The 140,908-nt window shown below is 34.5% G+C and overlaps 14 protein-coding genes, 2 long non-coding RNA genes and 1 other non-coding gene across 31 annotated transcripts; 12 read left to right on the forward strand and 5 right to left on the reverse strand.

The window, feature by feature from the left end:
- Positions 1–12,738: 12,738 nt before the first annotated feature.
- On the forward strand, positions 12,739–12,846 carry LOC112739060 (small nucleolar RNA R71). The gene has a single exon (XR_003170000.1). It is a non-coding gene; the product is annotated as a small nucleolar RNA R71 (small nucleolar RNA).
- A 14,096-nt stretch (positions 12,847–26,942) lies between these two features.
- On the reverse strand, positions 26,943–29,252 carry LOC112736040 (universal stress protein PHOS34). Of its 3 annotated transcripts, none has more exons than XM_025785402.3 (4): positions 28,996–29,252; positions 28,480–28,547; positions 27,674–27,795; positions 26,943–27,182 (listed from the first exon to the last, which is right to left on the reverse strand). In XM_025785402.3, the coding sequence occupies exons 1-4, from the start codon at positions 29,189–29,191 to the stop codon at positions 27,095–27,097; spliced, it is 474 nt and encodes a 157-aa protein (XP_025641187.1). In that variant the 5' UTR covers positions 29,192–29,252; the 3' UTR covers positions 26,943–27,094. The 3 variants fall into 3 exon arrangements, with proteins under 3 accessions (XP_025641187.1, XP_025641185.1, XP_025641186.1); XM_025785400.2 differs by having other exon boundaries at positions 28,480–28,583; positions 28,996–29,249; XM_025785401.2 differs by having other exon boundaries at positions 28,480–28,580; positions 28,996–29,248.
- A 3,034-nt stretch (positions 29,253–32,286) lies between these two features.
- On the forward strand, positions 32,287–36,983 carry LOC112733363 (MADS-box protein JOINTLESS). 2 transcript variants are annotated; one of them, XM_025782298.3, is made up of 9 exons: positions 32,287–32,631; positions 33,091–33,284; positions 34,309–34,384; positions 35,280–35,350; positions 35,490–35,589; positions 35,692–35,733; positions 35,944–35,982; positions 36,079–36,188; positions 36,788–36,983. In XM_025782298.3, exons 2-9 carry the CDS (start codon positions 33,103–33,105, stop codon positions 36,795–36,797), a joined length of 630 nt encoding a protein of 209 aa, XP_025638083.1. In that variant the 5' UTR covers positions 32,287–32,631; positions 33,091–33,102; the 3' UTR covers positions 36,798–36,983. The 2 variants fall into 2 exon arrangements, with proteins under 2 accessions (XP_025638083.1, XP_072068599.1); XM_072212498.1 differs by having other exon boundaries at positions 32,334–32,631; positions 33,087–33,284.
- A 7,808-nt stretch (positions 36,984–44,791) lies between these two features.
- On the forward strand, positions 44,792–47,833 carry LOC112735401 (uncharacterized). The gene is made up of 4 exons (XM_025784941.1): positions 44,792–45,022; positions 45,338–45,859; positions 46,025–46,610; positions 46,731–47,833. The coding sequence occupies exons 1-4, from the start codon at positions 44,792–44,794 to the stop codon at positions 47,831–47,833; spliced, it is 2,442 nt and encodes an 813-aa protein (XP_025640726.1).
- Positions 47,834–52,463: 4,630 nt separating this feature from the next.
- Positions 52,464–56,804, forward strand: LOC112733364 (guanosine nucleotide diphosphate dissociation inhibitor At5g09550). Its single transcript, XM_025782299.3, has 13 exons — positions 52,464–52,756; positions 53,026–53,088; positions 53,198–53,281; positions 53,504–53,611; positions 53,712–53,884; positions 54,126–54,237; positions 54,368–54,448; positions 54,540–54,602; positions 54,869–54,970; positions 55,131–55,255; positions 55,446–55,656; positions 56,023–56,097; positions 56,480–56,804. The coding sequence occupies exons 1-13, from the start codon at positions 52,670–52,672 to the stop codon at positions 56,531–56,533; spliced, it is 1,338 nt and encodes a 445-aa protein (XP_025638084.1). The 5' UTR covers positions 52,464–52,669; the 3' UTR covers positions 56,534–56,804.
- On the reverse strand, positions 55,237–59,260 carry LOC112733365 (ycf20-like protein). Of its 2 annotated transcripts, none has more exons than XR_003168217.3 (3): positions 57,949–58,121; positions 57,190–57,690; positions 55,237–55,573 (listed from the first exon to the last, which is right to left on the reverse strand). XR_003168217.3 is itself a non-coding variant. In XM_025782300.3 (3 exons), the coding sequence occupies exons 2-3, from the start codon at positions 58,119–58,121 to the stop codon at positions 57,246–57,248; spliced, it is 618 nt and encodes a 205-aa protein (XP_025638085.1). In that variant the 5' UTR covers positions 58,122–58,182; positions 58,606–59,260; the 3' UTR covers positions 56,879–57,245. The 2 variants fall into 2 exon arrangements, 1 of the variants encoding a protein (XP_025638085.1); XM_025782300.3 differs by lacking the exon at positions 55,237–55,573 and adding an exon at positions 58,606–59,260 and having other exon boundaries at positions 56,879–57,690; positions 57,949–58,182.
- Positions 58,399–60,088, forward strand: LOC112733368 (uncharacterized). Its single transcript, XM_025782305.3, has 4 exons — positions 58,399–59,262; positions 59,333–59,504; positions 59,594–59,710; positions 59,781–60,088. The coding sequence occupies exons 1-4, from the start codon at positions 59,150–59,152 to the stop codon at positions 59,907–59,909; spliced, it is 531 nt and encodes a 176-aa protein (XP_025638090.1). The 5' UTR covers positions 58,399–59,149; the 3' UTR covers positions 59,910–60,088.
- A 57-nt stretch (positions 60,089–60,145) lies between these two features.
- LOC112733367 (uncharacterized) lies at positions 60,146–63,036 on the reverse strand. 3 transcript variants are annotated; one of them, XM_025782303.3, is made up of 6 exons: positions 62,560–63,036; positions 62,367–62,462; positions 62,190–62,230; positions 61,534–61,631; positions 61,016–61,096; positions 60,146–60,467 (listed from the first exon to the last, which is right to left on the reverse strand). In XM_025782303.3, exons 1-6 carry the CDS (start codon positions 62,746–62,748, stop codon positions 60,439–60,441), a joined length of 534 nt encoding a protein of 177 aa, XP_025638088.1. In that variant the 5' UTR covers positions 62,749–63,036; the 3' UTR covers positions 60,146–60,438. The 3 variants fall into 3 exon arrangements, with proteins under 3 accessions (XP_025638088.1, XP_025638087.1, XP_025638086.1); XM_025782302.3 differs by having other exon boundaries at positions 61,514–61,631; XM_025782301.3 differs by having other exon boundaries at positions 61,483–61,631.
- An 8,662-nt stretch (positions 63,037–71,698) lies between these two features.
- Positions 71,699–83,287, forward strand: LOC112735402 (uncharacterized). 4 transcript variants are annotated; one of them, XR_011869960.1, is made up of 6 exons: positions 71,699–72,103; positions 73,154–73,181; positions 73,405–73,513; positions 74,332–74,571; positions 76,853–76,906; positions 83,076–83,287. It is a non-coding gene; the product is annotated as an uncharacterized lncRNA (long non-coding RNA). The 4 variants fall into 4 exon arrangements; XR_011869962.1 differs by lacking the exon at positions 76,853–76,906 and having other exon boundaries at positions 83,076–83,286; XR_011869961.1 differs by lacking the exon at positions 83,076–83,287 and having other exon boundaries at positions 76,853–76,995.
- Positions 77,998–82,674, forward strand: LOC140178008 (uncharacterized). Its single transcript, XR_011869963.1, has 3 exons — positions 77,998–79,129; positions 79,231–79,413; positions 79,513–82,674. It is a non-coding gene; the product is annotated as an uncharacterized lncRNA (long non-coding RNA).
- A 21,831-nt stretch (positions 83,288–105,118) lies between the features above and the next one.
- On the forward strand, positions 105,119–107,610 carry LOC112733375 (beta-ureidopropionase). The gene is made up of 6 exons (XM_025782310.3): positions 105,119–105,398; positions 105,573–105,680; positions 106,027–106,215; positions 106,300–106,527; positions 106,611–106,835; positions 107,099–107,610. The coding sequence occupies exons 1-6, from the start codon at positions 105,270–105,272 to the stop codon at positions 107,462–107,464; spliced, it is 1,245 nt and encodes a 414-aa protein (XP_025638095.1). The 5' UTR covers positions 105,119–105,269; the 3' UTR covers positions 107,465–107,610.
- A 1,118-nt stretch (positions 107,611–108,728) lies between these two features.
- Positions 108,729–116,202, forward strand: LOC112733376 (protein EXECUTER 1, chloroplastic). 3 transcript variants are annotated; one of them, XM_072212499.1, is made up of 13 exons: positions 108,729–109,636; positions 110,347–110,463; positions 110,574–110,639; positions 111,099–111,205; positions 112,162–112,243; positions 112,703–113,518; positions 113,651–113,774; positions 113,885–114,054; positions 114,580–114,654; positions 114,825–114,917; positions 115,045–115,354; positions 115,562–115,708; positions 115,823–116,202. In XM_072212499.1, the coding sequence occupies exons 1-11, from the start codon at positions 109,232–109,234 to the stop codon at positions 115,135–115,137; spliced, it is 2,148 nt and encodes a 715-aa protein (XP_072068600.1). In that variant the 5' UTR covers positions 108,729–109,231; the 3' UTR covers positions 115,138–115,354; positions 115,562–115,708; positions 115,823–116,202. The 3 variants fall into 3 exon arrangements, with proteins under 3 accessions (XP_072068600.1, XP_025638096.1, XP_025638098.1); XM_025782311.3 differs by having other exon boundaries at positions 115,045–115,185; XM_025782313.3 differs by having other exon boundaries at positions 115,045–115,162.
- Positions 116,203–116,404: 202 nt separating this feature from the next.
- On the reverse strand, positions 116,405–118,299 carry LOC112733377 (nicotinamidase 1). 2 transcript variants are annotated; one of them, XM_025782317.3, is made up of 6 exons: positions 118,087–118,299; positions 117,753–117,924; positions 117,496–117,679; positions 117,259–117,392; positions 116,959–117,144; positions 116,405–116,713 (listed from the first exon to the last, which is right to left on the reverse strand). In XM_025782317.3, exons 2-6 carry the CDS (start codon positions 117,891–117,893, stop codon positions 116,621–116,623), a joined length of 738 nt encoding a protein of 245 aa, XP_025638102.1. In that variant the 5' UTR covers positions 117,894–117,924; positions 118,087–118,299; the 3' UTR covers positions 116,405–116,620. The 2 variants fall into 2 exon arrangements, with proteins under 2 accessions (XP_025638102.1, XP_025638101.1); XM_025782316.3 differs by lacking the exon at positions 118,087–118,299 and having other exon boundaries at positions 117,753–118,063.
- Positions 118,300–120,375: 2,076 nt separating this feature from the next.
- LOC140177729 (costars family protein-like) lies at positions 120,376–131,278 on the reverse strand. Its single transcript, XM_072210880.1, has 3 exons — positions 131,109–131,278; positions 130,220–130,382; positions 120,376–120,488 (listed from the first exon to the last, which is right to left on the reverse strand). Exons 1-3 carry the CDS (start codon positions 131,187–131,189, stop codon positions 120,376–120,378), a joined length of 357 nt encoding a protein of 118 aa, XP_072066981.1. The 5' UTR covers positions 131,190–131,278.
- On the forward strand, positions 122,544–124,864 carry LOC112733379 (fructose-1,6-bisphosphatase, chloroplastic). The gene is made up of 3 exons (XM_025782319.3): positions 122,544–123,062; positions 123,674–124,070; positions 124,276–124,864. The coding sequence occupies exons 1-3, from the start codon at positions 122,661–122,663 to the stop codon at positions 124,674–124,676; spliced, it is 1,200 nt and encodes a 399-aa protein (XP_025638104.1). The 5' UTR covers positions 122,544–122,660; the 3' UTR covers positions 124,677–124,864.
- On the forward strand, positions 124,976–129,741 carry LOC112733378 (KH domain-containing protein HEN4). The gene is made up of 7 exons (XM_025782318.3): positions 124,976–126,073; positions 126,343–126,795; positions 126,918–127,190; positions 127,871–128,158; positions 128,235–128,317; positions 128,968–129,079; positions 129,339–129,741. Exons 1-7 carry the CDS (start codon positions 125,459–125,461, stop codon positions 129,477–129,479), a joined length of 1,965 nt encoding a protein of 654 aa, XP_025638103.1. The 5' UTR covers positions 124,976–125,458; the 3' UTR covers positions 129,480–129,741.
- Positions 131,279–131,746: 468 nt separating the features above from the next.
- Positions 131,747–139,098, forward strand: LOC112733381 (dynamin-related protein 3A). Of its 3 annotated transcripts, XM_025782321.3 has the most exons (20): positions 131,747–132,294; positions 133,004–133,286; positions 133,371–133,399; positions 133,493–133,594; positions 133,808–133,876; positions 133,959–134,018; positions 134,181–134,294; positions 134,441–134,489; positions 134,593–134,702; positions 135,109–135,201; positions 135,379–135,471; positions 135,549–135,686; positions 136,399–136,512; positions 136,629–136,730; positions 136,860–136,902; positions 136,985–137,139; positions 137,250–137,396; positions 137,863–137,915; positions 138,021–138,120; positions 138,430–139,098. In XM_025782321.3, exons 1-20 carry the CDS (start codon positions 131,911–131,913, stop codon positions 138,652–138,654), a joined length of 2,463 nt encoding a protein of 820 aa, XP_025638106.1. In that variant the 5' UTR covers positions 131,747–131,910; the 3' UTR covers positions 138,655–139,098. The 3 variants fall into 3 exon arrangements, with proteins under 3 accessions (XP_025638106.1, XP_029147544.1, XP_029147543.1); XM_029291711.2 differs by lacking the exon at positions 137,250–137,396; XM_029291710.2 differs by lacking the exon at positions 136,860–136,902 and having other exon boundaries at positions 136,629–136,683.
- Positions 139,099–140,908: the final 1,810 nt, after the last annotated feature.

Genomic DNA, 140,908 nt, shown 5'->3' on the forward strand with positions numbered 1-140,908 from the left:
ACTTGAGGGAGTTCTTCATCCCATGCTCTCTTTGCTTCATGGAGTCTTTTTTTTATCCCTACCAATATAACCTTATTAGTAGCCTCAGCTTGTTCGTTTGCTTGGGGATGCTCAACCGAAGTGAACTGATGTTTTATCTTCATGCTAGCCACCAAGCTTCTGAATGTAGAATCAGTAAATTGTGTTCCATTATCAGTAGTTATAGAGTGAGGGACTCTAAACCAGGTGATGATATTTTTCTATAAAAACCTCCGACTTCTTTGTGCTGTTATGGTAGCCAGTGGCTCCGCTTCTATCCGCTTAGTAAAGTAGTCCACTCCTACAATAAGGAACTTTATATGTCCAGGTGCTTGAGGAAAAGGTCCGAGCAGATCCAATCCCCATTTTGCAAAGGGCCATGGAGAAGTTATACTAATGAGTTCTTCTGGGGGAGCGACGTAGAAGTTTGCGTGCATCTAGCAAGGTTGTCACTTTTTTACGAAGTCGGTGGCATCTTTTTGCAGGGTCGGCCAAAAGAACCCAACTCGTCTCACCTTTCTTCCGTTTAATTGCTGAACTTCTTTTAAACAGGTTAGGATCTTCATTTCTAGGATTACTCTACACTTATCGGGGTTGGCTTCAATTCCCCTTTGTGTTACCATAAATCCTAGAAATTTTCCTACTTCCACTGCAAAGGCACAATTAGTGGGATTTAATCTCACCCCGTGCCTTCTTATGGTATTGAAGACTTGTGAGAGGTCGGTCAGGAGGCTAGCCTCATCCTTGGTCTTTACCAGCATGTCATCTATGTATATTTGCATTAAGTTTTCAAGGTGATGTGCAAACACCTTATTCATCAACCTTTGATAGGTGGCTCCTGCATTTTTTAATCCAAACGGCATGACCACGTAGGAGTAGTTTGCTCTGGGCGTGATGAAGGATGTTTTTTCCTGATCTGACTTATACATCGGGTTTTGGTTGTATCTTGAGTAGGCATCCATGAATGACAAATATTGATATCCCGAGATGGAGTCTACTAGGGCATTAATATTAGGTAGAGGATATGGGTCTTTTGGACATGCTTTGTTGAGGTCGGTATAATCGACGCACATCCTCCACTTGCCATTCTGTTTTTTGACCAGCACTATATTTGCCAGGTGATAAACCCCATTTTTAGGGTTTATCTTGTGCTTAATTGAATGGATTTTATCCACTAAACCCACACTTATTCATATAATTCGTATGTTTTACATTTTCCTTCTTAATTTTGTGCTATGATTGAAAACATGCTTCTTTATCCTTAAATTTGCTAACTTTAATCCTCTCTTATTACCATTCGATGCCGTGATATGTTTGTTAAGTGTTTTCAGGGTTTATAGGGCAGGAATGGCTTAGAGGATGGAAAGGAAGCATGCAAAAGTGGAAGGAATACAAGAAATTGAAGGAATTGCTAAGCTGTCAAGCCTGACCTCTTCAAACTAAATCGATCATAACTTGAGCTACAGAGATCCGAATGAGGCGGTTCCAGTTGCGTTGGAAAGCTAACATCCGGAGATTCAAAATGATATGCAATTTTTCATAGTTGCCATGCAGTTAGGTGACGCGCACGTGTAAATCACGCGTACACGTGACCTTGCGAAAGTTTAGCGACACGTACGCGTGACAGAGCCACGTGCTGCACGTATTAGAAAATGCTGGAGGCAATTTCTGGGCTGTTTTTGGCCCAATTTCAAGCCTGAAAACACTGATTAGAGACTTCAAAGTGAATGAATCAAGGATACAACATTCATTCACACAATTTTAGGTTTTAGATATAGTTTTCTAGAGAGAGAGGCTCTCTCCTCTCTCTAGGTTTTAGGATTCTTTTTAGTTCTTTTCAATTTCAGATTTCTATCTTAGTTTAATCTAGTTTCTCTTCTACTTTTATTTGCTCTAGCATTCTAGTTTATTTATTTCCCTTGTTGATTGCTTTATGTTGCCAATTTAGTTTATGAATTCTCATGTTAGATTTGATTTCCCTTTTAATGCAATTTGAGGTATTTCATGTTTATTGCTTCTTCCTTTATTTGTTATCATTGATGCTTGCAATTGTTGATTTTAAATTTTACATTCTCTATTATTTTTCTATGCTTTTATTTTGCGCCCACCAAGTGTTTGATGAAATGCTTGGTTGGATTTTAAATTAGCTTTTTTGTTCTTAGCTAAGATTGAGCAATTAGAGACTCTTGAATTGTCAAAGTCTCTTGTTGGTTAGTGATTAAAACTAGCTAGTTGGCTTGAGCTTCACTAACTCTAGTCTTTGATAAGGACTTGTGAACTCAAGTTGATTTTCTCACTTGACTTACCTTCAATTGTTAGAGGTTAACTAAGTGATAGCAAAAGGCAATTACCATCACAAGTGACTATGATAATGGGGATAGGAATTTCAATTATCAATCCTTGCTAAGACTTTTCTTAATTGTTAGTTTATTTTAGTGTCATTTAAATTCCTTGTTCAACATTTAAAAACCCAAAAGATACTTTTCCATAACCAATAATAACTACACTTCTCTGCAATTCCTTGAGAGACGACCCGAGGTTTAAATACTTCGGTTGATTTTTATTGGGTTTGTTTAAGTGACAAACAAATTAAATATGATTGAGGTTTAATTGTCGGTTTAGATCTATACTTGCAACGCGACTACTTTTGTGAAATTCTTTACCGACGATTCTACCACCATCAATTTCGACGCCGTTGCCGGGGAATTACAAACGTGTGCCTTATTATTAGTTATTGTATATATTTGCCTTTTGCTTATTTGTTAGTTTTTGTTAGTCTTAGGATTTTATTGCATATTTTCTATTAGCTTTTGTTTTTACTAGCTACTATGAATTCTCACTCATTTGGCTATGAGTTTGGTTCAAATTATGTTGTAGGGAATAGAAGCTATAATGAGAACATGCATCAAGGTTGGGACAATCAGAGATGGGAGGAGCCACAAGGATTTGATCAACCCTCTTGGCAACAACCTCCTCCAACTTACTATGAGCAAGAGTTATTCCAAGGTGCATACTAAGACAATGGATATGGTGGACCCCCTTGTAGTTACCAACAAGCCCCATCATATGCCTATGAACCCCCTCCTCAACATAGCTTTGAACCACCATACTCACAAGCCCCTTTCCACCATTCACCTCCATATGACCCTAACCCTTATCCACCACACCAACCACCATACGAACCATATGAACCATACCCAGAACCACCACCTCAATATACCCCATCTCCATACCCTTATCAAGAAGAACCACCTCCATATTATGAACCTTTTCTCCCAACGAATGAACCATCCTATTGGTGCACAAAATTGTGATCCCTGGTAATGGCTCCAAAAACCTGGTGCTCTAATCTTAATTCATAATTTGTCACAACTTCGATATAACTAACCAGCAAGTGCACTGGGTCGTCCAAGTAATAAAACCTTACGTGAATAAGGGTCGATCCCACGGAGATTGTTGGTATGAAGCAAGCTATGGTCATCTTGTAAATCTCAGTCAGGCGGATATCAAATGGTTATGGAGTTTTCGAATAATAATAATAAATAAACAGAAAATAAAGATAGAAATACTTATGTAATTCATTGGTGAGAATTTCAGATAAGCGTATAGAGATACTTTCGTTCCTCTGAACCTCTGCTTTCCTGTTGTCTTCATCCAATCATTCCTACTCCTTTCCATGGCAAGCTTTATATAGGGCATCACCGTTGTCAATGGCTACATCCCATCCTCTTCGTGAAAAAGGTCCAAATGCTCTGTCACGGCACGGCTAATCATCTGGAGGTTCTCGATCATACTGGAATAGGGTTCACCCTCCTTTTGCGTCTGTCACTACGCCCAGCACTTGCGAGTTTGAAGCTTGTCACAGCCATCCCTTCCCAGATCCTACTCGGAATACCACAGACAAGGTTTAGACTTTCCGGATCTCAGGAATGGCCATCCATGGGTTCTAACTTATACCACGAAGATTCTAATATCTCGGACTCGGTCCTCTGTATTAGATATCTAAGAGATACTCATTCTAGCTTGTTTGCATGTAGAACGGAAGTGTTTGTCAGGCACGCGTTCATAAGTGAGAATGATGATGAGCGTCACATAATCATCACATTCATCATGTTCTTGGGTGCGAATGGATATCTTAGAAGCGGAATAAGTTGAATTGAAAAGAAAAATAGTAGTACTTTGCATTAAATCATGAGGAACAGCAGAGCTCCACACCTTAATCTATAGAGTGCAGAAACTCTACCGTTGAAAATACATAAGTAATGAAGGTCCAGGCATGACCGAATGGCCAGCCCCCAAACGTGATCAATAGATGAAACTAAAGATCATCCGATCATGTAAATACAATAGTAAAAAGTTCTATTTATACTAAACTAGCTACTAGGGTTTACAGAAGTAAGTAATTGATGCATAAATCCACTTCCGGGGCCCACTTGGTGTGTGCTTGGGCGGAGCTTGAAGTTTACACGTGCGGAGGCTTCTTTTGGAGTTGAACGCCAAGTTGTAACGTGTTTTTGGCGTTCAACTCTGGTTCGTGACGTGTTTCTAGCGTTTAACTCCAGACTGCAACGTAGAACTGGCGTTCAACGCCCTTTTGCGTCGTCTAAACTTGTGCAAAGTATGGACTATTATATATTGCTGAAAAGCCCTGGATATCTACTTTCCAACACCGTTGAGAGCGCACCATTTGGAGTTCTGTAGCTCCAGAAAATCCACTTTGAGTGCAGGGAGGTCAGAATCCAACAGCATTAGCAGTCCTTCTTCAACCTCTGAATATGATTTTTGCTCAAGTCCCTCAATTTCAGCCAGAAAATACCTGAAATCACAGAAAAACACACAAACTCATAGTAAAGTCCAGAAATGTGAATTTAACATAAAAACTAATAAAAACATCCCTAAAAGTAACTAAATCCTACTAAAAACATACTAAAAACATTGCCAAAAAGCATATAAATTATCCGCTCATCACCTATCCACCCCAAGCTCCCATAGATGATACCTTTAGTGCTATTCGCTAAGGACAAAGAGAGCTTCAAACCACACTTACCTCTACTCTCACTGGTCTCACCTCTACTCTCCAAGCTCTTATATCTCGTGTGGATCCATCCTTTACCCCCAATACTCAACCCTCAAGCTCTAGTGAACTTTCTTTTCACCCATGTCTATCAATCCAAGAGCAAAATGATCCCAATTATGCTATTGACATGGAACAAGAGAGAAGGGATCATCTTAGGGACTTAATGGATCGGGTTCACAAATCCATACTTCAAAAGAAGCAAGAGGAGGCGCAAAAGGTGGAGGTAGTAAAAATCCTTGAAGAAAGCTATCAAAAGGTGGAAGACATCAAGGAGGAGTTTGATTTCGTACTAGAGAAAGTGGAAAAAGCTGAAATTATCGAAGAAGAAGAAGTGGTCGAAGACTTAGGAGATGCAGAACCTCCATGGGAAACTCAAGTCATAGAGCCTCCTTCCAGGACATTTGAATTTGATGTTCAGGAGGGTATACAACCTCCAAGGTATATCATAGTTGAAGACTTGGAGGAGGTTGATCATGAGATAGATTCAATCAATGATGAATTCTTATCTACAATTGAATCCTCTCCTACTAGACTTGACATGGAGATTAAAGAAGAAGGGGCACAACCTCCCATGCCCTTGGTAAGCAATGAAGAAGAGATCGAATTGGAAGAAAAACTACCAAGAGGAAGAGGTTGAAATTGAAGAAGCTCACAAAGAGGTGAAAATATTCAAAGAGGAGCACAAGGGAGTGGAGCCTGCAAGATCATTAGAAACACCTCTCCCAAGGCCATTACCATCCAATACAACATTCAAGTGGGTAAAATTCTTATCCTTAACCTTTGCTTTCCTAGTTGAGTATGGTTTACTTGAGACTGATGTTCAACTTAGAGCTCTTTGTGACTTTAAGAGTAAGAGGGAGATGGTTAGTGGTAAGAGTTGTAATACAAGGTTCAATATGGTTGCATGCTCCAAGTTGAAGTGCCAGGATTGGTGTAGAGCTCGATTAAATGGGTCTAGAAAGTTGTTTGGATGCCTTAGTGAGAATTCAGATTGCTTGCCACCCGGTTGGAACAATGATGATTGGTGTGTGAAATCGTGATCATTCCTTCCTTGGTAACAGCGCTAAAAACTCAATACACACGTTCATGTTCTTAATTCTGTTTCACAACTTCGTACAACTAACCAGCAAGTGCACTGGGTCGTCCAAGTAATAAACCTTACGTGAGTAAGGGTCGATCCCATGGAGATTGTCGGTTTGAAGTAAGCTATGGTCACCTTGTAAATCTCAGTCAGGCGGATTCAACTAATTTTATGAATTGATAAGTAAAAGATAAATAAAATATAAAATAAAATATAAACTAGGATAGAGATACTTATGTAATTCATTGGTGAGAATTTCAGATAAGCGTATAGAGATGCCTTTCGTTCCTCTAAACCTCTACTTTCATGTTGTCTTCATCCAATCATTCCTACTCCTTTCCATGGCAAGCTGTATATTAGGCATCACCGTTGTCAATGGCCACCTGTCCTCTCAGTGAAAATGGTCCAATGCGCTGTCACTGCATGGCTAATCACCTGTCGATTCTCGATCATACTGGAATAGGATTTACTATCCTTTTGCGTCTGTCACTACGCCTAGCACTCGCGAGTTTGAAGCTCGTCACAGTCATTCAATCCATGAATCCTACTCGGAATACCACAGACAAGGTTTAGAATTTCCGAATTCTCAAGAAAGGCCGTCCATGGGTTCTAACTTATACCACGACGACAATAATAACTCGGACTCAGTCCCCTGTATTAGATATCCAAGAGATATCCATTCAATCTAAGGTAGAATGGAAGTGGTTGTCAGGCACGCGTTCATAAGTTAAGAATGATGATGACTGTCACGATCATTACATCCATCATATTGAAGTGCGAATGAATATCTTAGAAGCGGAATAAGTTGAATTGAATAGAAAAACAGTAGTACTTTGCATTAATCTTTGAGGAACAGCAGAGCTCCACACCTTAATATATGGTGTGTAGAAACTCTACCGTTTGAAAATACATAAGTGATAATGGTCCAGGCATGGCCGAATGGCTAGCCCCCAAAACGTGATCAAAAGATCAAAAGATAATCCAAAGATGTAAATACAATAGTAAAAAGTCCTATTTATACTAAACTAGTTACTAGGGTTTACAGAAATGAGTAAATGATGCAGAAATCCACTTATGGGGCCCACTTGGTGTGTGCTTGGGCTGAGCATTGAGATTTACACATGTAGAGGTCTTTCTTGGAGTTGAACGCCAGTTTGTAACCTGTTTCTGGCGTTTAACTCCACTTTGCAACCTGTTTCTGGCGTTTGACTCCAGAATGCAGCATGGAACTGGCGTTCAACGCCAGTTTACGTCATCTATCCTTAATCAAAGTATGGACTATTATATATTGCTGGAAATCCCTGGATGTCTACTTTCCAACGCAATTGAGAGCGTGCCATTTGGAGTTCTGTAGCTCCAGAAAATCTACTTTTAGTGTAGGGAGGTCAGAATCCAACAGCATCTGTAGTCCTTCTTCAACCTCTGAATCTGATTTTTGCTCAAGTCCCTCAATTTCAGCCAGAAATTACCTGAAATCATAGAAAAACACACAAACTCATAGTAAAGTCCAGAAATGTCAATTTTAATTAAAAACTAATAAAAATATACTAAAAACTAACTAAATCTTACTATGTAAAAACAATGCCAAAAAGCGTATAAATTATCCGCTCATCACAACACCAAACTTAAATTGTTGCTTGTCCCCAAGCAACTGAAAATCAAATAGGATAAAAAGAAGAGAATATACTATAAATTCCAAAATATCAATGAAACTTAGCTCCAATCAGATGAGCGGGATTTGTAGCTTTTTGCCTCTTGAATAGTTTTGACATCTCACTTTGTCCATTGAAGTTCAGAATGATTAGCATCTATAGGAACTTAGAATTCAGATAGTGTTATTGATTCTCCTAGTTCAGTATGTTGATTCTTGAACACAGCTACTTTATGAGTCTTGGCTGTGGCCCTAAGCACTTTGTTTTCCAGTATTACCACCGGATACATAAATGCCACAGACACATAACTAGGTGAACCTTTTCAGATTGTGACTCAGCTTTGCTAAAGTCCCCAATTAGAGGTGTCCAGGGTTCTTAAGCACACTCTTTTTTTGCTTTGGACCTTGACTTTAACCGCTCAGTCTCAAGTTTTCACTTGACACCTTCACGCCACAAGCACATGGTTAGAGACAGCTTGGTTTAGCCGCTTAGGCCAGGATTTTATTCCTTTAGGCCCTTCTATCCATTGATGCTCAAAGCCTTGGATCCTTTTTATTACCCTTGCCTTTTAGTTTTAAGGGCTATTAGCTTTTTACTCTTGCCTTTTGGTTTAAAGAGCTTTTGACTTTTTCTGCTTGCTTTTTCTTTTTCTTTTTCTTTTTTTTTTTTGCATTTTTTTCTTTTTTTTTCTACAAGCTTTTGTATTCACTGCTTTTTCTTGCTTCAAGAATCATTTTTATGATTTTTCAGATTATCAAATAACATTTCTCCTTTTTCCTTATTCTTCAAGAGCCAACATATTTAACATTCATAAACATCAACTTCAAAAGACATATACACTGTTCAAGCATACATTCAGAAAACAAAAAGTATTGCCACCACATCAAAATAATTAAACTAGTTTCAAGGATGAATTTGAAACCATGTACTTCTTGTTCTTTTGTTTTTAGAACAGTTTTCATTCAAGAGAGGTGATGGATTCATATTCATAACTTTAAGGCATAGACACTTAGACACTAATGATCATGTAATAAGACACAAATATAAATAAACATAAAGCTCAGAAATCGAAAAACAGGAAAATAAATAAACAAGAAAATTAAGGAATGAGTCCACCTTAGTGAGGGTGGTGTCTTCCTCTTCTTGAAGAACCAATGGTGCTCTTGAGCTCCTCTATGTCTCTTCCTTGTCTTTCTTGCTCCTCCCTCATAGCTCTTTGATCTTCTCTAATTTCATGGAGGATAATGGAGTGCTCTTAGTGCTTCACCCTTAGTTGTCCCATATTGGAACTTAATTCTCCTAGGAAAGTGTTGATTTGTTCCCAATAATTCTATGGAAGAAAGTGCATCCCCTGAGGCATCTCAGGGATTTCATGGTGAGGAATTTCCTCATGCTCATGTTGAGGTCCATGCTCTCTTGTTTGCTCCATCCTTTTCTTAGTGATGGGCGTATCCTCTTCAATGAGGATGTCTCCCTCTATGTCAATTCCAGCCAAATTGCAGAGGTGGCAAATGAGGTGAGGAAAGGCTAACCTTGCCAAATTATAGGACTTGCCAGCCACCTTGTAGAGTTATTGAGGTATGATCTCATGAACTTCCACTTCCTCCCCAATCATGATACTATGGATCATGATGGCCTGGTCTACAGTAACTTCAGGCCGGTTGCTAGTAGGAATGATTGAGCGTTGAATGAACTCCAACCATCCTCTAGCTACTGGTTTGAGGTCAAGCCTTCTTAGTTGAACCGGTTTGCCCTTTGAGTCAATTTTCCATTGAGCTCCTTTCACACATATGTCCATGAGGACTTGGTCCAACCTTTGATCAAAGTTGACTCTTCTAGTGTAGGGGCGTGCATTTTCTTCCATCATTGGTAAGTTGTACGCCAACCTTACATTTTCTGGACTAAAATCTAAGTAATTCCCCCGAACCATGGTGAGCCAATTCTTTGGATTCGGGTTCACACTTTGATCATGGTTCCTAGTGATCCATGCATTTGCATAGAACTCTTGAACCATTAAGATCACGACTTGTTGAATGGGGTTGGTGAGAACTTCCCAACCTCTTCTTTGAATCTCAAGTCGGATCTCCGGATACTCATTCTTTTTGAGTTTGAAAGGAACCTCAGGGATCACTTTCTTCTTGGCCACAACTTCATAGAAGTGGTCTTGATGGACCTTAGAGATGAATCTCTCCATCTCCCATGACTCAGAGGTGGAAGCAATTGCCTTTCCTTTCCTCTTTCTAGAGGTTTCTCTGGCCTTATGTGCCATGAATGGTTATGGAAAAACAAAAAGCTATGCTTTTACCACACCAAACTTAAAATGGTTGCTCGTCCCCGAGCAAAAGAAGAAAGAAAGAAGTAGAGGAAGAAGAAAAATGGAGGAGAGAGAGAGATGGTTTCGGCCAAGGGGAAGAAGAGAGGGTTTTGTTGTGGGAAAATGAAGAGGGAATGAGGGGTTTATATAGGAGTAGGGAGGGGTTTAAGGTTCGGCCATTTAGGGTTAGATTTGGGAGGAAAATTATTTTGAATTTAAAGGTAGGTGGAGTTTTTGGGGAAAAGAGGATGGATGTGATTGGTGAAGAGGTGATGGGAAAGAGTGATCGAGTTGATTGGTGAGGGGTAGTTGGGGAAGAGAGTTATGGAAAGGTGTGAAGAGGAGAGAAGAAGTAGGTGGGAATCCTGTGGAGTCCACAGATCCTGAGGTGTTTGAGGATTTTTCATCCCTGCACCTTTTAGACGTGTATAACGCCCTATATATGCAATCCTGGCATTTAACGCCAGACTGCAGCATGTTTCTGGCGTTAAACGCCACTTCCTTGCTTGTTTTGGGCGTTCAACGCCAGTCTATAGCATGTTTCTGGCGTTTAACGCCAGCTTTCCTCTGGGTGCAATCCTGGCATTTAAACGCCAGACTGCTGCTTATTTCTGGCGTTTAACGCCAGTTTCATGCTCTGTTCTGGCATTAAACGCCAGCCAGATGCTCCTTACTGGCGTTTAAACGCCAGTAAGCCCTTCCTGCAGGGTGTGCTATTTTCAATGCTATTTTTCATTCTGTTTTCGATTTTTCAGTAGTTTTTGTGACTCCACATGATCATCAACCTAATAAAACATGAAATAACAAAGAGAAAATAAAATAAAAATGATTAAATAACATTGGATTGCCTCCCAACAAGCGCTTCTTTAATGTCAATAGCTTGACAGTGAGCTCTCATGGAGCCTCACAGATAATCAGAGCAAGGTTGGAACCTCCCAACACCAAAATTAGGGTTTGGTTATGGGGGTTCAACACCAAACTTAGAGTTTGGTTGTGGCCTCCCAACACCAAACTTAGAGTTCGACTGTTGGGGCTTTGGTTGACTCTGCAGTGAGAGAAGCTTTTCATGCTTCCTCTCCATGGTTACAGAAGGAGATCCTTGAGTTTTGAACACAAGGTAGTCCTCATTCAGTTGAAGGACCAACTCTCCTCTGTCCACATCAATCGCAGCTCTTACTGTGGCTAGGAAGGGTCTTCCAAGGATGATGGATTCATCCTCATCCTTCCCAGTGTCTAGGATTATGAAATCAACAGGGATGTAAAGGCCTTCAACCTTTACTAACACGACCTCTACTTGTCCATAAGCCTGTTTTCTTGAGTTGTCTGCCATCTCTAATGAGATTCTGGCATCTTGCACCTCAAAGATTCCCAGTTTCTCCATTACAGAGAGTGGCATGAGGTTTATCCCTGATCCAAGGTCACATAGAGCCTTCTCAAAGGTCATGGTGCCTATGGTACAAGGTATTAAGAACTTTTCAGGATCCTATTTCTTCTGAGGCAATGTCAGTTGATCCAGATCACTGAGTTCATTGATGAGCAAGGGAGGTTCATCTTCCCAAGTCTCATTACCAAATAATTTGGCATTCAGCTGCATGATTGCACCAAGGTACTTGGCAACTTGCTCTTCAGTAACATCCTCATTCTCTTCAGAGGAAGAATACTCATCAGAGCTCATGAATGGCATAAGGAGGTTCAATGGAATCTCTATGGTCTCTAGATGAGCCTCAGATTCCTTTGGTTCCTTAGAGGGAAACTCTTTGTTGATCACTGGACGTCCCAGGAGGTCTTCCTCACTGGGATTCACGTCCTCTCCCTCCCTTGTAGGTTCGGCCATGATGGTTAAATCAATGGCCTTGCACTCTCTTTTTGGATTCTCTTCTGTATTGCTTGGGAGAGTACTAGGAGGGGTTTCAGTGACTCTTTTACTCAGCTGGCTCACTTGTGCTTCCAAATTTCTAATGGAGGACCTTGTTTCATTCATGAAACTTAGAGTGGCCTTAGATAGATTAGAGACTATGTTTGCCAAGCTAGATGGGGTTTGCTCAGAACTCTCTGTCTTTTGCTGAGTGGATGATGGAAAAGGCTTACTATTGCTAAACCTGTTTCTTCCACCATTATTAAAGCCTTGTTGAGGCTTTTGTTGATCCTTCCATGAGAGATTTGGGTGATTTCTCCATGAGGGATTATAGGTGTTTCCATAGGGTTCACCCATGTAATTCATCTCTGCTATTGCAGGGTTCTTAGGATCATAAGCTTCTTCTTTAGAAGATGCCTCTTGAGTACTGTTGGATGCAGCTTGCATTCCATTCAGACTCTGAGAAATCATATTGACTTGCTAAGTCAATATTTTGTTCTGAGCCAATATGGCATTCAGAGTATCAATTTCAAGAACTCTCTTCTTCTGAGGTGTCTCATTACTTACAGGATTCCTCTCAGAAGTGTACATGAACTGGTTATTAACAACCATGTCAATGAGTTCTTGAGCTTCTGCAGGCGTTTTCTTTAGGTGAATGGATCCACCTACAGAATGGTCCAATGACATCTTTGATAGTTCAGATAGACCATCATAGAATATATCCAGAATGGTCCATTCTGAAAGCATGTCAGAAGGACACTTTTTGGTCAGTTGCTTATATCTCTCCCAAGCTTCATAGAGGGATTCACCTTCTTTCTGTCTGAAGGTTTGAACATCCACTCTAAGCTTACTAAGCTTTTGAGGAGGAAAGAACTTGGCTAAGAAAGTCGTGACCAGCTTATCCCAAGAGTTCAGGCTGTCTTTAGGTTGAGAGTCCAACCATACTCTAGCTCTGTCTCTTATAGCAAACGGGAAAAGCATAAGCCTGTAGACCTCGGGATCAACCCCATTGGTCATAACAGTATCACAGATCTGTAAGAACTCAGTTAAAAATTGAAAAGGATCTTCAGATGGAAGTCCATGAAACTTGCAGTTCTATTGCATCAGAGAAACTAATTGAGGTTTAAGCTCAAAATTGTTTGCTCCAATGGCAGGGATTGAGATGCTTCTTCCATGTAAATTGGAATTAGGTGCAGTGAAGTCACCAAGCATCCTCCTTGCATTGTTATTATTTTCAGCCATGTTGTCTTCTTTTTCAAAAATTTCTGTCAGATTTTTTCCAGAGAGTTATGCTTTGGCTTCCCTTAGCTTCCTCTTCAGAGTCCTTTCAAGTTCAGGATCAGCTTCAACAAGAATGTTCTTATCCTTGTTCCTGCTCATATGAAAAAGAAAAAAAAGTAGAAAAGAAAATATAGAATCCTCTATGTCACAGTATAGAGATTTCTTTATGTGAGTAGAAGAAAGTAAGAATAGAAGAAGGAAAAAGATGAGAATCCAAACACAAGGGTAAGGATAGAAGTGTTAATGGATGAATAAATAAATAGAAGGAGATTAGAGATGAGAGAAGAATTCGAAAATTTAATCAAAATAAAATAAAAATATTTTAAATTTAAATTTAAAATTCGAAAATTAACTTTGAAATTAAATTAAAATTAAAACAATTAGTTAATTAAAACGAAATTTTGAAAAAGAGGGAAGGAATTTTCGAAAATTAAAGGTAGAGAGTTAGTTGGGTAGTTTTGAAAAAAGATATGATTGATTAAAAGAGATTTGAAATTTGTTTTTGAAAAAAATATGATTGAAATTGAAAAAGATATGATAGAAACAAAAAGATAAGATTGATTGAAAAAGATTTGAGAATTATTTTTGAAAAAGATAAGAAATTAGAAAAGATTTTGAAATTGATTTTGAAAAAGATATGATTGAAATTGAAAAGATATGATAAGGAATTGAAAAGATTTAATTTTGAACACTAAAGTTGATTATTTGACTAACAAGAAACAAAAAGATATGATTTTAAAATTTAAAGATTGAACCTTTCTTGATAGGCAAGTAACAACTTAATATTTTTGAATCAATCATATTAAATGTTGGTATTAATTTCGAAAATATGAAATGAAAATAAGAAAAAGATTTTTGAAAATCAATTTGAAATTTTCGAAAATTATGGAAGAAAAATGAAAAGGATTTGATTTTTGAAAAAGATTTTGAAAAAGATAAGATTTTTAAATTGAAAATTTGAGTTGACTCATAAGAAACAATTGAATTTTAAAAATTTTTGAAAGAGTCAATCCAAATTTTTGAAATTTTTAGAGAGAAAAAGGGAAAGATATTTTTTATTTTTGAATTTTTAATGATGTGAAAGAAAAACATAAAAATTATGAATCAAAACAACTAATGCATGCAAGAACACTATGAATGTCAAGATGAACACCAAGAACACTTTGAATGTCAAGATGAACACCAAGAACTTATTTTTGAAAAATTTTCAAGAAAAGAAAACATGCAAGACACCAAACTTAAAATATTTTTTCTTTAGACATTAATAATTCAAGAATGCATATGAAAAACAAGGAAAGACACAAAATAAGAAAATATGAAGATCAAACAAGAAGACTGGCCAAGAACGACTTGAAGATCATGAAGAATGCAATGCATGAAATTTTCAAAAATAATTTTTTTAGAAAATTAAAAAGATGCAATTGACACCAGACTTAAAACTTGACTCTAGACTCAAACAAGAAACATAAAATATTTTTGGTTTTATTAAATTTATTAAACTTTTTTTTTTATTTTTTTTCGAAATTTAATTAGGAAAAACGAAAAAGATGAAAATTTTTTTTGTATTTTTTTCGAAAATAAGAAATAAAAAGCTTAAAATTAAAATAAAATTACCTAATATGAGCAACAAGATAAACCGTCAGTTGTCCAAACTCGAACAATCCCCGGCAACGGCGCCAAAAACTTGGTGTGCGAAATCGTGATCATTTCTTCCTTGGTAACGGCGCTAAAAACTCAATACGCACGTTCATGTTCTTAATTCTGTTTCACAACTTCGTACAACTAACCAGCAAGTGCACTGGGTCGTCCAAGTAAAAAACCTTACGTGAGTAAGGGTCGATCCCACGGAGATTGTCGGCTTGAAGCAAGCTATGGTCACCTTGTAAATCTCAGTCAGGCGGATTCAACTGATTTTATGAATTGATAAGTAAAAGATAAATAGAATATAAAATAAAATATAAACTAGGATAGAGATACTTATGTAATTCATTGGTGAGAATTTCAGATAAGCGTATAGAGATGCCTTTCGTTCCTCTGAACCTCTACTTTCATGTTGTCTTCATCCAATCATTCCTACTCCTTTCCATGGCAAGCTGTATGTTAGGCATCACCGTTGTCAATGGCCACCTGTCCTCTCAGTGAAAATTGTCCAATGCGCTGTCACTGCATGGCTAATCATCTGTCGGTTCTTGATCATACTGGAATAGGATTTACTATCCTTTTGCGTCTGTCACTACGCCCAGCACTCGCGAGTCTGAAGCTCGTCACAGTCATTCAATCCCTGAATCCTACTCGGAATACCACAGACAAGGTTTAGAATTTTTGAATTCTCAAGAATGGCCGTCCATGGGTTCTAACTTATACCATGACGACACTAATAACTCGGACTCGGTCCCCTGTATTAAATATCCAAGAGATATCCATTCAATCTAAGGTAGAACAGAAGTGGTTGTCAGGCAAGCGTTCATAAGTTGAGAATGATGATGACTGTCACGATCATTACATCCATCATATTGAAGTGCGAATGAATATCTTAGAAGCGGAATAAGTTGAATTGAATAGAAAGACAGTAGTACTTTGCATTAATCTTTAAGGAACAGCAGAGCTCCACACCTTAATATATGGTGTGTAGAAACTCTACCGTTTGAAAATACATAAGTGATAATGGTCCAAGCATGGCTGAATGGCCAGCCCCTAAAACGTGATCAAAAGATCAAAAGATAATCCAAAGATTTAAATACAATAGTAAAAAGTCCTATTTATACTAAACTAGTTACTAGGGTTTACAGAAATGAGTAAATGATGCAGAAATCTACTTCTGGGGCCCACTTGGTGTGTGCTTGGGCTGAGCATTGAGATTTACACATGTAGAGGTCTTTCTTGGAGTTGAACGCCAGTTTGTAACTTGTTTCTGGCGTTTAACTCCACTTTGCAACCTGTTTCTGGCGTTTGACTCCAGAATGCAGCATGGAACTGGCGTTCAACGCCAGTTTACGTCATCTATCCTTAATCAAAGTATGGACTATTATATATTGCTGGAAATCCCTGGATGTCTACTTTCCAACGCAATTGAGAGCGCGCCATTTGGAGTTCTGTAGCTCCAGAAAATCCACTTTTAGTGCAGGGAGGTCAGAATCCAACAGCATCTGCAGTCCTTCTTCAACCTCTGAATCTGATTTTTGCTCAAGTCCCTCAATTTCAGCCAGAAATTACCTGAAATCACAGAAAAACACACAAACTCATAGTAAAGTCCAGAAATGTGAATTTTAATTAAAAACTAATAAAAATATACTAAAAACTAACTAAATTATACTATGTAAAAACAATGCCAAAAAGCGTAAATTATCCGCTCATCAATGATCAACACGAAGACGGTGCAAAATCAAGGTTTGGGACCCCAGAATTCATTCCACCAATCAACACTCTTGGGGTCTTGTCACTTGCTTTAACTTGCTTGAAGGCTTTATGCGACTAGTGTGGGATCCCGGAGGATATTGGAATTACAAACATTGGTGGGGATTCAAGGAAGAGTTCAAGCATAAGCCACCATGATAAGGAGCTCACCAAATGTCCAACTTAAGGACTTTAACTAAAAGTGCTAGGTAGGTGACAACCCACAATGGTATGATCTTCCTTTTTATTAGTTTTATTTTATTTCTATCAGTGTCAATTTCCAATTATGCATGTTTACCCTTATTTTGCTTTATATTTCATGATTTAAAAAAAATCACACGACGCGTAAGCGTCGATGACACGCACGCGTCATATGCAGGTTCGCTCTCAATTGAAATTAATAGTTATGCGGGAACTGTGCAAGAGGGGTGCCTGGAGCACAAGCCACCCCACGCGTACGTGTGACCCACACGTACACGTCCCCTGCAAATTTTTCAATCCACGCGTAAGCATCAGCGACGCATACGCGTGGACATCCAAATCGGCGTAAAAGGTGAAATTGAACAGAGAGTTGTGCGGCCGTGGTGCTGGACTCGCGCGAGTAGTCACGCGTACGTGTGACCGACACTCACGTGTCAGGATGCATTTTTCGTCATCCACGCGTACGCGTGGACGACGCTTACACGTCGCATGGCCATTTCAGTTGTCATGTGTACGTGTGATGTATGCGCACGCGTCGCGCCCTGTTTTTCATTTTTTACTTCTTTCTTCTCTCCTTTCTCCTTCTTTCTTCTTCCTTTCTCAGTTTCTTCTCCTCCCTTCTCATCCTTATTCCCTTTCATTCTATTTTACTTAATTTATTTGCATACTTTCATTCACTGTATTTTAATCTTGTGTATACTTTTATTTTCTTTTCTCAGTTTATTATTTTTCCATTGGTGTTAAATTTTCTTATTCAACTGTTGCATCTTTTCTTGAATTATTTTGGTGCTTCGTGACTTGTTTTAAATTGTTGGGTATTATTAATTATACGTCAATGCTAATTTTTATGACACTTGTATTTCATTTGCATTGACATGCACTTATACTATCTTGCATTACCCACACTCTCTCCCCCATTGTTGCAATTTTTGCACTATTGATATGTCATTTGCTTCTACTGTTTTCTCACTTGCATGTTGTAGCTACCTTGTAGTTGAGACCCTCATTATTTGGCATTAACCCACCCATATTTTATTTATTTTTTATCGTTGTTTCTGGGTTACTTTTCTTCCCTTTTCTCTTCTTTCAGGATGGCCATCAAGAAGGGAAACGGAAGACTGTTACATGGGGCAACAAACAAGTCCCTCTGCACAGCCTTTGGAGAAAAGCATCAGTTGGAGCAACCCGTCCACTTGCACATCTTAGCATGCACCGAGGACGGTGCAATCTTTAAGTGTGGGGAGGTCGATACCGATCTCCGTGGGTTAGTTACTCTCATGTCTCAACACCAATGTTTAATTTTCTTTGTTAAATTAGTTGTTGCGTTTGCATGTTTGTTTGATTTTGTGCATATTCTACCACTGCTTGGTTGAAGTGATGAATTCTTTTCTAAGAAATTATTTTATAACATTTCACTAATTTGAATTAAAATTTTTATTGAACTTGTTTGAAGAAATATTATATTAGAACATGGTTTAGAGCTCGAACACACAAAACCAGTAAGATTTTGAGCCTATTTTATTGGTTACATTTTATCAACCAATGTTTTATTTTGGTGTGTGTTGTTCTCTCTAAAATTGTGATCTTTGTCTTGCTTAATTCTATATTTCTATTATTTGATGTATGCATGCACTTATATGATTGAGGCCTTGTTTCACTGAGCTTACATACCCATATGGCCTTAACCTTTTCATTATCCTTTGTAAACCAATGTTGAGCCTTTTAACCCCATCTATTCTTTACTTTAGCTAATCACTAACTCTAAGCAGAAAACAATAATGTCCCTAGTTTGAATCCTTGGTTAGCTTAGACTAGTGAGAGTGCTCATGATTTAAGTGTGGAAAAATTGGGTTTGGAAACATTTGGTTTGAGAATTGGGTGTTGTATATTCTTGTGAAAATGTGCAAAACAATAGTTGAGCACATATTATTGCATTCAATAATTTAATCATATGCATTGAGAAAAACAAAAGAAAAGAAAAGAAAAATAAAAAAAGAAAAAAAAAGAGAGCAAATAATAAAAAGGGGACAAAATGTCCCAAAGTAAATGGTGTTAGCAGTGCATATGAGTTGTACTCAAATTGGGATGCATGGATATATGGCAAAACATAGTTAATGGATAGTTAAGTTTTATATTCTGATTACATGGATTGGCTTAAGTTAGGTGGAAAAGTTTAAGTTAATTAAGGATTCGGATTTTAGTCCACTGAGTGTATATACTTCCGGTGAGGGTTCGATGCTCGATTCTTTGTTCCCGGCTTTCATAAGCTATCTTCTTTTGTAAGTTTACTTGTACTTTATTTTATGATTTGAATTAGTGAGATCCAGTTCATATTTCTTCTTGAAAGATTTGCTTACTTTTAACCAAGTACGTAAGAGCATTTTGCATTTAGTTGCATTCACATAGATAGGTTGCATTGCATAAGTTTTACCATTCCTCTTCACTCCTTTATAGCTTCTCTTGAGCTTAGCATGAGGACATGCTAATGTTTAAGTGTGGGGAGATTGATAAACCTCATTTTTAGGGTTTATCTTGTGTTTAATTGAGTAGATTTTATCCACTAAACTCACACTTATTCATATAATTCGCATGTTTTACATTTTCCTTCTTAATTTTGTGCTATGATTGAAAACCTGCTTCTTTGGCCTTAAATTTGCTAACTTTAATCCTCTCTTATTACCATTCGATGTCGTGATATGTTTGTTAAGTGTTTCCAGGGTTTATAGGGTAGGAATGACTTAGAGGATGGAAAGGAAGCATACAAAAGTGGAAGAAATACAAGAAATTGAAGGAATTGCTTAGCTGTCAAGCCTGATCTCTTCGTATTAAATCGATCATAACTTGAGCTATAGAGGTCCGAATGAGGTGGTTCTAGTTGCGTTGGAAATCTAACATCCGGGGCTTCAAAATGATATGCAATTTGCCATAGTTATCATGTAGTTAGGCAATGCGCACGCGTGAATCACGCGTACGCATGACCTTGCGAAAGTTCAGCGAGCGACGCGTACGCGTGATAGAGCCAGTGCTGCACATATTAGAAAATGCTGGAGGCAATTTCTGGGCTATTTTTGGCCCAGTTTCAAGCCCGAAAACACTGATTAGAGACTTCAGAGTGAAGAAATCAAGGATACAACATTCATTCACACAATTTTAGGTTTTAGATGTAGTTTTCTAAAGAGAGAGAGGCTCTCTCCTCTCTCTAGGTTTTAGGATTCGTTTTAGTTCTTTTCAATTTCAGATTTCTATCTTAGTTAAATCTAGTTTCTCTTCTACTTTTATTTGCTCTAGCATTCTAGTTTATTTATTTCTCTTGTTGATTGCTTTATGTTGCCAATTTAGTTTATGAATTCTCATGTTATATTTGATTTCCCTTTTAATGCAATTTGAGGTATTTCATCTTTATTGCTTCTTCCTTTATTTGTTATCATTGATGCTTGCAATTGTTGGTTTTAAATTTTACATTCTCTATTATTTTTCTATGCTTTTATTTTACGCCCACCAAGTGTTTGATGAAATTCTTGGTTGGATTTTAAATTAGCTTTTATGTTCTTAGCTAAGATTGAGCAATTAGAGACTCTTGAATTGTCAAAGTCTCTTGTTGGTTAGTGATTAAAACTTGCTAGTTGGCTTGAGCTTCACTAACTCTAGTCTTTGATAAGGACTTGTGAACTCAAGTTGATTTTCTCATGTGACTTACCTTCAATTGTTAGAGGTTAACTAAGTGATAGCAAAAGGCAATTACCATCACAAGTGACTATGATAATGGGGATAGGAATTCCAATTATCAATCCTTGCTAAGACTTTTCTTAATTGTTAGTTTATTTCAGTGTCATTTAAATTCCTTTTTCAACATTTAAAAACCCAAAAGATACTTTTCCATAACCAATAATAACTACATTTCCCTGTAATTCCTTGAGAGACGACCCGAGGTTTAAATACTTCAGTTGATTTTTATTGGGTTTGCTTAAGTGACAAATAAATTAAATTTGATTGAGGTTTAATTGTCAGTTTAGATCTATACTTGCAACGCGACTACTTTTGTGAAATTCTTTACCGACGATTCTACCACCATCACCAGCCATGCTGGGTACTTAACTTCTCTGATGAACCCAGCTTCTAGTAAGGCTTGCACTTGATCTTCAACCACTTGAGCTCGTTCTGGGCCGAGCTTTTGTCCCCTTTGCTGGACAGGTCGGGATCCTGAGCAGATAGCCAGCCTGTGTGACATGAGTTCGGGGTCTATCCCAGACATGTCGGAGGCTTTCCAGGCAAATAGGTCAGAATTTTCTCGTAGGATCTTTACGAGCTCTTGCTTTATTTCTGTTCTTATATTGGCTCATATGCTGGTGTTCTTTTTGACCTCTTGTCCAATCTGGACTTCTTCTGTTTTTCTTCCAGGCTGTGGTCGTAACTCTTCTTTCGCTCGGACTCCTCCGAGCTCCACTGTATTGACTTCTTTGCCCTTTTCTCTTAGGTTCAGGCTTTCATTGTAGCACTTCCTTGCCAACTTCTGATCTCCCTTTATGGTGGCGATCCCCTCTGGTGTTGGAAACTTCATATAGAGGTGAGGGGTTGAAACAACCGCTCCCAACCGATTTAATGTTGTCCGACCTATCCGGGCATTGTAAGCGGAGGCTACATCGACAATAATGAAGTCGATACTCAAGGTTTTAGACTTCTACCCCCTTCCAAAAGTTGTGTGCAGAGAGATGAAGCCTAGTAGTTTTTGATGAAATGCTTGGTTGAATTTTAAATTAGTTTTTTATGTTCTTAGCTAAGATTGAGTAATTAGAGACTCTTGAATTGTCAAAGTCTCTTGTTGGTTGGTGATTGAAACTTGCTAGTTGGCTTGAGCTTCACTAACTCTAGTCTTTGATAAGGACTTGTGAACTCAAGTTGATTTTCTCACTTGACTTACCTTCAATTGTTAGAGGTTAACTAAGTGATAGCAAAAGGCAATTACCATCACAAGTGACTATGATAATGGGGATAGGAATTCCAATTATCAATCCTTGCTAAGACTTTTCTTAATTGTTAGTTTATTTCAGTGTCATTTAAATTCCTTGTTCAACATTTAAAAACCCAAAAGATACTTTTCCATAACCAATAATAACTACACTTCCCTACAATTCCTTGAGAGACGACCTGAGGTTTAAATATTTCGGTTGATTTTTATTGGGTTTGCTTAAATGACAAACAAATTAAATTTGATTGAGGTTTAATTGTCGGTTTAGATCTATACTTGCAACGCGACTAATTTTGTGAAATTCTTTATCGACGATTCTACCACCATCACCAGCCATGCTAGGTACCTAACTTCTCTGATGAACCCGGCTTCTAGTAAGGCTTGCACTTGATCTTCAACCACTTGAGCTCATTCTGGGCCTAGCTTTCGTCCCCTTTGCTGGACATATCGGGATCCCGGGTAGACAGCCAGCCTGTGTGACATGAGTTCGGGGTCTACCCCAGGCATGTCGGAGGCTTTCTAAGCAAATAGGTCAGAATTTTCTCGTAGGAGCTTTACGAGCTCTTGCTTTATTTCTGCTCTTATATTGGCTCATATGCTAGTGTTCTTTCCGACCTCTTGTCCAATCTGGACTTCTTCTGTATTTCTTCTAGGTTGTGGTCGTAACTCTTCTTTCGCTCGGACTCCTCCGAGCTCTACTGTATTGACTTCTTTGCCCTTTCCTCTTAGATTCAGGCTTTCATTGTAACACTTCCTTGCCAACTTCTGATCTCCCTTTATGGTTTCGATCCCCTCTGGTGTTGGAAACTTCATACAGATGTGAGGGGTTAAAACAACCGCTCCCATCCGATTTAATGTTGTCCGACTTATCAGGGCATTGTAAGCAGAGGCTACATCGACAATAATGAAGTCGATACTCAAGGTTTTAGACTTCGACCCCCTTATGAAAGTTGTGTGCAGGGAGATGAAGCCTAGTGGTGTGATAGGAGCGTCTCCCAGCTCGAAGAGCGTATCCGGGTAGGCTTTTAGCTCCTTTTTATCCAGTCCCAGCTTATTAAATGCCGACTTGAATAATATGTCGGCTGAGCTCGCTTGGTCTACCAAAGTTCTGTGTAGATGGGCATTAGCGAGGATCATGGTGATTACCACCGGATCATCATGCCCGAGTATGACTCCCTGCCCATCCTCTTTGGTGAAAGAGATAGTTGAGAGGTCGGGTCTGTCACTACCGACTTGATAGAATTCTTTGAGATGACTTTTTCGAGATGATTTGGTCAGCCCCCCTCCAGCAAATCCTCCAGATATCATATGAATATATCGCTCTGGAGTCTGCGGAGGCAGCCTCTCTGTTCATGTCCTTCGTCGTCTCTCTTTCTTTTTCCATGAGCGTCTGACCTTTCCATGAGATATTTGTCCAACCGACTTTCTCTGGCCAATTTTTTTTATCACATTTTAAGGTCGTAGCAATCATTTGTGGAGTGCCCATAAAGCTTATGGTACTCAGAATACTCATTACGACTTCCCTCCTTTTTATTTTTTATTGGGCGTGGGGGAGGAAGCTTCTCGGTGTGGAAAATTTTCCTGTACACATCCACGAGGAAAACTCTCAACGGGGTGTAGTAATGATACCTTCTAGGTTTTTCAGATCCGACTTTTTCCTTTCTCTTGGACTCCCTTTTCCTTTCTTTTGATTGTTGAGGGTTCTCAAGTCGCCAATTTGATTCTCGTAACCTGGCGTTTTTCTCCATGTTGATGTACTTCTCAACCCTCTCTTGTACATCGCTCAAGAAAGTCGGATGCCTTTTTGAGATGGACTGGGAGAATGGTCCGTCTCGAAGGCCGTTGACAAGTCCCATTATTACTGTCTTAGTGGGCAGGTTCTGGATCTTTAAACATGCTTTATTGAACATTTCCATGTAATCTCTGTAAGACCCAAAATTTTTAGAAAAATCTTATTATGAACTAATTTCAATTTATTTATTCATTAAAGACTTTATTTTCAGAAATTATTTTATTAAAGTAATTAAACCAAGTTTTAATAATTAAAATAGAATTTTTACTTAATTTTATAATTATTGAATAATTTTCTATATTTAAACTATAAAACTTAGTAGTTATAAAAGAATAAGAATTTTATATGACTTAGTTTAAATAATTGAGATTTTGAAATTTAATACTTCAACTTTTATAGACAAAGAGCATTAATTATATTATCTAGAATTTTAAATTAGAATACTTTATTAAAACCCAGTTAGCAAATTGATAGTTAAATAATATTCTTAAGTAATTTTAAGGGATTAAATTGGATTTCAAATTGATACGATATACTCTAATTTTATTAAAATTATCAAACTCTAGTTTAATCCAAAATTTCCAAAACAAACCCTAACTAAAAAAAAATCCTAATTTTTCTATCTTAATAAGATGACGGATACCAAAATTGTTTTTTTCTATATATTTATATAAATTTTAACTAAACAAATATCTAATATAAATACAATATGCTATGTGTATTACACAAAAAGACTGTTAACCTTTAAACTATTAAAGAGAAAGTAAAGATTAATAAACTATTAAACCATAATTCACTATGCATGCTTCTTTTGAATATCAATTCTCTTCTTTGACCTCATCATTATCTTTTCTTTTCCTTGTTTCTTTTTACCCGCCGCCACTAACCCTTCTTTCCTAAAACCCAATAACTAGCAGCTTCAAAAAAATTAAAGAAAGAAAGAAAAAAAAAAGAAAGGAAAGAAAAAAACGGAACAAGAGAGTGAAGGTTGCGAGAGAAGAGGGAGACCCGTGAGAGAGGAAGAGCGCCAAAGGAGGAGGAGCTGCCCTCATCGCCACCGTCGTGTCACCTGCGCCGTCGGCACCGTCCGTCGCGCCACCACTACGCTGCGTCGCCATCGAGAACAGAAACGCGAAGGAGAGGAGGCGGTGGGTCACTGTCCTCGAAGCTTCCGTCGTCTCTGTGCAAAGCTGCCGCCATCATCATTATCGCGGGCTGCTGCTGCTGCACGTGTGATCGCCGCCGCCTCTGGGTCCGTCACCGTCGAGCAGAGCCGCTGTGGAGAACCGTCACGGTCGCCGAAGCTCTTGTCGCCGTCAGAAGCTGCTCTGCCGCCGTTTGGGTCACCAGAAACGTGGCCGTGATCACCGAAACCAACATCGGAGGTATCGCTATTCAGTACAGTTGTTCTTCCTTGTCTGGGTAAGCGTCTCGTTCCAGAACCTTTGAAATTGGTATTTTCTGTTTTAAGTTGTTAAGTATATGAGGTTTTGGTGTCATAGGATCGAGTTCTGGGTCTTGCATGCTAAGTTCTATGACTGTGGCATAGGACATCAAGCTGCTGCGTTGTCACCGGAGCTGCCATTGCTCTGTTCTCTTGCTTATTTGTAAGTACAGTAAGCTGTCCCTCGTCCCGAACCTCTATAGTTGCTATTCTGTTATATGTTTCTAAGGTCCTTGCAACGTTAATGCTTTAGGATTGAGTTTTGATTCTTGTGTGTCGAGATTAGAGTTGCTGTGGTTGTCGGGAAGGCTTTGTAGCGGGTAGCGTCAGAGGCGTCGGCCAAGTACATCTGACTTTTGAAATTACTGAGGTGATTCTTTGGGTCAGTCGTCCCAACATACAATTCCATGTCAGGACTTTTAAAGTTTCTGGGAACTTTATCCCTCATGATATCCTCAGTGAATGGGTCTTCTTCCCCCAATAGGGTGTCTTCTTGATCTACGCTAGAATCCATATTTTGGAGATTGGACTCCAGCCTCGAGAGCCTTTCTTCAAGCTCTTTTTGTTGCTAGATTGCTCTCCTTAGGCTTCTCTCCACTTCACGCTGTCGCTCCAGCTCTTATTCTAGTTTCTCAAGTCGACCTTGGTGGCCATATAGTAGCCCCATGAGTTCAGTGGAATGAGGTTGCCCCTCCTTTCCAGGCTGATGAACCTCAGAGGAAACTTTCTTTGATCCCTGGGTATTCGAGGGGCATTCACCACGCGATCCCTCCGCTCCTGCTAGATGTATTATTGCTTGGTCGTTATTGACCGCATCCTGATGCTCTTGGTTGAACTTAGATGTAGTGTGTCCGTCTTCATGTTGGTCATCTGCCATTGTGCATTGATCTCCGAGTCTCCGGCAACAGCACCAATGTTCCGGAGGTTATCTGAAACCGGACTGATTGGGCTCGAATGTGTGGCCCAAACGTTAGAAAGAGGGGGCCCTAGACTGGTTCGCGCCCGTGAGCTGCCTTCCGAATTGTTTGTATGCTTGAATAGGAGGGGGTGGTACCTGCAAGACACTCCGATGCCTAAGTCAGTAAGGGGTTAAGCAAGTTTAGAATATTGGAACTTTTAGATACCAGAGAGGTGTCAGTGTATTTATAGGTGACGTGCCAGTAACTACCGTTGGAGTAGTTCCACTTCTGATGGTAGATAACCGTCCATTTATCTTAGGGTTGTTGAAATTTCTCTTCTAGAAGTGGGAGAGAGATTTACGGAGGTAGTTATTCATTTAGATAAGTGACGTCAAGCCCAACCTCTTGAAGGAGGTCGGATAAGCAGTGAATGCCAACCTGCTAGATTAGACCTTTTAGTTTAATTTGAGTCTGACTAATTATTTAGGGTAGAATATGAACAACAATATATAATAATTATTAATTTAATTAAAATATAAAAAATATTTATTTATTAATTTTTATAGATCTACAAATATACATATACTTATTAAAAATTTGTAATCTAACTTTATTAATATACGAATTAAATTAGATTCTATTTGATAATCTTATGAATTAGATTAATATTCGTAATTTTTGGATTAGATTCGAATAAAGAAAGCAAAAAGACGAGAAACAACAATCAAAGTAACGTTTCACTTGCTTGGTTAACAATGTTATGATTTTATATATGAATACTGCTAGGCAAGGCTAGCCTATTTGATTAACATCTTAACATTACAATATTTGGTGTACGTGGAAGCAACTCCTCCTTATCATCTTCTTTGGACTCAAAATATTTACCAATGCAACGAATTTCTTTTTGGCCATCACATAATTTATTCATATATCATCGTATATGTAAAAGCGCAGTATGACAAAAATAAGTTATACTTAAAAGTATATAGGACGTAGTTATATTATCAAATTCAAATATAAAAGTACACATGCATTTATATATAAATGGACATTTTTAGGGTCTAATAGGAATTATTATTAATTAACTATGATAGAAAAGCTAGCAGAGCAGGGGAGCGTGCTTATTTTTTAGACTTGGGCTTCTTCACGATCATCACCGAACAGTGAGCATGATGAGTGCAGTGGTCACTCACACTTCCTAGAACAACTCTGCAACAATAAATATAACTTGTTCAAAAATGTATAATAATTAACATTCTCGTATTATTAATTATTAACAATGAACATAAATTTATTAAAAACAGATTGGTTAAAATTGTCAATGAATTATAGCTCAAATGACATATTCTTTCTATTCTAAAATTTTTTTGTTCAAATCTTACTCCTAATTAAAAAAAAAACCAACAAATTGGTTAAAACTAAACTACACTGAAAATAATTATCACAAATCTTTATTTGTCTCTTTAATATTTTGTTTCATTAAATACGTTAAGTTTATTTAAAAATATATTAGATCATTTTCTATGTTAAAATAAATAAGGAAAAAAAATATCTGGTTTAATCAATGATATCTACAAAATAGTAAGATACATCTTTTTTTTTTCTATATCTACAAAAAAAAAATTGTTCATAAAAGAACTTTTAGATGTAAAAAATATTCTCTGGTTTAATCAATGATATCCGTATATATATATATATACCTTTTGATAGCTCCATAACCACGACTACCTAAAACCAACAGGGATGCACGGTGCCTATCAACAGCATCACACAACACATTCCTAGCATCACCCTCAACAATTTCCACCAAAGCTCCGTGAACCTAAAATTTAACATAACCAGCCAGATTTATAAATCAATTAGGTCCTTGTCGTAAACAAATTTAAAGTTTATGTTTACTACTAAAACAAAAAACAGTTTCTTCATCACAAATTACTTATGGTGACTATACAACTTTAATTTTGAAACTAAAATTAACATCACATTTTTTCTACTATTTGACAAAATTTTTTATTTTTTTTAAATTGAAAAGTATTATCAAATAGTAAAAAAGGATAATATAAATTTTAAGCTCGATAATACTTAAAAAGTATAACTAAAATTAATATAATAATATTTTTCTATTTGGTAACACTTTTTAATTTGATCACATTTTTTATTTTTATTTTTTATAAATTGAAAAGTATAATCAAATAGTAAAAATATGATGTTAATTTTAGTTACATTTTTAGGTGTTTTCAAAATTATTTTATAGTTATTATTGTGGTCACCATAATTATAACTACCATAATAACATTTAAATGTGTGTGAAAGAGAGAGCCAAAGAGAGTCACATTAATTAGAGCATAGACATTTTTTTTTTAACTTGGATAGGATCACCACAAAATTATATATGTACTATACAAGACCTTTTTTAATAACATATTTGTTTTCATTCTACTTAAAATTAATTGATAAAAAATATGGTTAATGTTCTAAGGAAAAAGAAATAGAAGATGTACAATACCGATTTACTAGTGCAAATTTGCTTAGCTTTTTCTGTAACTTGATCAGCGACCAATTTGAGCTCCAAATCTACGGCAGGGAAAATTTCAGGCCCTATGGCCACTGCTATATATATATAACATGAAGAATATAAATATTTATATATATGTATAGTAATAGTATACCAATGTTAAAGTGTATGTTATGTATATATATATATATATATATATAAGATGAATAATTTGAATTGAGAAATATTAGAGGCAATGAGGTCAGACATCATAATTTATTATTTGAATAATCTTATATATTTAAGTCTTTTTGTTAATTAAATTTAAAATCAAACTTATTAAGAATTATTTTAAATATTATTATTTAATTTAATTGAACTTAATTTATAAAAAAAACTTAAATATATAACATTATTTTTATTATTTAATTTTTACTAATTTATTAACCAACAATTCTATTTTTTTATTAACAGAATAAAAACAATAATAAATTCTAATAATAATTTAATATTTTTGATATGAATTACCAGGAGTAGGTCCTGCGACGGTACCAATAGGAACGGAAGGAAAGGGTTTTGCATAGACAATAACAAGATCGAAAGGAGCATCTGAGCCAAATGGGGTGAAGAAATGGTCAAGAGCCCACTCCAGTGCATACTGGCTATTCTCTGTTTGATCCATGGCTAACACCATCACCCTCTTCTCTGAAGAACTACTCGACATTTTTCCACATATCAAACTTACCTAAACCAACACAACCTTAATTAATACTTGCCTAGTTACCTACCTATTTATATACGGTAGGGGTTCGCCAACCATTATTTTCACTCATTATATTATAAGAAAGTTTTTAAGTATATTAGTATATTTATATTTTAATAATTTTTAATTGTTGATCTTAATTTTATATATATTATATATATTTTTTATAATTAAAATTAACAATTAAAAATTACTAAAATACTATATCAGTATACTTAATAATTTTTATATATATATATTTTACAATTACATGTACACGTACGGCTACACCTATATTTAATTTATTTATGGAAACCAAAGATAAAGTGTATGCGTGTTATTATAAAGTACATATTAGTTGATTTTTATTTGAGTACAAATTAATAATTTAAAATATAATAATAATAACATAAAAAATCATATTTATCAAACTAATAATAAAAATAATATCCTCACCTTTTTTCTACTTCTCTCTAATAACACTCTCTTAACATTACTACAATTTCACCTATTAATCACCTCTTGGCTGGTTAGTGATCATTCTCTAGCACCATCGTTATCGGCTACCATAAATTCTAAGTTAAATACTGAATTATAACTTTAAATTTTAAAATTAAATTTTAAATTTTTTAAAAAGACGTAAAATTTTAACAATACAAAAAAAAGTATTTTAGCTATTTGAAAGTTTGTTTTATTATGTATTTTTTAAAAAAATAAAAAACAACCAGAATTTATTTTATTTAGTATTTATTAATTATTATAATAATTTAATGATTTTTTATTAATTTTTTTTATCAAATATTTTCGTTTTCAACATGAGTCTTACAAAAACAGAAAATCAACAATAAATAATTAAATATATACGGTAATTACTAATTAATATCTTATTATTGACATGATCCCATACATATCCTTTCTTTTTTAGTGTAAAAAATAACCTTATCTGTGGTGTAAAGTGTAAACTGTAAATGACTATTTGATGCAACGATGAGGTAGCGTAACAGAAAGGCTGCTATATATGAGTGAGTGTGAGAAGGCAGAGAAGCTTTCAAGGATTATTTACTTATTTATTTATTACGTTCAATATCTATATCACGTTATTATCTTCTTAAGTTGCTTAATTAAAAAAAAAAAAAAAAGCTTTTCGTATTCACGAGAGGAAATATTCAATTGAAAAATTTATCCCAAATATATATAAATTTATACTAAAATTAGTTATTAATATAAAATAGATTAAAATATAAAAATAAATTAAATAAAATATATTTATATACAAATACATAATAACTAATTTTAATATATACATAATATTTTTTATAAATAATACACAGGCTAGGGTTTAACTTAATATTCTTTCTTTTATTTAGACAATAATTAAATACAATATTCTTATTAATTGAAGAAGTTAACGTACTAATAACTTTATATCAGTTGTTATTAGTATAAAAAGAAATATATGAATATACCATTATTTTTCTTAACAATCGGTTTTTAGCTGAATTTCTTATATTTTGTAAAACAAAATTTCATTTCTTTATAATTTGACGACTTTAATGATTTATCTTGTAATTCTCTTCTCATTAGATGGAATTTGTTCTTAAAGAAAACGAATCCTGATATATAATATCACTTCTGTTTTTTAAAATGTCACTCTATACGTAATTTTTTTATGTTTCATAAAAAAATGAGTGATATTATAAAAATAGGAGTGACAATATTTATTCTCATTAATAAAGTTAAATAAATAAAAAATAGACATTATATATATAATCATATTAGATATACATAAAAAATAAATTATTTATATAAAATATATATTAAAATATAAAATATATATTAAAATAATTTAAACAATACATATATTTATATACAATGTGCATATAACATTTTTGCTATCTATAACATAATTAACAACGATTTAGAAATAAATTAATTTAAAAATATTTATTTAAAAAGAAACCAACTACATACTTAAATATAGAAAGGGTATGAATGACATTTTGGGATATAAATGTTTTTAAGTGAATGATTTAGTCTTTTGATCTTTATTTATTATTAGTCTATTAGTATCTAAATTTGTAAACCCATAGGTAAACCTTCTTATTGTGTGTGTGTAGATTTAATTTTAGAATAAAAAGTAGAATGTCTTCCATTATAAAGTTAAAAACTGGTTTATCTTATAATTTATAAATTTAAAGACTAATAAATTAATAAACATACATTTGAAAATCAATTAAATTTTTAGTAAAAAATTATACGCTTTAATAAAATTTTAATCTTTATAATATATTTTATTTTGATTCTTACAATTTTTTTTAGTTTTAATCCAATAAAATAAAAGAGTTTCTTTCACTTTTTAATAAAAAGAACTAATAATAAAACTGAATAGGAAACTTTTGAATATTTAATTATAAAATAAAAAAAACATATATTTTATAATAACAAGAAATTCTTTAAACTAAATTTTTAAGATTATATTATGTATACACTAAAATTAGACACTAAAATTAATTATTAGTATAAAATATATGTTAAAATATAAATATATATTAAAAATAAATTAAATTATATATATTTATACACAAATATATTAGTGATTAATTTTAGTAGTTGGTTTTAATATACAAATAGTATTTAAAAAAAAAAAGCTGTCATGGAAAGAAGGTAAGGGGTACGAGGGTATTGATGTGTGTACGAGGGTTACACTTTCCCAGTCGTGCCCATCGATGCAATGGATGCCGACTTGCTGTACGGAACTCCAGGCACAAGCGAAAATAAAATTACCATAATATAGTCTCGTCAATAAAATAAACATTTATTTTTATTTAAAATTATTAGTTAAATTTTTTTAAATAATTTAATATATTTGATTAAATTATTATTTATTTATTAATTTTATAAAAAAATAATTGTGTATGAATATTTATTTATTAATAAATAATAAAAATTTACATATAATTATGTCGTCGTTTTTGTATAAAATTGATAATAAAAAATTATTAAATAATTTAATAAATTTAACTAAATTATCATCTATTCTCCACTACTATTAATTTCAGACGAAGATAACTGAACCTATGTTTCGCCTAAATAAATTGGAACATTAAACTTTTACTTTTTTTCCAAATAAAAAACCAGGAGTGCAGGAGAGAGTTCAAGATAGAAAAACAAAAAAGATAAAGAAAAAAAATTAATGGCAATAGTAGCAGTATTCGTACAGCAAGTATCGAGTGGTGGCCAATGAAAATAAAGCTCAGAACCCCACACCCACACCCACACCCACATCCCACTCCACCATTTACATTTCTGAGGAATTCGGAATACATATTCGGCACTCAAATTGTTTGGGAATCGGGACTCTCAAATCTCATACCCTCACCTCACTTTCTTCATTCATTCCTGCCACCGCATCAACCTCCCTTGTAAGCTCCACTTTTCTCGCCATTCAAATTCCGTGCTTTCATTTAATTCATATCCACCTGTTTTTTCTTCTTTTTTTTTTTGTCAACCAAATATATCCTTGTGATTGAAGCAGATAGACCTGTTCTTAGTTTTTCCTATCTTAAATCTGTAATTCATTTCTCTCTCTACTTTAATTTAGTGTAATATATATTTTCACATGTATTATCAACATGGAGAACGCTAAAAGTTAGATTTATATTATGAGTTGCTTCACTGAATGAAGGGTAAGGTATTTAATCGATTGATCAGATTTAATTAGTTTATGTTTTTCATTGCTTTTCTCAAGAAACTACTATTACTGGTATTACTATTTAATTTGTAGTTGATTCTCCTATTATGTCTAATCTCTTTGTCCCCTTTAAAGTACCCCTTGATCTTAGATGTAGTTAATAATAATGGGGGTTTGGACTTTGAGATAGGGAAATTAAAGAATGACAAGGAAGAAGATAGAGATAAAGAAGATCGACAACATAAGTTCAAGGCAAGTTACCTTCTCAAAGAGGAGGAAAGGGCTCTTCAAGAAGGCTCAGGAGCTTAACACTCTCTGTGATGCTGAAATTGCTCTCATTGTCTTCTCCACAACCAGCAAGCTTTTTCAATATGCTACTTCAAGGTATATTCTATATACTATATACTATATACAACTGCATTCTCACTATCCACTACTCTTATTTATCTTACACCAATGGGAAGACATATTATTATATGAAGAACATTTTTTGTTCACTATATATAAGTTTATATGAGAAAGAAAATCAAGTGTGCTTCTTTTTGGTTTTTGTTTTTTGGTTTTTTTTTTTTTTAAATAATAAGAGTGAAAAATGGCATTATTAGTTATATATTGTCTAAAAAGAATTGGTCACCTAAACTTTTTTCATTAGGAAATATAAATTAATGAATCATCTTAGTACTATTTTTGAGAATAAAAAGTACAACAAAAAGTTGTTCATTATTTAGTATTTTCTAAAAAAGAAAGTATTGATTTGTTTGGTTTTTTTTATTCTCTCTCATCTTTTTTTCTTTTTTAATTTTACTTTAGAATTGGATGGCTCTTATTCAAAAACTACATTATAAACAAGGTGATAAAGTGTTTTTGTAGTTGTTTAAGCCTTATTATTTTCCTAATTTTAAGTGGTGTGAGGATTTCTTACACTCTTGTGCTCATTCTCATGCTCAAACTGAACGGGATTTGTTGGACATACATGAAGAGGGTAAAATAACAAGAAGATGATTGAATAACAAAGATGTACACGGCATTATTTGATTTCTCAAAGATACAAAGAATTAACAATTTCAATTCATGAAAAATAATATATCCAGATAAATATCATATGCATTTTTTAAAAACCCGAAATATAATGGACTAATGTACCTTTTAGGGATAGAATGATCTAAAAGAATATTTCAAAAAACTAAATTAATATCTTGTGTATGTCTTTAAGGAATTATATTAATATCATACCTTTCCGTAACTTTTTATTTTAGAATATCCAAATCTTCATCTCTAATTATTAATCTCGTTGTTCATCTAAATTTTAGGTATGTAATGTTTGTGAAGTCTTAATTTTGTGAGCATTGTTAACAATGTAGAACATGCGATGTAGTTGTATGTAATGTGTTGGATTTGTTGTTTTCAGTATGCAACAATTAATAGAAAGACGTAATCAGCATTCACCAATTCAAAAATCGGATCCTCCATCCGCTGTGCTGCAGGTATGCACCAAGTTCTTGTACTAGCTAGCTACTTGCCACAATTATGAATTTATAATAACATCAGAAAGGCAACTGCATATTATCTTTCTGTAGATGAAGAATATCCAAAACTGAGTTTGGTAGTATTTTGAGACACAAAATATAGAGATATGAAATATTTGCGTTTTGTCTTTAGTTTTACTCCTATCTCATTGATCTTAGCTTTTTGATAGATAGAAAACTGTATAGATTATGTAATAAAGTCGTATAATTGCAGATTGTTTGTAAGAATGGTATAATTGTTCATCATCATGGCTTGCACAAATGCAACTCCAGAGCTGTTTGTCTTCGTGTCTTTGAATTGAACCACTCTCTTTGTGGGCCTAATACCAAGTTGGATTATCTATCTATGATAAAATCTTCGTCATGCTTGTTTTGGCTTTGTTTAGAAGGCATTGTTGCTATCTATACATACATACCTATTTAATTATAGACTATACTATATGTATATTAAAATTAACCATTAAAGTTAATTATCAATATAAAATACATGTTATATAAATATATATTAAAAATTAAATTACATATGTATTTATATTGGTGGCTGATTTTAGTGTATAAATAGTATTTTTATTTAATTATTTATTTCTTGTAGATTGAATGTCAAGCATAATTCAATTATTTTAAAAAAAAAAACCTAGGGGTTGGTTTTATACTTTTAGGCTTTGTGTGATGAAAAACAATATGTATACTTGGTCTAAATTCTTGACAGCAATAATTTCTTGACAAGTATTGTGGATTCTGAATTGGAAACATTAAAGCGGGTGCGAAATATATGTACGTGGATTATATATTTATTGTCTTTAATATATCATTAATGATGAAATTAAGAATATTTTGGGAATTTTATGCATAGGTTGAGAGTGGTGCTGCCTCCAACTATGATATGCTGCGCAAGAAAGAAGAACAAAAGGCTCGTGAACTCAGGTATATATACAATGCAACAACCTAGCTAGCTGCTAGTGGTATTTGATTAATTAGAGATACACACGTTGGATGCAATTTTAATTATACATACATATGAGTGATTATGAAATATATGGTCTAATTTGCAACTGTGAGATAGGCAGTTAAATGGTGAAGATCTTCAAGGATTGACACTAAACGAACTCAACAAATTAGAAGAGCAACTTATAAAAGGTCTCTCTAATGCTTCAAAAGTAAAGGTTTGACGAATTTCTTATGCTTTAGCACTTGCAGATTACTAACATATATGATCATTTTATATATCTTGCTGATGTAATATTAATGCTAATGTGTTTCATCAGGATGAATTATTTACACAAGAGATCTACACCCTTAAGAGAAAGGTAAAAGTATATAGCTAAACCAAACTCACTAGCTCATACATTTCAAATTCAAACCCATATGGTTGATATGATTTTAATTTGTTCTATACATTTATAGTCTAATCATGAGAGAGAAATTATTGTTCTAGTTAAAATACTGAGGACTTTTTCCATTCTAAATGCCATATTCTTTTATTGAGTGGAGCACAAACTCACTAGTGTAATTTGCAGGGAGCAGTACTGACCGAAGAGAACCATAAATTGAAACAGGTAAAGGTTTCTCCGAACTCGTGCTTTAATTTAATTTGTTAATATTGCCTTTAAAATTAAATGATGATCTCATTAAGAATTATAATGATGGAATAGATATCATCAAGCATTGCAAATGAGCAAAGGAGTTCATTTAAATCCATTGTCTGCAATTCATCTTATCTTCCTGAAGAAGATCATGGTAGAGACACAAATCTAAAGCTGGGGTGAGTACTATATCCTCAAAAAGCACTTTAATTACCCTCTAAGGTTTATTTAATTTTTGGAAAGTTTGGATGTAAATTTCTGGTAAAAGAAGGAAAGAAATAAAAAGGTTCGATTAAATATTTATCTTTTTTATTTTTTTACAGGAATTATTATAGGTTAACTATAAGATGTTTACAGTAGTTATAATATGTTTTTTCTTTTTTGAGAAAATAAGAATAATGATTTGAGAGATTATTTTCAATCCGAATACTTTTCTGAAACATATTAAAATCTATAAATATATATGTCATTTTTGAAATCTCTTAATTGAAAGTAATGTTAAAGTTCTTTTGATAATTCCGCTCCACAGTGTTTTAAATATTGACATAAAGGAAAACAGATTAAATTATATTGTAGCATTTCATTTCATATAGGTTCTTTTATTATTATTATTATTTTTTCTACTTCTAATTAATCCCATACATGCTGGTAAAGATAGAAGACTTTTAGCTAGATATAATGGTTTTCATACATGTATTCAAAAGTAAATCTCTGCAAAAACTGTGGATTGTTTGGTTACTTTAACTCATTTGAGTTCGTTTCTCTATATGTCATGCAGGTTACCTTAAACAAAATATTAAATTATGTGGAAGAAATGAACGGATTCACTTTCTTTCTGCCAATGCAATCCAAAAAGTCAAAACTAATTTAATCTTGTACTATTATTTACTGTATAAAAGTGAGGCCTTTCCCCCCTTTTTTGGTGCAAGTGTAAAAGTATTCAAGTATTCCAAATAAGGTTTTATTATTTAAAATTTAAGAGTTAAGCCTTTAGATTTTGCAATTGAATTTCTAGATCAAACTTACCAATAAAAATAGATTCTCTTTTGGTACATAGAGTAACAGTATTTTAGTTCTAGAATTGTAGAATATAATTCAATTAAAAAGTTATATTATTATTTAAGAAACTGGTAGATTACATAAATACTTTCTAATTACGCATTACTATAAGACGTTTTACGTGAAAGTTTAAAAAAAAATGTACTATACGTGGAAATAATTATTGAACCCAAATGTATAATTAACTAGGCGTGCAAGCCAATCATATATAATAAGAAAGAGAGGACTGATTAACATACATTAATTGGAAGCCCGGCCTCTATCTGCCACTACTGTTGGAGGAAGAGCTAGCAACTGTTGTTTACCATTGCTAACAAAAAGATAGAAAGGTGGAGCTTGCAAATAAAGAGCATGAAAGAAGATGCATAATATCCTCTTTCAATAATGTATATCAGTCTGGTGTTCTCTTGATTGTGGCCTTATATGGAATGGTGGATCCTGATAAGTGCGCTTTGGAAAAGAGACTTGCTTTATTTATGGATTGAGTTGAATGGAATCAAGTCATATATATATATATGTTACTATATCATGTGATGATATAATTCATTGATGTTGTCGAATAATGTATGGTGTACAAATTATGTTAAATTTTAATTTCTTAGTCACCTTTTATTGAACAATATCGTAGCTATTTAGTATTTAAACGTGGGATAATGTATGAGGGTTGTACTAATAATTTAGGTAGTATGTCATATCATTTGTTAATTAATGCTACATCATGGGTGGTATACTAAGTGTAATGTTTAGGGTAGGTACCTCATCAAGTTAGGACAGATGTTAATTATGGCTACATCCAACTTGGTAATATGTTAAGAGTTATGTTTAGGGCATTTGTCGAATACTATTAAATTTATCGATAAATTTATCAAAAAAATCTGTCACTAATATATTTATTATTGGAATTATCGTTGAAATAAATTCAACCGTATAAATTTCGTCGATAATTATTTATTAGCAATTTTTTTCGTCTGCCGTTAATTACCGACAGATTTAGTGGTAGATATTAATTTTTAATTAGTAAAATTTTTTATTTTGTTACCATTGGATTTATCCTCTAATAAATCCAATAATAATATAAAATTTTTTTAAAATAAAATTGTTTAAAAATTCAATATATAATTTTAAATATTTAAATTTAATAATTTTTAAACTAACAATATTTAAAATTTTACAATTTTTCATAATAAATTGTCTATAATTTTTCGTTAAAAATTCATAAATAAGTTCACACATCAAAGTTTAAGAATAAAAAGAAAAATAATAATTACTCGTATATGGAAAAAAGTAGCACTATAAACATATACTCTAAATCAGAAAAGATGAACTTACATAAGGTTTGATATGAAAAATAAGATACCTCATATGATGGCTAAGTAAATTACATAGTTAAAACTCTCTAGACAATAAAATATTGAAAAGAAAAATTAATTATACAAATAGTATATCTATTTAAGATTTCAAGTAATCCACTGACATGCATATTTATGTCTCTCAAATGGTATATCTATTTAAGTTTATACAGTTTCAGAAACTTTCAAATCTAGTTTGAGGTTTTGCATCATAAACTTACTGTCTACCGTCGCATTTTATAAAATAGTAGATTGTACACCTTCAATTGCAAACTATAAACATAATCAACACACAAACTATAAACAAAACTAACACATAAATTATAATTAAACAAACAAATCAAAATTCATATATTCAAATGAGTAAATTACAACAAACTTAGTAAAACTAACAATAATCAATTCAACAAAATTAATTCAAAAAATAATTAACTCAGATAACAATAAACTTAGAAAATTAACAACAATTAACAATAAGTCAATAATTAACTTAGAAAATTAACAAGGTAAAATTAACTCAGAGAATTAACAACAATCAACACTAATTAACTCAGACAACAATAAACTCAGAAAATTAACAATTATTCAAAACACCATCAACTCAAAACAAACCCTAAATTATACCCTACATAACTTTATTTAATTTCTAATTACACTAAATTAATATAACAAATTCTGATCACACATTTTATTAAAAAATTTAATCAATAATTTAATAAAAGACCTAACAAAATCTAAACAAACAAAAAAATAAAAAATTATAGAAAAATTATCTATGATGGTGACTACATAATGGTAAAAGCGTAGCAATAACAGGAGACAGCAGTGAAACCTACAGTAGTAGAACTAGATTTAGTAATATAACAAACAACAAAAAAGAAAAATAGACAACAACTTTACGTTGGTACGATGTAACTTAGCCACGATGATAGCGACAAGGTGACGACCTCCGATCAACGGCAAGGGACACCAACAGCAACGGCACGGCGGAGGCTCCAGCAGCAGCATGGCAGAGGCTCCAATAACAGTGACGACGACGTGCTTATCTGCAACGACAATGTGGCTTACCAAAAGCGACAGCAACTCCAGGTGGTAGCGGTGCAACCTTTTTCAATGGACTAAAGGAAGAGAGATGTGAGAGAGGGAGGGAGGGAGGGAGGGAGGGAGAGAAGAGGAGGAGGAGATGAAGAAGAGAAGAGAGAGAGTTTGCAGAAGTGAGGGAGAAGAATTTTGCGTTTGAATTTTATCACAAATTTACCGTCGAATTTACCAGTAGAAAAATCCAACGGTAAAGTGTTCGTCGTTGCCTAAACAACGTGTTTCACTAAATCTTATTATTATCGAAATTTTTCGACAGAAAATTCGACGATAAACTATGCGCTAATAAAATTAATTTCCGCACATCTATTTCCCGTCGGATTTAGCAGCGGAATTTTAAATTAGACGGTAAATTATTCAAGGGACGAATTTTCACTCGTAACTGTCAAAAAATCCGCCGCTAAATCCGTCGATAACATCTATCGCTAAATTTGATGGTATTTAGTGCATTTCTTGTAGTGAAACTTGAATTGACCATAATCTTATTAAAAGGCTTAAAATTTAAAAATAAAAATAAAAAAATCTTTAAAAATATTTAAATTTACAATAATAAATAATTAAAGGTATTAAAAAAGAAAATAGAAAATAAATCAATAAAAAATATAATTATATTACATTTCTATAAAAATCAGTCACCACATTAGTTATTTATATAAAAGGGTAAAGTACTAAATTGGTCCCTATATTTGGGGGTAATCTGTCCTGTTTTGGTCTTTAAGGTTTAAAGTGTCACATTTGAATCCAAAAAAGTTTCATTTAGCTTAAATATAGTCCCACCGTGAGGTCAAAGTTAAATAATGAACGAAATGTCCTACATAATAGCAGTACAAGAACAAGGTCGATAATCTGGAGAACAAGTACAAGTTCCAGAGGCACAAAATCAAGTGTGGATGCATCAATACGTTTATTTATTATTCTCTTCAGTTCTACAGAAAATATTTTATTTAAATTGTAAGAAGAATGATAAATAAATATATTGATACATCTACAGTTGATTTTGTGCCTCTGGTAGGGGTGCACGCGGATCGGATCGGATATGGCCAAATTTTCGATTTGATCCGCACTAAAATCATCGGATCGGATCAAATATCCGTAGTTTTTAAGGTTGGATCATATTTGTGGATCAGATCGGATCGGATATCGGATATATCCGTAAAACACAAAAATATTTTTAAAAGCTTATTTTTATTAAAAAATATCAATAAAATTCATTTTTCTATTCTTTTAAATATGTTTACTCTTAAAATAATATTAAATATATTTTTTTAAATAATAAATTAAAATAATACAACATATATGATAATTATTAGTTGAAATAAAACATAAAAAGAATATTTACTTATTTATTTCTTTATTTTTGCGGATACGCGGATATGCAGATCGGATATGCGGATACCAACACAAAATCCGTAATCCGATCCGATTAGTGTGCGGATCCGATCCGAAAGCCTTGCGGATCAGATCCATATCCGCAATTTTTGGATCGGATTCGGATAAATACCGCGGATATGCGGATCAGATCCGATTCATGAACACCTCTAGCCTCTGGAACTTGTACTTGTTTTCTAGATTATCAACCTTGTTCTTGTATTGCTGTCAAATAGAGCATTTCGTTAATTATTTAACTTTGACCTTACAGTGGGACTATATTAAAGCTAAATAAAATTTTTTTTGGATTCAAATAAAACACTTTAAATCTTAAGGACCAAAACAGAATTACGCCCAAATATAGAGGACTAATTTAATACTTTATTCTATATAAAATATATATTAAAATATAAAAATATACACAAAAAATAAATTAAATAATATATAAATATATTATAACTAATTTAATGATTAATTTTTAAGTATGTACATACAATTTTTTAAATAAATACTACAATAATATATCAAATCAGGATACAATTTCCATCATTACTAATTAGTTAAAATTAAATAAGGAATACAATTATAATTATCCCAAAAAATGTATTAGTACAATGCATACTATAAAAAAAATCAACTGTTTTTTTAGTATAGATAAATGATCACAAACTCTCACCTTTTTTTTTTACCAAAGATATGAGACTCGAACTCGCAACCTCTTAGTTGAATATGGAGAGACTATGTCATTTGAGCTATTACTCATTGGCAACTCTCACCCTTCTTAACTGTCACTTTAAGAGGATGCTAAATAAAGTATGGTCGTTAAGCTTTGCCATAATTATCTAATAATAATGTTAGGAAGACATGTACAATATTTAAAATTATTTTATATAATAAAATATTTATAGTTGTATATTTATTACATCTAAATTATATCATTATTTTACTAATAATTAATAAATATTAAGTAAAATAATTTTAGACTATATAAATTAATTTTTTATTGTCTCTCGAAACTTGATTAAGAAACTAAAATGCTACCATATGGACTAATTATGGAGTGATATATGTATTTAACCTTTATGGCGAGTGTCTGATGAGAACCGAGAAGCGGGTACAGCAACGAGGGGACTGGTCCGAGTACGAGGCTTGTTTTCTTTAATTCATGTGTCATGTGTCATGTGTCATGTGTCATGTGTCATGTGTCACGTGTTACTGTTTTGGCCATCATAGATTCATAGCTGCCAAGCATAATGGACCTTTTGTACGGACACCAAGGCCTGCTAAATTAAACTACTTCTATTGGTTTTCAAAGTAATATTAGTTTTGATAAGCTATTTTTAAGAAATAAATTTTTTATCAATTTAAGGCTTGACTTGAATTTTTTTATGTATATATTATATTTAACATTTTTTAGTTTTGGATATTTAACCTAAAACAAATGAATCTGATCTGTTTTTAGTTTGGATCGATGTTTTATCCTATTTTTAAATATTTATTTTTAGTAGAATTTTGGATGTTCTTTTTATGAATAATTTCGGATGTTTATTTAGATGTTTTAAAAACTTTTGGATTATATTAGATTTAGTTTTTTTCATTTTGTTTAATTTTAAATGTTCCAACATAATAAAAATATTCTATTTTTAGATATTTTTTAATGTGCTCTAATGTGTTAATCTTTTAGTGAGAGGCTGTGAGAGAGCATTGGCTGCATTGCGCTGCGGGGAAAAAAAAAGTGCGAGAAGAAAGAATGTTAATTTAATTATAAAAATGGAATTTTTAAAAAATTGATTAAAATTGACTGATAATAGTTAATTCTTTAGTTAGAGTCTATAATTTTCAAGTAACATTTGACAAAAATTATGTCATAAAACTGCTATTATTATTGTTATTGTTTCCAAATAAGAGTAGGAATTTAGTAAGGCCAACTCTAATAATATGACTATGAATAATCCATAACTGCGATCTTCTTCACTCTTATGATCAATTATGCATGGTTGAGTGCACGCATCTGAGTTCTGACAAATAAAGAATACTAACTAATTTGCGTTTCATGATGAAAAACACAAGTTACGGATCAGCACCCTTAGGAAAAAGGTAAGAGTATTTCGCAGTCTAGTTAATTAGTTTTCATGACAAATGCATATAATTCAGTACAGTTTGTATTTATACATATACACATACATATACATAAAAATTCAGTTTAGTTTGTGATACGTAAAGCAAATAAGCTCGGCCAGCTCAGCAAACAAATATCTCGGCCAAGCAAAACACCACGGAACAAGAAAGCATAATCAAAAACCAACAAACCCTCCTAATTCGGGCGAATTGCGAATAAGCTCGGAATGTAACAAACATAATAAAACCGAAACACTTGGGATAACCTCGGAACGCACGGAGAATCCCGAGATTTACTATAATCGAACACACAAGGAACGCCTATATAAACACATACCCAATCTCGGAATAGACAGGTCACAGAACTCACTCTGATTTATTTCTCTTATTTATTCATAACTCATATTCTTACTTGAGCGTCGGAGTGCTTTTTGCAGGTGCTCCCGCCGCGGTGTTCCAACTCAGCCGACGTATACCTCTCCCACCCGAGCATATCTGCAAGACTAAGGAGTCGTTATACCTCGGCAACATAAGGACGAAACATTTGGCGCTCACCGTGGGGCCCGATCTGATCTAACCCCACTTTTTATTTCCACGTTTTATTTGCTTCCTTGCGTGCAGAGATTTTCTGACCACCCAGGTATGGCTGAAAACGGAGCGTCACAGCTCAATCAAGCCGAGCTCCTGGCCCAAATAGCCGAACTTCAAGCAGAAGTCCGAAGACTTGCCGAGCTCTCCACGAAGAATAACTCTGGAAAACATGACGATGGAGGCTTTAAAAGCTCGGCTCTGGGAGGCTCGGACCCATTGAGCGTCACCCCACCTAAAGAAAAGCTGACGCTAGATAACCCCTTCTCCGAGGAAATCACAAACTTCAAAATGCCAAAGAATTTTGTTTTACCTAACTCTCTAGAGCCGTATAAGGGGATTGGTGACCCCCGAGCTCACATAAAAAAATTTCAATCTATGATATTTTTTAACGGCGCTAATAATGAGCCCATACTTTGTCGCTCCTTTCCAACTTACCTTGATGGTGCTGCTTTACTGTGGTTCTCTAAACTTTCTGCAGGGTCAATCTCATCCTTCGAGGACTTGGCAAGATCCTTTATTGACTACTTCGCCGCCTCAAGGATATATGTACATGGATCTGATTATCTCGGGACAATTAAGCAAGGGCAGCATGAGAGTCTCAAAGATTACCTAACCTGATTTGCTGAAGCCACGATGGAAATTCCAGACTTGGACCCTAACGTCCACCTACATGCTCTCAAGACAGGACTCAAGCCCGGGAAGTTCAGAGAGACAATCGCAATCACCAAACCGAGATCATTAGAGGAGTTCCGTGAGAGAGCAGCAGGACAGATGGAAATTGAAGAATTGCGTGAAGCACAAAAAGCGGACAAACAGCCAAGCAAAAAGGAAGAAGAAAGATCATTTAAGTCGCCAGCCAGAAAGGATTAAAATAAACCATTCAAACTCACTCCCAAGTACGATACGTACACCAGATTCAATACAAAGAGGGAGAACATAATCAAGGAAATCCTCAACGCTAAAATAGTCAAGCCTCCCGTCAGGGCAGGGAATTATCAAGATCAACAGTTCGTGGACAGAAGCAAACACTGTGCATTCCATCAAAAGTACGGACACACCACGGACGAATGCGTCATAGCAAGGGACTTGTTAGAAAGATTAGCTCGGCAAGGACTCCTAGACAAATATGTCGAAGGACGGACAAATAGAGAAACCAAAAAGGAGCCAGAAGAACGAGCAACAGACAAAGGGAAAGGGAAATGGACAACAGCGGACCCCTCAGAGGGATTATAAACTGCATATCAGGAGGATACGCAGGAGGAGGTGAAACAAGCTCGGCACGAAAAAGAAGCTACCGAGCAATGCTAGCAATCGAAGGAACAACTAAACACAGCACAACCGAGCCGGAGATAACTTTTTGCCAAAACGATCTAGCAAGCCCAAACCTCGATGACCTAGTGGTAATATCCATCCAAATAGGAGAGCTACTGGTAAGAAAGGTCCTGTTGGACCCAGGTAGTAGTGCTGATGTATTATTCTATTCAACATTTATAAAAATACAATTATCTGAAAAGGCCATGCAACCCTCATCAGGAGAACTAGTTGGGTTCTCCGGAGAAAGGGTCCCAATAAAAGGATATATATGGTTAAAAACGACCCTGGGTAATTCCCCACTGGAAAAGACCATTGACATCCAATACCTCGTGGTCGACTGTCCCAGCCCTTATAACATTATTTTAGGTAGACCCGCTCTGAATAAGTTCAGAGCGATAATATCTACATTACACTTGTGTGTTAAGTTTCAGGTACAAAATAACATAGCAACAGTACATTCAGACCGACAACAAGCTCGGCAATGCTACAATGCCAGCCTAAAGAAAACCAGCACAGAACAACGGACAAGCAATGGGACAATAACACCCACAACATCCGAGGTCTTAATGCTTGCAGATCTAGACCCTAGGGAGGATTTCATGGAACGACCGCAACCAATAGACGAACTCCAAAAGGTCCCACTAACAACAACAGCCGAGCAATTCACCTACATTGGACGAGCATTAGAAGGAGAGGAGAAAAGTAAGCTCATAAAAGTGCTCCGGGACAACGCCGATCTATTCGCCTGGAAGCCAGCAGACATGCCGGGAATAGACCCAAATGTAATCTGCCATAAGCTCGCCATAGACAATGCAAGCAAGCCAGTAAAACAAAAGAAGCGAAACCTCGGAGCCGAAAAAGCAAAAGCAGCTTTGGAGGAAACCAAAAAGCTCCTACACGCAGGGTTCATCAAAGAGCTCCGCTTCACCACATGGCTCTCAAACGTGGTAATGGTAAGGAAAAACTCAGGTAAATGGCGCATGTGCGTCGACTTTACAAATTTAAACAAAGCCTGCCCAAAAGATGCTTATCATTTACCATGCATAGACAAATTAGTGGATAGTGCTTCTGGATTTAAAAGCCTGAGCTTCATGGATGCATACTCTGGTTACAACCAGATTCTGATGCATCCAGAGGACCAAAGCAAAACGGCTTTCATAACAGAGCACAGAAATTTTTGTTATAAAGTTATGCCTTTTGGTCTTAAGAATGCAGGAGCAACATACCAACGGCTAATGGACAAAGTTTTCCAACAACAAATAGGACGGAATATAGAAATATACGTGGATGACATGGTGGCAAAAACCCCATCACAGGGATCACACTGCGAGGACCTACATGAAATTTTCCAACAGATCCGAGCATATAATATGAGGCTCAACCCAGAAAAATGCGCATTTGGAGTCCGAGGAGGGAAATTCCTTGGATTTATGCTAACCTCGCGAGGGATAGAGGCTAATCCAGAAAAATGTGAAGCCATCCTTAACACGAACAGCCCAAAGACAGTCAAGGAGGTCCAGCAATTAGCAGGACGAGTTGCTGCCCTGTCCAGGTTCATTCCAGCAGTAGCAAATCGATCATATCACTTTTTTCGAACAATTTCAAAGAACAAAAAATTCAACTGGACAGAGGAATGCGAGCAATCATTTTCAGAGCTCAAACAAATACTATCTTCACCACCCATCCTTCGAAAGCCAGAGCTCGGTAAACCATTAATTTTGTATTTATCAGTTTCTAACCATGCTATAAGCTCGGTATTAGTTTCTGAAACAGGGAAAGCATAGAACCCAGTGTATTTCGTCAGCCAAATTCTACAACCAACAGAGACCAGATACCCAAAAATACAACAACTCGCACTAGCCCTAGTCACAACAGCAAGAAGACTGAGGCAATATTTCCAAAGCCATGTCATAATCGTAAGAACAAATCAACCACTGCGACAAATCCTGACCAAGCCCGAGCTAGCTGGACGTCTGACCAAGTGGTCCATCGAACTCTCCGAGTACGACATACAATATCAACCTCGGAAATCCCCAAGACTACAAATACTAGCCGACTTCCTTTCCGAACTAACCAACGAGGATATACAAGCGGAACAAAATTGGAGCCTATACGTAGATGGAGCTTCAAATAAGGAGGGAAGTGGCGCTGGTGTAACACTAAAAGAAGGAGAACATGTTATAGCCGAGCAATCACTACAATTCACTTTTGCAGCAAGCAACAACCAGGCAGAATACGAAACTCTTCTAGCCGGACTAAAGCTCGCCCAGGACTTACACATACCCCATCTTACAGTATACTGCGATTCACTACTCGTCGTTCAGCAGATCAAAGGCGATTTCCAGGTAAAAGATCCTTCGTTAGAAAGGTATTGGCTTCTAACGAAGGATCTTATTAAAAAGTTTGATAAGTTTGACATAATACACATAAACAGAGAACAAAACACACGAGCTGATATATTATCCAAACTAGCTACCACTAGATCACACTTACACACACCAACACTTTCACAACTAACGCTTGAAAAACCGAGCTTTGAAACTCACGACATATTGAGCATTACACAGGAAAAGGATTGGAGAACACCATTTATCGAATACATCACCACAGGAGTCATCCCGGCAGACGAGCAAAATGAAAAACTCATTCGAAGAAGAGCCAGCTATTATACAATCCTCGGAGAAAACCTGTACAGGAGAGGACTTTCACAACCTCTCCTAAAATGCCTCAACAAAAGCGAATCTGAAACAGTAATGGCAGAGACGCACGAAGGCATCTGTGGAAATCACATTGGAGGCCAAGCATTATCCACAAAGATACTAAGAGCAGGGTATTATTGGCTAACAATGAAACGAGACTGTATAGCCAAAGTACAAAAATGTGACAATTGCCAAAAGCACTCCACAATATCCACAACACCAGCATAAAAGCTACACACTCTGGAGGTAAGTTGGCCTTTCGATAGATGGGGGTTGGATATCCTCGGCCCCTTCCCGAAAGCGCCAGGACAGGTAAAATTCCTTTTGGTATCAATAGATTACTTTTCAAAATGGATCGAAGCACAACCATTGGCACGAATCACGGCAGAAAAGGTGAGATCTTTCCTTTGGAAAAATATCATCTGCCGCTACGGTCTACCTCGAGAAATAATCTCGGACAACGGAAGACAGTTTACAGATCAACACCTCGCCTTATTTTTACAAAACTTCAATATAAAACATCATTTTAGCTCAGTAGAGCACCCACAAACAAATGGCCAGGTGGAGGCAGCTAACCGAGTCATTTTGCAGGCTTTGAAGAAAAAACTGGACAATGCTAAGGGAGAATGGGCCGACCTTATCCCAGAAGTCCTATGGGGCTAAAACACAACAGTTCAATCATCAACGGGAGAAATCCCATTTAAATTGGTATATGGGGCAGAAGCCCTCATACCCGTAGAAATCGGAGTACCAACACTCCGAGCCGAGCTATATGATCCGAACAGAAACAGGGAAGAAAGAGCAGCTGATCTAGACCTTGTGGATGAAGAACGAGAAATAGCAACGATAAAACAACTAGCAATGAAACAGTTCCTACAAAAGCGGCACAACAAAATGATAATCCCCAGAACATTCGAGACTGGAGAGCTCATACTCAGAAAAACAGAGGAAGCAAGAAAGCCCAAAGCCCATGGGAAATTAGCTGCAAATTAGGAAGGACCATTCCGAATTTGCAAAGTCCTCGGCAAAGGGGCATATCAACTAGAAACCTTGTTAGGAGGGCCAGTATCAGGAAATTGGAATGTATCCTCCTTGAGGAAATATCAATCATAATGTACACAAAGCGGATGAAGGTATTCTTTTTCCCATTTGAGGTTTTTATCCCAAACAAGGGTTTTACTCAAAAGGGTTTTAACGAGGCCGGACGCCATAAACAATTTTTTCAAATACTTATCTATACTACGCATTCTTGAGAAAATCTGGAAATATTTACAAGGCCTGAGGGCAGCCGAACAATATACTCAATAAACATTTCAAAAATAATCATATATATGCGCATATCAAAACAAACCAAACCGAGCTTCATACTCGGCAAATCCCAACAAACAGTAACGACAAAATAAAACAACCAAGAAGTCTAACAATATTTCAAAACAACATAAACATAACAGAGTCATCATACTATTCTATCCCTAATGCTGGAACTCTCACTCTCCTTATCAGCTTCATCATCAACTAACTCGCCATTCACAATGATCTTAGTGGCATCCAACTTCCCCACATCAACATCAGGAAACAAAACACGAACTTGTGCAGCAGCCCGATCGAAACCCTGAGCAAAACCCTCATACACCTCACCCTCCAATTCTTTGACACGAGCAGCAAGCCGACCATTCTCGGACCTCAAGCTACCAGCCTCTTCAGAAACCGAAGCATAAAGCTTTTTTTCCTCATCCAATTCAGAAGCCTTCTTCTTCAGAGACGAAGATAGCTCACCAATCGTTTTCTCTTTCTCTTGGAGAGAGGAGGATATTTCACTAATCGCCTTCTCTTTCTCTTGAAGAGAGGAGGACAGCTCTCTAATTATTTTCTCCTTCTCTTGAAGAGATAAAGTCAGCTCAGCAGTGTTCAAAGACTCTTTTTCCTCAGATTCAACAGCAAGTTCTTACACCCTTCCGACAGCCACTATCCTAGCACCCACCACCTGCAAGCAAAAACCAATAAAAGTTACACAACAAGAAAAGGAGAAATAACATTAACATCGACAACAATACCTGAAGGAAGCGACCCATTCCCGCTCGCCCAACCTCCTCGATCATCTTCGAATCCTCAGGAAAGCGGCATAATTCGTCAGCAAGGGTGGCGAAAGGGAAGAATCTAGACCACAAAGATCTCATATTGTCATCCTCACGGTAAGCGTGAAGTCGCTTCTGGGACTCATAAGCAGCCTCAACAAGTGGCAAGATGGGAGAATCCCCCTCTTTGCTTTCAGCCTTTTCAGCCTCTTTTCTGGCCCGTTTCCGTTTCGGCCGAGGATTTGCCTCGGAGGGGTTAACAGGAGCATCCTTTTGCACATTACTTGAACCCTCCTTCTCTGCCTTTTTTCTTTGGCTGAAAAAGGACTTCAATCCCGCGGTAGTAATGGTGGGAGCTTTCTCAGCTACAAAACAAAGCAACAAATGTCAAAAACAAACATTCAAAACACCCAAAACCCTCACCAAAGTTAAATTACCTAAATAGTCCATAACTGCTTCCTTATCCGAATCCCACTTTAAGAGTTCAGCTACTGACAAAAGCCCACTACTCCCCAACATCTCTAACAAAAACTCCAGCAAAACATCATCCTCATATACTCTATCATCAACATCAAGCACTTGAGCAGGTTCCGAAGACCACGACACAGGAAACCTCTCCTCTAAGAATTGGTTTAAGTAAAAAGGAAAATCCTCTTCCACACTCCTAATCTTCACAAACATTGTCTTAAAATCCTTATACGAAGACTTATACAGTGAAAAAACAGAACGCCGAGGGTAACTACTAAGATTCACCCACAGACCCCGCCTGACACCTTTTGCTTGAAATAAAGAAAAGAAAACCCTAAGGGATGGAGGACGCTCTAGCACATCCATTAAAACCTCAAAAGCCCGGACGAAGCCCCAGGAATTGGGATGCAGCTGGGAGGGGGCACAATTCAACCAGAACAAGACTCCACATTGGAATTCCGAAAAAGGAAGACGAACACCCAACTCGGTCAACAAACAGGTGTAAAGGTAAAAATAAGCCCAACCATCAATCTTTTCACACACACGGTCACTCTCAGAACAAGGCAAAACCTCTATCCTAACCCCAGAACCCTCTCGGACCCACACATCTGACCCCAACACCCTAACAGATTCAGAATCTTGAAAACATGAAGCACAACATTTTACTTGATCACTAAGCCAGCTACAGGGATCACTATCTAAAACTACAACTTTACCCTTATCCATCACTATACGACAACAAACAGAAACAGAAAAGCAAAGGATGAGACCAGAGAAGCTTCAAATCCTACCTTTTTCACTCATTATCTCTGAACCCAGAGCAAAGCAACAAAAGTTAAAAAATGGAGGGGCTCACTTTAAGACAAACCAAGAAAAAGGCAAATGAGAGGAACGGTTTTTTATCCTTTGGTAACCGTTCCCATCCATTTATTACACTAACAATCTAACGGTCCAAATAACCCCGAAAACAGAGCCATAACATCACGTCAATCATTTCCCCAGCGCGGGAACCAAAACGCTAAATAAATTAATTTCATTTCCAAGAAAACCAAGGCAAGCTTCGGGGAGCGGAAGAGCATATCAGAAACACTTTCTTGTCCGAGGTATCCAAACAAAATTTTTTCAAAAAGCTCGCCTTTGTTTTCTTACAACAAAGCAAGCTTGGGGACTATGATACGTAAAGCAAATAAGCTCGGCCAGCTCAGCAAACGAATATCTCGGCCAAGCAAAACACCACGGAACAAGAAAGCATAATCAAAAACCAACAAACCCTCATAATCCGGGCGAATTGCGAATAAGCTCGGAATGTAACAAACATAATAAAACCGAAACACTTGGGATAACCTCGGAACGCACGGAGAATCCCGAGATTTACTATAACCGAACACACAAGGAACACCTATATAAACACATACCCAACCTCGGAATAGACAGGTCACAGAACTCACTCTGATTTATTTCTCTTATTTATTCATAACTCATATTCTTACTTGAGCGTCGGAGTGCTTTTTGCAGGTGCTCCCGCCGCGGTGTTCCAACTCAGCTGACGTATACCTCTCCCACCCGAGCATATCTGCAAGACTAAGGAGTCGTTATACCTCGGCAACATAAGGACGGAACAGTTTGTATTTATATATATTACGTGGAATCTGGACACACATATTGACAGTATAAACACATAAATTATTATATTTTATAACTTTTTTTCTATGAGTGATTCACTACATGTTTTGAAAAGTCATTACTCTTTTTGTCCTCCTGCAGGTTACCTTAAATAAAGCAAAAACGTTGATTTAGAAGATAGACTAAGAGTGATGGGATGAACTGATTGTCTTAGGTTTAATTTGTTTAAATTAGTTTAACTATATTATATATAATGATGAATAAGTGATCCCCAAATATTTTTATTTATGTAATATATTTATGTCGACAAACTCATAGTAAAGACGATGCACCCAACTATACTTAAATCTTTTTGTATATAAATAAATCTTGCTTTCTCTGTACTTCTCTAGAGATTAGTATAAGTTATGTTACGATTCATTTATGCGTTACTTTATATGTGATATTTGAAATAACAAATTTAAAATTAACACTTTTATTAAAATAGTAATGCATATCATTGAATATTTATGTATATGAAAATATTTTAAATAAGATAAAAAATCATTCAACTTATTTAATTATTTATTGTGTTGCAAGAATCAAATATCTCTAAAGTTGTGAATATACTAAATCCTAGAAGAAGTTTGCAAACATAAGTTTAAAATGATTGGATGTTATATATAGTAATGAGTCCTGAAAAGAGCAAACACGTGTGTGAATGATGAGAAAGAAGAGTTATTTTGGGTTCGCGTTAGTGTCGTTACTTTGCCGCTAAGGACCTCTTCTGCTTCAACCAAAAAACTAACATTCCTTCAATTCCTCGCTCTTATATAATTCAAATTGAAACTCTTGTTTCAATTCCTTTTTTGCTTTTCTCTTTCAAACTTGATAATAATAACAATAATAATATTGTGCGATGGATGAAGAGTACGATGTAATTGTCCTTGGCACTGGACTCAAGGAATGCATCCTCAGTGGCCTTCTCTCAGTTGATGGCCTCAAAGTAACACCACACATCCTCTAATCACTTCTCTTATTTATTTATTAAAAGAATGTTATGTTTTTCCTCGTACAGTTAGAATAAATGCACCTTAAAAGGATCTTAATTATGACCTTAAACAAACCATGTGAATATTAGCCTGTATAATTAACAGGTCATTGGAATTACACACAAATAAATGTTTGGAAGTTCATCTTCATAGAAAGAATTAATACTTGCTCCAAACAAGGCCTTGTTATCATTTTCCCTCCTTAATCGACTAATTGAATCAGGTATTGCATATGGATAGAAATGACTACTATGGAGGGGCATCTACATCTCTTAATCTCACACAGGTCACACTCCTCTATTGCAAATTTGCAACAGTAGAATTATTATTAGATTTTTCATGCACTCTTTTCGTTCACTAATACAAAACTTGTTTCTCTGTTGTGATATATATAGCTATGGAAGCGATTTAGGGGAGAGGACAAGCCACCTGAGAACCTAGGTTCCAGCAGGGAATTCAATGTTGATATGATACCTAAGGTTTGATCACAAAACTTCTCTTGTAATATAATCTCAATCAATAATGCATTTGAAACAAACATTGCACCTTGCTTCAAGTAAATAAATAAATTATTTTCTTTTATTCTTTTACTTTTCTTCTATTTACTACGCTTTTTGCTTGTATATCTTCTTTTCTCATCAATCTATGACAAAAACAGAATCCTGGATTTTTATTTTTTAATTTTTTAATTTTTTTGGCAGTTTATGATGGCCAATGAAGTTTTGGTTCGTGTTCTCATCCACACGGATGTTACAAAGTATTTACACTTCAAAGCTGTAGATGGAAGTTTTGTGTATAATAAGGGAAAGGTATGCAACATATTCATCAATTTCTTATTCACATTTTGGTACCTTTCTGTATTGCAAACTGTTGAACACTTGCACTTCGTATTTTATTTACATTTTTCAGATTTACAAAGTTCCAGCCACGGATGTTGAAGCATTGAAATCACCATTAATGGGACTGTTTGAGAAGCGCCGTGCTAGAAAGTTCTTTATTTATGTCCAGGATTATGATTCAAATGATCCCAAATCTCATGAAGGACTAGATTTGAATCAAGTTACAGCAAGACAGCTCATATCGTATGCAATTTCTTCCTTCCTTGCCTTCGAAAGCAAAATTACTAGATATGTCACTGACTTTTTTCCTTCATAAAATTATGGAAACAAAGATGTAACTACATACGCAGAATAAACTTAGATGAAAGCTATTAAGAGACAAATTATGCTTTACATCTAGTAGATCGAGTGCATCATTTTTAGCTTTTGTATCAGTTGGTGCTGTCCTATCATGAACTTTTCTTTTTTGGTTGTGCAAATGTAGCAAGTACGGGTTGGAAGATGATACAATTGACTTTATTGGTCATGCCTTGGCACTTCATCTCGATGATAGTTACTTGGATGAGCCAGCCAAGGGATTTGTAGAGAGAGTAAAGGTACTATATATGCAGAAAAAAAGAATCAGTTCTTTCCCCTATAACATTATATATCTAAAAATATTGAGTAACTTCGTATATTTTGTAATTATAGTAATGTAATTTGTTATTTGTTGTCTGTTTTCTACAGCTATATGCAGAGTCCCTAGCACGTTTTCAAGGAGGTTCACCTTACATATATCCACTATATGGACTTGGAGAGCTTCCTCAGGTTCTCCTCCACTTCTCTCTTTCCTTTTCTCTGTTGGACTTTGCATACTTCAGGAACTAACGCTGATTTCGACTTCTTTGATGGCCGAAAGGCATTTGCACGTTTGAGTGCTGTGTATGGTGGAACTTACATGCTCAACAAGCCAGAATGCAAGGTAAGCATGTGGCTATACTTCTATGTATTCAGAAAAATCATATGAAATGTATTGGAAGGAAAGTTGCATCAAGGGAATTAAACTTCAACTTTGAAATGATAATTTTTTCTGATACTTTCACTTGGAGATATGTTATATAGCAGTTCATTTATTTTCTGCCTCACAAGTTACTGATAAAACAAAATAATCAACTAGACATATATAGTTACCCTGTCAGGTTACATGCTATATATTTCTTTCTGCACAATTTTTGTTCTACTATGCAGGTAGAGTTTGGTGATGATGGCAAAGCCGTCGGTGTGACCTCCGAAGGAGAGACAGCCAAGTGCAAGAAAGTGGTGTGTGATCCATCATATCTGCCTGATAAGGTATCCTCTTAAATTTTCCAAGGTTATAAAGAGTATGTTTTTATTTAGGTATTGGAAATGTTGTAGTTTGCACAACTGTGTTGTTAAGTATAAATTGCAGTACAACACATGCATGTTTCAGTATGATCTTCGTCTGACATTATTTTAATTAATTTAACAGGTTCATAAGGTTGGAAAAGTTGCACGTGCAATATGTATTATGAGCCATCCTATTCCAGACACAAATAATTGTCACTCTGCACAGGTCATTCTGCCACAGAAGCAACTTGGTCGAAAATCAGATATGTAAGTTTGCATTGATCTACTGTAGTGGTTTTATACATATACTCCATTTACTAGGATCCTTCTGTTGTTAGTTACAACTTAAAAAACATATAAATCTATACAAGAGTGAGAGAATGGAGTTTTACTTGTGAGTGTTGTAACTTCCAACTTTGTAGGTTCTAGTTTTCTGATTTTTCCCCTGTTATTGAAGGTATCTCTTCTGCTGCTCTTATGCTCACAACGTGGCCCCGAAAGGAAAATTTATTGCTTTTGTTACAACAGAAGCAGAGACTGATCAACCTGAGGTGGAGTTGAAGCCCGGTATTGACCTTCTTGGACCTGTAGATGAGATATTCTATGACATTTATGACAGATATCATCCCATCAATGATCATGAAGCTGATAGCTGTTTCATCTCTAAGGTAACTACTAAGCAGAATCTCCATAAGCATTTTCTTTAAAAATTTTCTTTCCTTGTTTTTGTTTCCTGATCTTTGTGGAAGGGCACTTGAATAAATTATATAGAGCAATGCCAATACACAACATGTTGACTATCTTATGTAACTGATGGAAAATTCTGAGTCTATAAATACAAGCCTTGAATATGTGTGGGAGGAAAAGAGAATTAAAAATCAGAATGGTTTAAATTTAAAACAAAGTAATTGACAACTCATGTCAAGAAGAATATAAATTTTTATCATGCTTCTTAATCAGCCTGGGGAATCTCCGTCCTTTTCCCTTTTATCTTCGAAAATTGGTTGTACTAACCTAAAATTCAATCCTTGCAGAGCTATGATGCTACCACACATTTTGAGACCACAGTACAAGATGTGATCGACATGTACAATAAGATCACTGGAAAGGTAACTACTAGTTACTGAAATTAGATATTTCAAACAATTGGAAGTAGTTATAGCTGCAGTATGAAAACATTGAGAAATCAGAGAAACATTACAGTAGGCAAGAAAAATGAATGAAAACAAAGTGGCATATTTATTTCTACACTTTGAAATTATATATTCTCTCAGTTAACGATATCTTCTATTTGTTATTTTCATTTAGATTGTATATGATTTTCTATCTGACGAGTTTGCATTCACTTGCACTCACCTTTGTGTTCCAGATATAATGTTACATGACAGAACTTCATGTCAAAAGGAATATAAATATTTAATAACAATGGAGATTCGAGAGCTCTGGAAAATTTTTACTTGATTTTAATATTGTTCTTATTCTTTGTTTCAGGTTCTTGATCTTTCTGTAGACCTGAGTGCTGCAAGTGCTGCGTCTGAAGAATGATTTGCCTCTAATTTTTATATACATGCCTAAGTCATAGAAACAGCGATCACTTTTCTTTTAAATTTCATGTTTTTGTTTTAGATGCTCTAATGCAAAGAGAAAAATTACATAGACACCCACACCTGTGTAGCTTTTGATCGGAGGCATTATATGCCTGATACAGTCATATATACAGTTGCCTTGTACTCAACCAAGCAGTTTATTAGACATGATAATCATAGTTGTGATCATATCCCTTCAATAAATCTGTCTTTCGGCATTATTAACTAAATATGTAATTTGTGATATATAATACTTTAATAAGATCATAGCAAAGATGAATTGTGCTGCACATTACAATTTTCCTTTCAAGAAAACCAGAGATGCAATGAAAGCATCTAATTCATAAGTCTTATTCACCAAACTGAATCTTGCAAATTACTAGCTTTCTTATTTGGGTTCATTTAATCATTGAAAAGTTATAGTAACAGTTTAGCCTTATTAACATGATAACTTAGTTCCAAAAATTGTACAACTACATAATGTGATCATTATGATATTGAGGATGTGATTAACCAACTTCTCCTAGATTGCTCAGTTCATTTCAGCGATATTTTCTTTTACCTTATCCTAGTTTCCAATCAGTACACAGGCAATTGAATTCTAAAATTTCATACCAGAAGATATTGCGTAAGGGCCATGATACAACAACAGGGATAGGCCTTGGGTATCCTTAGCTGCCTAACTTGAAAGCATCAACAAAGAGGCCCAAACATATGCCAGCCTTCCAGAAATTCATCATCATAAGAAAAGACTGAAACCTCCCTGTCCTCACACTAGGCGGCTTTTTATACATCAGCATACCAATTCCCTCGATCGCAGCCACCACAACACCGGCAACCAGAACATCCCAATCACCGGTTTGTCCAAGGATTGTAGCAAGAGCATTTGCTGTGTAGAAACCTAGAAGTAGCAAGAATACTTTCATGGGGAGGTTCTTTCTAGCTGAGTTCAGCTTTTCTAGAAGTTGTCTACCACCTGCACTCAGTATCCTACTCAATCGAGTACCACTGAAACCGGAACTGGAATCATCGAGGCCTTGTTGATCACCATCACCAGGCACTCCACCTGTGTTCAAGGCAAAAGCTATTTTCCAGCGGGCTCTTCTTCCAAGGAAACTGAGCCAATGAATTGAAAGACAATCATTATCACATGGTTACAGAAATAACCAGTTTATCCCTCAATAAGATGAGAAACACCCGAAGTGATATAATTTTCTTGCAGCCATTATTATGAAACCGAAGAACATTTTATGGTAAAGTGTCGAATTTGAAAAGAGAAATTATTTATCCTGCTAATTCATCACCCTCGTAACAGAATGTTGCACAATCTTAACAGCTGAAAACTAAAACTTGATATAGGCATTCAAATTTTACCAGCTCTGGTGAAATGGCGCTGACTTTAGGCCAAGTTTTAGACCTAAAATACCACAGCTTGGCTCGCAGCGACAGCAGTGTGCTCTAGAATTGGCGAGGGCCATACACGATTTTTCTATGCATCCATTCTCTGTAATTGATAACCTCCACATAGATCCTATTTGGCAAGCCATTTTTAATAGATGAACACAGATATTGTGAACCAGCTGCACAAATTCTCAGTCTCTTCCTAATCTGCAAAAATTCAAATGCTTAATTAAAAGGAGCTTCGATTCACATGAGCATCATTTATTAAACCATAATATCAACAAGATTTGGAGCGTTAAACATGAAAATGAGTTTCGATATCATGTTGTTTTTCTTTTATCCTTCTAATACACAATGCAGATAAAGAATAAGCCAAAATGCAGCTAATAATACATAAAACAAAGATTAGAAGCTTCCTGAGTTGCTTAGTTGAAAACATGGTTATCATCATAAAAAAATAATGAAAAAGAAAAAAAGGTTGCAGAAAGGTGAAGAGGGAAGAGGAATGAAGTGGATAACAGTGAAGGCAGAAGCAATTGGGTGCGGAATAACAAGGAAGAAAATAGAAGCAAGTATGTAGTTGCGGCATGGAAGAAGAAGAAGGAAGAAAAAGGGAATAGAGAGCGTTACCCTGTTTGTATCGAGAGAAGAAGGAAGAAGAAGATGACGCCGGGGAGGTGCATGGAGTCCACAACCGCAACCACTGTCACTGATTGGGTAACACAATAATATAATAATAAAATAATAATGTTCTTCTCCAAAACTTAGGAAATCAATATTTTAAAGATTTTGCTTAACAATAATGTTCTTCAAAATGCTTTTTTTTTTAATTATATATAAATGTTCATATAGTCACCAAAAAAAAAATATATAAATGTTCACATATTCATATACATTTTAGAGTAAATTATGTAATTTGCGGTAAAACTTTCACTTATGTATATTTTACATTTAAGCTTTTAAAATTATTAAATGGTGGCCCAAAAGAAAAAAAAAAAACTCTATTAAAGTATCTTTGAGAATCAAAGTTCATAAGGTATAGTGAAAGTGGGGTGAAATAAGCATAAAAAATTCTATTCGGATAATCTTAGAAAAAAAATGTGACGAAGGATAGCTACTCTATCCATATAAAAGAGTGGTGTATGAAGGGCATGCATCATCACAATTCGGGGAGATGGAGGACATAGAGAAGGTGAAGGCGGAGGCAGTGCAGCTGATGGGAGTGTTCCAAGTTATTCCTAAGCTGGTTGTTTTTGATCTTGATCACACTCTCTGGCCTTTCTACTGGTATGTATGAATCACTATAAGACTATTTATATTATATTCTGATTCATCCTCACATCAAATTGATGTCCAGTGAGTGCCGCTCCAAGAGTGACACACCTTATCTGTTTCCTCAAGTTAAGGGCATCATGCATGCACTCAAACACAAACGGGTTGACCTTGCAATTGCATCTAAATCACCAACCCCCGACATAGCCAGAACTTATCTTAACAAACTCAACATCACTTCCATGTTTGTTGCCCAGGTCTCTATTCTTCAATCTCTATCTCTTTCTCTTTCTCATTCATGTTCCCTGTGTTGTCTAACTCTTGTGTTCTTTCTCTCTCATGTCAGGAAATATTTTACAACTGGGGAAACAAAACAGATCATTTACAGAATATTCATTCCAAGACTGGTGTCCCGTATAACTCTATGCTCTTCTTTGATGATGATGACAACAACATCCAAGGGGTAACATTCACATCTATCCTTTTCTTTTTTACCAATTAACTTTCTAAGATTTTCTTGACATCTATGACAGGTCTCGGAATTGGGAGTAACGAGCATCTTGGTCACAAATGGGGTAAACCTTGGGGCATTCAAACAGGGACTTACAAGATTTTCTCAGAACTGGAATGCACCAAAGAACAAAAACAAACGGGGTAAATAGTAATCTGAGTATCAACTCACAAGGCAGATAATTCAAATTCATGAATGAAATGTCCGGTTGAAACTTGTGTGTATTTAACTGTGATTTGTGAACCACACATATATTAAAATACTCTGCATCCATTAATTGGAGAATTTTAATATGACAGTTGCATATATATCTCGTTGAATGTCTCAAAATGCTCGATATTCCTTTAGTCAATTACAGCTTCGAAAGTAATGTACAAAACAAACTTCTTTTGAACAAATTGAGGTGTTTATTATCTAACGTCAGTTAACATTGGATTAAAACTTATGAATAGAAGTTGGAAGTTGAAACAAAAATATACATGTTACTTTACATATTTACACACAATAGAAAAGATTAGTAACCCGCACTTCACGAACATAATCCAATTGTTATAATGAACAAAAACAATTCATCTGTCAGCAACAACAATAACAAAAATGAAAGATTGATAAGTCTGCGGCACAGGTATCTTTACTATGACTCAATTTCAGACTACACCCTTTCTGCAAGGAGCAGTTGTTCAAGTTCCTCTTTGCGCCGTTCCAACTCCTGGAGATGTTCATGAAAGCAAGCAAGTACAGGTAAGAAGAAGAAGAAAATATCTTTGTAAAAGTATCCAAATACTCTCACATAAGATTGAAGACTAAATCTATTCTATTGAATTAGTATTGCGCCTAAACTCCAAAAGCAAGTCTATTAGAATGTAAGCACCACAAACTAACAGCGAATTTGCAAGCCTTCCATATAAAATCTATTTGAACTATACATGTAGTCCTGTGAGCACTACTTTCAAGTTTCAAATGCAGCAATTTCATTGGGTGTACTATTTACAGCCAGACTCTCAAATGTGAAAATGCCAAGCATCAATTCCAGGAGGGATTATATGCAATAATCTTCAATATCCAGATCTGACGTGTAGAAGGAAAATTCTAAGATCTGTAAAGCATGTCATAACGATGTTTCCTCCAACTCAAAAATCATACTTTTAGTATCAAATTTCATGTTTCAATTAGTGCAACACACTGTGACTAAGGAAAGGCAAGTATTACAGACATGCAAATATTTTGTGGCCATAACATCTCAACATAGAAGTTTACCTCTAAATCCTTTGCTGCTTGCTCTCTTGAGATCTGCTGCTTCTGGCGAGCGCGTTTCAGAAAACCAATGCATAGGGCTCCCTTCAAATGGAAACAAAATGAACAAAAGAGTGACATCAGCTTTGCTTTTCTTTCAAAAGTACGAAATGAAGTTTTGAATATGCAATCTAGAACATTTGAGAATGAAAATACTATTTTCAGAAGTATAAAGAACCAGACATGTTTAGGTCATGCAATCTACAATATTGCACTTCGCTATGATAATATCGTATTGACCATCAAATATTCTTGTCAAATCAACAGAAAAGGCATAGATTAAAAGGAATTTAAACTTGCAATTAAAATTTAAAACTTGTCAAACTAATTAGTAAAAATCCATAAATCATACTTCTCTTATCAAGAATTTACTACTGAGCAGCAGCTTGGTATAAATCACATATCGCACAAAAAAAAGGGAAAAAAAATACACTCTTGGTTTTCTCTGTTCAACGATCTTACTGAAACAACATAAATCAGACCACATGCAAGAAGCAAATAACTCGCTATGCTCTGAAAAAGAACAAGATCCCTTCGCTCCCCAAAATAGTCAGGGAAAGCCCTTGTCATGACTGCAACACTGCAAACACAAAATCAGCATTCAGAAACCAAACTACTGAGTTTAAGTATGATGAAGTAAATAAATATCTTCCAAGCTTATGAATTCCAGTACTCACTAATTTACCCAGTGTAATTCAATAAATAATAACGTTTTATTTACCAAAGGTAAAAAAATAACACTTATTATTAGTGGAAAATACAATTAAATTAACATCATTATTCATTCCTGTTTTAAACCAACAAGTTTTATCAGGCTAATAAGCTTCTACCAGGTGACAACTTAAAAACATAGTTGCTTAACTAATTGTTAAATTGCGGTTTCAGTTGCATTGCAATGTGTGAAATTGCCAGAAATGTACATTAGAACCCCCCCCCCCCCCCTGCCGCTGCGATGCAGTTGCTGAGTTGCTCAAGGCACCGCAACAGCAACATAGCGGCTGCAATTGTGACACAACTTGTTTAATTTAAAACCAACATGACCAGTGCATATAACAAAATAAACATAACCAAAGCTAACTTAGAAAGTAATGGGAACTGGGCATCAAAAGACAATCGTCACAGAAGTGTGAAGACATACAAAATCTGCAGCATACCCCTACCAGCCCAATACTCCAAAACCTGAAAAGGGGTTGAATAGAATAATCAAATTAGATTGTAAAAACAATGTTATCAGCAATAATACAAAAACCATTTCAATCATCAACACGATGAATGGAAGTCAGGGCACAACAAAGCTAACAAAGAAAGCTCTCACCTTGGAGAACCTCATGATGAAACTCCATTCGGTTTCAGCCAGGACCACAAAGCACGCTATGAGCACGGCGTAACACCGAAAAATTCCATCGAAAAACTGAAACGCAAAGAAAAGCGAACGGTATTAATAGAAGAAAACATGGATTGGCACATAAGGAGAGAAACTTTGGAGAGAGTGGAAGTTGAAAGCTGACATCTGATCCGTGTTTGAAGGAAAGCACAGCGGAGAGGGCGTTAGCGACGATGCAGAGAATGGCAGCCAAAGAGGTGACTAAGCTGAAGCCCTTGCACGCTATCAAGAAAGGGTCTCCTCTGCGTCTTGTTCTCGTGCTCGATTCAGCTGTGGGAGCGTTCTCCTGCTCTACGTCGCCGTTTCTCGACATTTTTCTCGAGCGAGAAAATGAAGGGAATCCGTTGGAAACAAGTAGAAGATGGTTTTCGTGTTGAATGGGGGATGGGATGGCATTGGAAGCGGGATTGCTTGATTCTTGAGCAGCCAATGAGCTGATGAAGCGACACGTGGTGGTTGCGCTGTTTTGGATTTACCGATTTACCCACCACTTGGCGGTGAGAGCTTATTGAATCCACATTTTTGGAACAGTTAGGTTAGTTGAGTCATCCAACGGAAATGGTCAAAGTGTTACTACTTACTCCTACTTTGGAGTTTCGTTGCGTCTATTTTAAAAAAAGGTTATGTTATAATTTTTGTAAGCAGTATGAATAATTATCAATTAAATTAAAATATATTATATTTTTAATTTATTTATCTAAATTTTAATATTAAAATAATTATTTATGCATTTAGTAAAATGAATATTCGATATATCAATTATTTATATTATTTAATATTTTTATTGTTTACCTATACTTTTCCTTTAAAAAAATCGAGTTTACAATACTCAACTATGAATGAGTTAGTGGATTTTTTCTATAGACGAATTTTGGGTACTGAGACCTTGGATTATGAATTTATGACATAATAAAAGACTGATATATCTTAGATGTATTCAAGATATATATCACGTAGAAAAATAGTACTGAACATTCGAAATACGTTTAAATGCTGATTAGGGTCTTAATATTCGAAATACGCTTAAACGCAAAAAACGAGTCACAATTCTCAGAAATATAGTCAGAGACCTATATAAATTGGTTGTAGCCCAAAACTTTCATGTATTTAAAGAGTTTTAAAAATTTTTGTAACACCTTATATTTGAGTCTTTAAATTTTCATATATTTAATCGACGCGACTTGAGCCATAGTTGGAGCTTTGGATTTTGAGGTTAGTTTTTTTTCTTCTTTTATTTTTGGTAAATAATTAGTTTATGTATTTAGGCTTTATTAATTTAGTTAATGTGTTAGGTATTTTAAATTTATTAGTTAGAAGTTCTATTAACTTATATAGGTATAATAGGTTTTAATCATTTTATAAATAATTTTAAGTTAACTTAAATAAATATAATAGTCAAACGTAAATGAATATATTAGTTAAGAGTTATTCTCCACGTACAAGCGTTTTCTCATACAAGTCATTTATATTCAAGCGTTTTTTACGTTTTTCTGTGCCTTTTTTTCTTTTTCTTTTTCTTTCTCTGTGCCTCCTCTTTTTCTTCTCCTTATTCTTCTTTCTACGTGCCTTTTCTTCTTCTTTTTCGTAATTTTTCTCTATCGTTATCGTCGTCAACACCACCTCTTCCTCCTCCTTCTTTTCCTCCTTCTTTTTTCATTGAAATTTTTTCTCCTCTTTTCGTTTTCTCTTTCTCCTTTATCATCAGTTATCTCGTTTGTTGAAAATAATAAATAATTCAGGTTCAGATTGTCAATTGAAGCAGAACAAAATTGGTTATCGTTTTGAATCCAAGGCTAAGGTGTGGTTCAATTTAGAAGAAAAAATATAGCATTGGAGGAAAAAAAATTTTTGCAGCAAATTTGGGTGTAGTACGAAGATATTTAGGTGTAACACGAAGATATTTGGGTGTACTTTAAGAATTTTTGGGTGTATTTTTATTCTGATAAGTTCTGCATAGTTCAAAACTCTTCCTCTTCCTTCTCATCTTCTATTGTTTCTTCTTTTTTTTTATCATCATCACCATCTTCTTCTTTTTTTTTTCTTATTCATATTTTTTATATTACCTTATTAAATTTCTTCTTGTTTTACTCTCTTAACAAAAATAAAAACAAAAAAATCAAACAAAGAAGAAGAAGAAACACATAATGTTGCAAAATTACTTGAAAGAGGATGAACTTACATTCATTTAACTAAAATAAAGAAAGAAATAACGAAAAAAAGAAGAAAAAAAACGCAGGATTAGAGAAAATATTTTTTTGTATTTGCAGCAAATTTGGGTGTAGCACGAAGATATTTGGGTGTATTTTAATTCTGATAAGTTCTGCATAATTCAAAATTCTTCCTCTTCCTCCTTCTCATCTTCTACTGTTTCTTTTTTTTTTTATCATCATCACAATCTTTTTCTTCTTTTTTTTTTCTTATTCATCTTTTCTTTTTTATTTTACCTTCTCAAGTTTCTTCTTGTTTTACTCTCTTAACAAGAATAAAAACAAAAAAATCAAACAAAGAAGAAGAAGAAGAAACACATAATGCTGCAAAATTACTTGAAAGATGATGAACTTACATTCATTTAACTAAAAGAAAGAAAGAAATAAGGAAAAAAAGAAGAAGAAAAAAACACAGTATTAGAGAAAATATTTTTCTGTATTTGCAGCAAATTTGGGTGTAACACGAAGATATTTGGGTGTAATACGAAGATATTTGGGTATATTTTAAGAATTTTTGGGTGTATTTTTATTCTAATAAGTTCTGCATAATTCAAAACTCTTCCTCTTCCTCCTCTTCATCTTCTATTGCCTCTTCATCTTCTACTGTTTCTTCTTCCTCATCTTCTTATTTTGTTTTCTTATAATTCTTTTTGGGAGAAAAAATCAAACAAAGAAAAAAATATAATATTGCAAAATCAATAGATAGAGGAGGAGAAAAAAATGCAGCAACAACAACGATAATAAAAAAAACAACGATGAAGATGAAACACGCGAAGAAAAAGGAGGAGAAACGCAACGAAAAAGGAGAATAAGAAGAAGGAAGAGGAGGAGGAGAAGGAGGAACGTGAAGAAGAAGAAGTGTCTTCCATAATGGTGAGTGAGAGCGCGCTTTGGAAATGGTTGAGTGACGCGTGTGTTATCACGCTTCAGTGGGTGAATGTAGTTTTTGTTAGATTTGACCCAACTTGTAAGACTTGTAAGTTAAAAAGACTTGTATGTGTAGCATAACTCATTAGTTAATTAAATAAATATATTATTCAAATAAAATAGTTGTTAGATCATTTTTTTTTACTAAAACTTATCGTTGGATTCATATCATCTAGAAGACTATTAGTTAGCTTAAAATAGTGCAACATGAATAATTTATTTTTTTAATCTTGTTTCATGTTTTTTTTTTATTTAATACTGTGAATATTAGTAATGAATATTAATGTTGTATGAAATATAATATTTTATTTACGATATTTATCTATTAGATTTACAATATTTAATAATTATTAAACATATATAATGGTTTAGACTTTAGACGAAATTAATTTGCAAGAGTAAATGTTGTGACACTTGCAGAGGCCTTGGTTGCTGTTGCTATACCATGTGACCTTGGTCCCCCCTCCCTCCCCCCCCCCGGCGCCGAACATCCTATTGCCTTATATTAGGGAGGTGAAATTTGGACATGGAGTAGAGTTGATGGATTTTTTGTTTGACAATCTTTTTATCTCTATATTTGTCGAGCAGTGGAGGATTGAGACCCACAGCTTCCACCTTCTATGGAGTGAGATCAGCATTACGCTTCAAGATGTTGTTTACCATCTTGGTCTGCGCACTGAGGGTAAGCCGATTGGGGACTGTACCAAAGACTTCTAGCAGTACCATGGAAACCCCACGTAGGAGTGAGCCGATGATTTATTTGGCGAGAGGCTGCCACCACAATCAAAGGATAGAAAGCAGGTTTTCAGTTTGAGTATGACCTGGCTGAGTAACAAGGTTTCACACATTCTACCTGGGGCAGATCTGGATACACTTTGTAAGTACGCCAGGTTTTTTTAACAAGTCAACTACACTTGTTCTTTTGAGATGGCTACCATTGCTGGTAGATTTCGATCGTTGCAGGCAGTTGTCTTGGGGGGTCTGCACTGTTGGTACACACGTATCACTCACTCTACACTGCTATTAGGTGTGATGTGACTGACATTGTGGGGTGCATGCCGCTTGTTGTCTCCAGGATCTACCATAGGTTTCCATCATTTTGTCCGCCGGGATATGATGTCATTAGATTTTCACTTGCAGCTAGATATGTACTTATTGTTAAAATTTTAATTTAACATCTTATAAATAGTTAAAAAAGTTAATTATTGTAAATAATTAATTTTTGCTGTTAATTATTTTTATTGTGCGTAGGTTGACAAGACTAGGACAACAAAACAGTGGTCGCCACAATAGCAGGATCCAGAGTTTACATCGTTGTATCGATGGCCTTACCTTTGATCAGGTACGAGATGTTTTATTTTCTATTTTATTTCAGGCATTGGTGATTCGTTCCTAATTATTGTACCTTATGCGATTTACCTAATTTCGATGGACATCATATGAGGATCACTAGTTACATTAGATTACTCCTGACTGACTTAATAGTGATGAAGAGATTTATATTTGGAGGTCTGTTGTCTCCTTCGTTTGCTTTCACTTTTTAGAGTTTCATCATGTGGACAAAGTGAAAAGATAGCCCAGGAGGCAACAGCACAGGCTAGCAGATCCTGTCAATGTCGGCAAGTTTCTGTTCAAGATGACGAGGAAAAATGATGTCTGGTAGTCCGACGTGCATTATGACTAGTACCACTTGTTTAGGGGATGTTACCAGCTACATCATTTGGTGACCATTGATAGGATCTCTGATCTTCGTTCGACACATGAGTACTGAACATGGTGACAACAAACACGTAGAGTTCAATTTCTATCTGGGGAGGGCATCCTAGTTAATTCGAAAGTATAGCATCACCTGCTGATATCCCCCTACTGTCCCGAGACAGAGATATGACTTATAGCTCTCACTAGATGCCCAGATTGGAGACGACGGGCTAGGAGACGTGCTCGAGATGATGTTCAAAGACCGACTCGGAGGGACATGATCAGCGCGTGAGGCAGGTTGAGGGAGATGATCAGCGAGTTGAGGATCTGTCTTGCATCCAGCAGGACTACTTGAGGACTTGAAGAGGACGACCCACCACTAACAACCACGTCACGAAGTGAAACATACCACTCTATCACATGTTGTGGCATTAGCCTTGCATGTATGTCGGACATTACCCTCACATGCTGATCCCCTTCAAGCTAGAATAACCTGTTGGTAAATCCACCGCTCGAAAGCGCGTGCAAAAATCTATATGTAACCCGTACAACCTCCTTGGAACCTATTCCCTCCATGTTGCTCAGTATGACAATCTTTAGCGCATGTAGGGTATCAACAAGATTGGTGCACAATCACAGTTGAATTAGACTAAAAAATCACTCTTTCATCATCTTTTCTTACTATTTTATTGGGATAAATTACAACAACAAAAAAATTATTATTATCCATGTGAACAAAGTTGAATGATAAAGAGAGAGAGAAGAGAGAAAATAATGTATTGTGAGGGTATGGTTGAGGATCATAGAATATATATATATGTAGAGTTTTTTTTCAAGATATATAAGGTGCATGCAGAGACACGTAGACCATAATACACGTATCTCGGGTACTGTGGCCTTAATTTGTCTCTGATTATATCTCGGGTGTTGTGACATGTTTTTCGCATTTGAGCGTATCTCGAGTAATGAGACCCTAATAAGCATTTGAACGAATCTCGGGTGCTCAGTACCCATTTCTCCACGTGAGACGTATCCCGGGTGCACCCATAAACCTTTCATTACGTCGTAGTTTGAGGTCTCAGTACCTAAAATACGTATATGATTGGATTATCCTCTCAGCATCCGACATGTGGTACGTTGTGTATTTAAGTAATTATTTTATATTTTATGTATTTTTGTAAATTCTATATTTATTTAATTTTAATAAAAAATTCATGAGTCACTTAACACAATTAGGCCGAAAAGTAATTTGAGTTGGTCTAGTCATTAGTTCATTAGACTACTTAAGAAGTGTTGGAAATTCGAATTCTACATCCAACGAACAATTGTCTAGTGGCTAAGATCCACACTATATTAATGATTGACGAGGTAAATACCAAATCGGTACCCGAAAGATTTTGGCGTTGACAAAATGGTGCTTGACTTTTGTTATTGACAAAAGAGTCCCTAAAAGATTTTAAAATTTGACAAGCGTGTCTCCGAGCTTGCTGGAGCAAATCTCTGGCAAGCACAATGCTGACATGGCCACCGTATTTTGATGACCTGGCAAATCACCCCCCAAACCCTAATCCCTCCCTCTCATTGCAGCCCATTTTTCCTCTCCCTCCTCATCGCAGCCCCTGACGCACACTCTTCCCTTCTCTTTTCCTCCCCATCGCAGCCCCCTTTCCTCTCCCTCTCTCTCATATCATCTCATCTCATCTCATCTCATTTCTGCAATGAAAAAGAACAAAAATCTGATACTTCAAAATTCAATTCCTTCAAAGCAATCACAAACCAAAAAATCCCATCCCTTCAAAGCAACCACAAACCAAAACGAGAATCTGAGAAAAAGAAGAAGAAGAAGAAGGAATAATGGATCTAGCACCAGAGGAGCTGCAATTCCTAAACATCCCAAAAATCTTGAGAGAATCAATCTCAATTCCAAAGAGATCATCGAAGACGTTCTCCCTCATAACCCTAACCCTAATTTTTCCTCTCTCGTTCGCAATCCTCGCACACTCACTCTTCACACACCCACTCCTCGCTCAATTTCAGAACCTATATTATAGGACTCTTTCCAAGATAACCATGAATGGACTCTTCTCCTCACAATCCAGTTCTGCTACCTTCTCTTCCTCTTCGCCTTCTCTCTCTTCTCCACACTGTCGTCATTTTCACCGTCACTTCCCTCTACACCAATAAAGCTGTTTCTTTTTCCTCCACTGTCTTTGCAATTCCCAAAGTCTTCAAGCGTTTGTTAATCACTTATCTCTGGGTCACTCTTTTGATGTTCATCTATAACTTTGTCTTCGTGATTTTTTTGGTTTTGCTTATTATAGCAATCGATATCCTTCTCTTCCTCTGTTGTTTTTTGCTGTTATTGTGGGTGTGTTGGTCATTGTGAATCTGGTCAGATTGTGAATTTGTTCATCTACTATGTTGGTGCAGAATGTATGTGCCCCTCAAGAGCAGCATTCAAATGGAGAATTTGGATGTATGATCAAAGGGAAAGAAATTGGGGGAGGGGGTTTGTAACTGAATTTTTTATTTTTTTTTTCTTTTTTTAATATAATTGATGGAATAGTGTAATACATTTGGAAAGAAATGCAAATGGTATTGGTAGATTGTAATTTGAATTGTGATATTGTGTTCTGTTGTGCGTGCTTCTATCTGTGCCTTTATATGATTTGCGATGAGAGGGAGAGGGAAGGGGGCTATGATGGGGCGGGAAAGTGAAGGGAGAGTCTGTGTTGAGGGGCTACGATGGGGAGGGAGAGGAAAGGGGGCTGCGATAAGGAGGAAGGGGGAGGGGGTTGCGTTGGGTAGGGGATGGGCTGCGATGGGGAGGGAGATGGAGGGTGAGTCTACGTTGGGGAGGGAGGAATTAGGGTTTGGGGATGGTTTGCCAGGTCACCAAAATATGGTGGCCATGTTAGTATTGTGCTTGCCAGAGTTTTGCTCCGGCGAGCTTGGGGACACACTTGTCAAATTTTAAAATCTTTTAGGGACTATTTTGTCAATAACAAAAGTCAGGTACCATTTTTGTCAGCGCTAGAATCTTTCGGGTACCGATTTGGTATTTACCTCATCATTGACCAATAAATTACTACATACGTAAGGTGAGATTCGAACTTCTAACATTTAAACAAATAAATAAATTAACCACTCGACTAACTCAAATTAATTGATTAATTGTCAATTGATCTTTTCTTTAAAAAAAACAAATTAATTAACAAATTTGGTGAGTTAGTAAATTTTAATAACTCAATAATTAAGTGAAATTCTTATTTATTTTAACAACTTCAGAGTTATATAATCAAAATCTCCAAATCAATTAAAAACTCACTTCTAAAGTCCACAAATCAATTGAATGAAAACTCTAATAACAAATGACAATATTAAATGAAAAATCTCTAATATGATAAAGTGGAAGGATGAAGAACAGAACTTCTGTTAGCTCACTAATTGGACACATTTTTATAATGCTTAGTTGCTTATAATAATATCTCTTCATGGCAGCGTCATACCGTTATATTTACAAGGAAATTAAAATTTATAGTTGTATACCTTACAGATAGATATGTAATGTATGCATTATTTCTATTTCTAAATATTATACAAGATTTTGCTGATATCGATTGATGGAAGGACCGAAGACTCGTCGGTTGTCAATTTTGGTGATGACACGATTGGACCTCTGAAATGATAGGAGGTGATAACAGTAAAAATATACTGACACTTGAGTCAGAACGAATTTAAGGGGTATAAGTGAGGGTTATGAGTGTGTCACGTATTTGAGAGAGCTTTTGACTCTCCTCTATCTATTTTGTGTTATTATCTTATCTTATCTTATCTTATTGGTTAAGATAAGAAAAGTATTTAATTTAAGGAAAAATATAGGTAGACAATGAAAATATTAAATAATGTGAACAATAGATATATCGGATGTTCAATTCACTAGGTGTGCGGATGGTTATCCTAATATTAAGATTTAAGTGGGTAACTTAAAAAATGTAGTGTATTTTTATTTTATTGGGCTAATTTTAGAGTTCATTGTTCACAAAAGCCATTATCTACCTAGCAAAGTCCTTAATTTAAATATTAGGTAGATATATTTTTAAACTCTGAGATTCGAATCGTTGTTGGGCCGTTTGAAACTCCATGCACCAAGTCCAAACATATATACAATTTTATATAATCACAAGAATGCCATCCTAATTAGTAGGGGTGTTCAAAACCGATCCGGACCGAACTAAACCGACTAACCGAACCGAAAAAATTAAAAACTGAATTAACCGATAACCGAAAAAATCGAAAAAAAATTGATTTTGCTGTTTTTTGTGCGATTCGGTTCGGTTTTCGGTTTTGAATCTGAAAACTCTAACTGAATCGGTTAGGGAAAAAAACCCTAAACATTACTAAACCCCCTCCCCCCAACAGACGGCCAGACCCCCACCCCCCAAACGAAACTGCGCGACCCAGATCCCCAGTGTGAGCGTCTACCCTAACCCCCAAATCCCCAATCCCTAACCTAGTCAGTACTTATCGCTCCCTCTTCTCCAAATCTCCACACCTGCCAACCTGTGCACTCAGCCACACCTGCCGACCTGCGCACCCAGCCACCCACCACCGCGAAGCCTTCGGCCCGTCGCACATCAGGCCAATACGAAGCCACCACCGACCGACTCGACACGGCAGCACAGCACCACACCGCCGCCGTTGAGACGCCACCACCCGAAGCACCGTTTCTGGCCACCCATAGCAGTACAGCTGCGTTTCTGGCCACCCACAACACAGCGCAACACCGAGCCACCCAGCCACTGATTCAAGTCATATATGGAGCCTCCGAGTTAGGTATGTAATTTGACTAATTTCTGTTTTATTATTGCTGATTGTTGTTCGTTGTTGTTCAATGTCCGTTTCAGTGTATATTTGTTGCTGGTTGTTGTTCATTGTTTACTTTATTTGTTGTTAAATTACTGAAATTACTTCTGGTTGTTGTTCACTGTTCATTGTTCAATGTATTGTTCAATATTCCATGTATTTGTTGTTGTGTTTTCGCTTCTGATTTTTTAATTATTATTGTTGTATTTAATTTATTATTCAATGTATTGTAAATTTAGTTGCTGTTGTGTTTCTGCTCTTGATTTTGTAAATTTAAAAATGATAATTGGTTGACTTGCTTCCCGAAAAGCTTCACATCGGCTGGAAGCACTGAACTTTTCCATCCTTCACAATGATGTAAATTTTGATGCACTTGAGAAGCTTGTTACTAGGTGCAAATCATTGAAGACTTTGAAGCTTAATAAAAGTATAACACTGGAACAGTTACAAAGGCTACTTTTTAGAGCTCCTCAGTTATGTGAGCTTGGTACTGGCTCATTTTCACAACTGTAAAAATCTTAACACCCTTTTCTGGATTATGGGTAGTTTACCCTTTTTGCCTGGTGTTCCTTGTTATATAGTTTTTAATTTATATTGAAGTTTCTACTACTAAAGACCTATGCAGCATGCTTTTCTTCTGAATTAATTCATATATTTTTGTTATTTTATTATTGCTGGTTCAGTGATTGTAAGTTCTTTTATCTGGTATAGCACAAGTCAGTTAATATTATGAGATACTGGTTTTGATTTAATATTTCTGTGTTTTGCTGCTCCTGCTCCTGCAATTCATCCTGAAAGTTGGAATCCTATGTGGTCTGTTTCAAAGTCAGATTGATTTTAGTTATGATGTTTCATTATGTGATTTGTTTTTTAATCTATTCATTTAACTTTTGGATTGTGGTTATATGCTTTTACACAAGTAACCTATATCTGAGAGTAGTTGTAGATGACTAGATGTTGGTTACTTTTCTATACAGCTTTCTAATGGTCTGTACTGAACTTTCTAATTTACGAATGCAGCATACTCACAGGGCTTCTTCAATTCATGGTGAGTGCCTTTTTTTTTATTCTAATTAAATTCTTATTCCTTCCATTTCCTATCTTATTTCTTTGTTTGGAAGATAGTTGTCTTGGCTCACCAAATAAGAGTTATGGGGTAAAAAATGCAAGTTATTGTTCCTTTATAGCTTTAGTAGCTTGCAGTTGGTACCTTGCTATGTATAGAGATTTTCTTGCGAGTTTTTTATATCTGATGGACTTCATTCTTTCAGATGGACAACCACCGAGAAGCAGTGTTTAGCAAAATCTTCCCTTTCTTTCAATTGCAAGAAGTAGGTCTATTGCATCATCTCTTCACAAGTCACCATAGAATTTAGCAAGGTCTCTGCAATTTATCTCACATTTTCTTTAATTGTTGTATTTGAATTCTTTTTGTCATTAAATTTCATTGGATCAAGACTTGGTTAGCTATTGTGTATTTGTGTTTGTCAATTTCAATGTTATGACTTTGTGAAATAGTATGGTAGTATTTTTTTTGAATTGACTGAAAAAACCGAACAAACCGAACCAAACCAAACCGATTTTAATTGGTTTGGTTTGGTTCGGATGGCTTCGATAAAAAAACCGAACCAAACCGAACCGCAGTTTAATTAAACGATTGGATCGGATGATTTTTCTCTCAAAAACCGAACCAAACCGCACCGCGAACACCCCTACTAATTAGTCATATATCTATAACAATATATAATGCTAAAACTCATTTTAGTGTCCAAAATTTTTTTCCATTTTTATCCTTCCTACTGTTAGTTACAAAATTTTCACTACTTCATTTTCATTCACGTTCACATTCACGTCAATGTAACTTCTATAATTATTTCACTAATAGGATACCAGTTTCTCCCGTTAATTTCTCTCACTTCATGTTACTGCATAATACTTCAGTATAGGTCAGTTATAAAATTTTCACTACTTCATCTTCATCTATAATAACTAATAGGATACCAGTTTCTCCTCTTAATCTCTCTCACTTCACATTACTGGTTACTCCATAATAGAAAAAATTTCCTTCATTTCTCATCCATCTTCTCCTGCATCCTTCTCACTTCACTTAAATATAACGTAAAACCTACTGTAATTTACTTTTCGTCATTAAATAAAAGTGTAAAATTATGTTTATATGTTTCTTTGATTAATTACAGTTAACAACATACCAATGAAAGATTCACGTGGAAGTGGTCGACAAACTTGGCAAGACTATGCCAGGCAACAAAGACAAAATATGAGCGAAGAACAGAGGCAGCAACACCTTTCCAGAAGGCGTGCCAGTTACCGAGAGAGTATTAGATGAGGAAAACAAATCGATACATCGAGTGGAACTAACATGACAACACCATTACAAGATATCACAAACACACCTGCTCATCAATATTCTGTATCAGGTACTCTAAGTTATACTTCCCATTAATAAATTTATGTTGGTAGTTTATTATTTAGGGTAAAGTACTAAATTGGTCCCCTATGTTTAGGCGTAATTTTGTTTTGATCCTTAAGGTTTAAAGTGTTCTATTTGAATCCAAAAAAAGTTTCATTTAGCATCAATTTAGTCCCACAATGAGGTCAAAGTTAAATAATTAACGGAATGTCCTACATAACAACAGTACAAGAATAAAATCGATAATCTGGAGAACAAGTACAAGCTCCAGAGACACAAAATCAATCGTTGATGCATCAATACATTTATTTATCATTCTCTTTAGTTCTATAGAAAATATTTTATTTATATATTAAGAAAAATAATAAATAAATGTATTGATGCATCAACGGTTGATTTTGTGCCTCTGAAGCTTATACTTGTTCTTCAGATTATCGATTTTGTTCTTGTACTGTTGTTATGTAGGATATTCCGTTAATTATTTATATTTGACCTCACTGCGGGACTAAATTAATGCTATATGAAACTTTTTTGGATTCAAATAGAACACTTTAAACCTTAAGGACTAAAACAGAATTTCGCCCAAACATAGGGGACCAATTTAGTACTTTACCCTATTATTTAATATGAATTATTTTTTACGATATATCTATGTTACTGTACTTAGTACTAATTATGAATAATTTATCTCTTGAGTGTACCCTTAAATTATCAAATTATATTATTTTTATCTTAATAATAATTTTTCTAAATATACAAATACTCACAATAACAACAGAGCTGGTTCAAGTAATATACCGAATGGTCCAAATATGGGTAGAAATCCTGTATATTTATATTTATTTAATTAATAATAATTTATTTTTTTAAATTTTGATTCAATAAATCTTTTATTATTGGCCTAAATAATATTATTATAGATATTATTATATTGTCTTAATGTACTTTACATAATCATAATCTCAATTATTAGATAATTTAATAATTTTTTAATATAATATTATATACATATAAAATTTTTATAACTGTATTATTATAAGAAAAATATATATGTTCAATGTTTAATAATATATTTATTATTAAATTTTCTGACTCTGTAACAAAAAACTTAGTGGATAATTCTGGTTTTTTTTTTAAACTTTTTTTTTCTACAATTTAGTTTGCCATTTAATTTGAATTATTTCTACAATATCTCTATGTTAATGTACTCTTAGTACTATTTATCTATAATTTATCTATCGAATGTACTCTTAAGTTCTCAACATACATTATTTTTAATTTAATAATAAATTTTTTAAATATTTAGATACTCATAATAAAAGCGAAACTGATTCAAGTAATAGACCGAATGGTAATAAATATGGGTAGGACTCCTGTATATTTATTTAATTAATAGTAATTTATTTTTCTTTAAATTTTGATTCAATAAACCTTTCATTATTGTCCTAAATAATATTATTATAAGAATAAATAAAATATTCCTGCCGTATCATTAAAAAAAATTATATTAGATATATGTTTAATAATATAATTGTAACTTAAATTTTTTCATTGTATAACAAAAAAAATTTGCATATAATTTTGATATTTTTTTTATACTTTTCCTTCTAAAAAATAGATATATCAGAAGTGGCTATTTCTTCACTACATAAATTTAAATTGATAAATTTACTATTTTTAATATAAGTATTATGTTACCAGTTTAATAAAAATTTTATATTTACGAATTACTTATCTTAAAGAATAATTATACACTGTAAAATATAATCATTTAAAATACATTATTGTCATTTCAATAATACAATTGCTATTATTCAGATGCTCATAATAATAGTGGTCCAATTAATATCTAATAGAATTTTACATTTCATATCTTTTTTAATATTCTACAATTCTTTTAAACGTTTTATTTAATACACAAAAAAGGTTCAAATATTTTTAATCAATATATATAACATTGTAAATTATAAATGATAATTTCTTCACTTAATAAATCTATTATACAATTACACTTGAATCATTTTTCAAATGGTAACTTTTTACAGGAACTCAAACGGCCTATCATGTATTTATATTTTACGTTCACTATCTATTTTTTTTAGTTATTCAGAGTTTGGATAATTATGATATTAATGGGTATTCTATGTATTCTATTACTTTCAATCAATTTAATTTTGTATAATTTGTTTCTTATAAAGTAACTTCTCAATTACTATTGATACTGTACAAACTTAATTCATTGAACAATTTTATAATTTTGTTAATGTGTTCTTTTTACATACTATCAGAAATTTATGGAAATAGATCTGATCAAAACAGTAGACGTGAAGAAAAAATAACAAGTTAGTATTCTACTTTTTTTTCTTTATATATTTAGTATTGTGACACAATTTTAATAGGTAAATAAATTTATAAAAAAATTATTATTTTATCCTTATATGTTAGCATATTACTGTATTCATAGTAAACATTAAGTGTGAGCATAATTGATGTTAAAAAATTTATTTATTTAAAATCATTACAAGAACCAATTATAAAAAAAGAGTGACAGTGCCTAACAAAAAAAATTAAAATCTATATACAAAAATTTTATAAAAACCAAAATGATACTTAAAATATTTATTTGTCAATTAAAATAAAAAATATGTAAACTTTAGCAAAAATAAAAAATAGTTAATTTAAAAAATTTTATATTTTGTTGAATCGTTTTGTTATAATTCACACAAATATGACAAAATAAAATAATTTAATAAAATATATTTTAGGAAATAAAATGAATAGTAAAAGTTAAAATGATAACTCTAGGCGAAAGCATATAAAATAAAAATTATTAAAAGTAATAGAAAAAATAAAATATAAACCAATATTATCTTCAATTGTATTACTTTGACCAGTAATATCTAAACATTTAAAATATGAAACAAAACATACAAACTAAAAAATTTAGCTAAAGACAAAAATTATCATACCCTATATAAGATAATTAACTAAAAAATGATATAAGACAACTGATGCAACTGAGAACTTTATACAAAAAAAATTATGATATATAAATATAGCATTTTTAAAAAAATTTTATTTATTTCAGACACAAATTATATTGTATTGACTATTTAATCTAAAAAAAAATAGTCCATAACAAATATAATGTTAACATATAACTCAAAAACATATAATGGAACAAGGAAATAATAAATTTTTAAAATACTATAATGTTGTTATAGATCGTATGTGGTTTTAACTTGGTTATAACAGTTTCGAATAAAAGGTTTTAAACAAAATGATTTTATTAAAAAAGGAATAAAACTATTTTGCTACACAATAAATAATATTTTTTTATAATTAAAAGAATAAAAACATTTATTTAACGAATAAAAAAATCTTTATAAAGAATAAAATAAAATATTTTATAATTAAGGTTGTTAAATACATCTAAATAACAAAATTTGAAAAAAATAAAGTCAAACAACATCACAATATTATACAGTGTAACAAAATTAAAAAAAATTATTGAAACATCACTTAAATATTTGATAGTTACTTATCTCTTTTTTATGATCACTATAATGGAAGTAATTCTTTGTATTTATAATCAACAAAGTACTATTTTTTTAGTTGTTACAAAATTAATCATTTTCTGATTTTCATTATGAATGTAACCAAATATATGTAAATTTAATACGAGTACAGAAATTAGACAAAATGTTCGAGCATCCCACAATTGTGCTCGAAATTTTCAAGAAGATAATGCAACAATAATTCGAACTGTGCTACCAATCCCAAGGACATTTCATTACTGTAGCACACGCCTATTTCACCATGAAACGTTCGAGATGTGCTGTAATGGGGAAAAAGTCTTTTTTCCCCGAGTAAATGCTCCTCAGGAATTACTTGAAATCTTCTTGGACCCCTTTGCAGAAGGAAATCATTTTAGAAAACATATTCGTGGATACAATCATGTATTTTCCTTCACTTCGTGTGGTGTGCACATATACGAACAACTAGCTATAACAGGTTGTGGTATATATACATTTCATGCTCAAGACTCAATATATCACAGTATAGGGAGATTTTATTCGGATCAGGGCACGCGACCACGTTTTATGTAACTGTACATATATGATACTGAGCACGAGTTGCAGAATAGGATGCTGAAGAATACACAACTACATGAAACATTGGTTTTCAAGTTACAACAATTGCTACACTGGTATAATCCTTTTCTCCATGAGTTTCGCCAGCTTGCACAACGGTCAGATGTACATGAGTGTAGTTTGATCATTAGAGAGCGACCTGCTAATCAGCCACAATATAGTCTTCCAACTGCGTCGCAGGTACCATCTATAATTGTTGGCGATGACATTGAAATAATGATTCGTCGGCGAGATATTAAGGTGCAAACTCATACTGGTAGCCTACGAAGGATTCAGGAATTCATTGGCTATTACGATCCACTACAATATCCTTTTCTTTTTTCATTTGGAACTCATGGATAGGATATCAATGCTCGAAGTCAAAGTGGTGTCAAAGTATCATGCCGAATATATAATAGCTATATGCTCCAGGTACAAATCCCCATTTCCTACACAGTATAGACTTCAATAAAATTCTGCCAAAAAATTGTTCAATGTATCTAATCTTTTTTGCAAATTCTTAAAATTTGTAGATCCGTCTCGATGATCATTCCACCGTATTGCAAGCAGGGCGACTACTACAACAATATGTTGTTGATAACTATGTAAAAATTGAAACCGGAAAGTTAAGATGGTTCGAACTAGACAGAAGAAATTACAGGCTGAATTATACCAAGGCTTACAAGATGCCTTGCACACAAGAGAAACCAATGCAGGTAAATATTGTTATATCTAATTGCTACTTCGTAAATCATTAAGAATTACCTAAAATAATTATTAAAACTAATAATATTTCTCTCTATATTTGTCTCAAGAAAATGTTGGAAGAAAAAGAACAATATTACCATCGTCGTTCATTGGTAGCCATTGCGACATGACCCAACGATATAAAGATGGAATGGCGATTGTTCTTAAAGAGGGAAAGCCAGATATTTTTCTCACAATGACATGCAATCCATCTTGGACTGAAATAACTTCAGAACTCAACCCAGTTCAAACTCCACAAGATCGTCCAGATCTAACAACAAGAATTTTTTGAGCCAAATTTGAACAACTGAAAGATGATGTAATTACTAAGGGTGTCTTGGGAAAGGTGAAGAGCTATATTTATGTCACTGAGTTTAAAAAAAGAGGGTTGCCACATGTACATATGTTGCTAATCTTAGAAAACAATGACAAGTTAATTGACCCGGAGCATTATGATAGTTTGGTACGTGCAGAGATACCATCTAAAGAAGTAGAACCACACCTACATGATACAGTGCTAAAACATATGATTTATAGTCCTTGCGGAACACTTGATCAATCTTCACCCTGTATGAAAAATGGCCAATGTAAACGCAACTACCCAAAAGAGTTCACAGCAGAAACACGAAGAGGTGACGACTCATATCCGCAATATAAGCGACGATTCGACACACCAGTACCAATTAACCAAAATGTCACAGTTGACAATAGATGGGTAGTTCCGTACAACCCTTGGCTACTACTAAAGTATGATTGCCATTAGGAGGTGGAAATAGGCCAGGTGGCACCTGGCCTGTGTTTAGCCTGACCTTTATCCACTCAGCCATTTATCTCTTTAATTATATAAGTGTATTTTTATTTTCCTAATATCTTTAATCTTTGATGTTGGAATATCAAAAGTCAATCAAATAAAATAATTCTAAAAACTTTTCCTCCACACTAATAAAGAAATACACGTTAACACGGTCATTTTCTTTTCTCTTCTCCACTTTACACGCTCCTACCAGCTACCAATCTATCATCCTCTTCATCTTCTCTTCCTTTGACTGTACGCACTTTTTCTTCTTTCTCATGTCATTATTTTTTATTTTATTATTTTTTATATTTATTGTTATAATGTTAATTATTTTTCATCAATTAGGATTTTATTCTGTCAAAGATCTTTTTTTAAGTTTGATTTTTTTATTTGTGTTGTGATATTATTTCTACTTTTTTTAATATAAAATTTTATCAATTATTTTCTTCATTAAAAGGTTCTTACTTTATGCCATTGATATGATGAAAGCAAAAAAAATTATGAGATAATGTTGTCTGTTAATTTTTGTTTAGGTATTATAATAAGCTTTAGAAATGGCTGAATCTGTAACTCCAAGTAATCCATTGGCAAATTCTATTTCTTTAAATGGAGAAGAAATTAATCCGTCAGTACCAACAATGCCAACAATAGATACTGGCATTGCACCAACACACACAACAACTATTACAAATCAACCAGTCATTGATGAAAATGGTAGTAATGAAACTATTGTTACAAAAAAAGGAAGAAGACTTCACCAAGTTGGGACGATTTTGATTAAGTTGAAAGTTCTGAAGGTACAAAAGTTATTTGCAAGTATTGCAAATCAGTGTTTTCTTACGCTGGAAAAGGAGCTAGTACTTCACATTTATGGAGGCATTCTAGTAGTTGCTTACAAAGGAGATTGCATGTTGCTGCACAAAAGAAGCAACCATTGATTCCATTTCAACCTTCCAATTCAAGTGTTAATCCCTTTGTGACACCAGGTGCAAGATATTCTCAAGAGAAGATGAGACAAATAATTGCTACAGCAATTATGGTTCATGAGCATCTTTTCAGCATTATTGAGGATGAAGTTTGGATGTGGGGCTTCCAATATGCCAATTCTGAATCTCATGAAATTTCTCACAAAACTGCTCGAAGTGATTGCTTGGCAATATATGAGGCTGAAAAGAAACAATTGAAGGCTTTGTTACAAGGTGTTAGAAAGATAAGTTTGACAACTGACATGTGGAGATCAAGCCATCAAATTGTTGAATATATGGTTATCACATGTCACTTTATTGATGTAGGATGGAATCTTCAAAAAAGGATTTTGAGTTTTGTTCAGGTACCTGCTCCTAGACGTGGCATTGATGTTGTGGATGCTATTTTCAAGTGTTTGAAGACTTGGGGAATTGAAAACAAAGTCTTCTCAGTATCTGTTGACAATGCTTCCTATAATGATTCATGTCTAAGGGCTCTTAAGGATACTATTTCAGATAACAACTCATTACCTATTGGTGGTAGTTTGTTTCATGTTAGGTGCTGTGCACACATTCTGAATTTGTTGGTACAAGATGGGCTAGGTAAAATTAAAGGTATTATTCATAAAGTTCGTGAGAGTATGTCAATTTTAATGATTCAAGATTTAAAACATTTATTGAGATTGTTGAAAACAAGCGTTTGAAGGAGAAAAAACTCATCATTGATTGTCCCACAAAATGGAATTCTACTTACAACATATTATCTGTGGCTTTGAAGTTTAAATTTGTGTTTCCTGTGTATAAGGAAAGAGAACCTCACTACAATTACGAACCATCATCAGAGGATTGGAGGAAAGTTGAGAAGATTTGCAAACTTTTAAAAAATTTTAATCTTACTACTCATGTCATTTCTGGTAGTGAGTATTCTACTGCAAACTTGTACCTTCCTGAAGTTTGGAGAGTGAAACAAGTAATTGATGATGCTATTGAAGATAGAGATTCCTTCATTAGAGAAATGGCAACCTCAATGAAAGAAAAGTTTGACAAATATTGGGGAGAATGCAATATGGTAATGTCTCTTGCTTGTGTTTTGGATCCTAGGTGCAAATTACATGTTATTAAATTCTGTTTTCCTTTAATTTACAAACCTGAGCATGTGGCTGCTGAAAATGTTGAAAAAGTGAAGAATACATTGCAAGAAATATATGATGAATATGCTGAAAAGTGTCATGGTGAGACAATAATAAGTGGAGTTAACACTAATAGTCTAGTTGCTTCTTCTACGTGGTTAGTTCTGAAATTAGTGGAATTGATGAAATGTTGAATATGGTTCGAGAAAAAGAAGCCATTCATCCAACAAAATCAGAATTAGAAGTTTATCTTGATGAGAGTGCTTACATTCCTGAAGGCAATTCTAAGTCTTTTAGTGCTTTGGAGTGGTGGAAAAATAATAGCTTGAAATTCAAGGTTTTATCTAAAATGGCAACGGACATACTAGCAATTCCTGTCTCAACGGTGGCTTCAGAGTCTTCATTTAGTGCTGGAGGAAGAGTTATTGATGAATATCGTTCTCGACTAAATCAAGAGTCCATTGAAGCTCTCATTTGTGGAGGAGATTGGCTTCGGAACAAGTATGGTTTGAAGAAAAAACCAAAGATAAAAATCAACTTTCTAATATTTCTCTTTTTGACTAAGTATCTATGTTATAGAGAATATTTTCTCTTTTTAAATGTGAAAACATTGATATTGGTATGATGTGAGTAGTTAGAATAATAAAGTTGAATTTTCATGATATATGACTAAGTATTTGTTGCATTTATATTATTTAAAAATCTAATGATATGTGTATGTTTGCTTTTTTTTTTTCAAGGTGTTGGAACATGAAGATTAAATCACTTGCAAGCTTAGAGGGTTAATCGATTAATTGGCCAACATTTCCTTTACTGTATTTTGATTTAAGTAGTTATTAGCTTTTATTTGATGTTATGTTTAGTTGGTTTGTTACAACTCTTGATATTGATAAACTCTTTTATTTTGATATGTTACATATTTTGGAAGTAGTCAAGTGGAAATATATTCATATATATTATCTTTTTTTAATTAATAGTAGTTATTTATTGATATTTTGTCTTTATTTTGTATCAATATTATTCATAAATTTATTATTTTATATTTTATAATTTTAAAAATTAAATTATATCTTAAATTTAATTATTATTTAAAAAAAAATAGGCTTATTAACAGGCTTCAGGCCAGACCAGATTTAACAACAGGCTAGGCTCAATACTCATTAAAAAGTCTATACCAGGCTACAGGCCAAGTTAAGGCCAATATACTATATTACAGGCCTGGCCTGTTAAGAGTAAAGCTTGGCCTGGCCTGGCCTGTTTCCACCCCTAATTACCATATTAATGTTGAGATATATAGTAGTATCAAGAGTATAAAGTATCTCTACAAGTGTTGCTACAAGGGTCCAGACCGGGTTGCAATGGAAGTTCACAACAGTTCTAATGTTGACAAGGTCCAACAGTTTGTTGATGCAAGATGGATCGCTGCTCCAGAGGCATGTTGGAGAATATTTAAATTTAACCTTTACCGAATGTATCCATCAGCGGAAAGGTTACAACTTCATTTGCTAAATCAACATTAAGTGAGCTTCTATGATCACCAAACCATTCCTGAAATACTTAATGATGATTATTTCTCTAGAACAATGCTCACTGAGTTCTTTTCCCTAAATCATGAGGAGGACCAACAATCTAGGCATCTTCTGTACAGGAAAATTCCAGAGTATTACACTTGGCACAACAAGGAGATTCATCGGTCGAATTTATACTGTAAGAACCGGAGTTTTCACAAAATATCGTTTAACTAGAATAGAATAATTTAATTGCCCAAATTAGGTTCTGGAAAGTTAGAATGAGAATTTGGGGATTTAAATATGATTTTTGGACTCAGTAGGTTTTTCTGAGTTAGAAAATGTATTTTTTAAAAAAACCGTGAAAAACTGCGAACTAGCAGTCGAACCGGTTGAACCGGTTCAAGTCTGCCCGGTGCCGTGCGAGAAAAGTGGGAACAGTAAAAAACCTTAGAAAAATATTAGAAGTTGAAAAATGGGCATTAATTTTAAAAGTTTGGCCCAAAGTTGGGCCAAACGGGATAAAAACGCTAACGGGTTAGACCAGTCCCAAGTTGGGTCTAAACCCAACATATAAAAACCCTCTTTAATGAGCCCCATTCAGCTCATTCTTCTTCAAACGCACACAGAACACAGCTGCAAGAGAAGAGGGGAAAGGAGAGAAGAAACACTATTCATCTCCTCACTCTTTTGACCAAAACTCGAGCTACGGTGCTCCGATTCGTGTGCCGTCGGCGGTTACGCAAAGCTCTCACTGAGCCCGTCACTTCTAGCTAAGTCTTGTGGTAAGTTTCTCGAGATTCCCTGCCCAGTTTTCATGCCCTTGTGAATTTCGAGTTTTTGGTTTGCTTTTAAGTGAAATCTTGTGATTTTGGGTGTTTAGGTACACTCTAGCACTTGATTCCTATTGGGTTTTGACCCAGTCCTCTTTTGGTAAGATGAGCACACTTTATCTCTTGTGGTTTTGTGTATATATGAAACCCTATGTTTGATTTATGGAACATGTGTGATATTAGCTTGAATATTGGAGCTTGTTGGTGATTGTTGATGCTTGTTGGAGTGATTGGAGACTTGCTTGTAGTTGAAAGCTTAGCTTGTGCTCATTTGGAGTTTTGGTTCATATTGAAAATCGGCCAATGTATGGTTTCAGTTTCCTCTATGTAGTATATAATATTCATGGATACTTAGACTAGTGACCCATAGGATAGGTTTGAATTAAAATGGTTATTGAGTTGTTGAATATTGAGGTATGATGAATTATGATGAATTAATGAGATTTGATTATGTTGATGAAAGTGTCGTATGGTAATTGATGATTTGTAATGTTATATGTTTGATAATTGAGATTGAGAATGATGAAATGTGATGGAAAAATTGATGTGAATGATGAATGGTGACCCAAGAGGGTAGATTGTGTTATAATTGGGAGTTTGGTATGGTTTTGGTTGAATGTGGTTTGTGAAAGTTGGTAAATTGAGATTTTGTGAGTGTTGGTAAAAGTTGGTTTTTGGTGAACTTTATCTGATCATAACTTATACCTCAGTTTTCAAAAGTTGTCGAAATTTGGTTAGAATTGAAATTCATTGAAAACTCTTCGAATCGATATAAAGTTTGTAAAATTTGAAATTTTGTAGAGGGAGTTATGATCATTCAAAGTTTGGGGTTGAAAATCTGAAATTCTGCAATGTTGCAGAATTTTGTGATTTCTGGTAAGTGCGCACGAACAGCCTTGTGCACACGCACAACCCTGCGAAATTTTAAACCTGTGCGCACGCATAGGCAGGGAAAGGCTTCCTGTTTAGAGTGCTAGCACAGCTTGTGCGCGCACATAACCAGTGAGGATTTACAACCTGTGCGTATGCACAGCCCTGTGCGCATGTACACGTTGGGAAGGGCAGTCTGTTGAGGGCGTTAGCACATCTTGTGCGAGCAAACAGAATTGAGAAATTTTGTACTTGTGCGTACGCACACTTTTTAAAACTTTTCCTGGGCGTGCGCGCGCACACTTCTGTGCGTACGCACACGCCCTATTTCTCAAATTTAAATTTTGTTTTCAACTATTTCACCTTTCTAACAAGATTATAAGCTTCTATGACACCATTTTAAGACTTTTGGACATAATTTTGGGTATGAGAACTTGGGAAAGAACTTTAGAGATTTAGTTTGATGTCATTTTGAAAAGTTAGCAAACAGAGGTTTATGTTTGTGGTGTACTGAGGATGGGTTTAGTGGAGTGAAAAAGAAAGATGGTACTGGAATTGAGGAACTGATGAACTAATGAGTTCGGAATGAAAATTATAAATTGATGATGGTTGTGATAAGTCGAGGACTCGAAGAGAAATGATGATCTTGATGAATGTTGAGAGTGTGCGGAGCCTATATCTCCAGCGTAGCAGATTGTTCTGCTGCATGACGAGTTGTTGTTAAGAATGTGCGGAGCCTATATCTCCGGTGTAGTAGAATGTTCTGCTGCATGACGAGTTGTTGTTGAAAGCGTGCGGAGCCTATATCTCCGGTGTGGCAGATTTTTCTGCTGCATGATTTGTTGTGGTTATTTCCTTCTTTGCTGCAGGAAGTGTGCGGGGCCTATACCCCTGGCGTAGTAGATTCCCTACTGCATGAGTGTGCAGGACACTATATCTCTGACGTAGCAGACTCGCTACTGCATGAGTGTGCAGGGCACTATATCTCTGGCGTGGCAGAAAAGGCTGCATCCGGAGGATGTGTCAGATTGGCATTTACAGACCGACAAGTGATATCACGAGCCAATAGGATAGACATTCATCATATGCATCTCTTATGTGCTTGTTTGCTTTGATTACTTGAGTTTGCCTAATTGTATAATATGCCTACTTGCTTCTTGAATTACTTGTTATATATGATTACTACTTGTGTTTTACTCGCTTGCTTTATCTGTGTTTGTCTGGTGCTGAGGAGGTTAGGCAGGCGATGGCGATGGGATCGCACGGAGGGTAGGTTGGTGAACGCTGTGGGACAGCGGTAGCTAGTTTTAGTTAGAAATCCCTTAAGTTTTAGAAAACCATGTTTGTTGTTTACGGTTTAAGTTATTTATTTCGTTTAAGCTGGAATGTCTGTTTGGTGTGAAGTTCTAGGATTGCCTTCGGTGTCCCGGAACCTTACATCTTACATTATTGAGCACTGTTACCATAATGAGAACCTTCAGTTCTCATTCCATACTTTGTTGTTATTTTTCAGATGCATGTCGTAACTCACCTCAGTGAAATTGCGGACATGGTGGCAGAGCGGAGTATGGTTTCTTTCCGATTTATTTCTGTTTTATTTTGTTGTAGTATTTTCTCTCACCCTTTATGTTTTAGACTTTATGGCCTTAGAGGCTTACTTGAGAGATAAATTGTATAAACTGTTTTAACTCTAAAACTCTGTATTTTGTTATTTGTAACTAGTCGACTTAAACTCCGCAAGCTGCGGCTAGTTCCTTATGATTATGATATTCTTATATCTATATATGTTATTTTCTCTTGCATCTATAACTTGTGTCTTATGCGTTAGCTTCGTGTGAACGTTTCGCGCTTTTGTAATTCTGTCTTTGAGCTTAATCCTTCATTGGGCTTCTAGAATATATTATTTCCTTCTATATATAAATATGTATAAGCCTTAGAATAGTCGTAACCTTTAATTAACCTTTGCTTTACGGCTAGAGGTAAGGCTTAGGGTAATTAGGGTGTTACATATACTGTATTACCTTTAGAAGGAGAAAAATTCTATTTGCGTATTCTGTTATCTAATGTCAGAGGACCAATCAGTTGGGATGACTTGCTAACAGTGAATGGGGTCCAATATTCGTCCTTCAAGCAATCTACTCAACACCGAGGATTGTTAGAGAGTGACAGTAGCGTCCGTGTGTGTTTGGTTGAGGCTTCTGTTTTACGATTGCCATGTGCTTTACGAAGGTTGTTTGCAACCATCTTAATATTTTGTGAGCCTACAGATGTAAGAAGCTTATGGGATGAATTTTTTCATATATGGTGGATGATTATCCGTCATCCAGCACTACAACAACCTTAGTGTTCACAAATCGGCTACTCATAGATATAAATGATATACTCCTGTAGCATGGAAAACAGATTACACAATATGATTTGCCAGCTCTAACTCATGAAAATGACAATGAAAACTCGATACCCAGAGTTATACAAGAAGAACTGTCGGTCGAAGTACCCCGGGAAGACTTGTGTTCCATAGAAAGATTGAACAATGACCAATCTAAAGCTTTCAAGTGCATTATGAATACAATTGATCGAAGAGAAAGTGGAGTGTTCTTTGTTGATGGGCCAGGAGGAGCAGGCAAAACATTTTTTTACAGAGCTATAATTGCAGAATTGAGAAATAAGGGTCATATTGTCTTGGTAACTGCATCATCAGGAATAGCTACAACATTATTGCCTGGGGGTCGAACAACTCATTCTAGGTTTAAGATCCCAATTAATGCAGAACTATCATCTATTTGCAACATAAGCAAACAATCAGATATTGCAAAGCTGATTAGACAAACAACGGCAATCATCTAGGATGAAGCACCAATGGCAAATAAAGAATCGGTGCAATCATTAGACCGCACTCTGAGAGACATATTAGCAAACGATATGCCATTTGGAGGAAAAGTGATGGTGATGGGAGGAGATTTTCGCCTAGTACTACCTGTCGTAGCGAAAGGTAGTAAGTCACAAATGATTTCAGCTTCTATAGTTAAGTCTCATTTATGGGCTTCCACTAAAATTCTCCATTTGCGACAAAATATGCGATCTTCTAATAATCATATTTTTGCTGAGTATCTTATGCGCATTGGTGATGGAATTGAGCCCACCATACATAAAGACTTTGTATACAAGAAAATATGGCAATTCCGTAGGAGGGTGAAACATCATTACACAAGTTAATAGAAGAAATATTTCCAAACTTACAATCTCATGGGTGGGACGCTTCTTACATGGTAGAAAGGGCAATATTGATGCCAAAAAATCATTATGTGCAACAACTTAATGATATAATTATCAACCAGTTTTCAGGAGAAAAACAAAATTTAGTCTCATTTGATGAGGTAGAAGGAGATGCTAATAATTTATATCAACAAGAATACCTTAACTCAGTTTTTACAGGCGGGTTGCTACCTCATGTGTTGAAGGTGAAAAAAGGAGCACCTTTGATGTTATTGAGAAACATAGACTATAAGGCTGACTTATGCAATGGTACAAGGTGTCGTGAAATTTTTCAAAACATGTTGGATGTAGAAATTTTAACCCGCTAATCACTGTGGAAGAAGAGCTTTCTTGTCTCGGATAAAACACAAAACCACAGAGAATTCAGGATTGCCTTTTATACTTATCCGGAAGCAATTTCCTGTAAGGTTGAGTTTTGCAATAATAATAAATAAATCACAAGGACATACCATTCATAAAGTAGGGATTTATCTCCCTAAACATGTGTTTAGTCATGGCCAATTATATGTTACTATGTCTCAAAGTATTTCTCAGTCAACAACAAAAATTTTAGTTAAAGAAGGAAAAATAGATGGAACAAGTGGAGAATTTACCAGAAATGTAGTTTTCAAAGAAATATTGTTACCTTCACCACAGGTGATTTATGTTCTTAGTAAGTGTGTGTAGTTACTTCTTGGTACAATTCAGTCTACATATAATTTTAATCTTTAAATCTTTTTCATTGATATAGATATTTTTGTATACAAACTTCAATTTATTGATGACTAACGACTTATATTTTTTTAATAGACAATTTGATTTCAAAGGAGCTCATCAATATATGCCAGGAAATAAAGACAACGAACTTGAACATCTGTTTTACGCAACAGGTACGTACTAATTATCATTAGCTAAGACATACTAAATATACTAAAAATATATTAACAAATATCAATTACAGGAAGAATGATTCCAAAGTCTTTGGAGTGCATGAAAAGATGAGCAAGCAATTGCATCAATCAAACCAATTGACAATAAAGTAATTTTTTAAAGGGTAATGCTAGGTAAACAAAAAAAAATAGTCAGAACTTGCCTTATTTAGCATTAATTAATTATCGCAACAATTAATGAATGCTAAATAAGGCAAGTTATGGTTGTTTTTGGCTGATTTTCTTTGGTTACCAAACATTTCCATTTTTTAAATTAATTACTGTCAAAATTGCATTAAATATACATACTTCTATTTCTATGTTAGTAATCATAATCATATGTTATCTAATAGGTTAATTCCCTTTCAATTTATTCTATTGGTTGGGTAGAAACGGTTAAAGCAGACAAGACCCAAATTATTCAAATTTATTTCTTTTTTTATTGTTAAATTGTCGTTCAAATATAATGAAATTTGTATTGGCATATGGTATATTTTATTGATTTCTAAATTTTGTAGTTCTTCAAGGCTCAAGAATTTATTGATAAGGAGATGTATGAGGAATTGCTAAAAATTTTTACTCGGTACAAATTCAGAAATTACTTTAGGTTTATCTTAACGTTTTTACTTATAGTTTGATCTATAATTTCCAAAAAAAGACATAATTATTTTTCTTCTTTACACTTTTTGCAGGCACATGAAAGATTCTTCAAATACAAATCCGTACTTTAGCTTACCACTTAAAAAAAAAGTCCCTAAACAAAGAAGAAAATATGACTTTTGAATATGGCTCATCTTTTGTAAATAATCATATTTTTATATTTATTTTTATGACTTTGAGTTAGATAGAAGAAGATAATATATTATAGGTGAATGTTATCCTACCCTCTCTAAAGTAACATGTAAGTTACCCTATCTGATGTGTCATATTTTAATTAGGTGTTTATTATAACCTGAGTTACCTTCGCTACTCTTTCGTCGTCCTCCCAAGCATTACTGTCTCATTAGTGTTTTGTTTTTTCTTCCTAAATCATTCTTCTAGAAAAGGTACTCCAACTCTCTCTAATTGCGTTTACTCCTCCTCACTCCTTCGTCGTGGTCATTACGCCTCCCAAGCATCACCGTCTCATTGGGTGTCTTATTTTCTCTTCCCAAATCATTCTTTCAGAAAAGGTACTCCAACTTTCTCTAATTACGTTTACTCCTTCCCATTGTACTCCTTCATCGTCGTCGTTACGCCTCCCAAACATCACCGTCTCATTGGGTGTCTTATTTTTTCTTCCCAAATTATTCTTCCAGAAAAGGTACTCTAACTCTCTCTAATTGCATTTACTCCTTTCCACTCCTTTGTCGCCATCGTTGTGCCTCCTAAGTATTATCGTCTTATTGGTTGTTTCATTTTCTTCTTCTGTCATCATCTTCCAACATATTATTAACTCTCATGAGATTAAAGTAACTCAGGTTAAAATAACACCCAATTAAAATATGACACATCAAAGATGGTAACTTACATGTTACTTTAGAGAGGGTAAAATAACATTCACCTTATAACAATTACTATTTTATGAATTATGTTATTTGTAGATAAGTGACGTATGTGTTTATTATAATTAAATCATTTTCATATTGTTATTGTTTATAGATAGGTAATATATGATTATTTTAATTTAAACATTTCTATATTATCATAAGTTATTCTATATTATTATTTTTAAGTTATTCAAATTTAAAATTTTAAAAATTATGAAAATAATCAACTTTAAATCCCGTACAAAAAGCGGCTGAACAAGTACGACAGTGCCTGTTAAGCCGCTAGTTACAATAATTACTATTTTATGGATTATGTTAGTTGTAGATAAGTGACGTATGTGTTCATTATAATTAAATCATTTTCATATTGTTATTGTTTACAGATAGGTAATATATGATTATTTTAATTTAAACATCTCTATATTATCATAAGCTATTCTATATTATTATTTTTAAGTTATTCAAATTTAACATTTTAAAAATCATTAAAATAATCAACTTTAAATCCCATAGAAAAAGCGGCTGAACAGGCACTGCCGCTAGTATATATAATGTCGAGACAGAATTTTCGTATCCAAATTTACTTTTCAATATTGCCCTTAATAATAGAGATTCTCCCGTACATGCGTTAGTTACTTTAAATAAAAGACCTTCCACCGTTAACAGCAACGCATGTTCTTCTATCTCATTTTTATTATGTATTTCATTAATAGTTGTAAGAACCGTAACCTCTCCTTCAATTCTTTATTCCAATAATTTATTCTTTTAATTAATTTTTTCCGTTTTCAATTTTTCTTATTTCTCTTTCCAATTCTGAATGTGCTTCTCTCTATGTAACAATTGTTTGGATGAGTTTTTGTGATTTTCTTAACTAGATAACGACTATGCCAAATGTTGATTTTCGACGTCATGTATGAAAGGAGGAAAAAAATAATTAGAGGTGATAAATAATTTTTTATGGATCTTATCATTTTGTTTTAGGTATATTCTTTGTGAGTACTTTATACCAACCGTTTGATCTCATTATTCTGTTATAATTTTTTTTATCTCATTATTCAATTTTTAGTGCTTCTCCTCTCACCATTAAGTGCATCTTTCTATATTATTACGGTTGTCATTATTCTCCTTCCTTCAACATCACGATTGTATTATCTCCATATTTTTTCACTTCCATTCACTACAAATACAAATTTTATACCGTTTTACTGCGGTTATTAATTTCATGCATAACTTCCACCTTCATTTTCCTTTATCTTCAGTTTACTTACCAGTATTCATTCTTGTATATTTTTAATTTGTCTTTCACAGACAAAGTTTTCTCTCATCAATTTAATTTATAAAAAAAATTATTTTTTATATGATATTTGTTTTTTAATTTTTTTTACATGTATATACCTATCAATAATGAACTGAAGAACACTCATAAATTATTTTGTTAACTCATTTTTATTTTTTAAACGGTTTTGTATAAGATAAAATTATTTTTAAATTTTTAAATTATTGATTTTGTAGAATTTTTTTTAAAATTTGAGTGCATCAATATTTACCTTTTAGTTAAATCTCATTTTTTTAAACTACTTTGTATTTAATGATATTATTTTTTTAATTATTGATTATGTAAAGTATTGTAATTAAAATTAGAGTACATAAATATTTATTTTTAAATTAAATTAAATAAATTATATAACAAAAAATTTAGTAATTTTGTATTTCACAGTATTATTTGTTTGGCATATAGCCCTGATTATTTGATGAATTTAATTTTGATGGCGTTGCATAATTAGATGCACGTGTAAAACTATTTTACACTAATAGAACATCAAAATTAAATTCTTATTTGATTGACATAAAAGAGACGCACAAAAAAAATTTGCAACTACCAATGATTTGTTAAAATATTGATATGCTTATTTCCTAAATTATTAACGATGTAGAGTTCTGACATTTAAATACATGCAAATTTGTTTATAATTAAATTAAAATAAATAATTTAAATTGTAAAAAAATTAATTAATTTAATATTATTTGTTTGGCTTATAGTATTGATTATTTGATTAGCATATAAAAGATGCAAAAAAATCTCTATTTTTTTAATCAGAATAATATTATTATCATTATTTTTTAATATATATATATATATATATATATATATATATATATATATATATATATATATATATATATACCTCTTTATTGTGTGTTTTTATAATTTAACATTTTAAAAATATTTTATAATAGTTTTAATTTTAACAAAATATGATATAAATAAGGTCATGCTAATATTAAAATAATAAAAAAATATTTATCTAATAAATTTTAAAATAAATAATATATTAACAAAAAATAAAATTATTTTTTTAAAAACAATAGAAAAGTGGCTGATAGTGCCTGTTGAGCTGCTAGTATATATAAAAGAAATGTTTAGATACTTAATAATTTTAGTAGAAAACAAATAATTAACTAACATTAATTTAAATATCAGATAAAATAAAAACATTTAGTACTTAATATTTTTTTATATATAAAAATATTTTTATAAAAAAATCAAAAAATTTAAATTTTTAATATATCTATTATGCCTTTATTAAAATAAGAATTTAAAAATTTTTATTAAGGATAAACTATTAAAATAGTAAAATTTTATCTCAATTTATTGTGCAGACGAAAATAATCTTTAAAGATATGAACGATAAATAAATATTTGAATGATTTGGATATTTTATATAAAAATATTTTTTATTTAATAATTATATTTAAATATAATAATATAAAAATATTTATTGTTTATTTATTATATTAAAAATATTTTTTAATATTTTTATTTTTATATATTAAAATTTTATTAAATATATTAAAATATAAAAATATTTTTTATTATTTTTTTGAACAAATTAATGACACTTAAACAAATTCTATGTATATTAATACGCATGTTTTTAAGGATAAATACTTTTTTCGTCTCTAAGGTCTTGGGTCAAAATCAAAATCGTCCCCAACATTTTTTCTTTATTAAAATCATCCTCAACGTTACAAAATGTTAAAAAATCATCCTTTTGTCCATAAACAATATTTTTTAGACAATTTTACTCTTAAAAAAAACCTTCTCCCTCACCACTAACCCAGTAACCCCCAATCCCCTTCTTCATCACCGAACCTCTTACCCCCTTCTTCATCACCAAGCTTCTTTCTCTCTCTCTCTCTCCAAGACTTTTACTCTCCTTCATCGTTTACCCCCTAACCACAAAATAAATAAAAAAATTCAGCAACAACATCAATCACAAAATAAATCAACAATCTAACATCAACAATCACGAAATTAGCAACAATCCAGCATCAAGTATGTATATGTTCTTCAAAAATTAAAAAAAAAAAAAGAAAAATAGGAAGAACGAAGAACAGAGAAAGAGAAGGAAGTCTTGGCCATCTTCATCACACAACTGCCTTGATCTTCTCTTTTCTTACCGCAACAAAACCATCACAAGCCTAATCTTAACTCTACCCAAATCACTACCATCCACCCACCCACTGTTTCCAACCATTTTCTTTCTACCTGAACCCTCTCTTATTTATTTTTTTTTTGATACTTAAACAACTCACTAGTAACAATTCAGCAATAGCAACAACCACAATAAATCAACAGAAGTTTCAAACTAAACAATAATTCAGCAATCATTACCACAGTTTCAGATTCGAAATAAGCAACAACAAAAATTATACGATTACAAATTAGTAATTACAATGAAATAACAACACAAATTCAATAACAGCAGAATCAATTACAACAAAAAAAATTTAAAAATAAACCAATTTTTTGTTTTAAAAAAAATCAGAAATTCAACGAAAGAGAAAAAGAGCAGAATGGAAGTAGAAAAGGGGTGTAGCACGACGAAGAAGAAGAATGGAGGGGCGACACTACAGGAGGCAGAACGGAGGCACGACGCTGCAAGGAGGAAGAACGCAAGCCGGCACTGCGAGGAGGTAGAACTAGGAGGCACGATGCGGCACGAAGAGAAGGAAGACTGGAGGCGCAGCACTGTGAAGAGGCTGAACGAAGGCTAGTGCTGCACCTAGCCAACAAGCTCTCTTTATCTACGCCGGCGTCTTCGTCCCTCCTCCCCCCTTTCTTTTCTCTCCTCTCTCCCTCGTGTTCCCCTTCTGATTTTTGTTTTCTTCGTGTGGGTGGATTAAGGGCAAAAAGCTAAACAGGGATGGGTGGGATTTGGGTGAAGAGAAGAAGGGTTTTTTAATTTTTTTTACTAAGGGCAGTTTAGTCAAAAATTAAAAAAGGATGATTTTATAACGTTTTGTAACGTTAGAGATGATTTTAATAAGAAAAAAAAGTCGGGGACGATTTTGATTTTGACCTCATACCTTAGGGACGAAAAAAAGTACTTAACCCCATGTTTTTATCTTCTGAAACTTCTTTCTATTTTATTTAGACTTAATAATTTAGAAAAATTATCAGGTGTTCCTTTGTATTTTGCGGAGTTAAACCCCAAAATGGTCCTTGATATTGGCGTCGTGCATTAAAATCGTCCCTGAGATTCTAATTGCACCAGTTACGTCCCTGAGATTGAAAAAAGTGCACCATATTAGTCCCTGACCCATTTTTCGTTAACGATGTGATGACATGGCATGATGACGTGGACTGTAAGTGACATGCGTCACTTCATAATTTGGCCACGTGTAATGGTATGATGATGTGGTGACCAGTGATACGTGGCATGCTTACGTGGATGGTTGTGCCACGTGTCACAATAATATTTGGCCACGTATCCGTTTGTGCCACGTGTCGCAATAGTATTCGCCCACGTGTCATCCATTATGTCATCGTTGTATATGCACCAAATTAGTCCATCACTTTGCATTAAGTGGCTCATTTTAGTCCCTGAAATTGAATGTCGTGCACCAAACTAGTCCCTTCACTAGTTTTTTCTCAACTTTTTTAAATTTAAAATTTTAATTTCTTGGATACACTAATTTCAATTCTATTTTTTTATATATCATTTAAATACAAGTGCTTTCATAAAAATTTTTAAGATTTTAGTTTTAATTATATAATTTTTTTAATAATTTAACATTGGTAAATTTTGTAATATATAAGTATGTTATTATAAAAAAATAATTATATGATTGATTAGACACATTTTTTTCATAAAAAAATATGTATTTTTAACAAGAAATTCATAATTAAAATAAACATTTTTTTCCTTATGAAATACATATTTTCGTTATGTGTAAATGAGCTAGATTGAATGCACTTCAAGCACCCTCTCTACCATCTTTGACCTCTGCAGTCTAGACGAAAGAGGTCGGAGATGGTAATGAGGGAAGCTTGAAATACCTTCACGTCAACTCCAAGACGGCAGTTATTAGGGGTATCCGCAAGAAAAAAAATATTTTATAAAAGTACTGAAAGAGGTCGGAGATGGTAGTGAAGGTGCTTGAAAAGCCTTCACGTTAACTTCAAGTTGGCGGTTAGGGTATTCGCAAGAGAAAAAATATTTTATAAAAAAACTTTTATTTGAAGAACATGTGAAAAAATAGAATTGAAATTAATGCATTCAAAAATATTGAGAATTTTGAATTTATAGAAAAAAATGAGAAAAAACTGGTGAAGGAACTAGTTTGGTGCATGACATTCAATTTCAGGGACTAAAATGAGTCACTTAATGCAAAGTGATGGACTAATTTGGTGCATATACAACGATGACATAATGGATGACACGTGGACGAATACTGTTGCGACACGTGGCACAAATGGACACGTGGCCAAATAACATTGTGACACGTGGCACAACCATCCACGTAAGCATGCCACATGTCACTGGTCACCACATCATTATACCATTACATGTTGCCAAATCATGAAGTGACACGTGTCACTTACAGTCCACGTTATCATGCCATGTCATCACGTCGTTAATGGAAAATGGGTTAGGGACTAATATGGTGCACTTTTTTCAATCTTAGAGACGTAATTGGTGCAATTAGAATCTTAGAGATGATTTTAGTGCACGACGTCAATCTCAGGGACCATTTTGGGGTTTAACTTGTATTTTGCGTAACACCTAATATTCCTAATCCGAACAATTTGTCAAGGTTGTATTTGTTTTGTAATGACTAGTGAAGTATGTATGGACGAATATGTCCCTGTTGGCTCTTGGGGTCGTGAAGTGCTTTCTCTATAATGAGTTAGGGTGTGTTTGTGAAACATGCTGGAGAGGATAAAAGTGTGTTTCAGTACTTTGAACGTTGTTCTTTGATGTTTGGCAACTTTTCTTCTCTGAACGCCAACGTGATTCTGCATCCCAAAAGCTCGTTCACCAGAAGAAAGAAATTATAGCTTCTACGTTTACTCAACGTACGTTTAGTTTTTTTTTTTGTGACTGAACATAACACAAAGAAAAAACACCTAAGAGAAAGAGTAGCACTCCTCTCTAATAATAATGTCTAAATTATTAGGGGGCTGTAACCACTCTAGGTACACCTGCTTGTTTAAAGTAGCAGTCTTAGCCATTAAATCAGCCGCTCTGTTTGCTGTACGCTGGATGAGCACTAAAGTGGCTGTTCAATTGTGCTGAAGCATCTCTTTGATTTTGTCAAGCAGATCAGAGTCATTCGTAATCATGCTGGTTGTGCCTCGCGAAACAAGAAGAAACACATCAAGATTATCAGTTTCATATATGACCTCTTTACACTCGCAATCCCAAACCATAACAAGCCCTCTCCAAATAGCATGAAGCTCACAAGAGAGAACACTAGAAAGAGGTATACTGGCAGAACAACCTTTCATCCAAATTCCCATGCTGTCTCTAATAATACATCCAAAGCCAGCTAATTGCCCATTTTCAAAAACACTTGCATCGCAGTTTACTTTACAGACATTCATTGGAGGTGGTTCCCAGTTATATTGCAAAGAGGAAGGAATAATATGTTTTTGGTTGGTAACAACCTTAGAGAAATCGCGAGCAGCATGTTGAACTAAGTGAACAATTTTCTCCTTATTCCATGGATCATCTTGATGGAAGATGTCATTGTTCCTATCCCTCCAAATCCACCAAAAGGCCGCTGCAAAGAGAAACTCATTTTTGTTGAGGTTAGAACGAATCCAAGACACAAAATCCAAACTAGAGTCCTCAGCGGTCATTCCCAAATTTAATCTAATCTAAATCTGACGAGCTTTTTGGCAAGTCCTAAAGCAGTGGTTAATATCTTCTAGAGCAAGATAACATCGCTGACAAAAATCAAAAGTAGCAAGACCTCTTTGAAACTGGTAACTAGCTGTGGGAACTCCGTTGTTGAGACAAAGCCAGAGCAGACACTTTATCTTCTCCGGTATTCTCAAGCGCCAAAGCCAAAGCCAATTTTCATTATCGTTCCAGCCAAATTTCTTCTTCAATAGCCATTCATACCCGCTTTTAGTCGAGTAGGTGAGAGTATTTGAGTTTGTCCAAAACCAACCTGTTTTATCTCCTGCCTGCTTGATAGGATCAGAGAACATCAAATCAAGTTTAACTTCTTCCAGAATCATTGTGCAAAGAATATCCCACCGCCAATGTCCATGGTACCAGACATCTTCTAGCTTCAAGTGAGAATCAGAGATGTGCACAAAAGGAACCAAAGGAGCTAGCGTTCCACATGGTCGCCAAGCATGATACCAAAAGGATTGAAACATCCTGCCTGTATACCAATTAAAACCAACACGAAGCTTTTCTATTGTCTTATAAATCGCTCGCCAAGTGCTTGAAACATTATTAGAAAAATTAGGTGAAAAGCAAGACCTCCCAGATAAATATTTTGCCAACATAATTCTTACCCAAAGCTTATCATTATTATGCAGTAATTGCCAAACAAGCTTTCCTAATAAAGCAAAATTTACACACTGTGTATCTCTAATTCCCAAGCCTCCATATTTTCTTGGAGTGACAACTTTGCTCCACTTGACATAATTTAAGCAACGCTCCCCCACCTTTTCCTTTCACAAGAATTGTCTAAGCATAGAATCAATCTTTTGACAAACCGAAGTAGGAAAAAGAGTCACTTGCATCTGATAAATAGGAAGAGAAGAAGCAACAGATTTAATTAAGCAAAGCCTGCCTGCTCTGTTAAGGAGCCGGCCTTTCCAACTAGCCAGCCTATTCTTGATCTTCTCTAAAGAGTCCGAAAAAAATAGACCTAACAGCTCGAGGATGATTAAGGTTCACCCCCAAGTATTTGCCTAGGTCACTAGTAAAAGGAATATGAGAAACACCAGACAACATTTTCTTCCTTCTATTAGAGATATTTCTAGAACAAATAGCTTTAGATTTTTCAATGTTAACCTTCATACCTGAAGCTTTGTAGAACAACTCCAAGGTGTGCACAACATTCTGAACTTGATTTTTCTTCGCTTTACAAAAAAGGAGGAGGTCATCTGCAAACATCAAGTGAGAAACTCTAGGTCCTCCTCTAGAAACAGCCACACCATCCCAAATACCCTCGTCAACTTGTTTGAAAATGAAGCATGCCAATCTCTCCATGCACAAAACAAATAAATAAGGAGAAATTGGATCTCCTTGCCTGAGCCCTCTGCGAAGTTGGAAGCTGTCCAATCTATTCCCATTCCAAAGGATGGAAAGATTTGAAGCCTGAACACAATTCATTACAAGCCGAATAATTAGAGAAGGAAATCCAAAAGATTCAAGAGTGTGCTCAAGAAAATTCCAATCAACTCTATCATAAGCCTTTTCTAAATCAATCTTAAAAGCCATAACTCCTTTTCTAGACTTTGTCCGCTTAAGAAAGTGAAGAACTTCTTGGGCTACAATAATATTATCAGGCGCTTCTCTACCATGTATAAACCCTCCCTGAGTTGGGCTAACAATCTTATCCAAAAAAGGTCGTAATCTATTAACCAGCACTTTAGTCACTAGCATATAAATTACATTACAAAGGCTTATTGGCCGAAAATCCTTCAATCTAGTTGGAGGGTCGCATTTAGGGATAAGAACAATCAAAGTTTCCAACAAAGAATGGCTTAAAGTCTCCCCTAAGAATGCTTTCTGAACAGTACGCCACACCTCGTGACCCACCACATCCCAATATTCCTTGAAGAAAAAAAACTTGAAAACCATCTGGTCGAGGAGCTTTGAACGAGCTCATATTATCCAGAGCTTCTTTAACCTCCAACATTGTTACTAGTTTAGACAAATTATCACAAGCATCCTGGCTAAGAGATGGCATAGAAATTTCTCCCATGCAATTAACCTCAACAGGCTCAGTTGAGCAAAAAATATTTTTAAGAAAATGAACAACCTCTCTTTGCAAAACTTCCGGATCATCAGACCAGGACCCATCACTGACCAGCAACCCAAGAACCTTGTTATATTTTCTTCTAATGATGGTTTGCATATGGAAAAAGCTAGTATTTCTATCACCATACCGAACCCATTGATCTCTTGACTTCTGGTACCAAAGCAATTCTTCCTGGGCCAAAACTAGATTATACTCAGCTCTCAATTCTTCCTCTTTGTGCTTCAAAATCGGATCATCGTCAGCTTCCATTTTTTGTTGAATACAATTCAAATAAGCCTCCAATTCCCTCTTTTTAATAAAAATATTGCTGAAGACCGTAGATTTGAATTCCAACGAAGCTTCTTGAACCCCCAACAACTTTCTATGGATGCCAAAGTCTGTACTATTCCAAGATTTCTGAACAATGGCCTTGTAATCAGGATGCGTTGCTCATGCCGCTTGGAATCTAAAAGGCCGGTTTCCTTTCTTGATAGGAACTCCTTGACATCGGATAAGTAGGGGACAATGATCAGAGTGAGAACGGTTGAGAACTTCAACAAAAGCTTCTAGAAAAAGAAGACGCCATTCTACAGTACAGCAAGCTCTATCCAATCTCTTTGCAATTTTTCTGTTTCCTTGAATTTTACGGAACCAAGTAAACCGTCTTCCAGAGGTTGTCAGATCAAAAAGACCACAAGAATCTAGAGTACTTGCAAAGACACTACTGCGAGTCAAATAGTAATTACCCCCCCTTCACCTCATGAACACTCAAAATATCATTAAAATCCCCAACCACCACCCATGGTCCCGAATGCACAAACCAATATCAAGCAGATGACTCCATAATTCTACTCTATTAGTGGCTTGAGGGCTGCCATAAACCGCACTGCAAATCCATCTTCGCCCACCACCATCAATTTACAAAGTTACACATTGATTCATAGCCCAAAGAATTTTACAAAAAAAATTTAAATTAGCAGAGAGGAACCAAATTTCTCCCTTATGTCCAACAACATCTACAATCCCTACAGGATAATAGCCTAATCTCCCCCAAAATTATTTCATAGTTTCAAACACAATATGAGTTTCCACCAAAATAAAAAAAGTTGGTTGAAATTTTCGTACTAACTCCTTACAGTGCACCCGAGACATCTTATTTGACGCCCCCCTTACATTCCAACTAATAATATTTAAATGGTCACAATCCATAAAAATAAATTAAATAATTGGAATTTATAATCATTCTACCTCACGTGGATGGACCCCTGTCTCCAATTGTCTTCTGGTGGACTTGCGTCGCAGAACCATCATTCTTCTGTTGAGGTTGGTTCTCCAAGTTTGTTGTTGCACTAGCTTTATCAAGCTCTTTTTGTACTCGAGAATCTGTTGACAATGCTTCAGTAGATGAGTTTTGAAGCGAAATAGGACGCTGCCTTTTGTGCCCTGCTTTAAAGAAAGGAGTACTCTGATCCTTGAAAGCCACCTGAGTTGTTCCCAAAGAGCCAAGCGTGGATGGAGGATCTTTCTTTTCCTTAGGCTCCACCTTTACATTTGATAAAGGCTTTACCTTTGCATTTGATGAGGATCCAACATGCATTTTATTAGACCCAAAAGAAAATTTCTTACTCACCAAATTGGAGCATATTGCTACATTGGCTTTTTTTGGCACCACATTGGGGCCTTTACTCACATTTTTCTTGCCTTTTCTACTAACTGTAACCCATTCACCCTCTTTTGCTTGAGTATCCCTATCCATGCGTGATTTTTGTAAATTATCATGCACAAGACCCGCTGCTCCATGCTTCTCCATAATTGGAATTGATTTGGCATTAATTCCAAATTCAAAAGTTGAATTTTGATTTTTTACTGGGATTTGACTACCTTCTGCCGTTTTCTCGTTGTTATCCACCGGAAATAGTGACGGCAAATTTTTCTCCTTCACCATGGTTTCCTTCCCAATGCCATTGTTGTTCTCTTTCGCACATTCTCTTGTTACATGCCCAAAGCAGCTACATTTTTTACAAATTAAATTCAAGTGCTCATATTCTATGTCATACATATGACCATCAACTTGAATCTTTTTTTATGACTGGAAGTCCCAAGTTAATTTGCACACATGCTCTTGCATACTTTCCCCTCGTCTGGCTAAGTTGATGTAGATCGGTTTACCAACAGCTGACGCAATCATTTTCATGGCTCTCTCTTGATAATAATTAATGTTTAAACCTGTGATTCTTATCCAAATCATGGTAGATCCAAAAGTGTTTTCACAAGGTCTGAATGAAGAACTCCAAGGTTTAACGGCAACATAATTACCAATAATCATCTATGGTCCTCCAAGGATAACTTTTTCTCTATCCTCCAAAAGATCAAATTTGACTAAGAAATAGCCAAAACCGACATCTAGTACCTCATATCCTCATATCCTCATATCAAGTGTAGTACGTTTAGGTTTGTTACTAGTTATTATTGATTATTCCATTATTTTTTTTAAATAAATACTGAAAATATTAAAATAATTATTTTAATTTTTGTGCACTGTTTACTATTTTAATTTTTTATAATATGTATTATTGTTCTTATTATAAATGATAAATTAAATAAAAAATTAATTATAAATAATAATAAAAATATAACTTGTAAAAAATTAGAATCTAAAATAATAATAAAAATAAGATTATTAAAAGTACTTAAAAAGAGTACTAAAATATGTTATTTTATATATTATTTTTAATTTAATAAATAAATATTAATTTTTACTATAAAAGAATACTTAAAAAGTTGTCAATTTTTATATGTTATTTTTAATTCTATAAATAAATATTAAAATAGAGTACTATACAAAAATATTATATAAAAAATACTAAAAATATATATAAAAAGATTAAATATATTTAAAAAATAATATTATAATTTAATATTATATTTTTTAGTAATTAATTAATTATTTATTTAAAAGTGATTTTAACTAATATTATTCAAACAATATTTATTTTATCAAAATCAATTTTAGTAAAAATTGCCAAACATAAATCATATTAACACAAACTCACTTCTACCCAAAATTAATTCTATAAAATCACTTCTATCCAAACTCCAGTTCGTCAACATAACACTTAATGACCAGCTAAATAAAGTGAGTGTTCCTTCGATTTGAAGAGTACATATGATTTTTTTCTCGGTCAATTTTGGATGTCAAAAGAAAGCTTGAAGATGCAACAAGAGTTTTATTTTTATGACCAGCCTTTCAGTAGTAGCATGAGAATAGTTCTGTTAGGCAGTTTTGGTAATGAGTGAAAGAAAATGAAATATAAACACAAATATATAAATAGATATAGACATAATATATATATATATATATATATATATATATATATATATTTTATTTGTTTGGTAAATAATACATAACAGAATACATAAATCCTACTTATATTAAAAAACAACATATTGGTGAGAGTGAAGGATAAGAAAGGAACAGTTGGCGGAAGAATGGTAGATTTGAAAAATTTACAAAATATTAAAGGTAAAAATAAATAAAAAAATTTGTGTCCAATATAAAAAAATTCGTGTATCAACTTTTTGAAGAGACAAAATATATGTTTATTGTGTGTAATCGTATACCACCGTATTTTTGAAAAGGACTTTATTAGATAGACGATAACTTTTGTGAATAATATAAACAATAAACTCTAAAATTAGTCCAATAAAAAAAACACATTATATTTCTAAATTACCAACATAAATTTTAATATTAGGATAATCATCCGCACACCTAGTAAATTGAACATCCGATATATCTATTGTTCACATTGTTTAGTATTTTTATTGTCTACCTATATTTTTTTTTTATTTTTATTCCAGATGATTATTTTTATTAAGGGTGAATGGCATGTGACAAGCCAAGTAGCGATTATAAAGTGGAATGATTATTGATAAATGTGGGGTGGCCGCCGGTTGAAAAAGAAGAGAATATTGGAATGAAATGGGGTAAATTAGGATTTCGGATGGTTATTTTTTTAAAATAACTAACTGAAATTTTTAAAAATTTGAAATTTGAAATTGGATGTGCATGGGTTTTTATTATTTATTTCTACTGGACTAAATAACCAACACATTGCACATATTGTCAAGATTTTTTATTATCTCCCTATCAGTATTCCAAAAATAATTATTCGCGTATCTAGTAAATTGAACCTCCAACATATTTTAATTATATATAACTAAATCCAATCTAATCAAAATAATCATCTACATAAAAATTAAAATAACCATTCGCATACTTACTAAAATGATCATACTAAATTGACCATTAAAATAAAAAAAAAATAAATAAATAGAAAAAATAACTATGATCATCTAATAATTTAATTTTTATTAAAAAATATATATATAATTTAACACATAAGTCTTATGATTTAATGTAACTGAAAAAACAAATAAAAACTTAACAAAAAAACATAAATACTCATCCTAATTTTTTAAAATTAAAAATTAAAAATTAAATAATTAATAATTTAATTTTTAATTTAATTTTTATTTTTTTAAATTTTATTATATATATTATATTCTAAAATGATTGTCACCCCATATTTTTTCTTTTCTAATTCATTAGGAGAATTATTCAATTGTATGTGTATGAATTATGATGAGTGTTGCCAACGAAGAAGATGCGTAATCAGCTCTCACTCTAATCTTTGACCAACGCTGATTGAGATTTGAGAGCGTGCAGCAGATATGGACGACACCAAACACAGAGAAGAAGAACAAGTGATGAGCAATGAAGATGATTCGAAGGGTTCAATCTGTGGCTACGACTCACTTCACCGGCTTCTCAAGGATAATCTCAAACCCCATCTCTTCCACGTAATACCCTTACCATTCCTTTCTTTTTCCCTTAGTTAAATCGACCAAATTTGCATTTCTTGTTGGTTCCCTAAATCCATCGTCAATTTGGAAAATTCGATTGATGATTTGTATTTTCTTGCATTTTAATCTTTGTTCATGCTTCTTCAAAATGGATCATACATATACTTGCAGGAAGTGAGCCGTTTGCTTACTGGTCTTAATTGTGGAAAACCACTTGAAACAGTTGTTCTCCCTGAATTAGCTTCCACTCTCTCTGCTGAGCATGGTTTTGACCTCCAGGTATGAATGGAATGTTGGATTCTTTCATTTATGCAGAATACACAAAATGAGTGCATAAGACAATGTTGGATTCTTTCACATAAGAGATGTGTTAGTTGTACTTACTTTTGTCAACTTGTTGAACATTTTATCTATCCAGTTTTCACCACTGTCGTGTGTACTCACTCCATGGACTATGAACATGGGAATGACTAGTCTTTTGTTTCTTCTCTGGCTGTTGTGAGATGGTTTTAGATTAATGCATTAATTAACTACGGCTTTTTTGTCAGAATAGAAAGTAGAGACTCTGTTGGCTATTTCTGCTGTACTAGTGGTTGCTCTGATGATTTTAAGTTGAATCTTTCAGGCTTTCTGCTTTCAAGCTGACAAAGAACTATTAAGAGAACCTCGTGTAGTGAGGGTTGGCTTGATTCAGAACTCCATTGCCCTTCCAACAACTGCTCATTTTACAAACCAAAAGAAGGCTATCTTTGATAAACTAAGGCCAATCATTGAAGCTGCTGGTTCTTCAGGAGTCAACATATTATGCTTGCAAGTAAGTTTCATGACTATGAATGTTTACTGTTTGATTTATACTGTGATATGAAGTCTTAAATAGTTTTATATACTTTCGTTGCAGGAAGCATGGATGATGCCATTTGCCTTCTGTACACGAGAGAAGAGGTGGTGTGAATTTGCAGAACCTGTTGATGGGGAATCAACCGAATTTTTGCAATGCTTTGCCCTCAAATATAACATGGTTATTATAAGTCCAATCCTTGAGAGGGATATTAACCATGGAGAGGTTATTTGGAACACTGCTGTTGTAATTGGAAATCACGGCAATGTAATAGGAAAGCATAGAAAGGTAACTGCATAAACTTTATGTTTCTAATTTTATTGCTAATGCATCTGTTGTGGCTATGTCATGAACACGTAACATCTTGGCAGAACCATATACCAAGAGTTGGAGACTTCAATGAAAGCACATACTATATGGAAGGAAATACTGGCCACCCTGTATTTGAAACAGCATTTGGAAAGATTGCCATTAACATATGCTATGGTAGGCACCATCCATTAAACTGGTTAGCCTTTGGCCTAAATGGTGCAGAGATTGTTTTCAACCCTTCTGCCACTGTGGGTGAACTCAGTGAACCAATGTGGCCAATAGAGGTCAGTTGCTCTATAATTAACTAAACTACTCTAAACCTCTCTGGTTCTTAAATTGAATCTGGCACATTTTTGTGGCATAATGTGGCAATAGCTATGATCTGATGCTAATGCCTATAAGTCAATAATCAGAACGAAATCAGTTCTTAAATGACTAATGAATGAGATAATTAGCTTACGTCAAAGATGCTGCCTAACCTTCTATTTTGATTTTGTACTGTTTTTTCAGTAGAGATTTGGTTTAAAAAGGTGTTACTGTTTTTCAGGCACGAAATGCTGCAATAGCAAATAGTTATTTTGTTGCTTCAATCAATCGTGTTGGGACTGAGACATTCCCTAATGCATTTACTTCTGGTGACGGGAAGCCAGCGCACGCCGATTTCGGGCACTTTTATGGATCAAGCCATGTTTCAGCACCAGATTCATCCTGCACGCCATCTCTGTCCCGGAACAGGGATGGCTTATTAATCACAGACATGGATCTCAACTTGTGCAGACAGGTGAAAGACCGGTGGGGCTTTAGAATGACTGCTAGGTACGATATGTATGCCGATACACTAGCTCACTATGTCAAACCAGACTTTGAGCCTCAGATAATCAGTGACCCCTTGTTGCACAAGAAGTCCTTGTAATTGTAATCTATGTAATATGGTCCTAAACTACAAATTATTATGTGTTTCACTGCTTTTTTTAGTTCTTTAGATTGTGGTCTGCCGTGAGATTGCCAAGTGCGGCAACTCCAAATAAAATTTCTATGTTGCATATTGGAATAATAAAACCAGTTCCCAGAAAGAATTTCAAAAGCATGAAATTGGAAACAGGAAAAGATAGAGAGAAGGAAACAAAAGAATTTCCATTTCTGGCTACGTACAAGGTTTGTTATAGGGGGGGTTTGTGGACCTCGGGGTAATAGTTGTGGACTTGTGGTCCTTGTTTTGTGTTAACTCAACTCACACAGCCCAAATCTTAAAGTCTACGAGGCTTGCTAAAAAAACTTATGACAAAAAAAAAGTTGCTAGAACCTAGAATTGGATACTTTTCATGAGTGAAGATCTTTTTCTTTTTAAATAAATTGATGTTTTTTATTTTTCAAGCTAATTTTATTCAAAATATTATAATTTGTATTGTATTGATTTGAATTTGTTTTTTTTAATTCAATCTAATTTAAACTAGAATGATTTAGATAATATATAATTTAAATTACAAAATTTCAAAATTTTTAAATTACAAATTATTAATATTTAAAATTTATATAAAATGTAAACCAATTCAATCCAATTCGGCAATTCCCAATAATATCAACTGAATTAATTAAAGTAAGGATATTAAGAAAATAGCTAATGATACACTATTTTTGAAGGACTCAAAAACCAAATCTTTTTGTTGTAAAAAAATATTAGTTGTAAATTATGTTCTATAATGGGTGCAAGAAAATTTTATCAAAATTCGCCCTTTTAAATGAATATGAATTATATGATGAGTGTGACAAATAACATAAGGCCTACCTAATTAGAACTTTTTATTTTTATTATTGGGATTGTGGTGATATTTTTAAATAATGTGGAGAGTTGGTGTGTTTTTTTATGTGGATGGTTATAAATTTGAAGAACAGTTTTGTGAATATTAATTTTTTTTCTTTTGATGCTACAAATCTTTTAAATTTGTGGTTTTATTTTTTTTTAAATACAAATTTGAGGATCAGATTTGAATTTTTTATTTTAAATTTTTTTAAATATATAAATCTAAGAATCAGATTTTCTCAAATTTGTAACACTATAAAATCTGACCCTCAAATTTCTATACTTCTTTAAATTTAAAGGTCAAATTTATTACTTAAAATTAAAAAAAAAAGTTCATATTAAAAAGAACACACCAATTATCTATAATAATGAATTACACACCATCTTCTTCCATATAAAAAAAATTAGCCTACCTAATCAATGGTCTTAGCACAACTTATATCTGAATACAATATTAATTCCATATTGCCACCTGTTAACTCAAAGATTTCCAATTTAACACACCAAACACTTCAGGGGCCATATGGAAAACAAATATGTTTTGGAATTTAGAGAGAAGAAAAACAGCTATCCCAGCAGCAGTTGCAGTTTCATCCTTATCCTAAAACAAATCTTTTCTCATCTATAAACAAAATTTTCACAGTCAGCTTCATAGCCTCATGTTTTGAGTTTCTCCCACAATCACAATTTTTTCTCTTTTCCGGTATTAGATATTTCCAATTTTTTCCTCCACTAATATTAATATTATTAAGTGGTTACTCTCAAAACTACTTAAAAGGAGGAAAAAAAAAGAAATATCAGAAAATATTCACATTCACATATTCACTGTTATTTCACCCTCAAACTGAAACCAAAGCGAAGCAAAGAAGAAATTGTGTCATGGTCATGGCTTCCATGTATGCACCCACAGCTCCGAAGCTGAGTTTCCCAAACCACAAGAAGCAATCTTCAATCCCTTTCACTCTCAGAAGGCCCTCGCTCATTCCTTTTCCTTCTTCCAATTCCCATTCCCTCTGCCGCTGCCTCAACGCCTCCGCTTCCGACGATGCTAACAGCACCTCCGGCGGCGGTGGAAACAACATCCGATGGGACTCCATGGTCCAGGACTTCGTCAGTAACGCCATCAAGCAGTTCGATTCTCTCATCAGCTCGCTCTTGAAAGACGATGCCGCGATGGCGGCGGTTGAGGGTGGTAGTGAGAAGGAGAAAGAGTGGGATTGGGATCGATGGCGGCAGTATTTCGAGGAGGTCGATGAGCAGGAGCGTCTCCTCACCATTCTTAAGGTGCCCAAATCAATTTTGATGTGTCTGTCGATTATTAGAAAAAAGAGGGTGGTTTTGATTTTTAGTGTGTGTTGGGTAAAAACAAAATTTTGTGTTAAAAATATGTTCTTTTGGACTTTTTTAATTTAGCTGCGAGGAATGGTCTTGTGTAGAATTAGGGTTAATATGAAAGGAGAGCTGGTTAATAGCATGTGCACAAAATCCTAAAGCTAGACTATAGTGTACCAGCATTGCTTATTATTGTATCATTTAAACTAAAGTATTCTTCAAGGCTTTAATATCTGGGTTCCAAGTAATGAATGGAGATGCTTTTTTCTTTAATATGAGACCCTTCTGTGGAATAGAGGTGCAACCAAGTAATGCATTATGCATAGCAGTCAGCTGCTATTGTAAGCTTAGAATAGAGTCAATCATGTCAATGATTGCTTCCATTACCATACGATTTTTTAGCCCTTTACTTTAGTTTGCTAGAGACTGATCAAAATGGGAAATCATTTACTTCTAAGCAATCGTCTATTTAATAACAGTCGTGAAGGATTTTGTTTTGAATGGCAAAGCCATGATGTTCAATGAAGAGGCCTATTATTAATTGTTAGTGCACGAACTCCCACGCAATACTAAAGAGGATTTCTTTGAATCCCCCTTGTAATTCGATCATGTGCTGTCTGGTTTAATAATGTTTAATTGCTACTTTGGTTTGTGCTCCACAGGCTCGGTTAAGAGATGCAGTGTATTTGGAGGATTATGAAGATGCTGCCAGGCTTAAGGTGGCAATTGCAGCTGCCTCAACCAATGACAGTGTTGGAAGAGTGATGTCTTATCTCAATGTAAGAAATTTTAATTCAATGATGCTTTTCTGACAAGTAAAATCTTTATTATAACATATTTTCTAATACACCATTTGTTAATGCATAACATTTATTTTCTAATCTCTCAGAGTGCCATAAAGGAAGAGCGATACAGTGATGCTGCCTTTTTAAGAGATGAAGCTGGTGCTGGACTTGTGAGTTCTCATGGAATTTGTTTAATGACAACTCGAATACATCTTTACTTCATCATGAGAATAGAATAGAATGTCGATTGTGATTTCAAAGTGTGACCATGTTAATACTAGTAGTTGTTTAAACTGGTGGTAGTTTGATTTAAACTTTGTTTTCACCACAAAGCCTTACTTCCCTTGATCCTTTACTGACTATGAATTGTGAGTATATTTGGGTTGCTTATTATTGGTTTCCAATGTTCTAGTGGTGCAATTCTTTTACTACTTGGATCTATTACGTTTCAAATTTCACTCACTTATGAATTGGCGTATTGTCCTTTTTTCCCCCTTCAAATTTTGACTTTTTTTATGTACTGCAATATTTTGCAATGTTATTGTTAGCATCTTATTTTTTCACCAGTAATGTTGTAATGTCTCTTTAACCTGTAAAATTATTCAAAGTTTATGTATTTTCCTTCACAGGTGGGTTGGTGGGCTGGTAGTTCAAAAGACTTTAATGATCCACACGGTCTAATTATACGCATTACTCCAGAGCACGGAAGATATGTTGCAAGGAGCTATAGTCCTAGGTAGTTTTCTTTATATTGATGATTATAACCATGTTAGGAATTTTGTTATCTTTCATTGATAAAGAGTATAAAAATACTTTTTTGGCCAAGGAAATGTGTCAAAATATTTGGGGCAGTATTCCTGTACCTCTAACTCTACGCTTCTTCAACTTCATTGAGCTAGGATGTTAAGAATCATACCCTATGTAACAGCTGTTATGTGTAATTGACTAACCATACTGTACCTAATTTTCCCACCAGTCTCTTCCTTCCCTTTGTATTATAATATAGACATGGGTGTACTCTATTATCACCGAGTCTCATTCAAAATTTATCAGACTCTATACACTTCCTTTCTGCTCTATTTCTGTCTGCTGTTTTTTCCTCTAACTCTGCGACTTCAACTCCCTCTTTTTCTAATTGTCTTTTAGTAGTGAAAATTCATAATATATGTTGTATTTCTTTGCTAACATTGACTGTTGTGTGAAATTTATAACCTAGTATTATCTAAATTGCTATGAGGTTCTGTAGCTATAAGCTTTGACCATTTGGATGAGCCAGCAATTTATTGTCATGATTGTTCATATTAATGAACACTTCAGGTTAGTTACAAAATGATCCAGTTTTGAATGAAGTAATTATCTAGGAAACGGGATTTCCCTAAATAACATGAAAAACTGTTATTTGGGGAGGGTAGGTTCTGAAATGTGTGAAGCTGATAGATTAGGAGTCTTATTCCAAGGTTGTAATTAGATAAAGCTGTATTCAGCTGTTCTCTGCGTGTTTTACATCCATTTTTAGTGCCATGTGTTTCACTTATATGAAATCTATCTTATAACTTATGCAAATAATCTATTATCTTCAAACAGTTTACTTCTTGATGTGTTCTGAGGTGTTGCTTGAAATGGTATATTTTAGGCAGTCTTACTATTACCCGGTGTGTCTTCTAGTGTTGACCCTGTCACATATTTTTCTAGGCAACTTGCAACATCTGGTGCTGGTGTTCCTCTATTTGAATTTTTTCTTACTATGGATAAGAAAGGTGAATTCAAGTCTCAGGTATCACTTCTCAACTTATCACTATAATTTCCATCAATTTCTCCTTGGATCATTATAATGTAAATAGTAGTAAGTCATCCCTTCTCAACTTATCACTATAAATTCAGGGATTTACTGAAGATTGATTTCATGGGAAAATTGTATCTTGACCATATTGCAGTGTTGAAACATCCTAATTTGCTCATTTCACCTCTCAGTTAGATAGAGATCTCGATATCTTGATATGTCTTCTATAGGTATAAATGAATGTAGAGTCCACTTAGTTAACGGCATCCATAATAACTAAATGGTTCCAATTCATTTTCTTTTGTTAAGCATTCAAACCAAATCATCGTTCTCTGTTCTGTTTCGATTTTGCTGTTTTAAGTTTTTGCTGATACCTTGTTTTTTTTAATTTACTGTATTCAAAGGTTATTGTCCATTTGCAGTAATGCAGCAGGGTTTTATTTTAATTTTCAGGCTGTGTACTTGAAGAGAAGAGGAGGGGCCTTCCATGGTCCCCCAACAACCTCCCCTAAAGCATTGAGCGCTTCTGAGAGATTGGGTTCTGTGGAGTCAACTGATGATAGAAGTGAACTCTTTGTTGTGAGTACTGAAGATCCAGCTGATGATAGAAATGATGGCTCTGATCCAGCCGAGGGAATGCCTGGATTTCAAAATGTCATGAAAGATATGATTCCTGGCGTAAAGGTGAAGATTTTCAAGGTTACACACCCAGAGAAAGTAGACAAGGATATTATATCTAAGGTGATTGAGCAGATAATTGAGGAAGAAGAGGATGAGGATAATGATGAAGATGATGATGAAGAAGAAGAAGAAGAAGAAGAAGAAGAAGAAGAAGAAGATGAAGAAGAAGATGAAGATGAAGATGAAGATGAGGAGCAAGACAATGATACAGGAAGTCTGGAACTGGCAGATGTTAAGTCTGAAACTGACCAAGAGGGAGATGATGAGATTGAAATAAATGATGATCTGGGAACTTTTGAACGTGAAGAACAAAATGAAATTGCAGTCAAAATTGTCGTTCGTGGTCTTGTTCAGAAACTTTCCAGCAGTTTTCCCACTAGGGATTTGCTTCGAGTTCCTGCTAAGTTGGAGATGAAGGGACGTGGTTCATTTTCCTTTACTGTTGAAAAGGAAGTCAATCAGCAGGGTGACCATGACAAAGGGAAATCTTTATCAGATAAATCAACCAGGATGCAAGGTCCACGAAAAGTTGATCATGTTATGTTTGACCTTGCTAAATTCATTGGGAAGGGAAAGGTACCTTCAAAGGTAGGTCTAAGTAGTAGAAGTGGAACTGCAATTTCTAATTATTTGCCACATTTGGTTTCGTTGTGTCAGCATTCTGTTGTTAAATTCATCCAAAAGCTTCGTAGACCATAATTCTTCCGTTCAATCTTCTAGGTGCTCAAAGAGGTGGGAGACTTGATAAATCTCACTTTAAGTCAGGCACAAAATCATCAGCCATTATCTGGGACAACAACTTTCAATCGTATTGAAATACCAGCTTCTTTGGATCCTCTAAATGGTGATTTACTAGAGCACTTGTCAATTTGATTGTTATGAGGTGCTAAAAATTAGCTGCCAGAAATGGGTTTCTAATCTGTACTGAGGAACAAATATTTTCATTTTGATCAGGTCTTTACATTGGTGCACATGGACCTTTCTCCTCTGAAGTTATTCAACTTAGGCGTAGAGTTGGTCAATGGCAAGAGGAAAGTGGGTCTAAGGAGCCTTCAGATCTTGAATTTTATGAGTATGTTGAGGCTTTGAAACTAACTGGGGATCCTTATGTACCAGCTGGTCAGGTAATATTGGAAATTTTATTTCATTGCATATACAAATTTGAAATTCTTTTGTATATATCTTTTTTTTTTTCTCAATTTTGTGATATTAAAGCTCCTGCATGTGTAGAAAATGTAATGTTTGACTGTCAACCTGAATGATGAATGTTGGTGCTTTGAAATATGCTGACATCTGAATCTCGGTTTAAACTGTTTCTAAAATATACATTTAGCATTAACAAAATCTAATATTATTTAAGTGTAATGAAGAGATATTCCTTGATAAGTGTAATGAAGTATTTGCAATCTTATTATAATTACATTTTTTCCTCAATAAATAAGAAATATTCCTTGATAAGTGTAATGTAGTATTGAACTAATTGTGTATAAAATAAAATAAATAAGTAAAAATTTCATACCCTCACTGTGAATTGGTGATGCTGGTGATGATTTGTATAGTAGGAAGATGAGTTCAAACAGCTTCACTTATGTTGCTAACATGTCATTTATATTATACACCTGATTGCTTGTGTTCTATGATCACTTTAGGTCGCCTTTCGCGCAAAAGTTGGAAAGAGGTATCAACTTCCTCATAGAGGAATAATTCCTGAAGAGTTTGGAGTGGTACGGTTGTTTCCCAGTTACAAGGGGATCATATTAAGTCTCACTGCTTTCTACACCCCCCAATCCCACAAAACAAAACTCTCCAAACTTTTTATTTACTTTCCAGTTTTAAAGGAAGAGATAAAATGATTGTTGTTCTGTAGTCTTCTCTGATGTTGTTGACACTATAGGTTGCTCGCTATAAAGGCCAAGGGAGGCTGGCTGAGCCAGGGTTTAAGAATCCTCGGTGGGTTGATGGTGAACTTGTAATTCTAGATGGAAAGGTTTGTCTTTATCACAGCTGTGACATTTGTTCAATATTTGTTACTGTAATTCCATTGTGAAATTATTCTTTATTACTTTGATGTAACAAACTTGTATTTTCAACTTGTCTTTCGTTGATTTTTGCAGCACATAAAAGCTGGGCCTGTTGTTGGATTTGTGTATTGGGCCCCTGAATATCATTTTCTGGTATTCTTCAATCGGCTTAGGCTTCAACAATAGGGCTTTGTCATTATGTCAGAGACATGTAAATAATTCTGATTTTTTGGTGTAAGTTCTTTACATTTAAGGTTTATGTGTCATGAAAGCATTCACTGATATCAATTCATCTTCTGCAACTTCTTCTTTCTCCTTTTTTATTATACTGGTCTAATGAGCCGATGAACTGGATAATCAAGCATCCTGACTGGTATAGTAGATAGCTCATGAAGTTTAACTGGTATAACTTAATTTGTGTTTGCTGTCAAAAGTGATTTGAGTTATTAAATACGTTAATTTCCTTGTATCAAAGGCAGATCTTTACTGCTACTACATATCTATAAACTGATATTTTTTTAATATGTTATATTAAAAAGAAACATGAATTTCCATTCCAATATACAAATATCTTTTATTAAATTGTTTGTTTCTTATGTTGTTTGACCAGTGATTCACTGGCTAAACCAGTGACCAAGCTCCCTTTCTGAGTTGCTAACTGGTCCGAGTTTTGCGCCACCATATTTGGGAGTATTGTTGGTGAGATCTTATGCCTTTAATGGCAGATATACTGATCAATACAGCGTCTGCTGTTAAGGTATCTAGTGTTCAATTATTTAATAGCTATTTCATGGATTTTTCGTTTCTCCGGTGGATACTGGATACCAGTTTTATTCAGTGTTGATTTTCCTTCTTTTTCCTTTTCTTACAGGTTTAGAAGATTTTCACTATTAACCTCCTTCCAAGCAGCATTGAAATTTGGGCATTTGAGGACCTTTCTAGCTCTAACTGCACTAACTCTGGTTATAGTAAGCATGGCTGCTGAACCTTTACTAACTATAGAATGAAAAACAAGGGGTTCAAAGTATCAGCACTAGTCACTATTCATTCCATGTGTTATGGAAGTGCTGTTTTCACAGGGTATCTTTCATCAACTTTGTATATTATTTCTAATTTTTCTTAAAAATTATAATACAGCCATGTATCATTAATTTATAAATAATCATGCTTAGTTAATGTATGCATGGTTGATATCGTAGTTCTGTTGGGATGATTGAAATCTTTGGTTATCCAAATAGCATTATTTTTACACCTTGGAGAGCATCCATGTCTGTGGAATCAGAGTTAGCTAGCAAGAACATTGGTACGAGTTTGATTGAGTTTAACCAAGTCAAATCAAACTGTTGATTGCTTCACCAGTTTTCAGTTGTTCTAATTCGGTTTTAATAACTGCTGCTGTATGAGTTTACTTCGATCCTTGTCAAGTTTCTTTATATTTCATGCTAAGTGACAATTGAGAAGCCTTCTCATTTCATATTATTTTACAGAAATTTATTTGATTTCACAACAAAAGGTCTCCTGAGACTGCCAACATATTTTACATCTCAACCTTAGGGGAGCTTCCTGACTCAACTTCATACTGCTTAAATTACATTGCACGTTTTATAAATCTCACCAACCTTAGATAAGTGTATTTGAGATTTTTATCCAGGGAAAGGCACACACCAAATCATATCTTCTCTGCCACACCAAACAGCAGCTGGTTTGCTACCCTGGCTCCCCTTTCTTTGGCCATATACAGACCCACGTGATGCATAAACTCCTGCCATCAAAATTTAAACTCATGCCCTAGCTTTTACAATTATCATGTCTATTTTCTATTGTTTGTATAATATATACATAAATAATGTTATATATCTAAGTCTTTTTGTTAATCAAGTCCAATCAAGTTAATCTAACATAAAAAAAATCAGTTATGGCTAGCATTATTCTAAGTTTTATTATGTAACTTGGTTGGACTTTGTTCATAAAAAGATTTAGATGTGTAGCATTACTCTATATACAAACCTGAGGATGAGCTAGAGTTCCTTTGGTGTCATAGGCTACTTCAAGTGGGATATCAAAGGTTGCGCAGCCACGCGAATACACCACCACGCTCTCTAGAGGCTCCAGAAAGCCGCGGTTTTTAGCAGACATGGTTGAGCACACGAAATCCAGCACGCAGATATCTGTGCATACGCCTACAACCACCAGCTTCCCAATCCAAGCAACAAAATAAAATGCATTACATCAGTGGTTATAACTTGTAATGATATGATATAAAAAATCAGCAGTTTACTTTGCCAGAAACAATCACAAATTACTCACTGTGTTGATCTTATTTTTCTTCACCCAATCTACAAAAACATTGGAACCGTCCTCTTCTATCGACCCCAAGTATCCATCAAAACAATCCTTTCGTCTGATTGTAACGTTGCTTTCATTCTCTAACCATCTTAAAGCTGCAATTCAATGCAAAATTATATAGATCATGCCATGTCATGTCATGCCTGAATCATTTGGACTATTGAGAGAAAGCTAAACAAGATTTGACAATTGGTAAACCTGGAACAAGATTTGATTCGTCAGTTCCAACAATACAGTGAGGAGGATAAGGGTCCTCTGACTTGTTAGGGTGGTGAGAATCCAGGAAAGCCATGACTGGCAATTTCTTCTCACAGAACAATCTTGCTAGCCTTTCTGATTCATTGATCATCCCTGATATCTGTCTGTTGGCTTCTCTTGGAGCCTGAAAAGCAAGTAAATCAATCACAAACACACATGCAGGGTCTCAAATCTGAATACTAGTTAATAAAGAGTACCAGATTTCCAGAACCAACAGTACAGAATCCATTTATGATGTCCACAAGAACAAGACCATTGACAGTGGCTTCGGTTAATACCACTGACTCCTGCTCCAGAGGAATCTCATTCTTGAGGAGCTCAACTGTTTGTGACACCATACTCCCCTTTCCTGCACTTGTATTCAGTTTACTGTAACACTAACATCAGAATCAGATATGTCTCTTACCGTATTAAAAAAAAAAATCAGATACGTCTCTTCGTATATAACTTCATATATAATAATTAATATAAAATTGGATCGGGACGACTTTTTAATTTTTAAATAATTGAATCAAACTGCACTGCCAATACCCCTGTTAGAGAGTGTCGTGTGGCTTCAAGTCTCCTTCACTCTCAGTGTAATCCGTGAGACCGTGACCGTGACTCAATACATTAGAAGAGTCAAAACAAGTTTTCCAACCTTGATAAGGACGATAAATATCTTTCTTTTGATCCGCATTTCCACACACTTTTTCTTCTTTAGTATCATTATTGGCATAACGTGATTCATTTCACACTATCTATAGGGAATGCTAGGTCACCAACTTTTGTGATTTATAGTTATTAAATAATTATTAATGATGATTTTAATGATGTGAGATTGATGTGAGATTTCATCCAATAACTCATTTTTTTTTACTGGTTATATGTTGGCAAAAATTTAACAAAGTTGCTAACTCCCTAGATTTTTTCATATCTATATTGCCTTACCCTTTATTGATATTTAATCATTATATACTTTTTTATATTATGGTACAAAAATAAAAATTTTCATATAGACTAAAAATCGTACACTAAATTAACTTCAATGTGTTTACGTATATTTATTCATATTAATTTACATATTTTTTAATTAAATAATTAACTATCAAAATAATTAAAATTGTCATAATAAATAGTCAAATTTATAATAAATGAATAACTAAATTTATTTATAATAATATAATAAATTTTTTTGTGAAATGTTAAATACGTACAGATTCATAGTTTTTTTTTGTACATGTAGTTGAATAAAATTTATTTAAATATATCTTGTTTACTCAAAAAATTCTTATAAGTTTCAATATTTAAAAAAAAAATTGTTTAACAAATCTGATTGCATGGGTGTATATACTGAGAAATTTTATGTTGGCATACTCAGATAAAAGTTAATAAATTCATAATGATGGATGTATCTTAAAATATAAAATAAAAAATTAGTTAGTTTTATTATATTTTGTTTGAATATACTTAAGAAGTTATATGTTGAATTTATCATGAGATAATCTCACAAATATATTTGTTAATTTTTTTTCTAATAATATTTTGGAGATAACACATCCGTTTAACATGACTTCTAAAATTACCAAATTAAATAAGGAACCTTTTTTTTTCCCTCAATGAAATCCATATAAAACCCCATCACTTTTCATTTTTCACTTTGGATAACAAATTAGTGATCTAAACACACAAATAAATGTACGTAAAGAAATCAATGCTTACCAAAAATAAAAAAAAGCTAATTTTTGTTTAATTTATTTATTATAATAAATTTTAAATATTTAAAAATAATTTATTTTTATATTTTTAAATTAAATATTAATTTTAATATTTTTAACAAGTTAAACACAACCTTTTAATCATTATAACAATTAGAGTTAAGTATGGTTTTGGTCCCAAAAGTTTTGCGCCAGAATCGAAATCGTCCCTCTTCTAATTTTCGATTTAGAATCATCCTTAACGTTTTTTTCGTATTAAAATCGTCTTTTTTAATAAATTTTTTCATATTATTCCTAAACTACCCCCTGATTTAATAAAAAAAATTATAAAATTTAGAGAAAAGGATAAATAGGTCCCTGACCTTTTATCCCGCGGACATTTTCGTCTCTAACCATTGAAAAATACTTTTAAGTCCTTGACCTTCACAAAATTTGGACGGATCAGTCCTTGACGGAGGCATTTGGACGGATTAGTCCCTGACGGAGGCATTTGGACGGAGGGACTGATCCGTCCAAGTTTTGTGAAGGTCAGAGACTTAAAAGTATTTTTCAATAGTCAAGGACAAAAATGTCTGCGGGACAAAAGGTCAGGTACCTATTTGTCCTTTTCTCTAAAATTAAAAAAAAAAAGTGTTGTGGGGGGGGGGGAGGAAAAGGGTAAGGGGGAGGGGAGGGGAGGGGAGGGGAGGGAAAGGGAAAAGGGAAGCCAGCCCCTCACCGCGGTGCCCAGCTCTCACTGCCGCGCCCAGCGCCTCACCGCCAGGCCCAGCCCTCACCGCCTCACCGCCCAGCCCTCATCTCTTCGCCCAACCTTCACCGTCACGCCAGCCACCCACACCATAGGAGAGAGATCGGACAAAGAGAGACTCGAAGAGGGAAAAGGACTCGCGCTGCTGCTTCTTGTCGCCTCGCCACTGCTCCTCGCCGCCTCGCCGCTTCAGCTTCTTGTTTCGATCTTTGTTTCTGCTTCGTCTTCTGCTTCTTCTGAGTTTGCTTGAGTTTGAGTTTTGTGTTTGTTTTTCTGAGTTTGAATTCTAGATTTTGAGTTATGGGTTCTGATGATGATGATGATTTTTTGAGTTGAGTTCTTGATTTTTTGAGTTTGAATTCTGGGGTTATTTTTCTAAATTTGAGTTTTAGATCTGAGTTCTGATGAGGATGACAATGATGATGTTGATTTTTTGAGTTTTGGTTGGTGTGATGCAGATGATGATGGAGTAGCAGTGGGTGGTGGTGATGGTGGTGGGTTTTGGTTCTGAGTTCTTATGATTCCATTATCCATGGTGGTGGTGGTGGTGGTGGTGGTATTTTTGTCTAAAAAAATTAAAAGGACGATTTTAATACGAAAAAAAACGTTAATGACGATTTTAAATCGAAAATTAGATGAGGGACGGTTTCGATTCTGGCGCTAAACTTCAAGACCAAAATCATACTTAACCCTAACAATTACCAAAAAAAAATTTATTACGCCAATTGTATTATTAATATTTAGCATATATATTAGCAGAAATATTAAACAACCAAATTTTTTCTTAACTAAATCTAACAAAGTTAATTTTACGTATGTGCATTTTTTTAATATTTTTTTTCTTATCTTTTTCTTCTTCTTTTATTGTGTTATTATCGTGATCATCATCATTAATTCATTATCACCTACTTTTCTTCCACTTTCTTCTCCTCTCTTTTTATTTCGTTATCATTATCACAGTCTTCTTTTTCTTCCATCATTATCATCACTTCTTTCTCCACTCCTCTTCTTCCTTTTCTTCTTCTTTTTTTTTTGTGTGCAATTCTTTTTTAATATTGTCGTCATCGTCATTGTCATTGTCATCATCTTCTTTTATTTTATGTCACGTTTTTCTCTCTTTTATTTCTTTTTCTTCTTTCTGTACAATTCATCTTCAACGTCGGCGTCATTGTTATCGTCGTCTTCTTCTTTTTCTATTTTGTGTGGCACGATTAAAAAATTTTGATGTCAAAATTAAAAAATTTCTATGATATGAACTCACGGTTAATAATTTTGATATTATTTTTCTGTTATATATTTTTTTCAATCAACTCATTTTCCTCCTTATTTTCAGTTTTTTTTTTGTTTTATACTCATATAATTATTATTATTTTATTCTCTAAAAAAATAAAAAAAAAGAATAAATAAAAGGAATTATGCAATTTGATTTATTTTTTTTACAATATACAAAAAAATAAAAAAAAACGTATACAAAAATTCTGCACTAAAAAAAGAATAAAAAAAATTGCAGCATTAAATTAAAAAATTTTAATATCAAAATTAAAAAAACTTTTATGTTAAAGTTAAACAATTTTTATATTACAGTTAAAAATTTTGGCATTATTTTTCTCGTAAAAAAATGTAATTTTACGTGTATATTTCTCAACAATTTTTGTTGAATTTAAATGAATTTAATTAAACTTAACTAATAAAAATACTAAAATATATAATAAAATTTTATATGATAATTACACTCAAATTTCGCCTATACTCGTATTTTGTACATTAAATTTACTTAAAAAGTAAAATATGTTTTTTCTTTAAATAAAAAATATCTATTTTATATTTTAAAAATATATTAAAATTATAATTTAAAATTTTTTTATTAAAAATATAAAAAATATGTATTAAAATTATAAATTAAAAAATATTAAAAATATAAAAAATTTAAAATTTTAATATATTTATTTTATATTTATTAAAAATAATTTAAAATTTTTTACTAATAATAATAAGAGTAAAGTATCGTTTTTGTCCTTAATATTTGTGGTAAATCCTATTTGTGTCCCTAACGTTTAAATCGTCCTATTTGTATCCCTAACGTTTGTAAAAGTGATTCAATGTTATTCTGCCATCAATTACACATCATGAGCGCTTTAGTTTGAGTTTTAAAAATCTCTTCTTGAAATTAGAATATAAATGTCTAAGATAGAATTGATGATCTACTCCGAAAAATAGCTCATCAAATGTTAAAACTAATTCCTACAACATTTACATAATTCATTTTTCTAGGGACATATTTGAATCTAAACATAAATAGTGGGTATAATATTAAAATCGAACACATCCAAGTGAGACTTAATTGAGAATGAATAATCCAAGTGAGAATAATTGAAAAATATAATCTGATTTGTTAGTATAATTGATAGTAGGATAACATTGAATTACTTTTATAAATGTTATGGAAACAAATAGGACGATTTAAACGTTAGAGACACAAATAAAATTTACCCCAAACATTAGGACAAAAACAATACTTTACTCTAATAATAATATCATATACCACGACACATGTTAGTGATATCCATAAAATAATTCATTTTCCAGTGTAGTGATTTATCTACCACCGAAACTGTATCAAAGGATAACACTTTGATGAAGCTCAGATAACCGTACATAATATGCAGTCAGCATCAACAACCTTGTACCAACTTCCCAGTCTCCGGGGAAAGTTTCAAACTTTGTTATCAAAAGCTCAACTTTTTCCAGTGAGCTATTTTTGCAGACCAAGAACAAGGCCTTCAGTTTCTGGGTCGGGGATGAGATCAGTGATTGCCTTAAGTGGTTCTTCTTCTTCGTATGCAGTTGATGATGGGTTTGTTACACTGATCGAATATGTGGGCAAAAGAGGAATAAATGTGGAAGATGGTTTGGTGGTGTTGCTCGATCACATACAATATGCTTGCAAGAGAATTGCAACTCTTGTGGCTTCTCCTTTCAATTCCAGCCTTGGCAAGCAAGAGGGTATTGGTGCTGCTGCTGGTTCAGATAGGGATGCTCCTAAGCCTCTTGATATTGTCTCGGTAAGTCTTCCTTCTGTGATTACTACTACTTAAATAGTTAAATCGAATGTCATTTTATAATCCTTCAGTTTCACGTGATTGACTTGGTGCCAAATTTGGTTTGGGGGATTGATACTGCTGTGTGGTTTCTGTTTCTGAGAGTGTAGTTGATTAATTGGGTTGAATATGGTATGCTTGAAAATGAGAGGGCTAAAAAAGAACCGAACGGATACGGAGTTAATCATCATTTGCATTCATCTTTTGGATAAAAAATTATGTGTTTTCCAATTAAGATAGACATGAGATGGAAGTGGAAACATAACTATATGCTTCCAGGTCTCGGAACTTGCAAGTTTCAATTCATGACTTTTGCCATGTGCATAATTAATTCCAATATAGTTCACAAGAATTGCAGCCAAATTGCCAATCTTTTGAATGCTGATAGAGAGATATACTTAAATCTTTTAAAGCTATTGTGTTCTTTGGATTACATCCTGTAAAGTAATTCAGTTTTAAGTTCTGTTCTTGCCATTTTATCTTGTTCATAGCTATGCAATTTCGTTTACTAACAGGATATCAAGGAATTAAGAAGTTAGTTTATTAATCAGTACTTCCATCATGTATTACTACAGAATGAAATTATCTTATCATCACTCCAAAAGTCTGGAAAAGTTGCTGTTATGGCTTCGGAAGAAAACGATGCACCAATTTGGATAAGTGACGATGGTCCATACGTGGTGGTAACAGATCCCCTTGATGGTTCACGAAACATTGATGCATCAATTCCAACTGGTACAATCTTTGGTATTTATAAGCGCCTTGAGGAACTAGATGATCTACCCACTGAGGAGAAAGCTATGCTGAATTCGCTCCAAAGTGGAAGTAGGCTGGTTGCTGCTGGATATGTTTTATATTCATCTGCAACTATACTGTGTACCACCTTTGGTTCCGGATCTCAGACATTCACTCTTGATCATTCAACAGGAGACTTTATCCTCACGAATCCAAGCATCGAAATTCCTCGCCGTGGTAACAAGTGTAGATAGTGTCCTTACTAATTTGCTAGTTGTTTATAACTTAACATTTGATTCTCCCTTATTATGTATCAACTTTACTTTCTTTGGTTTGCTGTTGAGTATCATTGTTCATTGCTATCTCTTCTTCTATACTTCTGTATAAAACTTGAGGTATATAGCTTAAAGATTTAATGCTTGATAAATTATGTTCTTGACAGGGCAAATTTATTCGGTGAATGATGCTCGGTATTTTGATTGGCCTGAAGGATTAAGGCGGTATATAGACACAATTAGACAAGGAAAAGGTAAATATCCAAAGAAGTATTCAGCTAGGTATATATGTTCCCTGGTGGCTGATCTCCACCGAACTTTGATGTATGGGGGCGTGGCGATGAATCCGAGGGATCATCTCCGGCTTGTGTACGAAGCAAACCCTCTTAGTTTCATTGTAGAGCAGGCTGGTGGAAGAGGATCTGATGGCAAAAATAGAATTCTTTCCCTTCAACCAGTTAAATTGCACCAAAGGCTTCCTCTATTCTTGGGGAGTTTGGAGGATATGGAAGAGCTAGAAAGTTATGACGATGTTCAACAAAGAGTGAATCCAGGTTATGAGGTTTGATAATGTGGCACAAAAGTTTTCAACATTGGTGTAAATCCGATCTGCTTCAGGAATTGTGATGCAAATATATTTTTCCCTTCTCTTGCTATTCACTTTTCTTGACTCTGCTTCCTTGAGATGACTATGGACACTGCTTACAACACTGTAGGGATATAAATTAATATGTCATCTATCATCTTATTTTGATCTGTTTGGGTCTTTGGCTGGTTTAAGTAGCAGAGTTTGGTGAAACTATATCATTCAGCAATAGCATAAATATTGCATGGTATGGTATATTTAGCAGAGAACTTACAATATTCAGAAAAAAACCTAGTAATCTAAATGAATGCGTCGTCATTGTACACATATATAGAATAATACTAATAGTGGAAATGGCTTTGAGCATATCAATATTTACATCCTGACCGCCAAAAAAGATTACAACTAAAAAAGGGGCAAAACACAATGGATATTCATCAAATATTCCATAAGTGGCACTAACCGCAGTAATTGCTTTTTCACCGCGCGCATTTTAGCATGAATCTCGGTGTCACTCTCCCTTTGTTTTGCTCTAATGAGTAATCTAATCTCTGCAGCTCTCGTCAATCGTCATCTGTTTCCACTGCCACCAGCTGACCAACTAGGGAGAAAATATATAAAAATAATAAAAGAAAATATGCAAATAAATACAAAACCATGCAATAAAAAGTAACAGTGAGGAGTTCTAGAAGGAAGAAGAACATGAAGAATTGGTAGCTAGTGGCAGGCAGATATTTTATATTGTGAAGTTGAGAGAGGCGATTATGGCAACATGCTATCCGTCTCCATCACCAAAACGACATAGTATCGCTCCGATGGCCGACCCCAATTCCAATCCGAAACCTAGCTACTCTAACGGGCCTTACAGAGCCCCCAAGTCCAAGCCTACACCGCCTCCCCGCCACGCCACCTTCCGTATACTCTGCCACGCGTCACGCATCGGCGGCATCATTGGTAAGTCCGGCAACGTCATCAAGGCGCTCCAGCAGGCCACCGGCGCCAAGATCCGGGTCGAAGACGCCCCGCAAGAGTCCCCCGACCGGGTCATATTCGTGGTGGCGCCAGTCTCTTCCTCCGCCGGCGGAAATGGCGGTGACGGCGATGCTGGAGACGGTTCGGAGGAGGTCTCGCAGGCGCAGGAGGCGCTGGTGAAGGTGTTCGAGAGGATACTTGACGTCGCAGCCGAGGGTGATAGCTCGTGTTTGGACGACGAGAGGGTTGTGTCGTGCCGTCTTCTGGCGGAGGCGGCGCAGGTGGGGTCCGTGATCGGGAAGGGTGGGAAGGTGGTGGAGAAGATCAGGAGGGACACCGGATGCAAGATTAGGGTTTTGAACGACCGTTTGCCGGCGTGCGCTGCGCCCTCCGATGAGATTGTTGAGGTCAGTGAGTTTTCCTTTTTGTTGCATGATGGTACATTGTGTCTGAGTAGCGTTGCTGTGCTGAATTGTGAGATTCTGCATGTGAGTAGGGTTTTTGGATTACTGGATTTGATTGTGAGCAGCGTTTTTGAAGTGTGAGTAGGGCTTTTGGATTATTGGATTTGATTGTTTAGGATTATGAATGCTGTAAAGATAAACCACTAGGATGGAGGATTAATGAGGATTGTATGCTATTTATGCTGAGAAAATACCTTTTTGAGTTGTTTTAGGTAGAAGGCTGTGCCTCATCCGTAAAGAAGGCCCTTCTCGCAGTCTCTCGTCGGCTTCAAGATTCTCCCTCAGTCGATAAAACAATGAAGACGATGGGAAGCAGACCTTATGAAGTAGTTCAGCATGGAGCTTCCGGAGTTCTGCATGAGACTTCGACTGATCTGCGGCAAAGGACATCGGCATTATCGAATTTGTCAGGAGGCTCTAACTTCAATTCCAATGGAGTTCATACGTGGCACCCTGAAGTCAATAGAGCACCAGTCTTGGATCCAAAAGCAACTCAGCAGGAAGTTATGTTTAGAATTCTTTGTTCGGATGACAGGGTTGGTGCTGTGATTGGAAAAGGTGGCAGTATTGTAAGAGCTCTTCAGAGTGATACAGGAGCCAATATAAATATTTTTCCTCCGTTCCCTGATTGCGAGGATAGATTAATTACTATTACTGCTATGGAGGTTTGTTAAATGCAATTGCTTTTATTTTACTTTTTCTTGCATCTTGTAGTTGTATGCTTGTATTCTATCATATTTTCTATAGTTATTAACTTTTCTTTTCCTGATGGCTCCATTCTTTGCAGAATCCTGAAACGAGATATTCCCCAGCACAGAAGGCTGTTGTGCTTGTTTTCTCCAAGTCAGTAGAAGGCATTGTTGAGAAAGGGCTAGACTTGGGATTTAAAAAGGAGTTGTCTGTTACTGCACGTCTTGTAGTCCCATCAAACCACGTGGGCTGTTTGATAGGGAAAGGAGGAGCAATAGTATCGGAAATGCGGAAGGCAACAGGGACTAGCATAAGAATAATTGGTGGCAACCAAGTTCCAAAGTGTGTATCAGATAACGATGTTGTTCAGGTGCGGAGATGATTCTTTATTTGGCATTGCTCAATCAAGAGTTGCTGAAGAATGGTTCTTATTTCTTCACTACATTATTCTGTGTAACTTATAATGCAAAGAAACCAACTCCTCCCTAGGCCTGAACAGTTTTCTTTTTCTCATCACTCTTTCTGCTATTTTGTGTACTTAAATGGTGCCAGTTATACCTTGACTTATCTTCAAAAAGAAAATGTAAGCCATACATCTTCCGACCATTTCCTTTTACTTCCAGTTACACCTCTTTCCTTTCCTTAAACAAAACATTTTCCTTTGAGTGCCAAATTTGTCTCTCATGGAGAATGAGGGTTTGATCTTAGAGTAGGAGCTGTTTATTCTCCATTCCCCTTAGCTTGCAGCCCAACTATCATTGACCGACCAACCATAATAGTATTCATATTTCAGTTTCATGTTTCATCTAATCTTTGGACTCCCAAAAGAGATAAAGGTGACTTGATTGATACCCCATGGTCTCCAGTGTCATTCAGTTTCACTTATATGGCTTAGCATATTTGGAGTTGACAAGAGAAACATCGTATTTCATAGAGTATTTCTATTTACATAAAAAACTTATAATATCTTTTTGCAGTGAATTCATCAGGACAAATCTTGCAATGATGTTTATGGATTTGTTAATTACTATATTTGTGTTTTGTTGCCAGATATCAGGAGAGTTTTCAAATGTTAAGGATGCATTACATAATGTAACTAGTCGACTGCGGGATAATCTTTTTGTTAGTGTGCGAAACAGTGCTGGAGTACGGAATCTTTCCTCTGTACCAGCTGAGACCAATCTCTATGGGAGACCGAGGGATCATATTCCTCTTGGAGGTCCACCAGTTCTTGGTGTTCCTCATAGTCTAGGTACACATTCTCTGTCCCAAAGCTTAGATCATCTTTCACTGAATCCAAATTTAGATCATCCTTCACCAGGGTCATGGCCACAACAGGTATATTGCTTTTTCTCTGCTGGCTTCTGTTCCATTTCAAGATCTCCTTTTAGTATATGATTAAATATGTTTGCAGAGAGTGGCTGGAATAAATTCTAGAGGCACCAATGATGTTGTCAAGGGGTTGACTTCTCGAAAAGGTGGCTTAGAACATGGCAGGTTGGTGATGTCACTTGATGCACACTGTAGTTGCATATATTTTTGATTAGTATGAAGTGCTATTTATGGATCAGTATGCTCCCTCTTGTTTTTGGTGGCATACACAACCCTTAAAATATGATCAGTTCATGTACTTGTATGAGATTGCTGGTTTTTGTTGATGAGCTCATATTGTCATATGTTCTTAGAAAACCAGTTTTCTGGTGTCATGTCCCCTTCTTTCTGGTGGCAAACCATTACATGGAATTAGTCTCTAACTCTCTATTGTTCTGTTAAAAAACTTCAATATTGACTATTCTGTTATCATTGGTCATTTGCATAATTTTGAACCCTGGCATTGAGGTAAGTCGTGGACTACTATAACATTTTATTGTGTTGATAGTGAATTAATTCACTTAGTAGACCTAATGCATATTTAAATATTTAGGTTCCCATCTAAGAATGTGATTGATAGGTGATCATCCCTCTATAAATGCTTGCCTAGGTTGATTATTTGCTGTGGCCTATGGAATAGGAAGAGGCTTCTCCTCACTCTAAACATTTTACTAGCAAAAATATATGTTTGAAGAAAACATAAATAAACGAACAAGAGGAAGCAATTTCTGATAGAGTAATGGAAGTGGTTATTAATACTCATCTTTCCTCTGCAGTGGGAGTAAAGCCACCACGGTGACCAAGAGAACTGTGGAAATTCCGGTTCCTGATGATGTTTTTGGCTCTGTATACGGGGAAAATGGGAGCAATTTGGATCAACTGAGACAGGTACCTACCCTGAGATATATGATGGGCATATGTTTGATTTGTTCTTTTACTTACTAGGGTGTTTTTTTTATATCACTAATTTGATTTCATAATTGGTTTTTGTTTAGCCTTCAATAGAGAAAAAGTAAGTTATGGTTCTTAAATCACTTGATATTTATGGTAGAAGTATATGTCGTGTTTCTTCTCTATACTTGGTGTGTAGACTATTTTTACCAACCCCCACCATCTTTTTCTTAAATGTGTTCTGTTCTTTTATCAGATTTCAGGTGCTAAGGTTACTGTCCAGGAACCGCGTCACAGTACAAGGGACAGGACTGTCGTGATATCTGGTACGCTTGACGAAACTCGAGCAGCAGAAAGCCTTCTCCAAGCTTTTATTCTCAATGGATCACCCTCATGATGACTATCTCATTAATATCCCATTAATTTTCAAATTGATTTAGTTATTTTAGCATTTTTTTTAAATTATTTTTTTTACCCCACCTAAAAGAAGCAATGTACACTACTACATTAGGAAAATAGGGAGGCCATGTATACTACAGTAAACATTTGCTAAATTAATGTCTGATGCAGTTCACTGAAGGGTAGTGTACTGACTGGAACCTCGTTAACGTTTGGGGTATATCTACCTCAGTAGTCAGTAACAACAAGCCTTCCATTAATCAACATTTGCCGCATCTTTCGTTGATCTAGTTGAACTGGCTTAATTACCCCACATTTTAATGTGCGTGAACATATCTCGATGAATATTTTAATGATCTCTCACATCTCAGGAAAGCAAAAAAGCATATGTCAATTGTTCTTCGCCAATCCTTAAACGCTGTGAGCGGTGATTTGTCAAAACACTAATTTTAAAATTTGAGTGTTCTTTTAAATAGAAAAAAAAGTAATATAGCAGTTTTGCACTGTGAATACTCAATGGAAGGCTTCCTAATAGTTCCATAAAATCAAGGAAATCGATGTTGAGAATTATTGCATGTCAAAAAGATCACCCACGTATAGTGAACCAGAGATAAACATCTCAACGCATATCCACAATCATGTAAATTAGTGTTAAATGAATCATTAAAACAAGTTGGTGACCCAATCGGAAAAAGCATTCAAGGCCAAAGTGTAACAATTGAACAGCTGCAGCTTAAGGGGTAGGATTAAGAGTGATCTCCACATTATCATGGACTCCTTGCAGGAGTAACTCTCCGTCATACGATACCACTTTCCGTTTTTTGGCTGCCCTTAGCGTTCCCACAAGTGCTTCAAATATATTTGCGCATTGATCATCGTTAAATAGTGTTCCAAATGTAACCTTCATAATACAAGCCATACTGTGGTCATTTAGATTATGCAATGCATTAGGGTATATGACATGAAACTTACACATACATGATACATGCTCATATACAGGCAAATAAATTCACTGCTATTTGCTCTGACATCGTCATGGACTTGTCCAACTAAAATATCACAATGCACTTGTTGATTACTATATTTTCTAGTGAATTACTGTGTGAGACAGTTTATAGCATTCAAACAGAACAAATTTCAGGTCTCTGTCAAGACTTCGATTACAGTTATGCACTACTTATGCAGTCCTTTTCATTTATTTATTTTTGTCATTGGATATTTCAACTTCATTGTCAGCTTCAAAATTTCATAAGACATAATGAATCAAATCTATACGTCGGAGACTTGAAATGATAGCTTTCCCAAGAAAAATAAAACTATCTTCTTGGCTATTACTATCAAGTAAAATTCATGCATTTGGCACAACCAGAACTGATTATCACCCCTTCTGTTTTCATTTCGAGTGGTAGACCTAGATCCATAGTTAGATATACAAATGAATGAACATGAACATCTATTAGCGAATTAAAATTATTAAGAATTTAAGATCCCATTTATATCACCAGAAGATCTAGAATGCTTGCATACATAAGTATGATGAAATGACTAATATTTTGATATTGGAATTCCATATTATTATATATATGGATAAGGAAGATCAAAAGAAAAGAAGATCCGAATTGTAGACCTTGTAAGAACCATCTGTTTGGACCTGACCGAGCCTCTTGATCTCTTCTCTGAGGCGTTGAACCTCTTCTTCTACATTCATGATTGCAACAACAATATCTTCTCCTCAGCTTAGGATTTAGGATCACCACTACACACACAAGAAATTATCCTTTTTCACCGGGTGAACATTCTCTTCAGCCTCGCACTATTTTATACTTGAATATGCACTTTGTTAGTAAAACATAAAATGCATGGTGGACGTACCTAATTAACTATACACGATCAATAGTAAAAAACTAAAAATGACTAATGCACTAATTATATTTATCCCAACATCTATCATAAAAAGCAATAAACTTGATAATAGAGAATGAAACCATTTTTATAACTCAATTATGACTATTAAAAAAAATAATATTAAAAAACATCATATGATATTATATAAAGATGAATTATTACGAAGAGATGAAAATATAATAAAAATTTTATGACATAATACAAAAATAAAAGATTATACCATCTAAAAAAAATTCTTATGTGATAATATAAAATAAAATTTAAATATCTAAAAATAATTGTAAAAATAAAATAAAATAGATGTGTCTTCTAAAAAAATAAAATAAAATGCAAGAAAAAGAAAATTAAAAAAAAAAAAACGTTCACTGCACGCATTTCTTACCTCGTGTGCAAGAAATTTCCTCTGAAATCAAACTCGTATCATTCAAAAAACCCCCTCACAGCTCAGAACTCACTCTACAACAACCACCATTCCGTTCTCTCGGAAATCCTAACCCTTTGCTTTCGATCATCATCCTCCTATCATGGCCGAAGACCATCACGGTGTTCCCTTTTCTCCTCCGTCGTCGTCCTCCTCGTCATCACCGGCTCCGCTTGGCTCGTCGGTGATATCTCTGGTGAACAGGCTGCAGGATATTTTCTCGCGCGTTGGGATACAGAACACCATCGAGCTGCCGCAGGTGGCGGTGGTAGGGAGCCAAAGCAGCGGTAAGTCGAGCGTTCTAGAGGCGTTGGTCGGACGCGACTTCCTTCCCCGCGGCAACGACATCTGCACCCGGCGGCCCCTCGTTCTTCAGCTTGTCCAGACCAAACGCCATCCCGACGGCACCGAAGAGGAGTTTGGAGAGTTTCTCCACCTTCCTGGCAGGAGGTTCCATGATTTCTCACAGATTCGCAGGGAGATTCAGGTATTTTCATTTTCATCATTATCTTTGAGTTGGAATGAATCTTTCTTTCTTGTTTAAAATTTATTTTATTCTATGTTTTCTATTTCTTGCTGAATTTTGAATCTGTGATTATGAGATGAAGTTGTAATGAATTAATGATGATGATGTTCTGTAGTTTTCTGGGTTTATAAACAATGAAATGGAGCAAACAAATGGTTGAGTGAATGCACAGTTTCAAACTAGAGGAAAATGAGTGTGTGTGGGTTTTGAATGTGATGTTTGGTGGATGATCACTGTTAGTTACTATGATATCGGTACTTTTGGCGGCTTATTGCTGTCTTTGCTTGAAGGTTTGTTACTTTCTCTAGCTGCTCTTTTTAACCGGGTTTAAGCTCGTGAAATAGAAACAGCTGAATTTGGAATGCCTGTGATTTTGGATGTTCTCTACTGTGTAATGCTCTTGATGGATTGATGAGGCACAGATGATGCGCTTTCTGTTGATTAATTGTCTTTCCTTTACAGCTTCTTTTAACTTGTGTATTTCCGTTTATCAACTTTTGAATTTCTTATGCCATGATAAACTAATTATTGTCTAGTGTGCATTACTCTTGATGGATTGGTAAGGTATTGACTGTGCGATAAATGTCCATTAAGTGTCTTTTCTTTGCTGCTTCTTTTAACTTGTATATTTTCCTTGATTAACTTTGTTTTATATTATTATTATCTATAGGCTGAAACCGATAAAGAAGCAGGAGATAATAAAGGAGTCTCAGATAAGCAGATTCGTCTAAAGATTTTTTCTCCAAATGTTTTGGATATCACACTTGTTGATCTTCCAGGCATAACAAAGGTTCCTGTTGGTGACCAGCCATCTGATATCGAAGCCCGAATCAGAACAATGATCATGTCATATATCAAAGTTCCCTCCTGTCTCATTCTAGCTGTCACACCAGCTAATTCGGATTTGGCTAATTCAGATGCTCTTCAGATGGCAGGAATTGCTGATCCAGATGGTGTGCTTTTGCTTCCTAATGCCTTAAGCTCTATTCTTTTCACATCTCTGTGATTGCTTTAAACTGTTTGTTGTTCTGTTGCAGGAAATAGAACGATTGGTGTAATCACAAAGGTCCAGTATACTCTTCCAACATACATTTGTGAAATATATAATGTTATTTCCAAGTTCTAACAAGCTTAGGCGCTCGTATGGCCTGTCCTGCAGTTAGATATCATGGACAGGGGTACTGATGCCCGGAATCTGTTACTAGGAAAAGTTGTTCCTCTTCGACTTGGTTATGTGGGTGTTGTAAATCGTTGTCAGGAGGTAATGACACAATCATACTATGGTGAAGAGAGTGTTTGATTTTGGTACATTTGTCCCGTGCATATATTCTAACTGTTCAAATAAGTGACTAAATACACTTGTGCACACGAGCATTGATCTTCCTTAGAGAAAAAAAGAAGGCCCTAGTAAATTCCTTGATTAGCATGCTGGTCTTGCTGAAATCTAGTTGTCTATGTTCTCTCATCAAACCAGGATATTCTCTTGAATCGAAGTATAAAGGATGCTCTTGTTGCTGAAGAGAAGTTTTTCCGCAGTCGTCCTGTAAGGATGCACCACTTATTATTATTGTTGTTGTTGATGCTGTTGTTTCTTCAGTCACTTATTTTTCTTATTCTGTTTGTAGGTATACAGTGGTCTAGCAGACAGCTGTGGAATTCCTCAATTGGCAAAGAAATTGAACCAGGTAGAATATCTGCAACCTTGAAAGCACAAATCAGCTTTGTTATTTATTTGTGTCTATCTTCTTACTGAAAGACCGATCCTGCAAGACCAAACCATAAATTCTTATAAGATTGTGATTTCTGGACTTAAACTTGTTATATTTTCTCTTTACATATCTCTGCAGATTCTTGCACAGCATATAAAGACTGTTTTACCAGGTCTGAGAGCTCGTATAAGCACTTCGTTGGTTGCACTTGCCAAAGAGCATGCAAGCTATGGAGATCTCACAGAGTCCAAGGCATGTGTCAATATACAAAATTACAGAAGTGTTCCTATGACTTCTTAAATATACTGTATAAAGTCCTTGTAAATAAAAGCAACATGCTTTCTTCTTTCACTGGGAAATTTATCTTATGTTATCTTGTATTTCTTTATCTCCAATAGGCTGGTCAGGGTGCTCTTCTCCTGAACATCCTTTCAAAATATTGTGACGGTACCTAATTATCTCTACTGTTTGACTTTTTATCCTTTCTTCAACCTTCACATTTCTTAGCTCCTTCAATCTTATCAATATTTTGTTTCCTTGTTGAAAACAGCATTTTCCTCCATGGTGGACGGGAAGAACGAAGAGATGTCCACTTCCGAGCTATCTGGTGGGGCAAGGATTCACTATATTTTCCAATCCATCTTTGTGAATAGTTTAGAGGTATAATCTGGTATTTACATATGGCATAAAGCTCTAATAGGAAATGAGATATAGGTATAAAGTGACACAAAGACGAGGATATGGATATTTCTAAGTTTTATGGCACCGCGTGACAAATTAGTATGAAATTAACTTAAAAACAGAATTCTGAAGTTAGTTAGTTATTATAAAAATGTTTGTATTTATCTAGATACTATTTTCCATCTATCTAGCTTTAAAATTAAGTGTGAAAACTTGTAGTTAATAATGTCTAGTAGTGTCCATAAATTGTTCAACTTCTTTGCTCCACACATAACACACACATCAGGGGTGACAGCCTCATGTGGCCTTTGATCCTTGAGAAATTATATCTTGAGAGCTAGTTGCTCAGTCCTATTATGTTATGTGACTTTGTGTTATCCTGCAGGAGGTGGATCCATGTGAAGATCTGTCGGATGATGATATTCGTACTGCCATACACAATGCAACTGGACCTAGATCGGCATTGTTTGTTCCAGAAGTAGGTCTTTAAACTCTGTTATTTTATTGATGTTAATCTTCAAAATTTCCGGAGTTAAAGCTGATTTTTATTGATTCTTGTTTCGCATTTGTTTAGTTGAGACTACATTTCTATCCTATAATTTTTTCTTTCCTTCAATTTTGAGAACATACTTATCAATTATATTCAACTAATTAGGTCCCATTTGAAGTCCTCATAAAAAGGCAAATATCTCGTCTATTGGATCCAGGCCTTCAGTGTGCCAGGTTTATATATGATGAATTAATGAAGGTATGTTTGATGTTTGCCATTGTCTCTCTCTCATTACTATCTTACAAGCATGCACCAAATTAAAATTATTTCTCCAGATCAGCCACCGCTGTATGGTCACTGAACTGCAGCGGTTTCCTTTCCTGAGAAAGCGCATTGATGAAGTTATTGGGAACTTCTTAAGAGAAGGACTTGCTCCCTCAGAGACAATGATTGCACATCTGATAGAAATGGAGGTTCGCCAAGATATTTAACTATGATGGATAAATGCATACTATCTCTACCTTCTATTGCAATTAAAAATAGTAGATGCTCAAATTCAGTTATGCAATCCATTTTAGATATGATTTCACTATGTCATCATCCTTGATTGCTGATGTCATAAATCATAACCTTTGCGTTATTCATGCCATAACTTAAATATACCCGACTAAAAGTGATTTATGTCATAATTGATATTGAAGGCAAATGTTGGAATGGAAATTATAGTAGTTTCACTGTTGATGTACTTCTAAATTTCAACTTTGGTTATTTCATGTATCTCTGATTTTTGTTGAAAACAGTTCCTGTTTTCCATAATCCTCGATATTTGCTGAACAGAATGAGTCATTTATTAATTAATTCTTAATGAAGTAGTTTGGGTGTAAAGTGAAGCCTTCATTTATTCAGATATGTCTCACTTAAGATTTTAAATTGATGGGATTCATAAATTTCATCTCTATTGGAATGAGTTTTACCCTTTGCTTGCTTGCTTGGTCAGTCATGGCTTGGTGTGCCATCTCAAAGTATTGATGATTTGTATTCTTTTGCTTGAAAATTCTAAGAATGAATATTGATTATGTTCTGGAACTTACAAGAACAATTTAACACTCCATGCCCCATGAGTGAATACTTCTTATTCCATGTTCATCATGTCTTAGTCCATGTTCCAACTACTTGAATATACAGATGGATTACATAAACACTTCCCACCCAAATTTTATTGGTGGAAGCAAGGCATTAGAACTTGCAGCGCAACAGATGAAGAATTCTAGAGTTTCTCTGTCAGTTGCTCAAGTGAAGGTATAATTCTTATTATGGACTCTTATCCAGTTATGCTACATGCTTTTCATGCTAGCTGTGAACAAAAATTTATGCTCTTTTCCTTGTTCTAAAATTTTCCTATTAATTTTCAATAGGATGCTCTGGACTCTGATAAGGGACCAGCATCCGAAAGAAATGGGAAGTCACGAGGTATGCTTCCTCTTCCACGACAACCTAATGGAGTTGTGATTGATCCGGTGTGTAACTTTATCCTGTTATATATATGTACCTAAACCCTAAACCAAGATATGTATGTGTTTCTTTAGTTAGAAACCAAGGTATGCTAAATTAGTTTCTTGTTCTGGAACATCTTTGATAAAACACAGGGCAACCGTGTTCATTCAGATGTTGAAAAAGTGATACCTTCCGGTAATTCGTTTTTCTATTTGATGGTTGAATTTGTCTAGTAGACGTGTTAAATTTTTTTATGCTTGAGGCTTTTTATCTCCAGGAAACGCTAGTGGTGGTGGATTGGGTTGGAGGCTCCCATTCGTGTTTGGTGATGGTGACAATCGTCCAGTTGTGAAGGAGAATACAGCTAGTAAGCAACATATTGAACCAGTTCATGGTATGGAGCTATCATTCTCCATCATTCAATTGAGAGAGGTATGCAGATATGTATTGGCATATCATCTTTAGCTATATCAATACCTTCCATGCAGACACACACAGGCACACATATTTTGTTTATTCTCAATGTGCTTTGGTTTCTGTAGCCCCCTCCTGTCTTGAGGCCATCTGAGAGCAGTTCGGAGACAGAAGCTATGGAAATCACAGTAACAAAGTTGCTTTTGACATCATACTATGACATTGTCAGGAAAAATGTCGAGGATCTTGTTCCTAAAGCAATTATGCACTTCTTGGTACTTCATATTTTTATTTCAATGTTTGCAAAATTTTGTTTTCAAATTAGATGTTGGAATAAAAATGTGAGAAATTTGTGATCTGCTTTCTAATAGAAAAGGATGTTAGTACACAAATACAAAATTATACATATTCCCAATTTTCCTAATAAAATGGGACAGCCCAGTGCACAAGCATACCACGTTAAGGCATCTCTCTCCTATCAAAGTTGGTGATATTTGATAGAAGGTTTTAAATTTAAAACCCATTAGATGATTTCTCCTAAAGCTTACTGCTTGTAGGCAGCCTTGTCTTTAGCATGGCTATAAATGTTGTAATTCTTGTAACATCTCTTGTTGATATCAGTATATCATTTGTGTGGAATTATTTTGGGCCAGGAGCCTATGGACTTTCATAGCATCCTATGAGATTCTATTTGCTAGTTCTTTTGAAGTGTATGAAGTAACATAACATAATGTTGATTAGGTAAATAATACCAAGAGAGAGCTACACAATGTGTTCATTCAAAAGCTGTACAGGTAACTGATGGTGATTTTGTCCTGCTAACTCAGATTGATTCTGGTGTCCATCTAAAAATTGTCTCTTGTATGCTGATTGTGTTTGGCGTGTTACATACGTACCAGAGAGGATCTGTTTGAAGAGATGTTGCAAGAACCTGAGGAGATTGCCAAGAAAAGAAAACGATGCCAAGAGCTTCTCCGTGCCTTTCAACAGGCTTTTAGGGTGGGTGATTTTCATAATTTGGTCAGCGTTGGTCTGTTTGTGTGCTGTTTTACAACATATTTGATTCTCTCTAATGGTTGGTCTCTTTGATTTCTGTGAAGGTGTTCATGTTCTTTGGTGTAAACATGAACTTCGCATCCATACTGGGTTCATATATTGTTTCATAAAATTAGTTTGGTTCTCGTTGATTCAAGTTGTTGAATGTTGTTTCACTTTATATTCTAGGCCATAATAATGGCTAGCCTTGATTTCCCCTTAATCGTTGGCCATGGTTTTCTGTTGTCTGATGACTGTACTTTCTATTGGCAGGACTTGGACGAACTACCACTTGAAGCCGAAACAGTAGAAAGAGGATACAGTTTGGCTGAATCAGCTGGCATGCCTAAAATTCATGGACTGCCAACTTCATCAATGTATAGTTCGGGAGATTACTATTCAGCTTCAACCAATAACCAGAAGTTTAAGAAATCTTCACATTCTGGGGAACTTAGATCAAGTTTAGATTCAAATGGAAGTTGGGGAGCATATATGTAAGTTTTTCCCTCCCGCATGTGTGACGTATGAAGCTAGCTGAAGCCCTTGTAGGTAGTATCTCAAAGGAATTTGACTTGAGCCATTTTTATTTTTTCATTTGTTTAAGCTGTGGCAATTTTTTGGGTTTTGGAACCCTTGACTGCCGAAGCTAGACTTACATTCAATTACCGTTTCTGAATAAAATGGTTATTGAATGTTGGTCACTGCTCATTTTTACATTAGAGTTTTCCTTTTTTCCAATGTTCCAGGCTCCTGCAAAGAATAAGGGGAGCGTATATGACCTTGCACAGTTTCCACTATCGTTTTCATTAAACATCCATGATAATGTATATTAATAATACCATTATCCTTTTTGTTAAATAGTCAGAAATTGTTCATAGTGTCCTTTAGAGTATGTATGGATGTTGTTCGGTACAATATATATAGCAGAAATATTAACTGTTAGACGGCTTGCAAATTCAGACTATTTTAATCCTCTTTTGCTGTAACTTCTGTTTTTAAAACTTTTAAGACTACTGTTATTGTTTTAGGAGTAATCTTCTCTCAGATTTAGAATATTTTCTTCTTCTTTTTTTCTTTTTTCGTTTTTTTTTTTCCCTTTTGAGAGAGTCTCATGTTGACTATCATTAGTGATTTATTCTGGGATTCATCTCTTATGAATAACTTCTATTTTCGTCAATAAGAAAAGTAAGTGCAGTGCAATATAAATGCATGTAAAACTCAAGAGACAATAACTAGTTGCTGCATACAGGGAATGTATTTAGCTGAAAAAGTTATTGTTAGATAAAAAAAACTATTTGACATAAATTTATAATGTCATATAATCTATTTTTAGATTATTTTTTTAATTATAAAAACTAGTTGATAAATGACATGTCAATTTTTCACTGATTACTGTTATAAAACTAATTTATACTGTCTGTTAATCACATAAGATTTTGAATAACTTTTTAAACAGTAGGTGAAAGAAATATAACATATTGATTTGTTTTTATAGACAACGGGCCCCAAAATGCAAAACAGAAAAAAACTATAATGAAACAATCTTAGGACGATGCACACCCCTAAAATAAACTCAACAGCTAAAGAAAGAAAAAAAAATGGGATGGTATAAATATATCCGTGACATGACCAAGTCATTTTGAAAAAAAGTAGTCTAGAAAAGTTTTTCTTTCGGCCGGATGTAGCTAAGTGGATCAAGGCCGTGGATTGTGAATCCACCATGCGCGAGTTCAATTTCCCTCGTTCGCCCATCAATCTAATCTACTTATTTTAATTAATTAAATAGTGAATTTCTCATATTTCTTGTAAAGACGAAGAAACAAATTCGATTTTCTCTATTCTACTATTTACTACGACAATGAAGAATCAAATTATCACTATATTTATTTCTTTTTCTACTTCTTCTTTCAAGTGCAGAATAATCCCAAGGAGTTGCGAGTTTTTTTCTACCAACTGAGGCCTCAACTAAGTTTAGCAAGATCGGATCCAAGAGCATAGGGCCTTGGCCCTCCTAATTTTTTTTTAACAGAAGTTCACAATTTTAATTATATAAAGTTATTATATATTATATAATTTTATTTTTTATTTAAAAAATAGAATAAATAATTATCTTATATAAATAATTAAATTATTAAATTCAAAAACAAGTAACAATCCTTAGATTAAAAAAATATTATTTTCAATTACTTTTCGATTAAATAAATTTTTAAATCTTTAAATATTTACACTTTTTTTTAAATATTTTTTCTCTTAATTCTCACATCTATTATCATATAAAAATACTTTAATATTATCAACATCTAATTAGATGTTAGAAAAATCTTTATATATTATAGTACATGCATAAAAGTAAATTATTTTAAAATTTATTTATTTATTTATGATAATAAAATTATAATATATTAAGTAAATTTATTAAAATATTATATTTTATATATTTTATTATTAATATATTTTAAATACATATAACAAAGTTATTAGAATAACTTATTTATATTATTTTGTAGCATGTTATTTTATGATTTGAAGTATAAAAATATAGCGTACAGTCATAATAATATTTGTTTATATTCTATCTCAAAAAATATAGACAGGCCTAAATGAATAGAGGCACACTCAGTAAATTCAACTACTACTATACCTATCCGACTTCATAGAAGTCGGGCGCGACGACGGCAGCTCATCTCTACTTATTTTGATAGGTAATTAATTTCTAAGATATCTCTCATTTATTTAGAAGAGAAATCTCAAT

Source organism: Arachis hypogaea, chromosome 13 (assembly GCF_003086295.3).
Source record: "Arachis hypogaea cultivar Tifrunner chromosome 13, arahy.Tifrunner.gnm2.J5K5, whole genome shotgun sequence".
In the NCBI taxonomy this organism is placed as follows: domain Eukaryota; kingdom Viridiplantae; phylum Streptophyta; class Magnoliopsida; order Fabales; family Fabaceae; genus Arachis; species Arachis hypogaea.

Coding starts and splice junctions, on each gene's coding strand:
- LOC140177729 (XM_072210880.1), bottom strand. CDS start 131,189: ATGAATGTAGAAGAAGAGGTTCAACGCCTCAGAGAAGAGATCAAGAGG. Junction 130,383..131,108: donor AAACAGATGGTTCTTACAAG/GTCTACAATTCG, acceptor TGTATTATGAAG/GTTACATTTGGAACACTATT. Junction 120,489..130,219: donor GATCACTCTTAATCCTACCC/CTTAAGCTGCAG, acceptor ACCCACCACCAT/CACCACCACCCACTGCTACT.
- LOC112733365 (XM_025782300.3), bottom strand. CDS start 58,121: ATGGCTTGCCAAATAGGATCTATGTGGAGGTTATCAATTACAGAGAAT. Junction 57,691..57,948: donor GCGCCATTTCACCAGAGCTG/GTAAAATTTGAA, acceptor TCATTGGCTCAG/TTTCCTTGGAAGAAGAGCCC.
- LOC112733367 (XM_025782301.3), bottom strand. CDS start 62,748: ATGTCGAGAAACGGCGACGTAGAGCAGGAGAACGCTCCCACAGCTGAA. Junction 61,632..62,189: donor AGGGGTATGCTGCAGATTTT/GTATGTCTTCAC, acceptor TTGTGTTTGCAG/TGTTGCAGTCATGACAAGGG. Junction 61,097..61,482: donor GAACAGAGAAAACCAAGAGT/GTATTTTTTTTC, acceptor TTCCATTTGAAG/GGAGCCCTATGCATTGGTTT.
- LOC112733368 (XM_025782305.3), top strand. CDS start 59,150: ATGGAGGACATAGAGAAGGTGAAGGCGGAGGCAGTGCAGCTGATGGGA. Junction 59,505..59,593: donor CTTCCATGTTTGTTGCCCAG/GTCTCTATTCTT, acceptor CTCTCATGTCAG/GAAATATTTTACAACTGGGG. Junction 59,711..59,780: donor ATGACAACAACATCCAAGGG/GTAACATTCACA, acceptor CATCTATGACAG/GTCTCGGAATTGGGAGTAAC.
- LOC112733378 (XM_025782318.3), top strand. CDS start 125,459: ATGGCAACATGCTATCCGTCTCCATCACCAAAACGACATAGTATCGCT. Junction 127,191..127,870: donor CAGATAACGATGTTGTTCAG/GTGCGGAGATGA, acceptor TTTTGTTGCCAG/ATATCAGGAGAGTTTTCAAA. Junction 128,318..128,967: donor GGTGGCTTAGAACATGGCAG/GTTGGTGATGTC, acceptor TTTCCTCTGCAG/TGGGAGTAAAGCCACCACGG.
- LOC112733375 (XM_025782310.3), top strand. CDS start 105,270: ATGGACGACACCAAACACAGAGAAGAAGAACAAGTGATGAGCAATGAA. Junction 105,399..105,572: donor TCAAACCCCATCTCTTCCAC/GTAATACCCTTA, acceptor ATATACTTGCAG/GAAGTGAGCCGTTTGCTTAC. Junction 106,836..107,098: donor AACCAATGTGGCCAATAGAG/GTCAGTTGCTCT, acceptor ACTGTTTTTCAG/GCACGAAATGCTGCAATAGC.
- LOC112733376 (XM_072212499.1), top strand. CDS start 109,232: ATGGTCATGGCTTCCATGTATGCACCCACAGCTCCGAAGCTGAGTTTC. Junction 111,206..112,161: donor GCAAGGAGCTATAGTCCTAG/GTAGTTTTCTTT, acceptor ATATTTTTCTAG/GCAACTTGCAACATCTGGTG. Junction 113,519..113,650: donor AGGGAAAGGTACCTTCAAAG/GTAGGTCTAAGT, acceptor TCAATCTTCTAG/GTGCTCAAAGAGGTGGGAGA.
- LOC112733364 (XM_025782299.3), top strand. CDS start 52,670: ATGGATGAAGAGTACGATGTAATTGTCCTTGGCACTGGACTCAAGGAA. Junction 55,657..56,022: donor ATAGCTGTTTCATCTCTAAG/GTAACTACTAAG, acceptor CAATCCTTGCAG/AGCTATGATGCTACCACACA. Junction 56,098..56,479: donor ACAATAAGATCACTGGAAAG/GTAACTACTAGT, acceptor TCTTTGTTTCAG/GTTCTTGATCTTTCTGTAGA.
- LOC112733377 (XM_025782317.3), bottom strand. CDS start 117,893: ATGGTGTCACAAACAGTTGAGCTCCTCAAGAATGAGATTCCTCTGGAG. Junction 117,680..117,752: donor CTGTTGGTTCTGGAAATCTG/GTACTCTTTATT, acceptor CTTGCTTTTCAG/GCTCCAAGAGAAGCCAACAG. Junction 117,393..117,495: donor CGAATCAAATCTTGTTCCAG/GTTTACCAATTG, acceptor ATTGAATTGCAG/CTTTAAGATGGTTAGAGAAT.
- LOC112733379 (XM_025782319.3), top strand. CDS start 122,661: ATGCAGTCAGCATCAACAACCTTGTACCAACTTCCCAGTCTCCGGGGA. Junction 123,063..123,673: donor AGCCTCTTGATATTGTCTCG/GTAAGTCTTCCT, acceptor GTATTACTACAG/AATGAAATTATCTTATCATC. Junction 124,071..124,275: donor CATCGAAATTCCTCGCCGTG/GTAACAAGTGTA, acceptor TGTTCTTGACAG/GGCAAATTTATTCGGTGAAT.
- LOC112736040 (XM_025785400.2), bottom strand. CDS start 29,191: ATGTCGAGTAGTTCTTCAGAGAAGAGGGTGATGGTGTTAGCCATGGAT. Junction 28,584..28,995: donor CGTCGCAGGACCTACTCCTG/GTAATTCATATC, acceptor ATATATATATAG/CAGTGGCCATAGGGCCTGAA. Junction 27,796..28,479: donor AAATTTGCACTAGTAAATCG/GTATTGTACATC, acceptor GTTAAATTTTAG/GTTCACGGAGCTTTGGTGGA.
- LOC112735401 (XM_025784941.1), top strand. CDS start 44,792: ATGGACAACAGCGGACCCCTCAGAGGGATTATAAACTGCATATCAGGA. Junction 45,023..45,337: donor TCCAAATAGGAGAGCTACTG/GTAAGAAAGGTC, acceptor GTTAAGTTTCAG/GTACAAAATAACATAGCAAC. Junction 45,860..46,024: donor GGCTCTCAAACGTGGTAATG/GTAAGGAAAAAC, acceptor GGTTACAACCAG/ATTCTGATGCATCCAGAGGA.
- LOC112733381 (XM_025782321.3), top strand. CDS start 131,911: ATGGCCGAAGACCATCACGGTGTTCCCTTTTCTCCTCCGTCGTCGTCC. Junction 133,400..133,492: donor CGATTGGTGTAATCACAAAG/GTCCAGTATACT, acceptor CCTGTCCTGCAG/TTAGATATCATGGACAGGGG. Junction 138,121..138,429: donor CCTTTCAACAGGCTTTTAGG/GTGGGTGATTTT, acceptor TTCTATTGGCAG/GACTTGGACGAACTACCACT.
- LOC112733363 (XM_025782298.3), top strand. CDS start 33,103: ATGACAAGGAAGAAGATAGAGATAAAGAAGATCGACAACATAAGTTCA. Junction 33,285..34,308: donor TTTCAATATGCTACTTCAAG/GTATATTCTATA, acceptor TGTTGTTTTCAG/TATGCAACAATTAATAGAAA. Junction 35,734..35,943: donor TCTACACCCTTAAGAGAAAG/GTAAAAGTATAT, acceptor TGTAATTTGCAG/GGAGCAGTACTGACCGAAGA.